Source organism: Drosophila suzukii, chromosome 2L (assembly GCF_043229965.1).
Source record: "Drosophila suzukii chromosome 2L, CBGP_Dsuzu_IsoJpt1.0, whole genome shotgun sequence".
NCBI lineage: Eukaryota > Metazoa > Arthropoda > Insecta > Diptera > Drosophilidae > Drosophila > Drosophila suzukii.
This window is the reverse complement of record NC_092080.1, coordinates 736,349-878,086: the sequence shown is the minus strand read 5'-3', so window position 1 is coordinate 878,086 and position 141,738 is coordinate 736,349. Positions and strand designations below refer to the sequence as shown.

Below are 141,738 nucleotides of genomic sequence, written 5' to 3'. Positions count from 1 at the left end.
CTCTGCTGATGACTCCGCCTCGACAGCACTTAAAATCAGAAATTCAATTATCTCCCACACACGAACCGCCCCACTTTCCCCGCTTTTTCCACTTTTCCCCACTGTTTCCCTTTGGAGTAGGCCCGGTTCCATTTCGCACGCTTATTTCACACCTGCGCGCCTTTTCAAGGTTGACAAAGGAATTGCTGAGGGGAGGCAGTTGGCCCAGGGAACTGTGGTAGTACAGGCACTGGCAACTTTATTGTTCCTGGGAGTTTTTAGTCAACAGATGAAAGTGTTGGCCCCTGCAAGTGGATCCAGCCAAATCCCTTACCATTTCGGAGCAGTCCAGATAAAGACAATTTGAAAAGGTAAGTAAAGTGGGAGCTGTTTGTAGCTCTGTTTACAGAGGAAGAATAACCTATAAACATTTTTATTTCTTTAGTCAGCACTGAGGGTTTCACTTTGTTGCCCCCTTTAAAGATAAATACATTGTAGCCTTTTAAAGAGCTTTCAGTCTACTTAAGCCATTCATCACGAAACAGAGGTTCAAATGATTTCTCTGCGTGTAAGAGAGTTAGGCAAAGTTCTCGAAATCCGCGTCGCTTTCAGAGCAATTTAATTATAATTTTCTTCTTTTTGGGGCCCAGGCCTGGCGAAAAATTCATTATCGTCGGGGCAAATTAGCTTGAAAACAATTAACACCTGTTCGCCGGCTGCTCGTGGCAGGCCACTTCAAAAACTAACACGGCCGAGCCATTTACCATCTACCTTTGGCAGGAGAAGGGTCTGGGATGCCGATGTCGATGCCCCACCTTGTATGCCTCTCTCTTATTCTAATGAAAAAAGTTGCACAAAAAACTTTTCAAATTACAACGGAAATCCGTGAAAATCCTTTTAACAAAGCACAACATGACCAGTTGGGGAAGCAGGTCTCCAAGCTGATGCCTATGCTGATGATGATGATGATGATGCTTTGCTGATTATGATGGCGCTTTAAACAGACATCGGCCCACATCCGCATCTGAGCTGTAAGCCGGCAACCCGCAACACGTGCCACCACCGCCGACACCACGGAAAACCACTGCCAGCACCACCGGCTGTCGTCCATTTTCATGTCGCGGTTTTCCCAGGAAGGAAAAGGAAAAGCTGCGACTGTGACTGAAGCTTGCAAATTGATTTAGTCGGCAGTTGGCGAGGAGGCACTCGGGAAAAATATATAGGTCAAGTAGATATTCGGGGTTGCCACGGAAAATCCTAGGGTTCTTAAAAAGGTGTTTGAAAGTATGCTACAAAATATTTTATGTACGCAATAAACCTTCCTTTTCTCAGCATTTTTGTATGCACTTTTATAAATAAAGCACTAGTTGTGTAATTTTCTTCCTTACTCAGTTTTTCTTTTCGTGCAGATGGGAAATTGAAGAGGAAACGTTAAGAAGAACTAATAATCGAAAAGATGGAGGTGGTTACAGCAGCTTTCAAAGAAATCTTAGGCAAATAGTTAAAAGAACCAAGTTACGAAGAAGACTTAAATCTTGATTAACAAACGATGACTTGGGAGAGTTATCATGAAAACAAGAAAAGACGGAAAGAAACCAGGTGGTAGATAGAAGATGTATCAGTTAAAGGAAACCAACAGAAAAATAAGTTAAATGTAACTCGGGAAAAAGTTCTGTAAGCATGGATAGACAAATAACAAGAAAAGTGAAAATTACTATGCATAATTAACTATTGTATCAATATTCATATTACCAATAAAAAATGTATTGGTACTTTATCACTCACGCACTCATCACTTGGTTTCCGTTCAATCTGCAAATACATTTCCACGCACTTTCCAAAGTTTATTTATTGACTGCGGTTGAGACAGGACCTCTTACATCCTCCCACTTTTCCGCTTTTTCCACAGCAGGCGCTACCGTCGGGAAACTTTGAACTTTTAATGAAAAATATTCAATTTTTCAGGTGTTGCAAATATTTAACATTTTGAAACTTTCTGTATATGGATTCCAGAGTGGGTGGTGTGTCGCCACACACCCCGCGAAACCACCCAACGCACCACAACTGCGGTTACCGAGTGGTATCCGCGCAAAAAGGTTCAACCGGAGGGACGAAAAATAAAGGAAAAAACTGTAGCATTTTGAATGTTAATTAAGAACGGGGCTGAATCGGATAATTTGCATGTGCTCCGGCTCCTGCAGCTCCGGCCTGGTTAATTGGATTGGGTTCCGTTTGAAAGTTAACGTTTTCGGGTTTTCCCACCAAATTGAATTAGCTGGGCAGAAAATCAGCACACACTTTTTTGGCCGCCAAAAGTCAAACTTCATTTGATTTGCTTCGCGATCTGCAGTTTTAACTCGATTTTGCTGCTGAATGACAGTCGGGTGATTTTCGAGTTTCGTTGATTTATTTTGGGGCTAACTTGGAAATGTATATATTGACCGCGGCTTGAAACATTTAAGAAATATTTAATAAGTTCTTCAAATAAATTGTAAAACATTTTTTATAGTCAAAACAACTTCCATTTAAATCACATTAAACAAAACAAAAATATCTATTATATCAAAAAATATCAAATATTTGAAACACTTTTAAAAGTAAAGGAAAACGTTAAGTCTTTGTTTGTAAATTGGTTGAAAAATTCGTATTCCAATTACCGAGTTACAACTGTAGTTGATTTTTACCCGCTGCAACCGCTTGGTCTGTGAAAATACAGACTGCTGAGTGCCGGAGGCGCTCGATGTACGCGAGCACCGCAAGGGTTTTTGGGAAACCCCTCCTCAGTCAAAAAGTCTGCATCGGGCGGACCTTGTGCTAAGGAACACCCTGTAAATGGATTTATTTTGCCATGCAGCTTTTTGTTAGTCGAGACATGAACCGGTGTATAGCACTGCTATAATACTACTTCCATTGCCATAAAATGAGCAACAGTTTGTTTAACTGAAAAATCCATAATGAAATAATTCATAGTTCTTATACATAATACACTCAAAAATATTTTTTTTATTTTATTCCAAAAAAGTATAAATTTGTGAAACTAGACTCTTAATATTAGAACAGTTGGACGTTGATTTAAAAACACCCAATCTCTTTATTTTTAAAATAATTTATTTTACCCGAATATATGTTTAAATGGGGTGATTGTAGTCTTCAGTGCAATTTTCCGAGCTGGCGATGACGTCTCCTGTCCGTACCCTCCTGGCTCTTTCACCCCTTTTGAGCCCTAATTGGCTTTTGGCGGCGCAATGGCCAACTTATGTAAGTCAACCTTTGGCGGACTCCCACTCAACTATCACTGAACCAAGTCGGCACGCAATGACCCCATATTAGTTTTATTTTCAGTCCCCGCTTAAATGTCTCAGCTCATGTATTATGTAAATTGGGCCTATAATGGGGGCCTATCATTTGAGGAAGCCAGATTGCGGTGGCCAATTTGTGTTAGAAAGCATTTCTCGCACATAGCTAGAATATTTTCCTTCCCTTTTCCCTTTCCCCCAAAAGCAGTGCACCTGCACCACGCTCTAATTAAAATGACAAATACGAAGATGGGAAAGCGTTTCATCTCATCGCAGTACCTTGGCATCTGGCATCTGGCAGCGTGGCGTATGCGTAATTTTCTCAGCTTGCTGCTTTCTCGCACCCTTCGGGTTGCAATTTTCCACTTTAGGATGTATCTCACGCAAGTTGAGCAATAACAAAATCATTTACTTGGTCATTTGAAATACCCAAAGAGAGTATTGTGGGTTGTGCCGACTTGAAATAATATTTAAAATAATGAGATACGATTATTAAAGTAAATGGGTATTAGCTAATACTTAGAAAATATTTATAAATGGATTAGAAAACTTGTATTTATGTTCTAGAAACTTTTAAGGACTTTATCAATTGTTTCCTTATTTAAAAGGTATTTTCCATTCGTATGCCTTCCTTAATCATCGCCTTTGCATGTTTTGGCACTCGTGCCTGCTTGAGGTAATTTTCCTAAAGATTTAAAGTGTGTCAAAGTGCATTAAACAATTGTCGTTTGTTTTCGGGTGTCGGAACGTTTTGTTTTTCTAAAGGGGGCTGAGGGGGCCAGTGATATATAGTATATACTATATAGGCATAGGCACAGACAAAACAGAGACAGATGGGGGCTCTTTGGCGCGTTTTCGCTGGCGTCACGGGCGACTTTCTCGCTCTTTCGCTGTCGCATTAGCTGACCAGAGAATTAGAGAAAACAACATAGAGAACCCTTGCGGCAAAGTGAAAACGAAATGTGGCAAAAACAAAGCCAAAGAAATGTGGCTCTTCTTGTCGCAACTGCTTAAATTAAATATATTGCTCACTTTCTGTTCAATTGGCGAGCCCAGCGGACATCGGAGGAGCTTCTTGAGATCGCGTTCATGTTCAGCGTTCAGTGTTCATTGGATTCCGTCCGAGATTCCGTTCCGTTTAAAGCGCTCAGCGTCCGTCGATCGCCAGGCAGTTAAGTCCGCGGCCTCGCGGCGTTCCGGTTACAGTTCCCGGTTCTTCGTCTCGTCAATCGTTTCGTGTTGAGGTACCAGAGATCCTCTCCAATCCCTAAGGGTCCAGCAAGTCCCTCTTTCAAGTCTGTGAAATATTTTTAATAAGCCGATATCGATCGATTTAAGCATAACCAAAGACTAGGCATTGGAAATAGTTTCCAAAGGAAATAGTTGACCCAGCGACAAACTTTCAAAAAAGTTTTACACAATTTTTTGTGGAAAAATATTCTAGTAAATATACCAATAAATAGGGAAGTACCACATAATACAATGCCTAATTTGTTAATTTCTTTTTTTTGGTAACTGCACACAATCAGTTCATATAATTGGTAGCTAATTGGTAGATTGTATCCTAAGAGCAATGTAAGCAACATCAAATGACTTCCGTATAGAATGCCTTATGCATAGAAATATTAAATTTACCTTAAGGTGTTAGGAACTATTATATGGTTTTTTCCGCCTCGCAGTGCCCCAGTTATAAACGGTTGATATAACCGTTATGAAGGCCTCACAGCGGACAGCCAAAGAACAACTTAAGCTCTTCTTGTTTACCACTTGTCTTGCCATTCCCCTAACCAGAACCGAAAAACGGAAAGGGGATATAATTCAATTTACCCCGCATTATAAAGATATACACAGCAAGCCATAATATATAATAGACAATTAACTTATTTATTATTAAAATATTTGGTAAACTCATTATCCTGTTATAGTCCCATTCAACACCCCTACTTTGCTAGTAAACAAGCCTTGAAGTCAAGCTGAACCCTTCGAAACCAGACAAAAGCAGAGAAAAGCAAGCTTAGGCCCCCATAACTAGAACCTTCCCTTTGGAACCTCACGTTTTCTGGTATCCGCAGGTAGAAAACAATTCTCTACAACGGCTACAGCGGTGCAACGCATTTTGAAACTGTTGATGCAACGGCAGCAGAAATTGCTGCGAAAATTATTCCAACTGACTGCATTGGCAAAACGTTAGGTATACGCAGTGGTGTACGGCAGTAAAAAGCGAAAAGCAAGCGATTAAGTGCAAAAAAAGCGAAGTGAGTGCTAAGTGAAACGTATCGATAAAAACAATAATTATTGCGGGGAGTGCCATCAAAAAGCTCCATCCTGGGTAATCTGTGGTTAATCGTTCGAGGTGAGCTCATTCGAAAAAAACAAGCTGCAAAATTACAGGGCGGGGGCGACAAGTAAATATAGTTATTAAAAAAGCATTAACAAACGAGTGCGTCTAGATCACGCAGAGAAATAACCAAGTGTGTATCAATGCCATCAAACGAAAAAATTAAAGTCTCTAGAAATTTAAAAGTTGGGAATTTAAAACCAAAGTTTAATAGTATCATTACGTAAAGTCCGTACTTTGTATATTTTTTCTGGTGTTCTAAGGGGTATTTTTAGATTGTATAATTATACGTTGTTCTCAGAAATGCCTTAAAATATAAATTTCCTAATTATACATACGTGATACAAATAGCTTACTACAATATTAATAAACAGATGCACTATGGTAAGGTAAGCTATTATGTTCCTGCTTTTTATAGGAATTCCTGTTTCAGTAGTTTAGGAAAGTTTTTCTTCCGGAGGAGAAGAGTGTGAGATTTGGGGATGCAGGGTGACCTTCGATCGTTCTGAAAGTTTTCTGCTATCGTGTCTGTTTGTAATTTGTGTCGGCAAAGCGAAACCGAAATGAATGGGCCAAGTGACAGGTCGAATCGATTAAGAGCTCAAGAGCCCAACCCTTAACATCTATAATGGAAACCATAGATTTCCCCCTTGCCTCATTCGCTCAAAATATCTTTCTTGCTAAGAAACCCCTGCCAAATGTCAAGTTCAAGTTCGCCCAAAATCTATATGCGTTATGGGTCTGAAAGTTTCGCAAAGGGGAAGTGCCAATAAGTTTTGTGCCTGGCAGCGGGCAGAAATCAAAGCGACAGGCGAAACTCGTCGCTGCAATTATCTTAATTATCTGCCAGAGATCGGGGAATTGGCGAGAGGATGTTTTTACAGCAGGGAATGCAAATGCGATTGGCGATATGACAACCGAATTCAGCCGGATCCCGGCGGACGCGGAACGATTTGTTTGTTGTGGCCAGTCCGAGGGGTTAAATATAGCGCTGCCCTATTGATTTGGCCCACTGCCGAGAGATGGGCAATGGGCTTCTGGGGCTCTTGGGTTTTCCAGGGGAGGAAAGGCAGGGGCTTCTCACATGATTTATGAATGACAGCTAACAAGGCGCGCTCTTTGGCGAATCGATAAACGTCTTTTAGCGACGAATCGTTCCCCGGTTTTCCCCTATCCCCAAGGACATCTAGCGGCAATTGCCAAGTCACTTAAATCGATTAGCGCCGCTATTAAATCAAATTACCTAGAAGGGTTCAGGAGTCTAGTGCTGCAGTGGGAAAAAACTATCGAGACCCAACTACGCGTCAATATTATGTTCCTTTTCTACATTCTTTTCAAGAGCTTAAAGGTAATTATAACTCCAATAATAACACAGTAAATAAAAAATTTCATGTATGTACGTAAATTTCCAAATTGTGATTTCACTTTTTACCTTGGCAAAAAATAAGATTACTTACTACTCATTTTATGAATTCTTTAAACATATGTTAGGATAAACCTTGAAAGTTTAATACTTGTACCTCTAAGAAACCAATGCTTTTTAATAGGGAAATGTGACAATAATTTTCTCAAAGTAGTTTTACAACACCCAACAAATACAATAATTTGTTCCCAACTACTTGAGTTATTTTCTCTGCGTGGCTGCTAATCAATTTTTGCGTGCTCGTCATGCGGAATTTTCCGCTTTATGATAATTGCGGAGCGTCAATCAGCTTTTCGACGGTGCGTGATGTCCTCACCGCGTCTCCGTTTCAATTTCAATTTCCATTTCGTTTTCATTTCCCTGCCGGCACTTGCCATAAATGCGCCGCGAGAAAAGAGAGAGATTTGCTTGTTTTATGGCGCACAGGACACTCGACTCCCGAGTCCTGAGTGGCTTTTTGGAATAAAAAGCTGACCCAGCGAGAGAGTGCCCCATTCGCAGGAGCAAGCTTGAAGTGAACGGTTGGCAATTCGAGGAGCTGAAAGTCAGGAGCAGGAAAAACGGATTCAGACGGGACGGAAAATAGTGAAATCGAAAGCGGAAGAAGGCTGAAACTTGAGGTCAGGTGTTTGAATCCTATTAAGAAGCTTTAAAGGGGAGTCAGCCTAAAATATAGAGCTCAATTTTCCCAAAAACGGCTTGAAATCAGAGCAAGGCCTGACACAGTTGCAGTTGACCCCTGACCCGGAGTCTGAAAAATCGATTATCCGCGTGGTGTGTGTGCACAACAACCCGTGAGTGCGAGTGCAGTTTTCAGCGCCTTAAAGAGAGCAGCCACCCACCGAAAGCACCCACCTGCGAAGGTCAGCAGAAAGCACCCGTGGACAGCCCCAGCCGACTTTGATTGCCATTCCGGAGCGGACAGTTGCCAAAAGCCACAACAACGGAGCCGTTAACCCACAACCGCCGCCGCAGCGAGGAAGGAACGAGGGTTCGAGGCGGAACGCAAACGCCGCCGAACAAAAGGAAGACAACGCCGCACCGGTAGAATGGCCTACCTAATCAACATCCTCAAGTTCAATGTGAAGTACTTAAAAAATCAATAACTGGACACCAGCACACCAGTAATCCAGCATACCAGCACAGCAACACCAACCAGTTAACCATCCCAAAAAAGGAGCAGCCGCATTCCGAAAAACAGGGGAACCCCTTTCACGTCTAGCAAGCTAGCTCTCTCTTTCTCTCGCTCGCCCCATCTCGCTTGCTCCTCTCTTGGTACTCGGTTCTCGGTTTTTGCCTTTGGGTTCTGGTCTTGTCGCCCCCGCTCCGCTGCAGAACGAGGCTTCTGCGCCGCCAGCAGCTCTACTTGGTCACCTTGGACACTTGGACAATGGAAATGGAAAAGTCTGGGAAATTTTCAGATTACCTCTTCGCCAAAATGGGTCCCCCCACCTCCACCGAGCTGCCCCCGAAGACCACGGAGCGCAGCGACGCCCCCGTCGAGCTGACCGGTTATCGCAGGTGGCTGTCGGATAACCTCATGCTGCTGGTCACCCTCTCAGGAGTCCTCCTGGGGGTAGTACTGGGTAAGACCCATGAGTAATGCGAAATTTTGTGTGAGAAAGAGAGCTTTACAGCTGGAAAAACAATTCATTCTGATGATACTTTAACGATGTCATTCCAAGACCATGAACAAGTATCAGTTCAAAAGGCAAAAGTACTTGATAGACAAATTCTTCGTGAAGATCTCTCTTTTTTATAAAGGTGTAGAAAAGAATGCAACAATATGTTAGATATCCATTTTCAGTGCATACTTTTAAACACCTTTGCAACTCATTACAATTTACTAGAAAATATCCCATGTTAATTATACCATTTACATGGCAGGACTCTCTTTGCGACCTCTGAATTTACACGGAGACTCCATCATGCTGATCTCGTATCCTGGCGAACTCTTTATGCGCGTGCTCAAGCTGATGATCTTGCCGCTAGTTATATCCAGCCTGATTGCCGGATCGGCCAGTCTTAATGCCAAGATGAACGGAAAGATAGCGCTGCGCACATTGGTTTACTTTGCCAGCACCTCGTTTTTCAACGCTGCACTGGGAATCGCTCTCGTCCTGCTCATCCATCCTGGAAATCCGGATCTGCACAACGCGGATGATCGGTCGTCGGATAGGCGGGCGGTTAATCTACTGGACAGTCTTTTGGATTTAGGAAGGTGAGCAAAAGACTACACAAAAATTGATTTCGATCAATTTTCCCTTGATTTATGCATTGTCTTAGTTCGGACAGTTTAGTTTATAAGTTGATATGAACTATATTGTCAGGTTATGCCAACAATATGATATTTATATAACTTTCTTGTAAATGATAAAAGTATGCAGTATTAAAACTTAGTGAATCCATGTCATTCCATACTTCGTATATATATTGTTGCATACGTTTATACGCAAAAGTAACTTCTGTGTAAAATCCATAAGTAATGTACATGTGATGTATGTAAGAAGATGAAGTTCATGTATTTTTCGCTACGTCAAGCAGTGAAAAAGTATAGAAGGCGGACTAAAATCATTAAAGATTAAACAACAGCCTACTTTTAGGTGGAACTAAAACATTAAATGTTGATGTTGATGTTGATTTTGATTTTGATGTTGATGTTGATGTTGATGTTGATGTTGATGTTGATGTTGATGTTGATGTTGATGTTGATGTTGATGTTGATGTTGATGTTGATGTTGATGTTGATGTTGATGTTGATGTTGATGTTGATGTTGATGTTGATGTTGATGTTGATGTTGATGTTGATGTTGATGTTGATGTTGATGTTGATGTTGATGTTGATGTTGATGTTGATGTTGATGTTGATGTTGATGTTGATGTTGATGTTGATGTTGATGTTTTAAAAATCAGCCCTTAAATGATAAGTTTTTATTATCTGTGAACTTAAGACGACATCTGTAGCTCTTATAGTTCCTATAATACATATACATATAAATGGAAATATATCTGCAGGTTTTAAAGATTTTAAAACACGTTTTTAATTCGTTAGTACTGAGTAATTCTATGTTTTTTAACCCCCAGAAACGTATTCCCGGACAACCTGTTCCAGGCCTCCATTCAGCAAGCGCACACCGTCTACTTGCCCAAGCCGAGCATCCTGCACGCCTTCAACGAGACGATGAACGACACCTTAGTGACCGGCGTGGAGGCCCACCGCCTTTCGGAGGATATGGCGGAGGAGGTGGTGCTGGTGCGGGACATCCAGTACCGCAGCGGGACCAACACCCTGGGCATCGTGTTCTTCTGCCTGGTATTCGGCACTTTTCTGGGAACCATCGGCCAGAAGGGCCAAGTGGTGGTCGACTTCTTCGCGGCCATTTTTGAGGTGATCATGAAGATGGTCACCTGCGTGATGTGGCTGACGCCCGTGGGCATTAGTTCTGTGATCGCCGGAAAGATTCTGAGCGTGGGCGACCTGGGCCTGGTGATGTCCCAGCTCATGTGGTTCATCGTCACGGTGGCCATCGGCGTCTTCATCTACCAGTTCGTGGTGATGCAGGCCATCTATTTCGTCGTCGTGCGCCGCAATCCGTTCAAGTTCTACGCCGGACTCATCCAGGCCATGCTAACCGCCTTCGCCACGGCCTCAACGTGAGTTCTGTGTTCTCAATCGGGATCAAAGAGTCCTTAGGTCTAGAATTTGTTGAATGTCAAATTGCAAGAGCTCAAGCCATGTGCATGTTTCAAAAGAAACTAATCTCAGCTTGAACGACACTTGATACAAATCTTGTGGATAAGATTTTGCCTAGAGCTAAAGCAAAATTTGAAAAGCTAATCGGAAAGATACGAATTTGACTTAAATGAACTTGGAAGCCGTTCATAAAATGATAAAGAAACAAAGCTATCGGAAAATTCATTAAATTCTTTCATTGAAAAGATCAGCAAATGAAGTAAATAAATTGACCTTTAAATAGATGAGATAAAATATCTTACTAAAAACTGGTATCTTTATTTTTTTTTGTAAATTTCTTTAAAAATATTTCCGTTTTTCATTGCTTTTATTATAAAGTTTTTTAAAAGCCAATCAAAATTCGTTGAATACCTTTAGTTACAAGGAACTGAGTTTCAGATTCAGTAGGAGTGCGTTAAATGTGTATTTTTTCTTTCTTCCGGTATTTGCCAACGACCTGATGTTGTATCCGAACTACCCACTAATACACACTCCCCAAAACCAAACACCACACCACACCCTTGAATCAAATGTGCGCCTGCCACGCCCCTTAGCGCCGCCGCCCTGCCCATTACATTCCGCTGCATGAACGAGAAACTCAAGGTGGATCCGCGGATCACGCGATTCGTCCTGCCGATCGGATGCAATATCAACATGGACGGGACGGCTCTCTACATCGCGGTGGCCTCGATCTTCATTGCCCAGATGAGCGGCATGGTCCTGGGATTCGGGGAGCTGCTCACGGTGCTCCTGACCTCCACGGCTGCCTCGATGAGCTCGGCCAGTGTTCCGAGTGCTGCGCTGGTGCTCCTCCTCGTCGTGCTCACCGCCATCGATGCTCCTGTCCAGGATGTGACGCTCCTCTTCGCCGTGGACTGGTTTGTGTGAGTAGGGATCTGATTTGGAGTGGTTATCGCATGGGAAAAGTCACTAATCATGGGGATCTTGTCTTGAAGGGATCGGATTCGCACTACGAATAATATGCTGGGTGACTGCTATACTGCCGCCATAGTGGAGGAACTATCACGCAAGGAGTTGATGGCTTTGGATGCAGCTTCTGTGAACTACCAGGTATGATAAATACTACAGTTAATATCATTGGTCGGCAGCAGAAGCAAGCGAACCTTTGTTCTATACTGTGTGTGTCGGCAGAGCTGCGGCAGAGATTTAACTACTGGCTTGCTTCTGCTGTCGACCTCTAGGTTGTACGGATTCTAAAGTACTGATCTTTCAGGACATGCCCGCTGGCACCCCCAACGGACACGGTCATGGGGGTCTCCTCGAGGGGCAGACTGAGCTAGAGGAGAGCAGCAAGTGCGTCATGACGATGACCGACTCGGTGGTGGTGGACATGAGTGCGGTGATGAACAATGTGAACCTGCAGCAGGAGCACTGTAACCGCAGGGTCTAGATGGAGTCCTAGACAACAGATCCGATTTTAGTTCGTCAGCATCAGCTCCTTAGACACGGAACCACCACCACCACAACAACAACAATAAAAACACCTATGATATTCACCACCAATAGGCCACAGTGTTCCCCCAAGAAAACGATTTTGATATAGCATCTTTAAACAACAACCGATTGGATATATATCGAGAGACTGTCTGACGAACCCACCCGTATTGAATTTACTCCTCTTTTGGACCAGTGTCGATAGCAATTAATTAGCCTGAACACTTAAAGGACTCCGCATACGTATATATATATCGAATATTCACCTAGTAGGAAGAACCGCATAAGGATATTATATTATGCCACATATAAGCACACACATTTTACCTTAAACCCCAAAAGAACGAAGAGACGCTAAGCGAGGGATTCTTGTGATCTGTCCTGGGAACTATGTGCATAATCTATGGGTATTATTTTGTAAGCTCGATTGTGATGGGGTCACCACACTGATTTGTTTATAATGTTGCTTATTTCTATGTCATATATGTGTTGTTTGGGTGTTTTGAGAGAAAGAGGTCAATGTTTATGTTGATTGAGGGATGAACGCAGAAACGCAGGTTGTACAAGAGCTGGCCTAGGTTTAGTTATAGATTTAGTTGATCTGTTCATTTCCTGGAACTTACCTTTGGTTACACGCCCCAGATTAACAATTAACGACTAATGGTCACCAATTATCAATTACCCATTACCAATTACCGATACCAAATATCACACATGCATTCGTAGACTGATAGCAGACTTAGTAGCGATAACAAATATGTATCTGCATATATGCAATACTTACTAACCTATATCCGACATTCGATTTGTACGCAAACGCATACGCTGAATACAATAAAAGTTATTATACCACCTACTTTATTGTATTTTTAAGGGGATTGAAAATCATAATTATAGTTATAAATGACAAAATGTATTTTCAGATAATCATTTCTTAACGCTGAATGCAATGATTTAACAACAATCACATGGTTTTATGTTTATACTTTTATGTTAATATACGCAATGCGCATTGTCAAGAGAAGCTTAGATTTCGACATCACTCCACTATTTAATTTCCATAATATTTTTCATTAAAATGCAGCTCTGCCTCATTAACACCATGTATTTGAGGATTATTGTTAGAGGTCACCTTTGCTTTCCTTTTGAATCCATTTCTACGCGAATAGATAACTCACACATTTGTCCCAAAGTCTCTGCATTAATAATAAATGACTTGTCTATTTATTCATTCACTAATTATCTGTCACTAGATTAAGTATCTTCGTATTCACACACTATATCTTCATCCGTATCGCGTTTTACTGCGACTTCATTTCTGTGTTTCGAGCACAAACGGAAATTTGCCTATCAACATGGCCATAAATCTATCGATCGATGGGTGAGTATACTCTACTTGAATAGCCGCGATCGGGGCGAACGAATAGAATGAATCATCACTGGGCCCAATAACTCAACGCCTGCACCACTTGGCCAGTGGTTTTGCACAAGCGAGCCAAATCGGGCTTATATAATTATATAGATACGTTCATAGGTGCATGTGCATATGAATGAGCGAATAAATTACTTTGTACTGAGGCCCTGGAGATAAGGTACACGGTACTGAGATCTGCAGGAAAAAACTACATAATCGATTTGGTTACTATTTCACACTTTGGTTTTCATGTGTGACCATGACAAAATAAGATGTTGACAAATCATATTTGAAACCATTGTCTTGATATAACCTACATAGTCCCAGTCATTTTAATATGATGCGATATATTTCCTAGTCTAATGTCTATCCCTGTTTTCCGTGACGCTTTTATTATCTCGGATGTAAGATCTGCCACCTTAAGATCCGCTTTGCTTTTCGATTCCGCCGCCATGTCAGGTGTCAATCCGCAGCGTAGACTTCTCGCAGACTCGAGAGCAAATCTGCAAAACTGCACAGGTGAATGAAATCGGCGGCGGGCAAAAAACAATAAGCAAATGAGCTGCGAACCGTGGGCAAAGGTGGCAATATGTATATTTATGGAGATGCAAGATGCAGGTTGCGAGACGCGGATAATCGACCTCCGTGTGTGGTGCAGAGTGCATGCACTTGAAGATATTTTTAATGATGTGATATGACAAACTTCAAAGCATTGATTGATAAGATTCAAAGGCGTTAGAATGCTACCATTAAATAATGTTAGGTTGATATTGAAAATTAAAATTTATTTTCGCTTATGTATTTTCCCTTTTGAATGTAATTGCTTTTTCTTTCTGTGTGGGCCATGCAAACGGATCAAAATTTGCGCCTCGGCCGCTTTCAGAAGTGCGCAATTGCAAACTCGAGCTGTCGAGCGTCGAGCTCTCTTGCCAGTCCAACTGTCTGCCCCCCGCTCCCCAGTTAGGGGGCTCTTGGGCCCCTTAAGACCCCCTCGCCACCTTGCCGCCTTGCCACCTGTCCAACTGTCCCACTGACTGGCTGAATAATGTTGAATGCCGAATGAATGCTCTTGTGGCTGCGTTGGCTGCGACGTTGCTCCGACTTTTGCGACTGAAGCTGGCGTTTGAGTGTTTGGCGTCTGAAGGTCTACTTGGCAGCGGCTTTGGAGTGTGTTGGCGTTACGTTGGACCCCTTGTACCGACCCCTGCCCATGCCCCTGCCCCTCCCACTTCCATTTTCCCTCCGTCACTGCCCGCTAAAATGAAATACGATTGCAAACAAACCGCAACAACATACTGGGAAAGCAGATCGAAAAGATCGACGCTGGGATACTCTAATATATGAATTCTGCATAGTTAAATTTACCAAATCAAAGCTAGTCCTATCAGTATCAATTAGTTAAACTGCCTTTACATTCACCTTAACCTTTTAAGACTCTAAACATAAGTAAATATGACTATACCATCTCAGCCAACCTTATCAGGATGTACTTTTTTATTCAGTTTTTAAAATGGATCCGTCTTTAAAATCATATCCCCAAGTGGCAAGATGACCTTGATTCATACAGAATCAGTGGCACCCCGTCGATTCCAACACCAGTGAATAGAATACAATGTTCATAGCATAGCATTAACCATAAATGGGGTCTTCCCTCCGTTCGATTCCCTTTTCCCGTTCTCGTGACTCCTCCGGCAATTGAAAATTGAAAACCCCCCTTTGCGTGTGACAAAGTTCGTGATCGACCCATTGGACCCTATATAGGGCATGGGTATTTCGTAGGGGGTATCTCATTGTGGATTGTGTGGAATTGTGTGAAGAAACAAACGGCGGCTGCTTGACTCAAGTTTTGAGCCCGGCTTGCGGCGCATTTTGAAGAATAATGGCCAGAGCACATGTGTGCCAGAACACAACTTGGCTCACGATATATTGACACTTGGCACATATGGCATGCAGAATATTCAGATATATCTATGCAGAATGCATTATGGAGCTGTAGTTGCCGTAGTTTTAGCCAGGCGATTTGCATAAGCGCAAGCTAATTAATTCAATTAAGAGGCGAGTCAAAGCAAATCTCCGCCGGGGCGGTTTCACTTTCTTGGTTTCTGGGCTTGATTCTCGGTTCCCAGTGCTCCACTGCTCGATTCTCGATTCTCCTCAGGAATGATTGAGCACTGGCGGAAGTTGTTCTCGTGTTGACAACGACAGCGCGCTTATCGCCATGACGATTGACTGGGATTGAGATTGACTCTGATCGATGCGATCGGTTCGGCAGGTACACAAACGAATTACGTACAGCTGCAGCCCAAGTACAGATGCAGATTCGGATTCAGAATCAGAATCGGATTCCGGCGATCTGGGGTTCTGTGGTTCTGGGGATCCAAGGCACTGGCACGACCACGACTCACTGCCGCTGCTCGGACATGAGTTTATGGCCAATCTGCTCGTCTATAAATTTGCAATCAACTTTTATCAGCCAGCGTCCAGAACGTGCCTCCGCTAACGTTTCTATTCACACGCTGCCGGTCCGCGCGAAACGGGATTGTGCCAGTCCCAATGCCAGTGCCACTCAATCTCAAGTTATACAGGGAGGGAAATATAGTAGGAGTTTTATACCATAAAAATTCTTAAGCTAATGCTAATAAAACCATAAACAAATTCAGAAAAGCGACCAAAAGGCTAAGATGAAACTGAAGAATTCGCGGTTTTGGTAATTTAGAGATCAAACCTTCTCAAGTTATTCCAAACAAAGGTAATGAGTTCTATGCAATACAACTTCGTATTTAAAATAGAATTAGAAATCACTTGGATAGCTGAGATAGTTACGAATAAAAAACAAACGACTGCTAAAGAATTCGCGCTTTGGTTAATTTATTGATAGCCTCTTCTTGATGAAATGAGGGCAGGTATTTCATTTGTGGACTAGCATGTCTAACATTTTCCAAGAGACTAGCAATCTTTTAATTTCATTTGAAAAATTCAGGGTCATACCCCTTCTTTTCTGCCAGTGTATGCTCCGCTCTACTGAAGTCAATATTTTGTTGGTGTGACTTTGAGCGGTGATAGATTGGCCCACATTCGTCGCGTTGCAGTTGCTGTTGCAGATCATGCTGCTGGCTCCGTCGGTTTCCCTTGGCCAGTGGAAAATGCAGTTTCCCCGATGCAGTTGCAGTTGCATCATCCACATCATCCGCATCATTCGCATCATCATCATCGTCGTCGTCGTCGTCGCCAGCCTGGTAATCTAACCAAATTACTGTGCTGTTCACAAACACGTTCTCTAAACGGTTTCATAATAACAACGCGCTCCTCAAAAGAATTTCCAAAGCGGGCTTTCTTTTCAGCTTCCTCTTCTCATGGATTACATATCTCGGTGTATATCTATATACCCCCTGTTTCGGTGTGTTGGTCTAATGCAAATTGCAGTAATAATTGGCCCATTATGCCACAGAACACAACTGAGTGAGACGGGGATAGAAAGAGGGAACAGGACGGGGAGTCTGCAGTAGGTCGCCTCATCTCATCTGCCACGCCCACCCCGGCCCCACTACGCCCCCTTTCACACAGCAGAAGGAAGCGGCGAAAACCATTTAATACTGTGCTTTCATACTTAAAAGTTGGCATTAGATGCGCTTACACCAAACCAAATATGGTTATGAAATGGTTAAAAGGGGCGGAGGGACGGGGTTAATATGCCTTAACCCCCTAGGCGGAGGAAGAAGAAGAAGAAGGTGCAGAAGCTGCAGGAGTAGATTGCATTGAATATTGCGCTCATTAATTAGCCGACATTGCAAATTAATGCCTAATCAAATTTTATTGAATTATAAACCAGTCGGCAGTCGAAATGCCAAAATGCCGAATAAGAGGTGGATCCCAGGAAGGGGGGAGTAGGTAGTAAGCTCCTCTCGCTCGTTGTTGGTAATTAATGTGCAGCAAAGCGGCCAACAGGCATTAAAATTAATTTGATTTTGTCAAAGGCAACAACATGGGAAGCGCAACTCCCGAGGTCTCAGTCGCAGTCGAAGATTCAGAGACTCTGTTGCAGTCCCTCGAAAAACTACCTGACAAGTGTCCGCCGTCTAGGCGAGCTACACTGTGAGAAAAGTATATTTTTTACTCGAAAAAACAGGATGAACAAATCCTGCATAATTTTGCTTCAAAAAACGCAGTATTTTGTCCGAAACAAAGAAACAAGTTGTCCAAATATCGAATGTCATACCTCGTTAGGTTCGTATCAAAATTCCCTATCGATTGACTTTAAAGCCTCAAAACTTTAATTTTTGACTATTTTTAACCAAAAATTATGATGCTACCCCTTATAAAAAATCCGAAAATTGGACATAATTTTTTTTTTTTTTAATTTATACAAAAGTTATATTGTTTGTTAGCTTTGGTTATTAGGAGCGTAAAACTGTGATCATATTAGCTATGGCACCCGTTTTAACTGAGTTACGACGGAAAAACACAAAAAAAACTCCCTGTATTGTCATAAATCCTTAATCCGAATAATCCGCCAAAAAAAAGGGTATTTTGCCCGAAACAAAGCAAAAAATTTTCCAAATATGCAATGTCATACATCGTTAGGTTTGTATTAAAATTCAATATACGAACCCTAAAAACAACTGAGTTCAAGCAAAATATTTAAGGTGTACACCCGAATTGTAGAGTCCACCTTTTAATGATAGACCTTGCAGATGCCCTATCCCTAAGATTGATCTCACATCGTTCGAAGCCATCAGCTAATGATCTGATATAAAGGCATTATATCTGCAGGGAGTGGGGAGAGGGAGTGACTCCACTGCTGATCCCTTTCCTTGCTGCACCCGGTCTTAGCCAACTGGGCACCCTGCAGGGTATCAGACTACAGGCCCATTGGCCGACTCTACAACCTGGCCAACAACAGATCGCTGCTATTTTAATTAACTGCCCGGTCTGTGCATTAAAATTGTTTTGACTTTGTTAAATGCTTGCAAATCGCAAAGCGACATGAAAATTTACGCGCCAGCCGAGGAAGCGACCGGCAGATGAAGATGGAGATGCAGTCGGTCGAAGACGAATCGGAATCGGGATCCCGAGGAACTGGGTACTGGGAACTGGGAGCGGTAGCCTGAAATCGATACTGCGAACACATACTCGCTTTAGTCGCAGCATTCGATGCGGACATTTGCCATTTACCATTTACCATATGCTTTTTGCCGGCGAGATGTTTTTCCACCACCCAGCTGACCGAGGCAAAATACCGCAATCAGGCAAATGGCCAAGTGGATGATGCACTGCCTCATCACCAGCTACAATCCATCCCCGGTCCGTCCTCGGGCCAACCCATCCCATTCTCAATGCCATCCCCTTGCCATCCGGACACAGAGAAAACACAACGATTGCATTCTTGGCACATTAATATAATGCCTTTCAATGTCATTTGACTGGCTATTAATGGTTATTGATGTTATGATTAAAATCAACTCTATCACTAATATTATTTATTTGGAACACTGAAATTATTTTATAGAGCTATCACTGAGTTTTCAGCAAAGTGATAATAGATTATCATGATATAGGGAACCTATCATCGGAATAAGAACCTGTTACCTTCGTGATAAAAGGTCACTAGCGAGTAACTCATGTTGCGAAGTGTTTAGAGACCTTAACTTAGTAACAATACCAATGTATCACTGAAATCGTCATGATATTTTCCCAGTGCAGTACCATTGTTCTTCGCCACCCAAAGAACGCGAAAATGTTTGCCAATGTAATTAAAAATGCATTTGTGGTAAAGAGCACTGAGAAGCGAGCGTAGGCCGGTCGGCCAGAAGGAAGTTGCTGGGATGCTATGGTACTGGGATACCGAGATACTTGGATACTGAGATACTCAGATACTGGGATACTGGCATACCGAATGCCCCATCTGTAATCGGCGATCAGTGCAAATTGTCGTGAATTAGTCGGCCACTCAAATCTATGGCATTAGGCCCGAGGAGTCGGATCTCGAGTCACATTAAAGAGCCGCCGCCCGCTTTTGGGGTCGCGATCGGGAAAGACCAAATCGGGAGAGAGCGAAAAGTAGTGCCACATCACACATACGCCGTGTATGACGGCGAGGTCTGAGGAGCTGTACGCGTGAAATGTCAAAAGCTAAAAATGCCATTTGCTGTGCTCCAATCACTCGTTGGCCTTTTGGTGTGGAGCACTGTGAGAAAATATTTCAAATATGTGCGAAAGGGGAGTTACTTCACCTAGAAACTAGAAATAGTTCTGATAAAATATTATATCTTACAGTATCGATTTCTTAGTGGGACATTAAACACCATGGATATTAAAAACCAATATCACATCCCATAACCATTTGAATATTTTAATTGATTTTTCTTAACGAGCCAACACTTATGAATGCGGCGTGCGAATGCGATTATTAAGATAATCTAAAAAACTAGTTTGATAGCTTGTCAGCTCTAAACTTTGCAAGTGTAAATTAGATTGAACGGCTGATAATAATTTTTTCTAAGCACCATAAGAAATATTTTTTTTTTGTCGACGTGTAAAAAAGTGCCCATGATTTGCTCATTGTTGTCATTGTCCGCAGTCTCACACGCAGGCAAAAAATATAGGAAAAATAAGAAAAACTACAAGACTTGCCTGCACATGCAGATTGGCCAAGAGCGATAGCGATAGCCTTTTATTTGCCTTTCGTCTGTTTTTGGTTTTTGGAGCTCTGAGTTTTCCGACTTGCGGAATGGAGTTGTTGCTGTGCCCCGGCGATGGGGCCCAATATGTTGTTGCCAGATGAACAATTTCCTTTCCGACGCGAACACCACCGAACCAAAAACAAAAACCAAGCCACCTGACCAGGATCGAATCGCTGGGGTCCGAGAGGCCGGGGTCTGGGCCTTTTCCCTGGCCCACGCTCGATGGGTCCACCGTTTTCGGTCCGTTTTGCGGGGCCTCGATGAAAAATTTGCAAATTGGAATTATTTATTTATTGATGCATGTTTGATGTGACGCTTTTGTGGAGGCTCCCAAGCTCCAGGCCCCCCTTTTTGCACATTCACTCTCATGTAACGAATCGCTTTTTAGCTGCGGGCCACAAATGCAATCGGCAAACACAGAAAGACGAAAACTCTGAAAAGTCGGGGGAAAATGGCCGAGGGAAGGCCGCACATGTGTGAGAAATTGCTGTTTGTTTTATGCAAATGATCATCGCATTGCAGCTGGATTCGCTCTGCCGGTCGCCGTTCCAAATTTTCGGCTAGTGCAATTAAAAACCGAAAGTGTGAAGGAAGCTGGCTGTTTTGCAGACCAGTATGTGATGAAGCGATTGGAACTGGGAATTCGGGGAGAAAAGTGCGGGTAAAGGTAACGGAAAAGGGAAAAGGCTCAAATCAGTCTCACTTTCTAACTTCAATATATTTTCCAGGGGAAAGGTCTTTCAGTTTGGAAGGGTCTCTTTTTGGAGTGATCCCCTTGATCAAAAACAAATGGATGGTGGTTTGATATCACTTATAATTCCCTTTTAAAATACACACTATATTTTTGGGCCGGATGTCCGATAAATTCGGTCCTAAAGGATTTAATTTCAAAAATGTAAGAATTTCTAAGCCTTCTGAGATTTCAAGACCACAAAACGGCATAACAGACACCCAAATCATTTTTTATTTCAACACAATGGATAATTTATATTTCGTAAAGAACTTCGTTGTTGGCCGTAAAAACACATGCAATTTAAACTCCCACCACATATTCATGTTACGGGAGACGACATTTAAGGTAAAACGGATGCAGTTAAGGGATCTACATCATTCCACTATCGATGTCCCTCACCTCGACCTGCTCCATGCCGGGAATGGCCTTGACCATCTCGTTCATCTCCTCGGCAGTGGGTCCATCGCTTTTGGAGGCGCTCATGCCGCCACCTCCACCTCCCATTCCTCCAAAGCCACCACCCATGCCTCCCATGCCACCGAATCCGCCCATTCCTCCCATGCCACCCATTCCGCCCATTCCGCTCAGGGCTGCCAGCTCCTCCAGGCCGCCCATGTTCATGTCCAGGCCGTCATCCATTCCGCCGCCAGCTGCAGCCAACTTGGCCAGGAGATCGTCGTTCCTAGAGTCGGTGATCACCACCTCAGTGGTGCTCAGGAGGGAAGCCACTCCGGCTGCATCCGTGATGGCGGTTCGGACCACCTTGGTGGGATCGATGATGCCCTTCTCCACCAGCCGGCAGTACTCATCGCCCATGGCATCGTAGCCGTAGTCCCCAGAGCCCTCCAGTACTTTCGCCACCACCATGGCGCCATCCACTCCCGCGTTCTGGGCAATCGTCTGGCAGGGCATCCGCAGGGCATTGCAGATGATTTCGACGCCCTTCTGGAGATCCGCACTCTCCATCTTGAGTTCCTGGAGATGGGGAATGCAGCGCAGGAAGGCCGTTCCGCCTCCAGGAACGATTCCCTCCTCGATGGCCGCTCGGGTGGCATTCAGGGCGTCCACCACGCGGTCCTTCTTCTCACCCACCTCCACCTCGCTCCCTCCTCCAATGTGGAGCACGGCCACGCCCTTCGTAAGGGCGGACAGGCGCTGGCGCAGACGATCCCGCTGCTCCGGCTTGGTCTGCTTTTCAGCCAGCTCATCCTTGATCTGCTGGATGCGCATCTCCAGCAGTCCCGGCTTGGGCTTACCCTGGAGCAGCATGGTGCTGTCCTTGCTGATCACAGCCTCCCCCACCTGGCCCAGATCCTCCAGCTTGGCCTCCTCCATCTTGGAGTAGTTGACGTCGTCGCCGAAAATCGTTGCTCCCGTGGCAGCGGATATGTCGCCAATAAGCTCCTTGCGATGGTGTCCATAGCTGGGCGACTTAACGGCACACACCTGGAGGCCCAACTTCAGCTTATTGAGGACCAAGGCGTTCAGGGCCTCGCCACTGATGTCCTCGGCAATGATGATCAAAGGACGACGCTGCCTCAGTGATTGCTCCAGACCTTTGACGATCGCCGAAAGACCGGTGATCTTTTTCAGGGAAATCATCACGAAGGCATTGGTAAACTCCACTTTAGAGCCCTTAGAGCTGTTCACAAAGAAGGGCGACACGTAGCCATTGTCGAAGCGCAGACCCTGGATGATATTGAGCTCATCCTTGAGGCGTTTGCCATCCTTCACAGTGATGGTGCCCTTGGGACCCACTTTATCGGTGGCCTCGCCAATGAGACGACCTATCTCGGTATCACCATTGGCGGAAAGGGTGGCCACCTGCTGGATCTCCTCGCGGGTCTCCACCGACTTGGACATCTCCTTCAGCTTCGCCTTGACCACATCCACGGCCAACATGACACCGCGTCGAATCTCCATGGGATTGGCCCCCATGGTGATCTGATTGAATCCCTCCTTGGCAATTGCCCTAGCCAAAACAGTGGCCGTCGTCGTGCCATCTCCCGCCGACTCATTGGTATTGTCGGCCACATCCTGGACCAACTTGGCCCCCAGATTCATGTGCTGATCCTTCAAAGCAATCGAGCGGGCCACCGTGAAGCCATCCTTGGTTATCTTCGGCGAGGTCCAGGGTCGTTCCACGATCACACTGCGACCTTTGGGACCCATGGTTACTGCCACGGCATCCGCTAGAACATCCACGCCCCGGATCATCAGGGCCCGGACTCCGGGTCCAAAGCGAACCTCCTTCGAGTACATCCGCGCGAAACAGCGAGTAGAGATGATTGCCTCCGACACACACGACCGGAACATTTTCGCACTTGTTATGGAAAACTAGAACAAAGAAAATTTCCAACTTATTTAGGGGTATAAATATTTTTTGGTTCGTTATTAACCACGAAGTGAGTACAAATGATAATTATGGAGACTGAAAAGGCGCAAGTGAGGAGAGGAAAGGCAATTAATCAAAAGCCTACTAGTTGGATCAGGTGATCTTGTTGAGTTCCATATATTTTAGATTACAACTTAAGCAATCAGCTTCCGATTTCAAAGTTTAAATTAAACTTCTTAAACAAAACTTATTTTTAAATCTAACATAAATATTTAGGTGTTCCTTATCCCGAAGTTGCACCAGCATTTAAACTTCGGCCTGCCAAAGTTACAAGCCCATTTTCCTTTGTACCTATATCTGAGTAAATAGGAACCATTCCTTCTCTGTTTATATTGATTTTCCTCGAGCACTTATCGGGCTGTTCATTTGTCTAAATGGGAAGTATAGGTTTTCAGGCAATCGCCAGATTTCACAACTTGCATTTGTCTGGCGCCTGGTCGTCTGGGATCTGCAGCTCTTCGATCTCCGATGCTCGATGTTCGATGTTCGACAACAGAAGCCGGGCCTTCTGTTAGCAGGAATAAATTAGCGTGCAGCTAATAAGCCCCGACGTTCTGGGTGGAGTCTGCCCATTTGCAGTCTATTCGGTTCTACGGGCTCTCTGACCCACAAACAAGAGCAGCGTCTGCAGATTTCCCAGAACTGCTGTGGATTCTGGATACCCCAGGAGGAGGATGAATGCATTTTCCTTGGCCGGCCGTTCCCATTTCGAAGGCAGCTGTCAAAAATCGTTTGCTGCCTACTGCAAACCAAAGAAATTCACACATTTTGCTGCAAGCCAAATGGCAAATGGAAATGGGGAGTTTGAGACGGAGATGGAAATGGAAATGGAGATGGGATGGAAATGTTGGGTGCACTGTGGGCATAAATTTGAAATATTTTTATTATAATTGGTATATTTCAATGTAATGCATTGTTGTTCCAAGAAAGGTCTGATTTTTCTTATTTGTTAAACTACACCGTTAAAAAAGATTAGTTTATATTTACCAATACTTTTCTCATTTTCCAATATCATGTTAATATTATACAATTTTACAAAAGTCCCTCAGTACCATGGATATGATTGATATAGTTGGTATTTATTTTACCTGTGCACATTTTAGTCGACTTAGGCTGAACATTTTCTCTCTGTGCTGGAGTCAGGGATCTCTATTGGAGTTGGGGTCGTCATTGGAATCGGGGTCCGTTTCCTGGCCGCTTGACGCGTTGATTGCCATGTGCAAGCGGTAGCACAGTAGCCGGGTTTTGTGTCAAAAGCCCGTCACCGATTTCGGGGGAAGGGCGGAGGAGCTGATTGATGAGGCATTTGCATGTTCGACTCTCGGGGAAGTCGAACTTCTTCTGCTCCCGCCGCAGCCCACGAGCAACCTTTCTCTCCATCTCTGCAAACTCGGCGACATGTGAAAGTGTCCATGGTGGGGAGACCACCTGGTGGGCCTTACGATAATCCCAACTATAACCCATCTGCAGGGTCTCGCTGGCCGCCCACAAATTACTTTCGCTGGAAAGCCTCGATCTATGATTAATTGCAGGCCATCTTCGGGGATTCTCCAATTGATTTCTGTTTGTTTTTCGCTTTTTTCGTGGGCTGAAATTAACCCACTGACCGCTGGCCGATGATTTCCTATTTGATTTTGCCAGAGTTTTGCCTGGTCTGTCATTAGCCGCGGATCTCCACGGATCGAGCAGATGAAGTCGTTCGGGTAATTGTGGAGCAGACGGCAAAGAAAGTTTTAATGAGAAGTGGGCAGACGGCAGACTGCCGAACTGGCAGACTTTCGGACTTGCAGTTCAATCCGACCATTTGCGTAAGTGCCAGGGCAGACGAAATTCCAGGATCAGCGATCTGGGATCTGGGGCAGCCAAGTGCAGATTGGGCTCATGGGATCGGTCTATCGATGAGCTGCACCTAAAAAATTTGATTGGTAATTCAAGTGAAATTCTTACTAAATGAAAATATTTATAATGAAAAATTACGGTTGTTAACATCAAGTTTAAGGTATTTGGATAGATGTAAATATTTATGTGCACGAGAACACGATTACAAAATGTCAAATTAAGATGTTGCCTCCAACTGACACTATTTGTTAGTACATATTTCTGAGTGCATGAGGCAGCTCCCCAGCCTCGTCTCAATTTAGCCTTTGCTCCCAGCTTTTTTGACTCAAGCGAGGCAAACTCTGCGTCTCCGAAAGGCAGCCCCTCATATTGTCACGTACCGGGCGGTGTCAAGAGTGCATGAAAATCGTTTGCCGCATTGACTGTAATTAACTTTTTGACTCGATTTGACTGAAGCCGGGAGCTGGGGGCCCACCGGTCGTATGAGCAACTGGCACGCCGTTCCCAGCCCCGCGAAAAGCGGATAGCAGGTGCTCCGCAGCTCGATTTCGGTGGCGGTGCAATTAAAATTCCTATACGGTCCAATCGAATGGCCAAGGAATGCGTGCAGCGTCCAATTCGATTTCGATTTCAATTTGTGTTTGCTTATCAGCGCGCAAAGCAAAACAAAACATTTGCTGGCTAATAATTAAAATTATTTAACACGCCGCCGCCGCTTAAATGGCATCGCTCATACGCCGTGTTAGCCGCGCTGTCCCCCGCGGTCGACTTGCCAAATTGGCTGTCAGTGGGCTGGAAACAACTAAAGCCACACAACGACTTAAATTTAGACTTAGACAACTGCAGCAGCAAATAAAAAACAACCAACCGGCAGCCTTTGTGGCAGCAACGGTGGCAAAATAATTTGCATAACCCGCAATCTGTGTAATCTCCCAAGTTGGTGGCATAAATTAAAAGGAAAATGTCAGACTGATCCAAGAGAGGAATTTCGGGGGAAGGGTGGGCGGAATTTGACCCAACTCTCACGGCAAAGGTTGATCTAATTAAACATACCCAAGTAACCAGTATTTAACTATGAATTAGGCGTTGGTGGTATGTTCCTTTAAGATCTTTCTGGCAGACTTTTTCTTTCAAAATTAATGTTTATATAAACAGGATTTTGCGACCAATGGGTGAATGAAAAGAAAAGTCAATGAAAGAAATTGATATTCATTGGATATTCCCAATGGCTATACCACGGAAATGGTTACGCCAAATGGATACTCCAAATGGATAGTCAAAACGAATACACCATGTGAATATCTTAAACTGATACTCCACTCAAATTCTTCAAATAAATCTCTAAATGGGTACTCCAAATGAATACTCCAATTGAAAACTCTTATTGAATACCCCTAATGAACACCACAAATGGATACTCTATGAATCCCTAGACTATGTTCCCTCCCTCAGAAACCCCTCCATCCTCCCCCATGGTTACAAATTCCCAGCCACCCACTCGACCAGCGATTTGTATTGTCACATCGGTACGAGTGTCGTACGAGTGTGGACAAAACAGTTGACCCGGAGAGTCAGAGTCGTCGGAATGGAGACGGCACTTCACACGCCGCCGTGGCGAAGACAACTTAATGCTTAATACTTATTGTCGCGCCTTAATCTAGATACACTCGGCACTAACAACTAACGACTTGGAACCAAGGGGATGGCGATGGGGATGGGGGATGGAGATGGAGTCCAATCCCAATCCCAGCCAATCTGCAGCTCGTGCTCGTCCGGCAAACACAAAATTGAGTGGCAAAATGTTTCTCCTCTGTGGTTTTTTCGTTTTGTTTTTGAACATTTTGTTGTCACGGCTGTCGCCCCTGCTCCACCGCCACCGCCACACATGCCAAGAGCCGCTGGCCGGGGCTGTCAGTCTTCCTATGACTTCCACTCCCGCTTCCAAAAACCAGAAAATAAAAAAAACACAGAAATCCCAATCCCAGCTGGACTGTAAATCTGCATGCGCGTCGCGGTGTCAAAACTTTTTTAAACAAAATAATTAAATGTAGAGAAGAGGGAAGCCTCGGCAACAGCGCATAAATAGTTGCATGGTTTGCTGCCCCCTCTGAAAACTCTGAAAACAGAAAACCCGTCTCTCTTGAGCCCCTTCGATTCACCACAAAAGCTGATGCAAAGAAATCCGCTAGAAAGTCATGTTCGTGTGCTGCAACTTCGAATTGAAGCTGCAGAATCAGCCGAAAAATGTGCCTGCTCCTCATCCCCATATTTATTCCCCTCTTTGGAGTTGGATGCGTGATCAGTCCGGTCACGATGGATTTATAGGACTTTAAGAGGTTCAAAAACCCACATCACATTATATTTTAAGATGCATGTATAAGAAAAGCCATTTTTTTTGAAAATTTCATAAAATGCTTATTTGACACATGCTCAAATATATATAACTGAATATGAATGTTTTGATTCAATTTGAATTAATTCAATGTTGTTGAGCTATAGAATTTTTAAATAAGTAAGAGTGTACCATTAAAAAGTAAAAAGAAGTTGTTTGGATTTATTTAAAATGAGTTCACGACAAACTTGCAAATATTTTATTTATTTTTATATAAGGCTTTATTCTCAGGGCCTTTTTATGAATATACCAATCGATTTTAGGCATCTCCTGGACATCATCTACCCCCAATTCGAGAGTCACGCTACCATCTCCAAGCCATGAGACTTCTGCCTGCTGCTGGCTGCCTGCTCCCAGCTGCATAATAATTTATGATCGCGTCCAAGATGTGGGTTAATCGTGTTTTGGGCTAGTTTCTTGCCCCAGCTTGTCTCTGCGCGGAGGCTCCGGCTCCAGCTCCAGCTCCATCTGCATCCCCTCCAGTCTGCCAGCCATCTAAATACAATCCCGAGATTGCTGCTGGTTGGCTTTCTGCTTTCTGCGCTTTGGCATGTTCTTCACATCCAATTACTGGGTCAGGGACCTGCAAGTCCTGATCTCCGCTCGGCAATTTCCACAACGAGATACTCCCACCGCGGTCCACCTCCTTTCTAGCCCACTTTTTTCCGCTCTCTGCCAGTCAGTCAGTCAGTTGCAAATGGGGCATTTAATCTCGGGGAATGCGTAACAGGCGTCTACTCGCCACGCACGATTCCCAAGGCAATTAGCCACGGATGAAGCCTTATATCCATTGCCAATGACCCCTCCTCGCCGGCCATCACTGCAGCTTCTCTCCGACTCTGATGAGCCGCCAAAAAGCAATAAAATATCATTTTATTAGCATGCGGACTCGACTCAAGTGCCAAGGTGGAGGCGTTCTCTATTTCCACACAGCCCCCTTCTGCTAAATAGCCTCCATTGTGAGCAGCCACAAAGGCAAGACACGTGCACTTGCAACCAAACGAGTCGGGCTTAATTTTCAGGACAATTTAAGAGTCATAAGTGCGAAGAGCGAATACCCTAATTAAGGTTTGATTCGTATTATAACGGATTTTGTATATTTTTGAGAACTCTTTCAAATCGTAAGTCGTAATCGTAATCGTAAATCGAGGAGCTCTTTAAATTGATATTCAATATTGATTCTTTGCTTATTAGAGTTAGATTTGGCTTTAAAGGTATCGCGTTTTTTAAAGATGCTTAATAGGTAGATTAGATTCCTGAAGAATTTGCGTTAATTTTTTTGTTTTGAAAAGTTTTGAATATGTTTGTTTATGTTTACCATCCTGATCTATACAGCCAAGTACCCCCTGACTGTTGGGCTGCCTACCTTCAGTATTTAGTATGCAGTTACAGATTCCGTGCTCGTTCGGGACTCTCTATGGGTCTCTGGGTCTCCGGAGCCCGTTGCCCAACGTCCGATGTCCAATGTCCGCGGCTGCTGGTTCAGAATTTATGCATATGACCTTAGTTATTGACATAATTTCGTGGCTGGCGGTTCGGGCACGAAACGAAAACGAAACGCGCATAAAAATGCTGGTTGGATCTCCCGAAAGGGAGAGAGGGATTCCGATTCCCCCAATTCGCCAGTTGCCGGTTTGCCGATTGTGCGAAATGTTCACGCTGCTTCGGACAAATGCGCAAATTTGTACGGGGAAGGCAGGGATCCGGGGATCGGATCAGGTGATTATCACAGCCTCCTCCTCGCCGGGGCATTTGTCAAATTTTCCACTTAATCCGACGTCAGCCGTGCTCGCATGGAAAATTGTCACAGGCCCCGCGCGAAGGCAAAGGCAGGTAAGAGGCGCCCCACGGCGACTCAGCTCCATTGAGCTTCTCTGGATCGCGGTGCTTTAATTGGTCTTATGAAATGGACAAAGTGCGAAATGAGTTATGCGCACGCGCGCACCCGCAGCCGAGTCCCCGAGTCGCCGAGTATTCGAGTCCCAGTCCCCCAGTTCCCGTTCCCCAATCCGGTCCCAACCGCGACGTCCAGCTCCAGTCCCGATCTTCGAATGCGAATACGAATACGAATACGAATCCGAGTCCGTGGCCGATAATGAACGCATGTGGGAATTCGAAAATTGGATTTGGGTATTGTGCAACCAGCTTGGAAGCCGGTGACACAGGGAGAAAAAATCAGGTGTTTCGTACACTGGAAATATATGTTCTTGAACTTTGCTTGATAAGTACTTTAATCGTCTAAGGGTCGTTTTCTGGTTCGCCTGCTACAGTAAGAGAAGGGCTTAAACTCTGTATATCCGTACGTTTTTTGCCCAAGAATCGTCAAAAACAAAATGTTTAAGGTTTCAGTTTCAATCGATGCCAAATTTTGAATACGAAATTAAAGAGGTATAACATATCATATTAGGAAAATTTGTAGCTTTGTTTTTTTTTTTAAAATTCGGTAGTCAAAATATCACAGTTTAATAATCGTAATAACCAGAGCTAACAATCCACATCTCTTTCTGGTATAATAAAAAAAAATAATTTTTTATAAAGGGTAGCATCACAATTTTTGACCAAAAATCGTCAAAAATTAAAGTTTAAAGACTTTAGTGTCAATCGATAGGGAATTTAAATACGAATTGAACGAGGTATGGCATTCCATATTTGGACAATTTGTTCATTTTTGTCTGACAAAACACTGCATTTTATTTGTGAAAAAATCGGATTAAGGATTTATGACAAAAAAGTGAGTTTTTTCTCTGTTTTTTTTCTCGTAATTTAGTTAAAATGGGTACTATAGTTAAAATGATCATAGTTTTATGCTACTAAAAACGAAAGCTAACGATCAACACCTTTTCGGGCAGAATTGAAAAAAAATTAGTTTGGGTCGAATTTTCGGATTTTTGATAAGGGGTAACATCACAAAATTTGACGAAAAATCGTCAAAAATTAAAGTTGTTAGGTTTTTGTGTCAATCGAAGGGAAATTTTAGTACGAACATAACAAGGTATGACATTCCATATTTGGACATTTTTTTGCTTTTTTTTCGACCAAAATACCGATTTTTTGGTAAAAAATTCGGATAAAGGAGTTATGGCAAAAAGGGAAAATTTGAACATTACTAGTAGTTGGTCCTTGATGTGTTCAGTATAAGCAAAATGGAAGATCAGAAATTGTTACCTTACCAAATACTAGGGCTATGATATTTCTTTCAGTGCACTGACTCTGCCTTGGTCTCAGTTTCAGTTACCCCGCCTGCATTTGTATCTTTTGCTGCTGCTTTTGCAGTTCCACAGATACAAAAGTGCAAATGCGAATGTGAGTGTGAGCACGCAAAGTATCTATTAGCGTCGCCTTTGCGCGCTGAAGTCAAACGGAATCTGTTTAGCAGTCGCTGTCTTTTGGCGTTTCTGTTTCTGTTTTCCACGTTCGGGTTTTGGCCATCGCGAATTATCTGTTAATTTGTGGCAATTTAGAGATTTGCAGATACGAAGTTCACTCTGTGCATTCAACGGCAGCTGCTGATACGAGAAGTCAGCGGACAGGAGTCAGCAAGTGGCTAAGCGATACGGATAGCGGATGATCATCATCCGTCGATTGACCAGTCGGGGAAACCCGAGTTCATGTCAACAGACAGCTGTGCGGTAATGATCTACCCAGGAAAACCAGATAAGGATGCGGTATGTAATACTAATGTCAAACGAATGTATTCAACTAAATGCCTAACTAATCAGCTTCTGTGATATTTAATCCCCGGAAAAACAATTCATCGAATCCAAAAAACTGTATCCCAGTTTCCACAGGGCACCCACTTTTCGCACAGGCTGTTTAACTTGGTTAAACCTAAGCCGCGACTGACTTGCGATAAATTCCTGACCAGCAGCAACAACTTGGCCACAAACAAGATGCGGCACGAAGAGGGGGTTTTGCAGAGGGACTTACTCGCTCCCAATACGCATGCGCAATTTTTCAAAAGCTTTTAAAGTGAAGAGCCCAGAAAATTACGATGTAATTTTTGTAATTTCTGTAATTGCCTAATTCTGATTAATTTGAATTGACGAACGGTGGAGCAATGGAACAGGGTTTCGAAAGGGGAGAACGCCGGCTGGAGTCCGAGGGCCCAAGTCGACTATTTTTGCCAGTGCATTGGCTTGTAGCATTCCCTGGTTACCTTCTGTGATCTTTCTAGGTGCAGATAGAACAATCTGAAGGTGCTTTTCAAAATAAATACACTACAAAAATGAAATATTAATTTTATATCACTGGGAACTACGGGAACTGTTTATCTTGAATCCGGCTCCAAGGACCAAGTATAAATATTTTATTTATTTTTTTTTATGCTTTCAAGTTTAATTTCTTCCTGTGCGCATATTCCGCGCGCTCACATCCGTGGCCAGCGACCCGCTTTAGTTAGCTGGTTAACTTGCTCGGACTTCTCCCTCGGCGGCGGATTGAGAGGTCAAAACTGAGAAGCTGAAAATTATGCGCCATTGTTGGCTCGTTGCCTCGAACTCGAACTCGGGAAAAGAGCCACAGAAGCAACCGAAGAACGGCAGTCTCGGATTTATCCCCCAGTTGGACTTGGGTCTTTTTTAACTTGGCCTTCGCGTAATCCTTACTTATGCGTACTTGCGCATTGAGCTCAGCTCGGTCTCGATTCTCGACGATCTTCAATTTATTTGTGGGCTGCCCGACACTGCGTGGCCTTTTTAATTTGACTAAAATTTATGAAGAACTATGGACGATTTCTACCAAGTTGCATTGGATTATTATTCTAGGGGAGGAACAATAGAACTACATATACATAATTTTTACCATCTGACCTAAGGTCACTAAAATTTGTAGGAACTAATCCACTTTGTTAAGCGAGTTTTATTATCAGATAAGCTGACTGCAAGCTGGTGACAAGGTCGCTGGGTTAATCCGCAACCAGGGACCAATAACAGGGCAACAATAACTCAATTAAATGCTGGCCCATTAATCATACGCCAAGTGGAACCAACGCAGATGCTGCGGAGATGTTCCGGCGATTGGGGACTGCAGACGATGTGTGAAAATCTCCCGTTGCGATGAAAAATTAAATGCAACTCTACGGATCCGTAGATCATCAATGAAATTTAATATGCTAAAGCAGCGAACGAGGAGCATCGGGAGCATCCGAGCTGGAAAGTGGTAGGTTGGCTAGAGAGACGATGTCATTGTGTAGCTTAATTAGCCAAAGTTGTTGGCGACCCGCTGATTAGAATGCCATCATAGAATCGGGCAGTCGTACTATCCACGATCCACGATCTATGATCTACGATCTACGGCCTGCGATACACTTTCCACCGTCTGGAGGCAGCGGGCTAATGAAGTCGTTGCCGAGTCTGTTGATGTTTGGGCAATTAATCAAAACTCGAATCAAAATGGAAATGGAAACTTAATGGCAGACAAAACGATTCATCTAAACGATGGGAAATCGTTGAAATCAGATGGAATCTAACGAGCGATGCACCGAAAGAAACTGGAGAGTTGTACATAGTAAAGAGCGGGAAAACACGGGAAAACCCCTGGATAATGTATTGCAAAAACAGCATATTGGCATTGAATCTTAGTAAACCACAGAGTGGGTTCTGAATTATTTTTCTCTCTGTCCCAGAGAGAGTCATAGTCATAATCCTAACCATAATCGTGGACATGATCATGGGCAATCAAGCTGCACTCTCTCTTTCTATCTGCTAACTGCAACCGCAATTTCGCGGAATGCTCAATAGACTTTTGTTTAATGCTGGACGATAATTTATGCGGCAACCACGAGAAATCCAGCAGAGGAGGAGCATCTGGCTGGTACCGAGAACAAATGCGAGTTTTGGACATAATGCGCGAACTTATGCAAATGCAGGGATTGCCAATGGACCCAGGGCCTTGTCTTTGCTGGCCTGACTTATGCCTGAAATTTGTCTAGTTGTCAGTAAATATGGGAAATCAGTTTGCAACATGCGTGCCACAGTGGGAAGAGGCAGCCCGGAGGAGGCGACATTGAGACTTAAGCGGAAGGCACAGCAGGAGCGTAGATAGCCAGCATCAGATACAGATACAGAGGACTGGTAAATGGCGACAACATATAGCCGCATAGCCGCAGAGAAATCCCACAAAGGCGATCCCCTCCAGAAGGCGGGGAAGTCGCAAGGGGGACGAACATGCAACATGGCTTTTTCCCTGCCAGAGATTGATGCCTATTGACTATTGATGCGGCGGGGTCAGCTCCTCCGAATTCAGCTGCAGTTTTTGCCTCAGTGAGTGGCATATGCATATGAGCAGCCACCGATATCGGCGGCTCTATAAGGATAATGCCCACAGAACGCAGGAGATCGCAGGTTGCTCCCAGACAGCTAGGAAATTTGCAATGCAAAGTGTGGAAAGATGTGCAGGGGAACCCAATGCCAAGTGTCTGCAAAATTCTACAGTCAAGTTTTCAGACCATTGGATATCTCTTCTCTAATTCATTTCATAAAAAAGTGTTGGAAAAAAGGGAAAGAAAAATATAATGTTACATAATAATTAATTTGTGTGAACGAATTAGACCTTAGAATATAAGAATCGATTTCTATTTTAAGAATCAATATATAAAGCTATCCACCAGAAACTGGGAATATTAAAATGTTTTATCATTCATTTTTTGTATCTGAAGCTTGTTTTGTCAAGGTTAATTGGGACCCTTTTGGTATAATACAATTTATATCAATTTAATATACCCCTTTTGTCTATTAACAAGCGGTATAAATATGGGAAATTTTTAGAGGTTCGATGAACCAGCTAGAGAGCATATTTACCACACCCCTCAAACTTGTACTGCCGTTGTCTCAGGTTTCCGGAGAACTCTCCCAGAATGCCGCGAATTTATGCATAATTTTGGTTTATGGGAAGCGTTTACATAATTTCGGCGACAAAGAATCGATCATTAGCTCGTTTCCCCCCATAAGTCATTAGACAAATCGATTGGATTTCAATAAATTTCGCATAAAACCGGCAAGTATTCAATTCGCTTGTTGTGTAACATAAATTCACCGCTAGAATTAATCCCCAGTTGGAGTCAATTAGTATTTTATGGCGCTTTTATGGACTCAGCTCTTCTTTTTTTGGGGGAACTCACAGAGAGTGAGCGAGATCCAATCCCAACGAGGAGACATCAAAGGCCGAGCGCCAGAGGCAAAGGTTAGCCAAATTTAGGAATTAATTCTCCGGTGCTATTATTTATACCAGATCGGCGCAGCAGTCCGACTTCATTAGCACAGTCGGCGAACCCACCCAAGTTGTCCGCTCGGCCTGGCTCATGGCTCATGTAAGTGGAACGCCGCCTTATCAGCCGACCGGCTGGAGAAGTCCAAGCCAAGCTGGCCATTCTAAACCTGGCTTTATATCGAAAGCGTATTTCAATTAAAACTAAAACAGAAGGCCAAACAAGTTGCGGAACTCCCGAGATCCGAGAGAGATCTTTCTCACCCGCGAGGCCATACACTGAAAAAATTATTTTCACTGTGGGTGATCAGAGGCTTTTGATTTAGGTGTGTTATTAGGCAAAGTCCTTAAAATAACTTCTTATTAACTTATTATTTACAGCTAAAATGTTTAAAGTACAATATCATAAAATAATGGATATTAACCTCTTTAACTTCTTTTTGAAACGTTTTTCTTAATTTAAATATGTAAGTATTTTTATTATTTTAAAAATGTTTAAAGATAATAATAACGTAGCTTTTAAGTTAAGGTTGAAATTGGTAATTTCCACAAAGTTCACCTTGAAAACTCGATATATATACCTGTAAATTTAAACCAAATAAATTTGTATATATTTAAGAAAAACTCCACCCTAATTTCTTCAAGTGCATGGCATCTTCAGAACGGGAGGCGTACGAACGCATGAAAAATCGAACAAAATGCGCGACTCATTAAAAATTCGCATAATTTAGAGATTAATGAACGACGCCGGGGTCGCCAGAGCGACAGCGACAACGACAACAACGATGACGGCGTCGGCTACCGAAATAAAATAGCGAAATTTATTGACATTTCCCCCCTGAACCCTCTTTCCCCTCCCTCGAACATCGGGGGCGGGGGTGGAATTTGTGGTATCGAAAGGTATTCTGCATTCAAATTATGATTTGATGATGAGCCCGTTGACAGGTCGAGATCAGCGTAGGAATTCCAGCAGTACCACCGAGCAGATTTGCATGGCCATAGCAAAGGATTACTTTATACCGGGTTCCTAGAGGTGGACAGGAGCAGAATCACAGCAAATGCGCAAATAAATAAAACTTACTATCGGACGCAGGAAATCAACAAGCAGCAAAAACAGCAACAGAGGGGAAGGAAAAGCTACTTGAATTAACTAGTGAAAACTCGCATACCCTATGTTGGCAAAATATATTTATGAAATTTAGAAAGTTTGTGGTTCAGCTTGGACAACAGAAATCAAAAGCGATTTAATGTGGATTTAAGCAAAAATATTTAAATAAACCTAATAGGTCTGACATTTCCATGGCTGCTAGAAATTAAGAAACTAACAGAAATCAACAGCGATTGAATGTGGATGTAAGCAAAAATATTTAAATAAACCTAAAAAGTCTGACGTCCATGGCTGCTAGAAATTAAGCAATTAAAATGTATTTATGGTCCTATTTTATTAACACTTAAATTGTGATTTTTAGTTTTGATAAAGAAGAATATGTTGCGGCAATAATATTTAAAGCTTTTAGTGTTCCAGTGTTCGTTTATTGGGTTAACGATTCTTCTTTACTAGGTTATCAAAGCGTTAGGCTTTTTAATGGTCATAAGCTGGTAAAATATTTTTTATTTTAGTTCAGATTATAAATGAGTATTTTATGAAAAGGTCTTTCTGGCAACGACCATTTTATTTTATAGAACTCGCGGATCCTTTTTCCTTCCTTATGGAGTATGAAGAAAATTTGTGCCTTAATATGTTTAAGAATTCGCGTTTTCTCTAGAAAAATGTGGCTCTCAAGGACTTGGATTGAAGCCAAGTCTATAGTAGCCATCTAAGAAGTGTGTAAAACAAGAGCCGCGCCTGCAAACCGAACCGAACAGAAAAGAGAGCCTGGCAGGAGGGAGAGTATTTGAGGAGCCTGCAAAAAGTCAAAAGCCGGAGAAGGAGCAGGAGACGGAGACGGAGTCCAAGTCCAAGTCCCAGTCCAAGACCAAGGCGAAGTCCCAGTCTCATTCTCAGTCGGAATCGCAGTCGCAGCCAGCAACTGTGGCTAAACAACAATTTATGATGTTGCCGCTGACAGGCGAATGTTGTTTGCAGTTGTTGATGATGACGATTCCAAGGATGATGACGACAACAACAGCAGAAGAGCGGCTACAACAACGACAATGTTTGCTGGTGCTATTGATTTTAAGGCGAATGAATGGCCCAGCCCAGTCCCCATCCGCATCCCCATCCTCCATATTTCTGCCGGCTAGGATGTTGCAGCTATGTAACTTTGCATATTACTCGCATGATGGATTCCGATTCGCTTCGTTTTGTCGTTTTGTGTGTGGGCTTTTAGCAACAAGCTGGATGTTGAACGTCGATCGTCGATCGCTGAAAGCTGAAATCCTAAATGCTGAAATGCTGAATTGTCGAACGTTGTTCTGGGCCCGAAATGTTGACAAAGCAGGAAGCAGCTGGAGATGCCCGCTGATCGATCGATTGATCTGATCTGCTAATCGAATAGCCCGCTCTCTCTCTTTTCTCCGCCGGAGTGCCAAATTTCAATGGCTGCTGCAAATTATCCACCATATCCATCCGTCCATCCATCGGATTCCATCCATAAATCCATCAACTCAACTCGGGCTGAGTCTCAATTGTGTCCATTGCCATTAACTGATTTGCAAGCTGCGGGCGGGCAGCAAATCCCCCCTTTTTAGACCCCCTATATCTCTATATACCCACAAATCCAAGTACGCCTCTGATCTGGGTCTGCGTGTGGGTGGCGGCAGTGACCAGCTTTATCCGCTCTAGCCCAGATCTCCAATCGCTTTGGTTACACCTAAAAAAATTAACATTGAAATGATTAACAGTGGATAGCTACAAAAATATTTCATTACACTCCAATTCTAAGACTTATCTCAAAGGAAAGCATAAACTATAGGATTAGATTTGTGTTCCCTACTTTAATTGAGTATTTTATAAATATCTCAACAGTTTGCTTTATGGATGTCCTTTAAATAACTAAGAATACCTCTTTAAATTATATATTATTTGGAATTCATGATACCAAAATATTTATATATCTATTAACTATTTTACGTTGAGTATTAGACTTTTAATTAATACCACTTTTTATATAATTTTTAATATGGTTAAAGACGTAACTCTGATTTCTTCCTGTGTAGCCAGACATTGCTCTCTTTGCTTTTGAAGTGCCTGTCAAGACTGTTGTTGCTCTGGTGTTTTTGCTGTTGCTGTTAACTCATTTCATTTGAAAAGTGGCAAATGCAAGCCGACAGCTAAGCGACGTCATTTACGGTTTTGACAAGCGGCGAATGACCAAATGGTTAGCCATTGTCCATTGTCGGCAGGAGGAGGAGTAGGAGAGCCTCCCGCAACCGGCGTGGTCCACCAGGGCGATCTATGCCCAATGCCCATTCCCACTCCGATTCCCACTTGCTCATTGAGCCACCAACGTGCAACGCGCATTCCCAATAAACGAGCCTCGAACAGCGACTTTTGCCGCAATGCGGCTCCTCGGGATGTGGCACGCACTTTTCGTGTACGTTTCCCAGACAAATTGCAGAATTTGCGAATGCTCGAGAGTTCCGTGGAATTGGGAACGGAATCGGAATCTGCTCTATGGCATCGGCACGATGGTCCCACCCCAAAAAGCGGGTCGGAATTTTCGCTAATGTTGCTGCAGCAACTTTTACTCGAGGCGCCAAAATTTCCGATGGTTCGTGGAGAAAACGAATAGTAAAAGTATTTAGTTCTCTAGATCTACAATTGATTGGCAGACGCGATTGAGCAACGGCAAAGAGCACTTCAGATGCCATTTCGAAGGCTTCAAATTATTATACTTTGCCAACATTACCCAAAATGAGGCTATCAATCCATTAAGTTCTTTGGATTTTTCATAGCCTGTTAAAGTATAACTTGTTACTCGAAATAGATTTGTTACATGAAGAAACATCTTAGCCTAGACGCACCGCTAATTTGAATATATTGGCTGCTTGGCTGATTTTAACTTACGATCTTGCTTGCAATTGCCATTATCCATATAGCGATCACCATAACTCAGTTTTTACCCCTTTTCCATTTTTTTCGATTTTCATTTGTTACAACTTACGCAACATTTGCATTGTCTGGTTGTTGACGCAACTTTGTTGCTCCTGCCTAATTTTAAAGCCCCGAAAAACAATGGGAAGAACTAGGACCAGGAGGCGGAGGATGGCGCAGCGGAAGGGGGCGGGGCAGGGGGGCTGCATACCAAACACTCAACGCCGCACTTTACCCCCTGCATCCCCTTGGTCCCCTTTGCGTACTCCACTGTGCACAGAAAAAAAATGGATTCAAATCTCACTACTCCTCTAAGAATATTTTTTGTGGGATAAATCAACTCCTTAAGGAATTTTAATTACTTATTTCATAGCTTAATCAATCCTTTTGGTTTATGATATAGCTTAACAATATAAATGTAATATCCTGTCCAATATTTTATCATTGGATATCACATCGTATAGTTTCTTCCTGTGTAGAGCCACCACTTCAACTGCACTCGGCAACAACAACTTGGCACACAGGTGAGCATGACCGCCAACCGGTTTATGCTCCTCAGGTGAGCCCTCTCTCTCTTCGCTCTCTCGCGGAGAACAGCTAATTTACATGCCAGAAGAGCCTGGGCTCGCCACAAAAACAATGGGTAGTTATAGCAGGCCCTCTCTCGGAGAGAGGATATACAGATAGATAGCTCTCTTCCCTGGCTAATTGTGGACCTGTCGTCGATTTTATTTTGTGTATTGTGTGTGCACCTTTTGAAATTCTTCTCCGGTCTTTGATTCTCCGGGAGAAACCGACCAAACCACTCTGGGGAGTTACTATTCAGTACCCACCTCTCAGCGGTTCTGCGGGGCTCGCCATCTTCATTACAGCGATCTCTTGACCACAGGTGGGTTTCGAGGTGGGTTTCTGCGCTCGGGCATCCTGAAGAAAGAGAGAGCCCGGCTCCAGTCTCTGTCTCCGGTCTTCAGGGCCCGTCAGTCTGTCGTGTGTTTTCGTCGCAGCCACATTGGAGAATCGCAGCGAGCGGAGGAAATTCGTTTCTCAGTCGCGTTCTCCTCGTGTCGCCGTCGGAATTTGAGTTTGAGTTCGCAAGAATCTGGCTATAATAATAAGAAGTATATTAAAATATATACCAAAAGGAAGTGCAAGAAAATACCCAGTGCAGTGCAGACAAATCGAAGCAAATCGAATAAATAATCAATTATTATAGCCCCTGAAATCTCCGTTGCTAGCCGTCGAATTCTTCGCCGCGTTTTTATTTTGTTTTCGTCACCGTTTTTTGTCGCCGTCGCCGCTGCTTTTTCGCCGCGTGTGAGAAAAGTTTTGTGGAAAATCATTATACAAAATATCCGAATCGACCAGAATTTCCACAGCAATAGAGCGTTTCTTTAAAAATCCAGCTAAGAAAATCCAACTGCGAATACACAAACAAAACACAGCAGCAGCACAACAAATACACAGAGTAAAAGGCGAAAAGAAATATTGTTCAACAAGTCAAACGAGTTCTTTTTGGCTCGCTTCGGCCGTGTGGCTAAAAAGATACAACAACATTGTGTTTGTGGCAGCGGGTTTTCGCCTTTGGTGAAAAATATTGGCAACAGCCGCAGCATTTCAGCGGCTCAAAAGCAAAAGCAGCACCGCAGCAAGAAGAGGCCACGAAATGTAAGAGAAAAGATGAAAAGTACCACCCAAAAATAAGCCAACACTTAAGGGGGACAATGTCAGGAAAGACAGTTATCATTTTAAGAGAGTTTACGAAAATCCAGATGAGTTTGGCCTCGGAAACAGCTAGAAAAATATGATATAAATGAATCTATGATGTTTGGGAAGTTAGAGCTGCAAAGCGGACAGTAACAATAGGCAAAATAAAAAAGGCATAGATAAAAAGGCGTAAATAATTAAAGATAAAAAAAATAAATATTAAATATTATAGGTGCTTTTTATGAAGTATTATGTTATAATTACATAAAAACTATATAATTCATGAAACACATAGCTCGCGTTTAAATAATGTTGGTATGCCAATAACGGTTAAAATTGTAATGGTAGCAAGTGAAATCACTTGTACTATCATTTTAAACCTATTTAAAAAACAGATAATTTAACATTTAGGTAAGCAGTAGGTAAAACCTAAGCGTTTGAAGTACGAAACCGAATAAACTTCCGAGACCTAACAACAAGATATGAAAGACCCAAAAACTAAAGTAAACACCCAGAATTTGGAAAGGCCAGCCTGGGCCGGGCCTAATTAGATGTTTTTCTTTTCTTTCTTCTGCTGGGGAAACGGGAGCGAAAACAACTTGAAATAGTCAAATTGGTAATCGAAAGCGATGGACTCGAGTCCGAGAAAGAAAAGGTGGCAGTTGCAGAAGAGGAAAACACACACTCTCCGTGAATGTGAACCGCCTCCTCTTGGGCGCTTCTACTTCTATCTATTTCTTCTTCGCCTTCGCCTTCCACTTTGTATTCCATTTCTCCGAGTGCTGTTCGAGTTTTCCTCTTTTCCATCTTCGCCTCGTTTTTCTTTTATTTTTTTCGGTTCGCTCCCGAGGAAAATGTGAAAAAACAAATAGAGTCGGTGTTCTTGGCGTTGGTGTTGTGTGGCTGGGAGATCGGGAATGGGAATGGCATTGGGAATTTTATTCTACCTGTTTTACACGTCGCCGAGCGACGACGATTGAGGCGATCGATCTCTAATCTCTGTCGATACGGAGCGACACGTGAAGGGAATGGAAAATGGAAATGTGCGCAAAGTGTCGCCCAACTGTGATTCCTGGAAAAACTCCCCACCAAAGGCAGACAGCTATGACAATACGAAATTCTACACCGAAAAAATAAAATTCGAGGATAAATAGATTTAAATGCATTCGAGCCTTCTTAGACATTTCGTTTGACCATATTCACTTTATATTTTTATTCCCTAAAGGCAGGTTCTGTAATTTTTTGGTTCAACCATTCTCTATTCTCGACGACAAGAAACTATTTTATAATTGTCAATTTTCGAGGAGGAAGTTCGGGGCGTGCTCGGACTTTTTAATGCCTTTCCAATTAAATTTCTGTGCGTTGTTGAATTATTACGAAACGCTCGACCGGGGGGCCTTTTTCAATTTTCATGCTGCTAAAAGCCAGAGCAGTCGGACATTAGGGACCAGTTTTTATGGCCCTTAATTTACACTTCCCTTTAAGTTGGCCTGAAACCGAACGGGAAAACAAAAGGCCGCCGAGTTCAAAGTTGAGCCGAGTTGGGAGAAGGGAGAACAGAATAGAATATAATTTTCATTTCCCATTGGCTGTGAGTGTGTGTGCGTTTCCCAACCCCACCTCTGGTCCCTCTAAATATTTGCTTTATCTGAACCTAACGGTTGTGGACTCAAGGTTCATCTCCGTTTTATCTCTAGGCGGCAGGTGTTCATTGGTTGGTGCGAAGGTGCGGGCGCACAAACGAAAGACTGAGGACACGAACTTGCAAAACGCAGTTTAATGCGCTTTAAATTGCTCCAGTGTCCGTCGGCTTTCCCTTGCCCCTTTTCCCCCACTAATTGCCGCAATGCTTAGCGCTGTACAAACAAAGATTACGCTTTAATCTATTTTCGCGTGTGTGCGGAGGAAAAGCCATCAGAGCGGACCACACACATTCAGCTCGATGTGCCGGGAAAATTACATTAGACGTGGCCGAGGCCTGCACGTAGAGAAAAGCATTCGATATTGGTAGTTTAAGATAGCTTGCTTAGATCTCAAAGTTTTATTATTATTTTTGGCCACCCTAAGGTCCGATTTCTCTATGTCATGTTAAGGTTCTATTATGAGAAATTGGTCCTAAGTAACTTTTATAAATTCATTGATCTTAAGAACTTTAACATTTATACTTTCAATCAATATTGTGAAATATAAAGTTCAAACACTTTCTTTCTGTGTATGGAAGACACGCACCTGCTGCAAACACCCGCTCTCGAAGGAGGAAAAGGGGGAATGGTATTTTCCTCGCGCTAATTTCTTTGTTGAGCCTCATGCGAGTTGGCACCGCGGACATTCGAATGTGACTTGGCCTGTGATTAGTCGGCGAATATGTTCATCGTCCATCGCTGGATGAAGACACTTCTCCGCTAGCTGGGAAAAGAATGGAACAGGTTGTAGTTTCGACTAGCGTCCCCATCTCGTGTCAGGCGGGCATAAATATTTGCCAGCACAATAACCATCTTAATTCGAGCATGTCGTATTGATCAATCTCGGATTCGGGTCCGCTTTATGGGCCACATGTGCTGGCCCTAAAATTGCACGGGTGAACCTCATTAAGGCCAGACTAGATTCCGAATGATATCGATCAATTCCAAAATAGAGCTAGCGTCTTTAAAATTATATGCAGAGCTTGAAAGCTGTTCAAAATACTGTAATATATTTATTTTGATTTCTTTATTCATGATTATTTTGAATACCTTTGAGAAAATCACTCTGGATAGAGTTGTAAATCAAAGGTCTTTATGGATATTTTATACTACTTCATCCAGTTCAGTGAATCGGGTATTCGTTTTAAGTTTTCACACTTGTTTCTCGGACCCATAAACATGTTGGCCACATAATTTGATTTGTTTTATTGGTCAGCCATCGTTATGGAACCCGAATACCAAAATCAATCGCTCGAGATAAGCGGCAACGGAACGTTTTACCTTTTGCTGCTATCGGAATCGGATGCTGATTGAGAAATATTTGTGGGTTTACGACAAGGGGCGGGTGCTGCCGTGGGTTAATGAACCGTTCTCCGGATCGAGAGACCGAGGCATCGGATAGCGGATTAGCATTATGGGATGCGTCTTGGCTTTATGCCTTAATGGCGGCCATAAAACGCGCCAAACAATGGCCAAAAACACACTGGGCCATGACAATCATTGCTAAATGCTTTCGGCTACCCAAACAAAAATTGGAGTCTGAGTCAGCAGGAAGATGGTGTCATGTGGACAGGCTTCCGGTGACGGGGTAAATCTATTAATAACCCATAATTGCGGCGGAGGTGCGGTATCCACGGAAAAGTTAAGGTGCCATGGAAGGAATGAGCTCCTCTTCTAGTTTTATGAGGGAAGTGTACTTGATCTTGTAGTTGTTTATGAATTTGGCGTAAGCGTTCTATACTTTAACTCAAGTCATTAAAACACAAAGTATAGAAAGTTGAATAGTTTTTTTTTTCCACAATCTGATTTTGTTTTTTATTATTTTTTATAGCTGTCTCTAACGTGAGAGTAGATGTTTTCTCACCAAGCAAGACCTTATACATTTAAAGGAGGCAACTTCCATCTGCAAGTTGAGGATGTTGCCGCTGTCGTTGCTGCGATAAGATATGAACCACAACATATCATCTCTGTTTCTGTTTTTCTCGCTGTCACTTGCCACTAATTAGCGCTTATTATGCGATACTCCTCGGCAGAATCGTGAATCCCCCTCACTGGCAATTAAAAAGTGTCAAACTTGCTTGATTTACAGCGGTTAAGGGCCTTTAAAAAGTGAAATCCAATAAATACATAAGCAGCAGGTAAAATCGAAATGAAAACCGAAATCGAAATGAAAAGGAAAACTTCGTATCACTTGCATTTTCGCACTATTTCTAGCAGAAAAACTCTCGTGTTTACTTCACGCTTTCGCAGCTCTGGATATCTGACGTGATCCACGCTTGGTTGGCTTCGAATCTCTCTGAGATCTCGGATCTGGGCAGTCGGATCTTGGAGCTCGGGTCTATCGGATTTGCATCTAAATGAGTTCGATTAATATGCGGACAATTAAAGTTTCGCTTTTTATAGCCCGACGTCTCGTGTGTGTCGGACAATTAGAAAGTCATTAGAAGTAACTTATTAGCTGGCAGACTGGCCGTATAAACCCAGACCGACTCTCCCCCCTCGGCAGTTTTCATAAATTACTCAACATTTAATTAAACACGCTCTAAAGCGTCTACTTACCACCTACTTAGCCTCTGGTTTTAGACAACAATTTTGCATAATTTGCAGTTAAATCACGAGCGGAACCGCGGCAACAACAACCATTTCTCGGCCAAAACAAGTTGATTTTCTTCTTCGACTCTTTTTAATTGTTCGAGTAGAAAATCTCAGCTACATGTGTAATGTGCATGTTAATGAAGTCTCTAAAGAGCTTTTATTTTTGTTTTAGCTGCCCGCTGTTTGGTCAGTGATTAAGCGCTGGCAAAACACTTCCTCCGGCTACCGAGACTCCTTAATTTTTCTCGTGACCATGCGAAACTTTTGCTCTAGTTAGGATTTCCATATTACCATTGGCGGCTTTTGGCCTCCGTATCTGGGTTCAAGATTTTTTTAATTAGGAGCATCAGCATGGTTTCAGACTAACAACGGTAATTTACATAAGATATATGTCGGATTGGTCCTTTGAGCCGGAATCCTTAAAACTCTGTTAAAAATGTAGTATGTTTATTCTTGTTTTTCGATATTTTACCTCATATATCTCAAAGCCCCCATAAAACAGATGTTGGTTTCTCATGGTTAAAGGTAATCATATTTTTAAATTTACAGTAGCTCTTTGGAGAATCCTCAAGAGTTGGACTGATCCTCTCCATTTCTCCTTCTCCAAACCTGCTTTTCTTTCTTTTTTATTCGCCAGTCTAATTAGTTGGGCTGTAAAGTTTACGCTGTTATTGTTATGATTGTGTACGTTTTATACCGCACCACGGGGTTATGGGTATTTGTTGTTGCCTTTATTTGCTATTAACTAGATTTTATTGATGCCGCTCTGTTTTTGTTTCTGATTTTTCATTTTTCCTCTTTTTGTTGAAACGCTTTTACGAGCTTTTGTGCGCTCGTAAAAACAACGAAAAAATGAAAGAAGCAGAAACAAAAAGTTCTCCCGGGAAAAGCATAATTTTTAATAGCCCGAACCTGAGATGGAAACGTGAAATTGTTAGGAACTCCCTAGAACTCCAGTCAAGAACTGGAACCACAAATATAATTACAACTTTGTCATTCGATATTAGATGCCGCCAGAGTGCACAGAACCCCAAGCTACCCAATCTGCTTTGTGCAATGTTTTATTAGCACACGGAAAGAAATGTTATGGGTACCATTTGTTGGGGTAACTTAATTTCTAGAGAAAGTATCATTAAGTCTCTAAATATCACATTGTTTTCAGACCTTCAACATAAGTTTTTTTTTAGGTCTCTGTGATATAATATTTCAGTTTCATGGCTTCAGCTTTTTTTCTCGCAGTGCCAGCTCCCATTTTGTTCCATCCACTGGTCATTCCCACAGCCACAGCCCTCATGCTCCGACCACTCCGCCATTCCCATTTCCATTTCCAACGGATCTCAGATCTCAGGTGCAGCCACACGCAAGGCGACCGACCGACCGCCAGCTGGCACTCAAATCGGACTGCTCTGCGATCCCAGTGATCTGCGGATCTGCGGATCTGGACGGGAGCTGTCCAACTCGGGGCGCCAGGAACGGTATGGGTCTTTGGGGATCGGGAACCGCTCCACGGGCTTTCTAATGTGTTCGGGTATTAGCAGTTCATCTAAACTTATGACAAGTGCAAATCAAACTGACGTTTCCGCAACGGCGGCTCCATCTCCTGGGGTAATTTGCGTATCACAGAGTTCAGGCCTAACGTACTCCTCGAGTTTACTTTTTGATGGAGGCCCCGTTGCAGTTTATTAAATTACGCCTCATGTCATGGAAGGAAGGGACATGATCATTATAAAGTTATTAGAGGCCTAATGGTAGCGGCAACTCTCGATGGACATGAAAGACTTGGGCCGGTTGGCTAATTTCTCCGCAGAAATCTCTTTCTTCGGAGGATGATGGTTGTCAATCACTTGAGGGGAAGAATCCGTCAGTCTTCTAACGCCAAGTTTGATCTCTTCGTTTCCCAAGACTCATTAATTCGGTTTTAATTGCTGGCCACGATCAAACAGGATCATCTGGGCCGGGTTCTCGAGGGCTAGGAGTTGTAAGATCTCTATCTGATCACGAAATGAAATTCCCAAAATAATAATCATAATTTTATATATTGTTCGTTTGAGTGCCCTCCCTCTTTTCGTTTTCTTTTTTTTTCGCTTATCGCGCGAGAAAAATCTTACCAAATTGCAGTGGAAACAAATGTTGTTTTGGCCACTCAAAAAAAAGTGTTAGTCATGGTCTTGTTAACTAAATTGTTCGCCACGAATTGCTCGGACCTCGAAGCATTCCCATTTCGATTCCAATTCCAGCCACATGGCATTAGTTCTGAGTCCGAAGAGTTGGTCATCCAACTTTGCTCGAGGAATGGTTTCTTCGATCTCTCTCGGAATGTGTGTGAGTGTGTGTGCCAGCCATATTTCATCGAGAGCCCCAGCCCAAACTCAAACCCAGTCCCAAAAACCAGAACCAGTATAACAGAGGCCCAAAAAGCAAGCCGAGACCCTTTTAGCCTTTGAACCTTTCGCACGCAGGTAGAATCGACATCGGCATCGTCCGCGTCTTTTGTCTTCATTCCTGATCTCTCTCGGCCGTCTATTAGCATTTCAAATTCCCCCAAATGGCCAAATGGAAATGCCTCCACCATGCGTAAGCCTCCATCCTCAGCACCTCCTACTCCATCCCCATCCATACCATCATCATCATAGCAGTCATCAGGCGGAGCTAAGCGCATTGGGGCAGTTATCAGTCTATTAGCCGCAACTATGGGTTCTTCCTCTCCTGGGGGTTCTCAAAGTTGGCTTTTTGTCTAGGCATAAAGCTTCAAGTGTGGGCGGTGATTATGGTCAGCACATTTGTCACTATTTCGCTGCTAAAAAGAATGGGAATAACTGGGGAGCATATACTGATTAAATTAGCTTAAGGCTTAAAATAAGGAGTTATTTTCAGTTAAAGATAAGATATGTGTGTTTTAAACTTTATTTTAATATAAATGTATCTTATTTCCTTTTAGAATTCCAATGGCCATGCTGGAAGGAGGCAACCTCAGTCAAGGACGCTCTTAGCTCCTATTTGTTTTTTCCAAGAGAATCCACCCGGAGTGGATCCATCAACCATGAAAGCCGCATTGGATTCGGCAGCCGCCAGGGAAACAAGGACTACGACGGCGAACCACCAGCCGAAGGACTTTACGATGTTCCATAGATGCCGGAGACGTTCCAGCAACATCATGAAATCGAGATCTTCGCCACCCGCCCTACATCCCTCGCACATGCTGAGGAGTATCTTACTGAATCTACTGATGATTCTACTCTTGGGATTCACACAGGCTGCCTCCAGTGATAAGGAGAGGGAGCGGAGGCTCGAGGTCTTCGAAGGCGTGGCGGTGGATCATCAGATCGGCTATATAGGAGACTTCGATGGGATCGACAGTGGTCCGCCATATATCATCGTGGCGGAGGCCGGAGTGGAAACGGATCTGGCCATAGATCGGGCCACGGGGGAGATCCGCACCAAGGTCAAGTTGGACAGAGAAACTCGGGCCTCGTACAGTCTGGTGGCCATTCCCCTGAGTGGTCGTAATATTCGAGTGCTGGTCACGGTCAAAGATGAGAATGATAACGCTCCCACGTTCCCACAACCCTCGATGCACATAGAGTTCCCAGAGAACACCCCGCGGGAGGTCAAGAGAACTCTGCTCCCAGCCAGGGATCTCGATCTGGAACCGTATAATACCCAGCGATATAATATCGTTTCGGGAAATGTTAACGACGCCTTTAGGTTGTCATCCCACAGGGAAAGGGATGGTGTTCTCTACTTGGACCTGCAGATCAGTGGTTTCCTGGATAGAGAAACCACCCCAGGTTATAGCCTCCTCATCGAAGCTTTAGATGGCGGAACTCCGCCGTTGCGGGGATTCATGACTGTCAATATTACCATTCAGGATGTAAACGACAATCAACCTATCTTCAATCAGAGCAGATACTTTGCCACGGTACCCGAAAATGCCACTGTGGGTACAAGTGTCCTTCAGGTTTATGCATCAGACACGGATGCCGATGAGAATGGATTGGTCGAGTATGCGATCAATAGAAGGCAAAGCGACAAGGAGCAAATGTTTCGCATAGATCCCCGAACAGGAGCTATTTACATTAACAAGGCATTGGATTTTGAGACCAAGGAGCTGCATGAACTTGTGGTGGTGGCCAAGGATCATGGGGAACAACCGCTGGAGACGACAGCCTTTGTTTCCATACGAGTCACCGATGTGAATGACAATCAACCCACGATAAATGTGATTTTCCTCAGTGATGATGCATCTCCAAAAATTTCGGAGTCCGCACAACCAGGGGAATTTGTGGCCAGGATTTCGGTGCATGATCCCGATTCGAAAACGGAGTACGCCAACGTGAATGTGACTTTGAACGGGGGAGATGGTCACTTCGCCTTGACCACCAGGGATAACAGTATCTATTTGGTGATAATTCATCTTCCGCTGGACAGGGAAATGGTCTCCAACTACACACTGAGTGTAATAGCCACCGATAAGGGAACTCCGCCTCTGCACGCCTCGAAATCGATCTTTCTGAGGATTACCGATGTCAATGATAACGCTCCAGAGTTCGAGCAGGATCTCTATCACGCCAATGTGATGGAGGTGGCCGATCCGGGTACATCGGTTCTCCAAGTTCTGGCCCACGATCGCGATGAGGGCTTGAACTCGGTCCTGAGCTACTCGCTCGCCGAAACACCCGAAACCCATGCCCAGTGGTTTCAGATTGACCAACAAACGGGCCTGATCACAACCCGATCGCATATCGATTGCGAAACGGAACCGGTGCCGCAGCTTACGGTTATCGCCAGGGACGGAGGAGTTCCCCCAATGTCTTCCAGCGCCACCGTTCTGGTGACCATCCACGATGTTAATGACAACGAACCGATCTTCGACCAGAGCTTCTACAACGTTTCCGTCGCCGAGAACGAACCCGTGGGCAGGTGCATTCTCAAGGTGAGTCATTAGTTTCACTACCAACTCCCATTTGCAACTCCCGATTCTCCGTTTTTCCAATGGTGACCCACTTTCCGGGTGGGTCATTAAAACGTTTGTCTCGCCAACTGCCTCGAATCCACAACAACGAGCGTCGCTTATGGATTTTCCACGTACTTGGGCCCCAAAACTAATCTCATGCATCAATTACCCGCTCCCAGTCAGATCAGTCAGTCAGTCGGACATCGGACGTTGGACATCAGAAATCAGACATAAGACATCAGACATCGGGCCTCAAACATCGACTTCGAAGTCCGTAGGGAATCGTGAGGGGAAGGGGAGTTAGATGGAAGCGGTGCATGCCACGAGTGCAGTTAGATTGGGAAGGGTATGTCGAAATTATGATGAGGTTGGTAACGGTTGGTGATGTTGGTTAGGTATTAATAGATGGGGAATTTAACTTCAATTGAATGCATATAGGAAATAACCGAGAATTCTTCAGATTAGAACACCCAATTTTATTTTAAAATTATAAATAAATATATTCGTAAGGGTATCCTTCAAACGGTTTTGCAATTAAGCTATTGTTAACTCGTGTTACCTTCTTTGAGCTTAATTTCCAGGCAGTTCCCGTTCGTGTACCCCACTCCAGAAAAACACCACCCAAAATCCCCCCAACTACCATCCTCATCCGCACCCTGAGCAGAGCAGGCTTCTCACTCTTTTGTAGTTAATCCATTCATCATCGGGTAATTACATTTTTATAACATTTTTCTCCGCTCACAAAAACAAAATGGGCAGCCCAAAAAATAGGGGAAAAGTTTGAAAAAAACATCAACAAGGCCCAAAACCGTTGGCATCGCTTAACGAAGGCATTTTGTTCGGTCTTTCCTCTTCGGCGGCGGAGATCACCCATTCTTCTCTGAACACATAGATATATACCTATATGCACAAGAGCGTCTCGAGACGTCGACAAGATTTTTGTTCAGACTATCAAATGTGACCTCTCTTGTCTCTCAGAAAACAACGAAAAACAAACCGACAACGAAACGGAGGAAAAAAACCCGCGACCGACTGACTGAAAATGTAGCCGCGATTCCAAACTTCCCAGCAATTTAACAACAACACGAGTTTCAACTCAGCGCAGTGTTTACAACAAAAAGTTAGGAAAAAGAACCGAGGAATGCCATACTCTTGACTAGGAATTTTTTGAAATACAATGGGATGCATCTTTATTAATCATAGGCCTGAGCCTAGTTCACCTCCCCGAGTTTTCACTTGGTGAATCACCACAGATCTAGTTAGTTGGAATGTCAGTTTATTGGCAGATCTAAGGGCCCATCGAGTTAATGGCTAATTTTATTTTAACTACCCTGATCCCTTCGCCTTCGTTGGCTTAGATGATTTCCGCAAATCAAGGCAAATCAAATCGAATCAAATCTCATCAAAAGTACAACAACGTGAGAGAGACCAAATTAACGGACACCGGGACGGAGCAAACGAAACAACAATAAGTTCGAGTAACAACGCCAATTCTCGACAACGAAGAGATTTGATGAAATCTGACAAAAAGTCACGTTTCCTTAATTACAATGGAGGAAAAGCAGACTTGTTGCCCCTGCTACCCTGCCCCCCGAAAATTAACCACAAACGAACGAAAATATGAAATACAAAACGCATAATTGGCTCACGCAAAAATAAAAATAACAGAAACCGAAACTGAAATGATGAGGTCTGAACTGGGCAATCTAAAGAATTGAGAAAGAGATGGATAACCATCCATACTACAAGGGATCTTTCAGTATCTGGTGCGATTTGGGAGCTCAATAATCATAAAATGCGTCCCAAGTCCGAAGTCGAGACCCTAAAAACTAAATTCGAATGCCCGCGATCCCCTCCTCTGGATCTTCTTGTTATTCAGCCGCATATTGAAGCCAATCTGTGGTCGTGAAGACAATAAAAGACCCGAAAACCCAACCCAAACTTGAAAAAAACGCAAAATCGGAATTTCGTATATGAAAAAAAATAAATGAGAAGAAAAAAGTGAAACAAGAAGCTCTGGCCAAAGGGCCAGACTTCCAACAAACTTTTTTTATGGCCCCCAACTAAAGCAAATTAAAAACGAGCAAGGGAAAAAAGTCGTTGAAAGAATCACATACGAACATATAAGTCAGGGGAGTTGCTGCCCGAAAAAAACCAATAATTCTAAAAGCAAAAGCCACAAATAGTTGCACAAAGTCCCCGAATCCCCGAAGGCTAAAAGAGAGCACTCTTTGGAATAACTGCCACTCGCTTTTAGTGAGAAGCCGAAATACTTGGCCAGCTGCTCATCATTGTTTTGGCCCAAAAGTTTGCATCGGATCCGAGCCATCGAAAGGAATTTGCAATTATCGAAGATAATTGCGGGAGAAGCTGCTGGGAATCGAGAGAAAAAAAGAGAGGAACTACTCTAATTTGGGAAAACTTTGTGCGGCTTACTTTTCATACGAGAAAAAATGTATTCAGGCAATCTTTCGTTTTCAGTGGTTTTTAGATTAGAAACGCGAATTCTTCAGCATAAAACTCTTAACTTAAAAACGATCTATTCTGGGCTCTCACACGTGCATTTCTTAATCTTTTTGGCCATCTTCTGGACCCTTTCCCTCTTACCTTCCCTTCAATTTCTACCAGGCCACACCTTTTGCTTCTTGGCCATTCCGAGCAGCTGTTGTTGCCTTTATAGCCGCTGTATCATTTTCTAGCCGAAGAAGCGGAAATGCTATTTAATTAGAGGCGATCAAATGCCGCCATTCCGGCTCCTCAGTATCGTCTCTAGCGCGTCTGACCAACTAATGGCCAACCAAATTACACTTTAATTCGGGACACGAAACAAAAGACTTAGGCAACGAACTTGCGTCCAAGTGGGAGTGGTAGTGGGGGATTACTCATCGCCCCATCTCGCTCCCTCCTGCGCATCGTTTGGGATTATTATGCGAGCGTAAAAATTAAAATCTCATTATGCAAATTACAAGAAACTGAAAAACTAAGTAGTACAAACCGCCGGCCCCGCTCCGCCCCTCGATTTACCCAAAAACTCCTCCGCCCAATTTGGAGTTACCTTTTGGCACTGGCAATGGTAAAAGAAGTGAAAAAGTAGAAAAAGTGGAAAAAGACAGCATAATTTGCTCGTCGTGTGGTTGTTGTCATCTTAGATTTGTTGTTGCCATTGCAGTTACACACTAAATTACAGGCAATTACATGGGGGGCGAGGAGGAAAAGGGAGAGTGGGGGGGAATGTGGGAACTGCACTCGCAGATTCCTAAGACATTCTGCCTGCCCCTTCCGGCGATCCGATCCCCCATGCTCTCCACCCGAAACGAAAGCCAACGGATTGGCAGCTGGAACAGCGGACTGCCAACAAGTTCGGAATAAGTTCGGGGTATACAAAGTTGCCCGAACATCGAAATTAGATGCTATTGCTGTTGCACAGAGAGAAATCTTGGGAGGTAGATCTATCTTCGGACTTAGGTTTTTCTAAATCTCATTATCGGGATTACCTAAAGATATACAGCAAGCAGAGGGAGTTGTTTAAGAAAAAATATGTGATATTATACTAAAAGAATACGTAGTTTAATGTTTTATAAACCAGTTTATTTAATAAAATATATTTTGAATACCTATGATTATAAAAGGTTATTTTAGTTTTTCAAAATTTCCCTTTTCACATTTTTCTCCGCGTGTTCTTGGGTGTTGTAATTTCGCATTGTTTGGCTAATCTACGTAAATCTCATTTTCGGGTGGCTCCCACAATTACAATGTTGGCTTGCAAGGGGGTGGTGGTGCAGGGGCGCCGCAGGAGAGAAAAGGGGGGTCGAGGTAAGCCAAAGGGAACACGATCTGCCCATTTGGCCAAGTTATGTGGTCGCTCCTCTAATGCACAACCACTCGCACAAACGCACACACACTGAACTGGTTTTCAGTTGGCGGAGGGTGCAAGTGGCAGGTTCCCCCTCTCGTTGCGCCTCTGCCCCGCCCCCTCTGATCCCACCAGCCCCCCTTTTTACCCACCTCTCCTTGATTGCGTATGCGGCGCTCAGTGTGCACCAATTTTCTTTGTCTCTCGGCTCAATTCACTTTTTTCTAAACACCGAAGCGATGCCCTTTTATGTGGCTATATCTCTGCGTTTTTCTCGGCGAGAGGGAGAGAGTCTCTCTCTCTTCTCCAGAGAGCATTTCCTCTCTCTGCGTTTACGCGACTTGTTTTGCACAATTTTAATTTTATAAACACCTTTAACGCATTTTTGAGCGCTCACATTCCATAAATGCCTGCCCAGAGAGACAGCGAGAGAGAACTGGAGAAACTCACCTCGAATTCGCCGCACGGCGAACGGATCTGAAGTCGCTGCCATTCAGAAATTCAGCGGTTTGAAGCGAAATAGTTATGTCCAAGATATCTCTCTCTCTGTCGTACTCTCCCTCTCTCTCTTTATCTCTGGGCCAAGACAAAATGGTTGGAAAATCATGGCGTAGCCGGTTTTTTTTATGAAATACGATTTCAGCTTTTTTCCTTAGTGTGATTCCATAATACACTCCAGCCACATGGCTAAAAGAACCCACTTTCCGTCTCCCTCTCGCTCCGAGTTAATATTTTAATTAAGTTGCGAGGGGAGACCGAGATAAGAGCCTTGAATGGCCATTTGCCGTCACACGACAACATAATTTTTGACACAATTTTGCGGGCCAAGTTAAGCATCGGGAGATAATCGCCTCTCCTGGCCCATAACAAACACCATAAGGAAGCCACCGAGGAACCGATGAGCCATTGAGCTGAAGAACAGCAAGAAGACGGCGAAAATAGCCGAGAGCGCTGATCGCTATCAAAACATCAATAAACCTTAACTGATAGGCTCAAAGGAAGGAGAAAGGGGGTGGGGAAGTGGTGCAGAAGGGGTTATGAAGGCGTTCCGAAGAGAAAGAGCTTTCATTTTGCATATATGAGCCAAGGGGAGAAGGACCCAGAGAATCCGCGACGTCGACGCATCAAATGTGCATCAATTTGCGGTCCAAACGCGACAACAGGCAGCCAGACACGCGTGCAATACTGTGGATGCCACTGACCAAGCCTCAGAGCTGGTGCACTGAGGAAAATTTATAATATGAAATTTAAAAGCTTTCTAATATTAGCATGTACTCCGAATGCTAAAAGTTTATTTTGGGAATAAAAAGAAGGTAGTATGCTGTTGATACTTTTCTTTACCAAATCTAATGCTCGGAAGAACCCTGCTATCGAAAAATACCTAAAAAAATATTGCCTAACAAACTTATTTTAAATGTCATGTTAATTTTTCGTAAGTTTAAAAAAAATACTACTGATAACAAGAATCATTTTAAAAATTCTTACACTTGACATTGCCACAGCTCTAAGCGTTTAAAGCTGCCTTTGAACCCCTGATTTCTGCCAGTGAGCCTTTGCTCCTGTGGCTGCCTCTGTGGCCATATTTAGTAATTACCGCTTCTGTGGCTGCTTTTAAACGTGCAATTAAAGCGCACACACACACTGGTGCGCGAAAGAGAAAGAACGAGAGAGAGCGAAAGAGAGGGGGCGAGATGGAGATTCTGGGATCTGAAATGCTCAACGCGCGCGCACACATCACAACAACCCGAGGGCATTGGCTACTGCATTTGCATAGCCGCCAAGAGCTCAAAGCTCTGAGCCGAGTCTTCCGCGGGAAGAGCGGAGAAAGGAGCGAAGAACGGAAAATCGGAGGGAAGACAGCTCCTCCAAGTCACGGAGACAGCCGGGAAAAGGAGATGCGCGATTCGCGAGGCCGATGCCAAAGTGAAGAATTCCCGGCAGCCGAAGAGGTTACACCCATTTCAGCGGCCAAGTAGAACAGGGTGCTATGGGCTGTGATCAATAAATAAATATACATTATCGGTTAACAATATAGGCCAGTCTAGCTGAAGAAATAAAATTTAATCTATACTAATAATTTTAAAAATAGTTCTTGACTCCCAACTTATCGAAGGTCAAAATAGGAATGCTGGCGATTCCATTAAAGACTTAAACAGCTACTTATTTTAGTCATGTATCTTATAACAGCTAGAAGCCACTAATCAAGTTTATTTAGTCGTTTAAATATAATATACTAAAATAGTGTTTTTAAATGGTGCTAAAAAGTAATTACAAGAACATACATACGTATGATTATTAAGCACGACGGCGTCAAGTTGGCAAAGTTAATTTAAATTAAGTATAATAATTACAGCCGCGGTCGTAAAACGAATTACGTGGGTCCAACTCAGTCATTTAGCAAAGTTATGGCCGGAATAAATTATTACCAAGTATTGGATTCTGAACAAAAGACTGGGAAGGTCTAAGCGGTTTACAATCTGCATCCGATTCGAAGGTCATCGCGTAGTCGAACCTCTAACGCTGGCGAATTCTGGCCACTAATTTAATCCTCGGTCCGTCAATCACAAATGGCTTCTCCTCCTTAGTTTTTTTTTTTTGAGGATCTAAGTGCTAGCCCTGCTCAAACAATTAACTCGTCTCGCTGTCCATTAAGCCAGACTTGTCGGCCAAAATCAATATGCCGCCAGATGAGCTTTACTAGCACTTTGTGGTCTTTTATTTTTCGCCTTTTGGGGGACAGACTAAGGCACAAAAGAAAACTGAAAGTGTGTTGATTGATGGGCCAAAGTGGAAGTCAAAGTCCGCAGCTGAGATGAGCTGCCAAAGTCTGAGGTCAAGCCACGTGTGTTGCGACTATCTTCGGTCCTCAGTCTTCGGTCTTCTGTCTCCGATTCTTCTGCCCAGCTCATCTGCATGCGAATGGCAATCAATGCAATCGCTCCGCCCCCTTCAAGAGCCAAGACTCTTAACAACTTCTGGGGAAAAAACGTGCGATTCTAAATGAGCATATCAACAGCTTACAAGGCCCAAGAGCCCAGGCCCAAACCCAGAGCCAAAGTCAGGTCTGCGGAGCTGGAAAGCCCCGGCCAGAGATGCTCTGTTGATAGCTTTTGCATATCGTTGTTGCCTGTAAAAGTATTTACCAGAGGCAGAAAAAAAGAAAAGTCAGCAGCCAAAGGCTGGCAGCTTATTTGGCCCTAATGTCCCAACCCAAGTCCTGCGACGAAAGCCGCAACAAGCGGGTTCACAATTTTAATTAGTTAATTATTTTTACTTTTAAGCAAACAAGATTTCAGAGACAAATAAAAAAGGGGAGCTCAACGCGAGCCGGAGACACAGAGCGAAGCTTTTTCCAATCCCAAATCCCCCAGTCCCAGTCCCAATCCCGACCCAGCTTGATCCCAAAACATTGTGCCCCAGCTGGGGATTTGCTTTTCCTCCCGTTTCTCCTTCTTTTTTTCCACCTTTTTCGCCGAGGTTTGGAATGGCCGGCAATCTGCATACGTGCATCTCGACCAGTCTTCGGGCTCCCTTCTGCCATTCTCCGTAGCCTGTAGCCTGCAGCCTGTAGACTGAAGCCTGCAGCCTGCATTCTCCTATCTGCTGTCTACTGTCTACTGTCTTCTGTCTTTTGTCTCCCGTCTCATTTGTCGTCACCGGCGGAGAGCTGTGCTTCCAACTTTACAGATTTCCGAATCTGTTTTTCATTCTTTCCTGTACACTAGGAGCAGAATGCATTAGAATGCAGCCAGGAAAATTTAGAAAAAAGGGTTGAATATCTGTTATAACTAAAGATGCATTTTTCAATTCACTTTTATATAAGTTGTTGATAATATATTGAAAACATATATTTTAAACAAATTTTTACCATCACAATCTATAATAATTTTTCGTCAAGTGCACACTTCCCGAAAGCCGAAAAATCTTGACCAGCCTGTGGCGCAAAAAAAGAAACAGAATTCCTCGTGTGGGTTGCCAACATTCATAACATCGAATCTGGCCCATTGTTGCTGAATGCTGGCGATGATGATGATTATGGCCAAACGGATTTGCATATTTTTGTGTGTAGAACACGGCCCATACAAAGCCAAGTATTTCATAAATCCCCACAAGAGTTTTTGGCTTGCAAATTAAATTGTCAATCATTTTTATAACTTGGCCCGATCGACGTGTGCGTGAAGAGAAGTTAATGCCAAAATGATATGTGAAAAGCAAACAGCACACAGCGAAATATAAACGATAATTTTTCGTTGAATTTTTAAACAGTCATTGGCTTGTCTGGTCTTTTGTCTCTCCTCGCCGTTGTTGGCACTTTGTCGGTGGTGTCCAAAGATCTAAAGATCTATCAAGATATCTATGTTTGGGCCGGAGCCACACATAAATAATGAATTATGCCCGATTATTAGGCGACTTATGCAGAGACCAAAAGCAACACAGCACAAAAAGCAGCGACTGCTAAAAAATTACGGCGATTAGTTGATTTGAGTGCTCATGGGAAGTGTTTATCTCGGCTCGCTACTGGAAATATGTATGCTGAGCGGACATAAATCAAATCCATCTTCAGGTATTGTCAACGTTTTTCAAGAGTTTGTCTTTTTTCGAAGACGGCTTGAATGTATAACATTAACGCAAGAGGTAGAAATCATCATCGGCTGGGCAGATATCATCGCATGAGCCCATTTCTCAGGGTGCCGCTGCCTCAATAAAACCTGCAACATTGTATCATGTTGATGGGCTGCCACGACAACCCGAGGGCCGGCCAAAAACCGAGCAGGGGAGACGCGGTGGAGGGTATATGCGGGGCATATCCGCACAGTTATTGATTAAGAGCCATAACAAAGGCAGCCGGGCCAGAAATTACTGATTGAAAGCGGACAGAACGTGTCGAAAGCAAGGGACCGGCAAAAGCCGACCCAGGAATAACTGTAGAGCCCCCAAAATTCGTGTAATTGCAGTTGCAATTTGCAAGGGAACAACAAAGGGAAATTGCAGAAAAAATGGGCACGGGACTCGGGCCAAGGCTCCACCCAGCCCCACCCCCTTCTTTTCGGCTGCAGATGTAAATGCCCTTGAGGAAAGTCAGAGACCAACAGAACTTCCCCCTGAGGCAGTGAGTCCAATACGTCCTTACACTACAGTGAAAATAATGAACCCAGTCTAGAATACATCTATCATTTACAAACTAGGTCGAGTATTAATCACTATACTTAAAGTATTATAGATCTCTCGAAAAAGTTTGATTATCGATTCATAGATCTCCAAGAAAATTTTTGATTAATCTGTTTTTGCTTGTATTTCTCTCTCTGTAATATCACTATCAGACCCCTTTACAACCCGCTTGGAACTGCCTGCTCAGGGCTTCTCCAACTTTGACCCACATCGTTTCTGGGTCCTTCGGTTTGCCCTGAAGTTCCATAAATTACCACATCGACTTCCTGCCACTGGCGGGCAATTCATAAATTAAATCAAGTTAATATTTCAGTGTCCGGAGTGCAACACCTCCGTGGCCTCGGATATTAAAATGCTTAATTGAATTTGTTAAGGCCAGCGAGTGGCCCCCGATAAGGATAACTCGGGACTGGAGGCCCGCACGCCTCCTCATCTGGATTTTCGAGCCCATCCCCTCTGCCTTTTATTCAGACCCACCATAAACAAACGCACAACTTTTATTGCCGCTGATTGTTAATTTGTGAAGCGATAACGCGTTCGCGGATAGCGACCCCAATTTCTCAGCTTCCCCCCGCCTTTTCTCCCAGTGCGAATTTGTGACACCCTTGAAGGTAACTCCTCTAGATATTCCTTTCCTTAGCGGTACTGCCCGCCGTATCGATAAACTCATCCTTTTCTGGCAGGGATCCTCCTCCTCTTCTTCGCCGATTCTCCTCCACATGTCGCTTCCTGCCCCGCCAGAAATGACATGACAAATGTCTTTGACCAGGGCCCAGAGATCCAGAGAACCGGGGAACCGGAGAACCGCGTCGAACTCTCGGATCCCCGCAGGCACAGGCCTGCCCCTCGTCCCCAGCATTCGCCTTTTGTTGTTCAATTCAATTTATTGTCGAAAGTTCGTAGTTGAAAGAACATTTTAATTTGGCCGGCCGAGGCATAAGAGAGAATTCCCCAGAGTCGAAGAAAAGGTTGCAGCCTGGGATCTCCGAGCCTGTTTTCCTTATAGTTTATGTGGCATGAAGTTGCAAAAGTCTCGTGTCGAGCGTTAAATTCTTTTCGACTTGGCAAATTGAACGAGCAGTGGTACACCAGGAGAAATTACAGTCGTTTATTGAGGTGTAAGTTGGGCCTCTGCTTAGATTTCAAATTATTACCATCTTCTTTCTGGTGCTTGAAGTGCAAGGCTGCAAATCTTAGTGATACTGTAAGGTTTAAAGTAGGCCCATTAACCAACTATTAGGTCCCTGGGACAATAACACTCGTCTGTAGAACGATGCTCTTAAATTTAGTGTGTCACATTTATATATATCATTCAAATATGCACCCATTTTCTCACAGTGTATCCCTGTTTTGATCCACGCTGCGGATGAATTCGAAAAGTAACTGTTGTGCTCAGTGTCAGGCTGCAAAGTTCGGGGTGTCGAAGCGTCCCGAGTTCTCTTATTTAAACTCTTATTTATGCACAATTGCCGGGCCTTTCGTCTCCGCATTTCGGTCCCCCTTTACGGCTGCAATCCTTTTTTGTGGCTTCATTTCTGCAGACAAATTTATTCGCTGTGGTCGCCGGCAGTACCACCGAGTGCTATGGTTGCTGTTTATTAGTGGATTTATGACGTTTGCCCCCAGTGGGGCTCTCTCGTTAGTCGAATTGTGATCACTCTGCGCCGGACAGCGCCGTCAATTGCCATCAATCAATCAAGTGGGCCGCTCTAACTGTATCTCCTGGCTTTTGGGCGAGCAGGGGCGGACCTATGCGGATGCCCAGATTTGAATGCTGAACAAAACTGCGCCTGCTTACCGGATCATAAATTTCTGTGCATTCGTCTCATTAACCAGCAAAAAGGGAACGAAAATATCAAATTACCTCTGGCGGGGTCTGCTCTCTACTCTCCGCTGCTCTTTCTTCTGGTTCTTTCTTCAGAAGAGCAGAAGAAAGCCAGGGGCGGCAGAAGAGCGGGGCGCTGGTTGATCGACAGGAAAGTGTATCGTTGCTGGCATGTTTGAAATTTTATACACTTGGGATTGGCGGATTAAGAGATTTTCTTCCTTTAAAGAGCTGCCAACAAAAGTCCCTACTTTCATTTCACTTCCATAAAAATACAAGGAACAAGAACGATCAGAGGGGTACGCAGTGGGGCAACCGATCCCAAATTAAACTTAACAAGACAGAGTGTTAATGAATTATTTGGAGGACACGCTGCAATGTCACAGAACCAAACCGCAGACATAAAAAACAGAAACAACAGAAACAACCGGCAAACGAATTTCATTAAAAACTTGCCACAAACATTGTCGACAATTAAAAAGCTTCGATCAGAAAGCCGCTGCGTACAATACTCGCACTGAAAAAATTCGAAAAAAACGAAACACAATCGATGTCGCTGGGGATGAGCTCTGGTTGGGGAATCGGAATCAGAGGAGTCAAGGTGGTGCTCCTGATGATACAACCGCAGAACCACCAGAACCGCCGATCTTAAGTGGCTCACTTGGCTTTCCGGCTATTTTTAGGACCTTGCAACGAGGCCTGAAACCGAAAGTGGGAACTCTCTGGAGCATTCGGATCTGAGCCTTGTTGGTTTTCGATTTTTTCTTATTGTTCGTACGTTTTTTGTGGACGGTTCCCTTTGCGGTTTACCTCAAAAAACCAAGCTGCGAAGGTTAAACATCGCAGGGATAGAGCGAAAAATAGGGTTACCTAAAGCCTTGTAGAACCTTCAATTAAATATAGATCTTCAGTATAATATACTGTAACAGGGTTCTTCATTAGTCGAAACTCCAACAGTAAAGATCTTAGTTTCCTTTACAAAATGACAAATAACTTTTGTTCTCCCCCAACATTTCTCCCAGTGCACCCTCGGAAATCAAGCGAATTAGCAAACATTTAATTCTCAAATGCACTTCGAGTTCGTTGCCCAGGCAAGTCCTTCGTTGTGTTTGGAGTAACGAGTTGCCTGCCAAGCCGTTCTATTTGCGCAGCTCTCGTCTTCCCAAAGAGCCTGAAATTGAGCTTCTTAAAGAGCGCAAATATTGGATCTGCTGCTAGTCTCTAGTGGGTGGCCATTCCAGGGCCTAGAATCTTGGCTAATTTATTTGCCTTAATGTCTCCATTCGGTAGGTGATTAGGGGCACCTCGAGAGCTGAACCAATATGGAAAGCGGAAATATAATTTCCAAGTCACAGCTGTTTTGGCCAGACGCAGAAATAAAGCAAATTAAATATGCAAATTAGGACCGAGACTAATCGCCACTGGAGGGGATCGAAAAGCTGGCGGGGAAGAACAGCAAATCATAGTTGTTGACATTTGTTAAAGTTCATTAAACGCGACTCGCGAAAAGAATACCAAATAGGCGGTTGGAAATGTGAAAGAGACGGGGCAATGTGCGTGGAAAGAGACGGCTGTGGAAATGGGTGGAGTAATCACACTCGAGGCCCACCAGCGGCGCTTCATTGCGGATCGGACTTTAACTTCTTTCTTTAAAACGCAGCAGACGGGCAGAAATTGCCAACATTTTTGCCAGTTGACAACTTAATAAATTTTGAACAGAGAGGCCAGAAAAGAAGAGCAAGAGAGATCGCTCGAGTTGGTTATTAAACTCGCATATTTCTAATAATTTGCTCTGTCCGTTTGTCCGCGTTTTTTCTCCTGCTGCTGCTGCTGCTTCTTGCTGCTTGCCATCGTTTTCTTGCAGACATTTCCTCTATTTATCAGAAACGCATAAATTTCTAAAATATTTCTTCTTCTTCGGCGGCAGCCACGACAACGAACAAGCGCGAGCAACAACACGATGATGCAGCTGAAGATGCAAGAGTGGCCAAGAAGAAGCACAAGATGGCCAAGAAAAGGCTTCAACACACGTGCACAGTGGGCAGGATCGGTAGAGAGAGGGCAGACAGTGGGACAGGGAGAGGGAAGAGCAACAAGTTGGGAATGGAGATCGAACTGAAACTGCAGTGAGAGAAGTTAAGGTGGTGCTGCCACAACAAATGCTTCTTGATCTCTGGAAGTGCAAGAGTTCGACACTCCAAATTTGGGATGCAGCTTTGTTTTGGGTCTAGAAACTTGCCTGCACTTATTTATACCTTACAACATTTTTTAATTAAGTTCTCCCATCAAAATTCTCTCAGTGTAAGCTGAGAATGTGTCCATAATTTCTTTATTGTTATATGAAGTAATAGAGCACTGGGCATTATCTTCTCACAACACACTTATTTAATTTATATTTCATGCATAGACTTGTAGTTACAAAGAAATGGCACTTCCTGTCATTAGCATGTGTTTGCTATTTGCTTAAGTACCCTTCTGTAATCCCTCTTAAACTTTTCGCTCAGTGCCCTTGCAGTTCTGGGATCTAGCATTTCATTTCAACACCAAACGTAAATTTGTACTTCCTCAAAGGAGTCAGCATGATGTTACGTTACCCTCCGTGAAGACCCCTCTGTTCTGCTCACCACGCTGAAAGGAGATTTATGTTCATTATAGATTATTTCTGTCTGATGATGTTAATTTTGTTGCATTTCTCGCATTTGCTTGCAGCTCTGCTGCCACCTCTTTCTCTCCCTCCTTCGGAGGTTGTTCGCATGTGTTGGTTACCGTTGCCTACCAGCTGAAGGAATACCTGCCCAGGTGGGGCCGAAAAAGAGAAAGAGGGGCTCGAACTGGGACGAGGTGAGTTCAGCTGGCGCTGCTCATAAATGTTGTACATTGTGGTGCCTGGTGTTTGTGTTGTTGTTGATGGCATTGCATGGTCAGCATTTGATTTGTTGCGCGCACGCCTTGGCAACATTGTTGCCAACGAAAGAGACAGAGCGGGACAAGAGCACAGGAACCTAGCCGAACGAATGTCGAATTTGGCCTCAGATCAAACGAAAAATATCGGGGTTTATGGTATTTCTGTGATTACAGTGCACACGCTGATCAGTATCACGTGGGGTGTAAGTGTCGCCATAAAAACGCCTGGATCTCTGGATCTGCCAGAGTTCGAGGCTCTAAATTTGGGATGCCGCTCTATTGTAGCCTACTGAGCTCAGGGTTACCTGCTGGCTTGGATAGCTCCACACAATTTAAGATACCATTAAAATATTTAAGATTCAACTTTCATATTTGTTACATACTTAAAACTTTCAATTAAGTACTCCATTGCACTACCCCTACAAAATGTTTACCATTGCTCATTTATATTTTCTTTTATTACAGGTAAGTCCACGCTGTGCGATGAATCCGTACGAATTGCTTAACTAGGCGTGAGTATTGGGTGACTGTAATTCTTCTTATTCATCCTCCCCTTTGTTTCGGATTCAGCTTGTTGCCTTTGTTGGTTGTTTTGTTGGTTGTTTGTTGTTCTGTGGCTGCCTGTCGCCTGTCAAGACGTTTGTCAACACACAAAGCAACATGTCAAACAAATGATGTGAGCTAACGATGCCGACACGAAATACAAGAACATCAGAAAATCAAGAAGAAGCAGCAACTGCCACAGAAACTAAATCAGATCGGACCACGCCCCCTTGCAACGAACTCCCCTCGGAGATGCAGCCATATTAGTGCCATGTTCACTCGCTGTTGCACGTCACTCAAAAGTGGTTCGCTCTGAGGTCACCACCTTTATGGGCTGCATCTATAAGCTCCATCCAGAGCTTATCTGTGCTTTTATGAGCTGGAATCAGGCGGGGGATTAACTGCTCATGGAGATTGAAAACATTTTCGGACTTTATCGAAGGCAGTCGACAGGCAGAGGGACTTTTAGATAGGAAAGGAGCATCATTGGGTTCTTGCACTGGAAAAAACCAGATCACTTAAACCTAAGATAACAAACGCGAATTCTTGGGGATTGTCATTTTGTTATACTATCGGAAATTAAATGTCTATCCAATCTCAAAATCAATAATTTCAATTAACAGACACTCGATATCCCCCAAAATGTTCCCAGTGCATTTTATCTAGTCCCAGGCTCATGCACAGCTGGTTGCACTCGCCTCTCCACCGACCAGTGGAAACGCATCTGTGCGTGAGCTTTTATGTGCACCTTAAATTCCACTAATGAAAACGATCGAGGAGCGGGTGGGACGGGGTCTTCGGGGATCTTCAGGAGATCCACCCGAGATAGGAAGGTGGAAATCGAGACGGCGAGAGGGAAATAGAGCTGCCCTAATGGCAACGGGGCTCGATGCGAGAGTTGCCGCTTTATGGTCGCGTTGACATTTTTATTAACGCTGGCCTTAATAACAAACAGCAACCAGGGATCCCCGTCCCGATCCCCCCTGGAAACACATGCCCCTGTGGGGTAGATTTATGATGGCCATAACAATGAATTAAATGTGACATCGATTGCTATCGATAGAGTTGTGGCCAGCGTTCTTTATCGCCCGTCCCAATCGATGCATATGAAAATGGAACTGGACAGCATATACATTTTTATAAAGCATGTGTGATCAGGATGGGGATACCGTTCTCCCGCTGCGAGGTTATGCAATCGTCTGCCTCGTATTTCAAATCGCCTGACAACCACATTTCATCTCCACTCCACTGGAGGGGAACTCCTTTCCCACTGGCGTCTCCGCTTTGCACTATATAATTAGCTTCATCAACGCAATAATCATGCTGTAAACAAATGCAGGGGATCGCAGGGCATTAAAACTGAAATTACCCCCAGAATGGGGAGCCCAAAAAGAAGGAAAAGGGTCTTAAAGCATAAAACAAACCCAGGGGAAGGGTTCGATATAATTATTATCTTAACTCCACAAAGTAGAGAAATTCTACCTCTTATAATGACGGGTTGTTCTACCGGCTATCCGATTCCGATTGTGTGTGGGTACAAATGGTCTGGCCAAAAATTACAATCGAATTATGATGCGAAACAAGACAATTTCAGGTCGTAATTAGAGCCAGGGGAATTTCAGTCGCCGTCTGCGATTGTGTCCATCAATTGGAGGCGCTTTGTCCGACTCGGAGAATCTCCGTTTCACTTGTCTGTCCCCCACAGAGACTGGCATCGGGTTTCTCGATTCGGAAATAAGGCCAGACGAACAGAAATAAAACCTAGAGCTACGAAACCAAAAGTGCTAACCGCGAAACGAAACTCACAACGTGAGCTTGCATGTAAAGCAAAACGAGACAAGTGGCTGCGAGTGCGAAGAGACCCCCTTTATCCGTATCTTTATCTGGGGTTCCATCGAGTTCCCTTAGAAGGGAATAGACGAATTGATTTTGCGCTCGGCTGCAGAAGATCAAAGCGGCCTCAAAGCCGTCGCAACTTCGGATTGGGTGTCGACAGACGCAGACATCAGGCATTCTGCGGTTTGGCGAGCAAACAGAGGTTAATCGAGCAAATGCGATGACTAGTTTGAGTGAAGAAGGCATTTTTATGGCGACTACAAATATTTCTTAATTAAAGTTCGGCACATTGATTTACTGAGTTTTTTCTTCGACATAATAACTAACTGTCTAGGCCGATTGTTATAATATCCACACCTAGGACACACCTGCATAGTATGCCCATTTATGATTTTACCCGTTTCTGACTGTTTAAAAAATATTAGAAAAATATCAAAGAAGTTACACCCCTTCTGATGTCAGGAGTGGAAATCGGTTTCTTTGGATGTTATCTTCACAAAAAGCAAAAAACTTCACTGTTATAAGTACTTGAAGGTATAAAAAAACCAATTTAAAGTATCTATTAAGGAGGAATATGTTAACTGATTTATTTTTGGGCTGCCCATTTTCGCTGTCCCAGGCAGCCGAAACGAAGCCCGCTTTCAAAATTAAGGTTAAGTCGGGTTCGAGGCGAGTTAACTACTTTGTAGCATCTCTGCAACTTTAGGATCTGACCACCTGACAAACTGACAATGTTTGCCCGTTCACAGCATGTGCAACTTGGTCCAAGGTCCCGCTCTCGGATTCCTCTGGGTTCCTTGGGATATTTTTTGTTTTTTTTTCTGCCGAAGTTTACGACTTACGACTTACGAGTCGGCGGTAGCGCATACAATTAGAGTTTTAATTATCGTCTTTGGCTCTTTATTTCTTTTGTTGGCTGCTTCTGCGGCCCGATTCCCCTGGCTCTTCATCTTCTTGGCGGCCGCTGTCCATTTTTTGTCGTCAGCGGTAAAAAACTAATAATTTGCAGTAAAAAGATAACAACATTGCCGATGGAAATGCACTTCCCCCCAGGCCTAAGGCTTTTTCCCCGGGAGCCACACAAGTTGCTCAAAGCGTCCCATAACTTTCGGAGCGGTGTGTCCCCTTTTCGCCCAGTGGAGTTTGCCGATTGCTAAAAACAGAACAAAAAGTCGGCAAATAATTTGCAAAATTTTATGAGCCAGTCGGAAGAGGGGGCAGGAGTCGAGGGAAATGGACAGGAAGCTGCTTAGTTAAACAGTTGCACAGGCTGCTCGGCAAGATGGCCGTCCTGTCGAATGAGGAATTCGACTTTGGGCAGGTTCAACGATCCACTCGATTCGGGCTACAGAGTTTGATGCAAGCGATGTGGAACTTTCCAATGGACACAAAATAGATCTGATTAACTTTTGTCCAGTACCGAATACCATCCATATCAAAATCAGGGATGATTAATATTTCATATCGTTTACTCGTCACTTTTAACTCGTTACTCGCTAAACTACATTTTGATATAATAAACTTTAATTACAAGTGCTGTTTCCCATTCATCCTCCTTATTATTTTTAATGAATTCTCTTGCCTTGAGATGATGGATTTTAAGAGGCACCAGTCACAATTTCAAACTCGTTACATTTCACTCGTTACTATCTGATCGGAAGGCAAACGAGGCATGAATTAATCGCCTGTGCCTAATCAATTATCTTTACCATCTTTAATTAATTCTATATTATTCGCCCTGCCTCAGTTTTCGACAGCAGCTGCTACTTCTGCTTTTACTGCCTTTTTTCTACCAAGGTGCTTGGTGCACTTCCACTTCCAGTTCGACGACGATGATCATCTCTAGCACCTTGGGTCTTGCAAATTGCACTCCACCCCCCGCAAATCATAAATCTTGCGGCATATAACTCAGCCCAATCGGAAATTGCTTTTCTCTTATCGATTTACGCGCCTAATCGATAAGTGCAGCCCAAGACAATTTTCAATTTTGCACTAGATTTAGTTACGTCCTCATGAAAGTTAAAGCCGAGATTTAATGTTGACTCGATATTTCGGGTCATCTTCCATCTTTTGAAAAAGCAAACACCAAGCTAAATCAAACGGCAACGTGTACGCAACTAACGTATTATCATATATCTCCAACTGATTTGCATAATCTGCTATTAATTGCGTTGAGATAGAGCTCTGTGAGGGCGAAGGAGAAGAAGAAAATTGATTGGACCTAAATGCCAACAGAAACATTTGGACAGCCCGACTCGAGGGCAATGGATTCCCCGACTCTTTGGCACTTCTCCCCCTCTCGGGTTTGTCATCCGTTGATTAATAAAACAAAATCGAAATCTAAATTACGACTCTGAAAGAGAAGCGGTATTCAAATGAGCAAATAAGTGTTCCCAGCTCCATTCCGCAATTTATTCATATCCGAAGAAAGTGAGTGAGTGAGTGCCTTAGGGCTAAATCTCTTTGACTGCTAGATAATTAGGGAAATTTATATTTTCCAGCGAGAAAGGGAACTGGAATAAAAAAGATCGTGGTTAATATATGAAGCTTATTTAAAGATAAACTGATTTGATTATTAGAACCGTTTTTTAAAAAGGAAATATAATATATTTCCAAACTTTAAGAAGAACGCTGTCGTCCGCTGTTCGTATTTGTTTTGTCTGTGATCTATACACCGAAATCCGTTGGACAACCCCCCACATAAATTGCGGCCACTCTTCCACAATCGGAACACCCACTAGATATATAGAATGGGGGCCTAACAGGATCGAGTGGAAAACAGCAGGTTGTCCCGCCGAATCGAACAAATGCTTTAATTAAAAATGTGTTCGCCTATTTCGTTGTTCAATCCACGAAATCCGTTAGCCATGGCCAGCTCATATGGGGAAAAAAGGAAAAAGGGGAACTGCCAAGCGCCAGTCGAAAATCTGTCATAAATTTATTATTTTCAATTAATTATTAAAACTTGCCGGGCCGTTGCTGCTGTCGATCGGTAGATTTTTTCATACTTTTTGGGACGCCCCAAAAAGCTGCTAAATAAATTCTCCGCGATGGGAGGGACGTAGGCCAAGTCAAATGCTTATTAAAGACCCCGATAGGCCAGGCCAAATGCCAAAGTGCTCATTAGTTGGCTTAGGATCGAAAATAGGAAAAAAACCGAAACCAAAACCGAACCATAGCGAACTGTGCGTAATTTATTGCTCGCCTCGAACTCAAATTTGGAAATTAACCAAGAGGCAAGTTCCACTTTTTATGCGACCAAAGTGTCGTTGGAAATTTGAGCTATCGGCATTTCAATTTTCGGACGGAAAAATGGCAATGGCAATTTAGCAACGCATCGGCATTTCTGCTATTGATTGAGTTTTTCACAGTTTTTCCAATGAATGAGTTGCTTTTTGGCCGGAGAGCCTGAATGAAATCGGAAAAGGAAAAGACAAGAGTTGGGCACTCTGGACAGGGTTGCGCAATCGTGGAGCCGTTTTGGGTGACACGATCGAAGCAATTTCGCGATTTCGATGAATTGAAATGCAACGAGGCGATCGCACAAAAATGCCATTCAGCCGAAAGCCAAAACTGCAACGGAGTCGGAAAGAAGAGAATTTCATAATTAAAATCGATCAAAAGGGAGATCTTTCATTGGAAAAGGAGCTACATAAAATAGCCACATTTTCTCACATAGCTTGAGACGCTAAAAAAATATTTATTATACCACTGATGATCGGTTTTCTCACTGAATGCTGTTCGACGCTTTAAGGTTATTTGGATCTAAAAATTGGATTTTCAAGGGAACGTTATAATAATTAATACTAATAATAAATATAAACATCAGACAATCTATATAGACTTTTAACGATTTTTCTGTTTAACTTTAAGATATTTTAATCAACTGATGTTGCTCAAGTAGATAAATATTTTTACTGCCTTTATTTTTATGACACACATGCAAACGCAGATCTTAGTATCAATAGGAAAAATATTAAAAATAAAATGGTTAATATAAAATTCTTAACTCACTAGACCATTTGGCATGTAAAGTTGGCATAACTAAAGCACACATTTGCTGAAAGTCAATTGATTTCCTCATGAAAAGTTCAACCATAACTCCCTGATAAAAGCCAAAACCGACCAACTTGGCCAGCTTAACTGCAACATTTTCTCACAGCAAGTGCTGCAGCCTCTTTGCATTTTATGGTCCAGTCCAGTGGCCAGTTAAAGAGCCCAGGTTCGGTCCCCGAGTCCCCATCTCCGGGCAACTCCCTGAAAACTCACCTGGCAACCGGCCAGCCAAAGGAGTGCGTTCATGGCCATGGCGAACTAATCAGAAAATTGAATCGCTTTAATTACTGCACAAGCAATGGGCAGTGGAAAAATGCTGGAGCTGAAGTCGGAGCTGAATCTGAGGCCGGGGCTGGAGGATCAGATCGCAGGACAGGTGGGGAGGGTGCTCTCTGCTCATCAGCAGATGGTACGCTTCTGCAGCTCCTACTGCGAGGACGGCGGCTACTCGTCTTCTATGAGAAATGACTATAGAAATTTTGCAATAAATTTTAATATGCGTGTAATGAGTGAATGAAGAATGCACCCGAACTATGAGCGAGTAATTAGAAAAGGAATTCCGATGGGGTCCAAGGCGTTTTTAAGCGGGGAGAATTCTCCGTGGTTAGAAGCTTGCTTTTTAATTGCCCGAAAATAAAAATGGTGCCCCAGGGAGGTCTCTCTATGTGGCTCTCAGTTGACTCCGAAGATCGTAACTAACCCAGTGACACATAAAAGTGTCGCCTGTCACGCTGAGAAGGCGGAGAAGAACAACCACAGACACCGTTAGACAACGGAAAAGATTTGGTGGAGTTCTGGAGGAGCTCTGGTAATAAAAGAAGCCAACGGTCAGAAGTTTGAGAGGGGGCAAGCTGTGTTTCATAGACCTTCCAATCCAAGAGACAGTTGGCACTGGGAATAAAAATCGTGGAAAAAAAGATACTCAATAAACATTTTCGGATCATTCACTTAACATCGTTACAAAAATATATAAAAAATGTTACTCGATCGTCATCACTTAAAATAAATATAAAAAACTATTTGGAGAATATTTTCATCGCTGTAAGGCGGGATAATAATTTAAATATTTTATATTTGTAGTTCTATTATTAGCACTTTAGGGTTTTTCACATTGGGAATTATTGTTTTTCCAAGTGCCAACTGTAAAGACCAACAATGGCTGGCCCTAGTTGATCATCCACTTCCTCGACGCTGTCTCTGTCTCAGTCACAGTCCCCCAGTCTCCCAGTCACCGTGACTTTTCTCCCTGGGGGTGTGCAAACTGTAATTTGAGCTGCCGAAGCTGTAACATCTTTGAGCCGAGAAGGGGACCTCCAGCTCCTGCTCCTCGAATAAAAGAAACATACATGATCCTCATACAACGGCTCTATTTCACAGTCCCCCATTCGAAATGCCAAATATTTACAGGCGAGAGAGCCAAAGTTCCCAGCAGTTACTACTCAGTGGTACCTGGTAACTGCTCACTGCTACCATTTACCATTTTCCGCTGGGAATGGGCTGCAGCCATTGTAACTGACACTTTAACAGCAACAAGTGGGTGGACGTTTATGTCTCTTTGTCTTGGTTCGTTGTTTTCCCGGGGCCTCTGCTTCATTCTCTTTTTTTCGGTTAGCTAAATCACAGAAATCTAGCTTTAATGGCCCCGTTTGTGGGTTAAGGGGGTCGGGGGTCTGGAGAAATGCTTTCTGGCAAACTTCTGCTGTCAGCGATTTTGACAGCTCCTCTCCGATTCTTCCTCTTTCTGCTCCACGTGGTGGGTGAACCATTTGTCGTTTAGTGAAATGAGTTGTCGGTAATTGCTCACTTCGGGAGTTCACCCATGGGTTACGGATTCGATATGGGTAGATACTGGAGAACGTAGGCAGCCAACGGCCTGTGTGGGCGTGTCATTTGATGAAGTGCTGTCGTGGTGTCGCTTTTTAGATTTTACCCATCTAAAGTCTAAAATCCATCACTGGAAATTGAAGGAGGAGCCACATGGATTTATGACCGAATTTTAGGGTATTTGTCGTGAGTAGCGTGATTCATTACCAACGTTTTTACGACATAAAATAGTTTTTATTTAATTATCTTCAGCTTAAACCATTTACTGTTACATCTTATTAAATTCCTTTTTTTCTTTGTGTACTTCTGTTGCTTAAAATTTTCCCAACTGTTTTTAATGTGATCCTGATGAGTCATAAACTCATTTAAGACCTGGTTAAACATTCATCAGCCCCAGCTTAACCCACTCACGACTGATGTTAATAACTCCCTCACGTTTCCATCTCGAATCGAAGCCATAAAATCGAAAAGCTTACTGGTAAAAGTGGCAGTAGCTCTCGAGTTCCAGCAGCATCAGCCGTTCATTTGGGGCCTTAATTAATTTCGAAAAGCATTTTATACGCTTGATCAGCATACGGCATTTGTCACTACTTTGGTAGTCTTCGGATGTTTTCCACTTTCACATAAATTACGTAGCTCTGGGAGGCCAGAGACCACCTTTGGTTTCTCAAAGATAGTTAGTGAGTCACTTTCGATTCGTGTGGTAATTCGTAGCCGAGAATGGTTCTCCCTTTCCTTCTCCTTTGTGAGATTCTCCCTTTCCCGAAGACAAGGCCACGCCCTCTTGGCCAGCGTGGTCCCAATTCCGTGTTTATGAGGTGAGAGCTGAGGGCCAATGATGATGATGATCTTAGGAGCCGACCCAAAAACAGAGTCCAACTTTGTGAAATTGGAAGCCATTTTCTGGAGCTCCCTCTTCCTGTCCTCGTCTTCTTCTTGTTTCCTTCGCTCGTCATTTTTTGCTGCTATTTGCAGCTCTTTTTGCGCTGCTGTTTTACATTCTCGTGCAGGAAAGACAATACCGAATACCGAAAACCGAGTTACTTTCCTTGGCTCGGTCTTGGCTTGGTGGTGCCGGTGGGCTACTGATTGAACCGCCTGTGGTGGTTCAGTTGGCTAAGTCTGGCTTGGGACGCCATCATCGTGGCTTCTTGCACCGCCCCTCGTCCACGGGATCCACTCGGACTGGCTGTTGGTTGGTCACTGCCATGGATGCCATGGCCATCATGATGATGATGACGTGACTGAGTGGCCCTCTCCGAGGTCCGAAATGCTGTCAGTCAGTCAATCGGTCATTCATTCAACATGGCAGCACTGTGAAAAATATGGTATTGAAATCAGTTTTCATTTTTGTCATCTTTTTTATACCACAGAAATATTTATATTCTGCTATGAAAATTATTTCTCTTTGTGTAATTCTCCACCATCTTAAAGAAACCATCGCTCGTGGGTGAGGTTAGTATTATTATAAGAAGCAGCCAAGACAAACAGAAAAACAAACTCGACCCCAATAAGTCATTTAGACTCGAATTCGTCCAGCAATTTTAGAGCATTGTCCATGCCTCGTTCTTATTTTTTTGCTGTTTTTCTTCATTGGGTATTTTCTTTGCGGATTCGCCCATGTTTGTAATTACCAACACGATGAGGAAGTTCCTTGGCGATACTTTGCATTGTGACCAAGGTACAAGACAAAGAAACCAAATGGCTAAATGTTTAACCCAAGACCAAAAATGGCAAATTCTAGCAGATTTTCCGTACTCTGGCATTTTACCCTTTTTGGGTTTTCGAACTTTCAGGCGGAAAGAGAGGGTGGAGCCAAGGGGTATCGGTTGGCTATTTTACACGCCTTGCCAAGTTCGGAATTCCTCTTCAGCTGCCACTGTCAACCTGCATTTGCATTTCGCGTGACTGGCGGTGAGGCTCCGTCTCCGTCTCCATCTCCATCGCAGTCTTCCTGTTTCTGAGATCTGTGGGCAGCAGAATCAGAATCAAAGCTTCCCACCGGAGAATTCTTCGCGGAGAGTGACTCAAAATTAGCCGCCGCCTCATTAGGCAGGCGAACCTTATCTGGCCACGGAGGAAACTGTTATTCCATAACCGAGGTTCTCGTTTTCAGTTCTCTGGGTTCGGTGCTGCGATCTGCGTTGTGTTCTGCAGGCGAAAAGATATGATTTGCCTATGACAAGAGACCAGTTTCCCGTCCCAGAGGTGTCGCCTCATTCAAATTGCCGATGTTCCTCCCGCTCCATCGCCGGCTCCTCCATCCGCTCCTCATGTCAGCGGTTGAGATGCCGCATGATTGATGCCTGTTTTGCGTGTCTTCATGCCCCGATCCCCTCTTCTTCTTGGCCTCCAGCGGCCTTGCGAGCTGGACTTGAAGTACAGTTAGAATTCGATCCAATCGGAACCGATCCGCCAGCGCCTGGCATTATCTCCAGTCGAGGCGGTTGCTGCTCTCTACTGTTCTCCTCTGCAATCGCGACATCTGTCTGCAGTACACTCCCAGAAATGGGGCGAAATAATAGTCCTTAATTTGTTATTAAAAATCGTTTTTCAGCATGTGATCTATTAGAATATAACAACACTTAGTACCTAACAGAAATAGTATAAGGTTTGTCGGCAGAGCACCACAAGAGATATAATCCCTTACCCGCGGGACTACTTTTGATTATCACTGTTTCACGAAAAAACCCTGACTATCTATATTACCAATTTAGGCTTGCTTCACTGTATCCCCACTTTGACAGTGAAAACTTGTTAGGTGCAATAGTTTTACATACCACCGATACTACCCAGTACCTAACAACAATTAATAAGTGTGTCGGCAGAGCACCGGCTGAGATAAATCCCACACCAAAGGATAGGCTCATGGTGACCACTTGTGATCTTCATCGTTTAAGAGAAAAGAGCACATACATATTCCCTAACAAAAAAACCTTGACTGCTAATATTTCCAATTTAAGTTTGGTTCACTGTATTCCCCTTTCAGAGTGAAACCTCGTTACGCGCGATAGTTTTATATACGACCGACCCTGGCGAGTATTTTTTCTCATTTTCCGCTGAAAAACGCACTTGACTAACATAAATTTTCTCATTGTTTACTTTTGGCTGTGGCTCTGGCTGCAAACTCTGGCGTTGCAGTTGCAACTGCAACTGCGAAATGCAACTGCAACTGCCGCATCTGCCTCTCGGCCCCGAGGTGGAACTAGTCTTGTGGACCCCTTTGCCACCCCCCTTTTGCCCCATCCAGCGGCATTGTCAGTTTTGCGCGTTGTTTGTTGTTGCATTTACATTTTTGGTGTCGATTCAATTAGTAAATATAACCAAAAGCAAACAGACAAACAAACCCAAGAGGGGTTTCTGCAGATGGCCGATGGCAGAGGGGTTATAAGGCAGGAAACCTGTACAATTGTTGACCATGCTCATGCCTAAATAGCCGCAGACGAAGAAGACAACTCCAGCTGTGGCATCCTCGCTGATAAATCTTGCAGATACCAACCTCCAACCGAAGGGGCCCCGAAAAAGGGGGTGTGCAAATAGGGGGGAGTACGAGGAGGAGGAGTGCTGGGCAAGCACTTCCTGCATCCAAGTTGTATTCAAAGTTGGCGAGAGTTGAGTGTGTGTGCAAATTAAATTGCTCGCTAATGAAGTGCGGGGAAAGGGGCAGCGAGAAAATATATATAGAAAACGAGGGGTCTGATGGGTTCAGGGTAAGGTGGCATTAGCCCCCTCCTCCGGTAATGTCTTCATCATGCCGCACAATATGACACAAATTGCCAAACAAAATTGAACAGTTCGCGCCGTGGGTCAGCCTGCTTGCCAGTTCATTCCCCCAAAAAAAATTCAGTTACTACATACATATAGTTCCCCCAAAAACCCTCCATTAAATGGCAATAAGCAGGCACGAGGTGATCACAGCTTATCACCCAGAGCCAAAAAAGCGTGAAAGGCCCAACGATTTCTGACATTTAAGCGGGCAAAGGCGCCGCCGTCTCCCAAAAAAAAGAAATAACTCTGTGCAAAACCCGCCCAACAAGACTCTCTTTGCCCCCTGGATACTCCGTGGACTTGTGCACTGAAATATAGCTAATGTGAGCATAAAACCTATTAAAATGTTAACTACACAAAAGTTTTTATGGATAAAGTTTGCGGCTACAACTTTACAGCTCAGGAAGTTTTTGAGAATACAACAGACAGGTCCAATAAACTCAATGAAAATGTTATAGTGAACTTTAAGTTTTTTAATTGGGGATAAAGCTTACAAGCGGAACAAATTATGGGACCTACACTACTAAAGGCCGTATGACATGAAGAATCAGTCTTGACATGTTTTAAATATAAGATGTTGCGAAGCTGAAGATACTTGTTTTTAGATTACCAAGATTTTTTTTACAATAAATTCCAGGCCTAAGTTATTAATTTATTTTCCTAATAAAAACACGAATAGTGACTATTTTTCTGGCTGTGCATAGATTTTCCCCTGCATGCACAGGGCAACAATGTTGCTGATTTTGATTAGAAGGTGAAATAATGATGTTAACCTCGTAGCTTGCTTTTGGCTCACTCGCGCAGTTTCGCAAGCTGCTCCTCTCGGACATGTGGCTGGAAAATCGAAAAATGGGGCCGGGTTATGGGGTTTATCGAGGGGACGGAGGCGGGAAAGGGGAACGCCTAGAGAAGTAGGCAGGAATCCGAATCCGAATCCGAGTCCAGGGACAACAATCAGCGAGCCGGCGACAGGAGCAAGGCGAGATCCGCGACTCGCGATCCCCGAGTCCACAGCCGATGATTTAGTGTCCAGCTGGGTCCGCGCACATAAATTCACCTGCGCTGACAGTTCTCTACCAGGTTCTCTGCTCCCGAGAAACCGAGAAAAAGCGAAAGGCCGCGCAGGGAATCTGAATCGCGAAATTGTTAAATTGAATTGAGAATAAAATGTATACATTTTTGGGAGGAAGCTGCAACTGCAACAGCCACACAGCGGTCGCCTCTTCTCGGAAACTCTTTGGGGGTATGCAAAAAGGCAGGGAAAAAGCGAAAAAGTCACCAGGAGAAGAGGAGGACCAAGTGATTGACTCATGAAAAGGCGCACAAACAGTTGAGGCTAAATTCGCATCTAATTCAAAAGAAATGTGATTAAAATCGTGGTAGCCCATGGCCCCCTTAACCCTTCTTGGCCCCGATTCCCGGGGCTTTTGTGATGTCATTATATTGAAGAATGGCAGCAGAACCTATGGCAGACATTGACATTGAAAGGAGCAGAAGAGCAAAACAGCAAACAGAAAAGGGACTGCAGACCGGAGACCCTTGCCTGGGCTACCTGTGGTATATACCTGTGGTATTCCTCTGACTGACTGAATGTCCATGTGGGTCTAAGCTCAATGCGAATGCCAAAAAGCGAGGCTAATCGCTGCCCATGGAACGCTGAATAAAATGCAAAGCGAAGGACAAGCCAAGACAAAGGCTGCTGGAAGAGGGGCTCAGCTCAAGCTCAAGAATGGCGGCATTTGCGCTTAAGCCATGGCAATGAATTCATCGTTGACATATCTCGTTAATTTAATTTCTTATCGTAGGGATAGCATCGTCTTCGACTGGCTCTTGGACTTTTTCGCTCGGAAGCCGCATGGCTGACTGATTCCAGGGGCGCGGGGCACTGGCAGGGGGCAAGGGCCCCAGTCTGGTATGCAAAATAGCTGCAAGGATGCGCCGCGTTCTTGACTCGCGGGGCCTCCAAAACAAAGACAGCCACCAGAACAAGACCTGGATCTGTATGTAGACCTGAAGGCTACGGGGCTATGGGACAGAAACAGAAAACTGGCAAATGCTGCGATTGCGATGAACACAGCGACTGGGACCAAAAGACGCCGAAGGCTACACAGAACCAAAAGCTGATAAAACGGAAATTAAACAAATTAAACTTTTTATAAAGGGCTGATTTTTTTTAAAGTCCTTAAGCATTATATTTAAGAGCACTTTTATGATTTTTTGATTGACTCTTAAATATTTAAAACATTGAAATCCATTGCGTTAGTAAAAGACTTTGATAGGTGCAATGTTTTTAACAGTGCCTTGGACCCTGGCCTTAGTTTCCTTCTGCCCCCTTTATCCCCTGATCGGTTCTTTCCTGATCTGCTCTCCTGTATTTGCTCTTTTCGTTGCCTTTTGCTACTATACATTTTTGTCAACGATTTGTACGCATTGTCTTGGGCTTGATCTGCTTTTCCCCATGTTGCCGAAACCCCCTTTTATAGGCTTCTCCTTGCAGCTGAGTGAGCATCCGAGAGATTTTTTAGCATAACATTTGATTATCATTGTCAATTGTGTGTATTTATGTGCAGATTCGAGGCGGGTTCTTTTGTATTTCCCCTGCCGATTTCCCCCCTAGATTGACAGCACAAATGATTTAGCTTAACTGTCAATCAATTTTCGGCTGAGCAGATCTTTGGGAGATAACTAAAAAAAAGGCCGAGCTTCTTTGGTCAAGTTCGTTGCCTGAGTCTTTTGTTCTGTTCTGTTGTTAATTGTTATTTGCTTAACATACGGAATGAGTCCGAAACGCTTTCCCCAATTAACGATAAGGCATCTGGAAGGGGTGGATCGTACACCCCCTTTTTTAGGAGGTAGCGCACATTAAGCCACATTTGCGCAAATTAACGCAAAATGCTTATCACAGAAGTCGCGTCGGGGAACTGGGAAAAACACCCTCTTCCCCGGGCATCACCCACTTATTTTACCGCCTAACGAACAGCGCGTACTTTTTGAGAGGGCAACACCCCACGTATAAGAAAGAGCTCCTTCCCCACCCTCAGACGAGCGTCTCTGTTGATGATTTTACGCACCAACTTTAAAGAAAAGGAAGGGAGCACTCTGTGTACCACACCTTGCCAACTGGTGTTGAAAGCAATTTCAAAAATGATGAGTATGATCGAACGAACAGTTCCCTTGGCAGCCGCTGTTGGCTTTTCGATTTGCTTTCGATATAATTTGGAACCCCCTTTCGAGGGGTTACCTCTCCCATCCTCCTCCCATCCGCCATCCGCCATCCGCCCTCCGAGATCCCCGATCCCCATAAATATACCCTGCTCGGACCTTCCTGCCCTTGTCTTGGGCTCCTCAGCCCGGCGAAGAAGCCAATAAGCAGTTTTGCTTTATCGCTTATTAAAAATCATTTCGCTCTTCGTATTTTCAGTTTCCAGACTGGCTCCAGTCCCCTTTTCCTCCTCCAACCAGCCAACCATCATACCATCCAACCATCCTTCCTTCCTTTTCCTTTTCCGCATTCACCTCCCTTTTGGCCGGCTTTGTTATTAACTTTGACTCACATGTCGATCACTGTTGATGATTTTGTTCAATTTTAGCGCACATGAGAGCGCCGTCTACGTCTCCATCATCCCCATCATCAGCGTCTGCAACCTCTCAGCTTCCTACATTCCAAAATGTGTGTATATCCGAGCTGTGATTGCTATCTGACGGAGCAAAAATATTTATTCAGCCCCCAAAAATGTAATGTTAGTGATGCACAGAAAAAAATGTGGGGAACTACGTTTGAAACAAGATACAGAACAGCGTTCTTGGTTGTCAAAACTTATTATAAAATACATTTAGTATGGTAGACTTTACATTCCGGCTTCCATTGCTTTACCATCGATTTATTTTCAATCGATTTATTTTCATTGTATACTACATGGGTATTTTTTCGTGGTGTAACTTTTTCGGGCTGTCCCAGTGAGTGCCCATCAAGCTTGACGATGCTGCTGATGATGACGTGCCGTTGTCAGAGACTGAAGTTTAAGTCGGACTCCGATGTCGGAGTCTGAATGGTTCGATCCTGCTGCCCCAAATCGACTTCGCTTTCATTTATGCCTCTCCGGCTGCAGCTGCCTCCTCTCCTGCTCCTTATCGCATGTGTCCGCTATGGCAAATTATGGCAAATACACACCTTATGCCTTGTACCTGATGCCCAATGTTCGATGTCCGATGCCCAGGGACTCACCTTCGCATCTGCTACAGTCAGCCCTCGATGCACACGCACCCCACACACACCGCACGGAACACACAAAATTGGAGATACGGCCTATATGTAGGTCTCTGAAGGCGGAGACACTCCATGGAGCGGAGATCGCGCAACGGAGTCCGACAACTTTTAATACTTTTCGTTCCTTCGCCTTCTCTTCATATCGACCTGGCTTTATTTCTTATTGTTTTCTTGGGCCAGGGCTCTCTGGCCGGCCGATGATTACAAGATCACTTATCTGGCTTCAATAAACTTCGGCATCGGTTGCTGTTATTATTTTTTAATGTAGTTTTTTAAGTACCATCAAACACTTGAGACTATGAAGCGAGAACTACTCCCCCTTCTGCCCTGTCTGGTCTCGAAAAATCATCTAGAAAAGTTGTTTAGCCCATCGATCGATAGCAAGAGGTAATTACCAGCGATCGATTGCTTCTATCCCTACTTCTTCTCCTCCTCCCATATGTATTTTTATTTTTCTAGGGGGCGGCAGAGCGGGAGATTATCGTAGATCTCTTGAGTCCAGCTGAGGAATTTCAATTTCGGACCTCTGCTTTTGTGCTTGTGCACCTGCCCTGCAACACTTTCTTTCCGTTTATTGATATCTTTATGGCATCGGTCCCTCTCTGCCATCCAGTGCCTTGTATACGTAGGTATTCCCTGTACCTCCAATCTGCCATTCCATTTCGTTGGCCATCAATCGCAAGTACAGTAATTTGGCTCGAGTGCTGCTCCAATGGATTCCCCATTACCACGTAACTCGGGTTTATGACCACGCATGGCTTTAAGACATTGGAAAAGGGAATGTACTTACACTAAGGGAAAATCTTCCAAAATAGCTTGGGAAAATGTATTATCTTCATATTTTGATCGCTGATCAAAGGAAACAAACTATTTCCAATACAATGGTCTAGAAGTTGTAAAATTAAATACCCATAATTTTTGAAATAATGGGTAAATGAGTTTAGTTGTGTTATCGTTTGGGACCACAAAAAATCAATGACAAGAAATATTTTTCATCAAAGCCCTTGATTTACCGTTTTCTTCCCAAGAATGGTTCCATTTATTTTTACAGTGTTTCATCTAGTGTGACGCACTTCAGCTCTATAAACATTCCGCGCTCATATTCCTGGGCTCCTGCTAATTTCCAGGCACTTATTTCCCCACTTCTCCCCCAGATCTTTGCAATTTTCGTGGCTGAAACTTATTGGCTTAATGCCAGACTCCGGGATTTCCAAGATTCCCTCTGCTAATAACTGGCAATCTGCGCCCTTGGTTCGATGGATTCGAATCCATTGCGAAGAGCTCCTTTGTTTACTCTCTAAGAATAAACCTTCTCGGGGGTTCTATCGATCTTTCTGAGCCGCTGATCTACCCGGCATTCCTTTCGCTCTCCGTGGTGGAACATCTGGCCTTTTGATTTTAATTATATATTGTGACCAGTTCGAGAGTCCGAGAGCCAAGGAAAACCTTCATATCGAAATGGGCGTGTCACTAAATAAATTACTTTTCTATACTTGGACTCTCGACGCTGTCGAGTTTCCCACATGTGGCACAATCTGTTTTTGTTTCAGGCTTTAGTTTTTGTCTGTGGCTTGTAGCTTGTGGACTGCGGAGCTTGGAGTTTGGTAACTTGGCTTCTTGGCTGTTGGAAGCTCGGAAAATTGTTTGCTAAACGCCCTTTCCTGTGCCGCTGCTGTCGCTTTTGGGCTGAAGCTGCTCGTAATTAGCATAAATCACTTCGAAAAAGGCTTCCTTTTTGGCTTGACCAAATTTGTTTATAGACTCTGTGGCTCTTTTGGCATTTTGGCATCTCCTGACAGGGGGTGCTGCCCATGGGATCCCCGATACCCCTCTGACCCACCATTCTACCCCCTTTCCCCCGGAAAAACGAGCAACAACAGCAAAAACAACACGACATGGTCCAAGTCACGCATCGCTGACCAAAATTGGCCTCCAACTCGAACTCGAAGTCAACTTTTCGGGATGGCGAAGGCGATTGGATTGCAGTTTGGTTTCGCTTTGTTTGCTCTTTTCTTTTTGGCCCGAAAGTTGGGCAATAAAGGCCATTTGCATTGCACTCCGAAATGCAGCAAATAGAAAGTACAATTCGTTAATTGAAAGTTTAGCGAAAAAAATGCCTAAAACAAATGGCGAAACAAACGCAGTGTCCACAAATGAATTGAAGCGCCAAGTTGTTCCTTTGGTTTCCCGTTTAAAGCAACTTTCCCATATTGGTTGTTCGGCTTTTGAGGTGTCCTGATTAATTACTCCATGAAAAACGGTGACCTCATCACCATTTCCTGGAGTCACACACAAATTCCCACATGCTAATCAGCCTTATGCCATTTGGTAACCAACTGTCAAAATCCATTTGAAAGCATCTTCATAACTATTGCAACTAAAGACTGGTTTGGTTTTCCACTCTGATCGCCTTTTACATTGATCACCCCGGTTATTTCCACTTTTCCATAATCGCAAATACTGTCAATCAGCAATTTAATTTCAAGTTTTGATTTATTATCGTGGCGGAACTTGGGCTCAGTCACTTTGTTGATTTAATCACGGGTGTGGTGACCCCGACTTATTTACTTTGATTTGATTTTTAAGTAACTGTTATGCAATCGTCATTGTAGTTTTCAATAATTTAATTGCACATTGTGCTGTTCAGTTAGTAAGAAAGTAAAACATGGTGACACCAACTCATTTAGGAACTCTTATGCAATTTTCAATAAAACGTGTAACAATTTCTTTAAATTAAGTAACGGGCTGTGATTACTTAAAGTTAGTAAAATATGAACATATTTTTATAGATATAAAAATAAATATTTTTACGCACTTACAAAATATTTACTTGATTTTTATAAGCTTAGATAAGGTTGCAAAATAATTTATTCATATTGCGACTATACTTTTTGACTGCCGAAATATATTACCGGGCATCTTTATGGCTGTAAATTAAGCTCTGGGAATTTAGACTGGTTTTGGCTGTCCACTCCGCTCGCCTTTCCATTAAGTCTGTGGTCGCTTTTTGCCAATGCGTCGTAGTTGTCCACCACTTTGCTATTTTTTAGTGCTCTCCAGCGCCTAATTGAAAAAATGGTTTATTAAAATGTCTGGGGAGTTGGGGTTTTTGGGAGCGGGGGGCGATGATCCTAACGCACATAATATTTCCGTCATTAGGCACCGCAACGAGTTTTGAGTGTTCAGCTCTTAGTTTTTCGGGGGCATTGCATAAGCAGCAAAGTGCTCCGCCGTCCTTTTGTTCCCCATAATTTGTGGGACGTGATGGTGATGAGGAGGCCGAGACTGTGGGACTCTGCTAGCCGGAGATTCTGTCTCGCCTCCCACTCACAATGGTCACAATCACAATCACAATAAAAAGAAACTCGGGCCGAGACAATTGCGATGGGAGAACGGCGTATACCAATTATGAGGCTGCGCTTGTTGGCCATAAATTCGCGTCCGCTTATCATTTTCATAAACAAGTCGCGGCCAAATGGGAGCCGCACTAGAGCCTCGGCCTTATGCAATTCTCACTCAAACTCCGTCCGACTGCCCCGGCATTTTCCCGGGGTAATGACAGGTGTTTGTAACTCGTTTGTAGCTAACGGAGCCCCGAAAAAAAGGCAGGCACAAAGTATGGCTGGCCCCAGAAACAGAAACCCAGACAATCGGCATCATGGGCATCGCCTGCACAGAAGAGTGGGTCTCGGGCACTAAAAAATACAAAACTTGGCTGGCAGGGGGTCGCCAACGCAGCCAGCGAACAGATATTTGCATTAATACAAAGCCCAAGCCAATTTATGCCCGCCAGCAGCAGCCGAAGCATCGGTATCAGAAACAGCAGCTGCAGTTGGCGATCCCGAGCCGAGTGAAAGTGATCCTCGAAAGATGCCTCCGAAGGCTGGGGACCTGCGTCTGCGGTTGCTGTCTAGATCTTCTAGTATTACACAGAGCGAAAATAATAATAAATAAATAAAATAATAAAATATCATACAAAAACCCACACTATGGGTGATGTGCAAAAAACTGTGGTATACTGTGCGTGTGTCGACAGAGCAGAGAGAGGAATAGAGATTGCCATCATAGAGGATACGTAGAATGTCTTTCTTTCTCAGGACTGTTATGGAAAATAAATTTAACAACCCCAAAGCAAAATATTATATTTATTACTACAATTTCTCTTTGTGTAACTTCATTTGCAATTTTATTACGAACGCAGTTTCCATATTTTATCAGCACAGAACTTTCTCCCTGTGTAGGCTTGCAATTTCATTACGAACGCAATTTCGATTTGTTGTCTTGTGGTCAAAGCACACAGTGGACCCCAGTATGATGATGATTTTGATTTCGATTGTGTTTCCGCCTGTATTTGCGGTTGGGAATCACAAGATTGTCAGCACACACAGCTTCATCACTTGATGGCGGGAATAAAATTGATATTTGCGGTTCTGTTTGTGGTTTGTCAGCCCGATGGAATGTCCATCGGTGTTCTCAGTTGCAAGATCCCTGGAATCGGTTCATAGACAGAGAGTGTCCATTCGAGGTTTATTGAACCCATAGTCATCGGATAGTTTGAAGTCTGGAGAGTCTGGGGCTGATTAGCCAGACAACATTTGTCATTGTTAGCGCGTAATTAACTCACGCCCCGAGACCAAGCCAAAGCCTCCCCGATTCCACCCACCGCCCCCAGTGCCATAAGCATAAATCACTCTGGAAAACCACCGGGAGAAAAACGGCACCATTTGGGATGTGGTGTTTGGAGCCTGTAGACTGGCAACTTAATTGCAGAGTTTGCATAATGCATTTAAGTGAAAAAAGAGGAAAACCAAGCTGGCGGTTTGCCTAATGGCGCAAAATATTTCAAATAAACATTGAAAAACACTTCGGGGCGACGGGCCATGAAGTGAAATTCAATTTGGCCAGACGCCGCGCACCACCCTGCACCACCGCACCTCCGCACCACAATCATAATTAATTTCGGCGGTTATCGCTTGGCCTGCTTCCGAGTAATCCACTTCGCAGTCTGAGTCCGCGTCTGGGGTTCCAAGTCCCGGGCCAAGTCCCACCTGCTGCCAAGTAACCAAAATCAACAAAATCGATATTTAAAATCGCATAAATCGCCGGGCGAGCCCACACATAGAGAAATATGACTGAGTAAGGTTCTCTGGGAAGTAGGGTACTTAAAAACATTAATACTGATGTACCATATTGATAATATATTTATTTACCATCTAAAAGTCTGAAGAATTAATTCCGTGAAAAAAATATTTTTCAGTGGATACTTTATAACACACATTCAAAAATGGGCGTTTTGATGGAAACAGACTACCTGAAACTACAGAAAATCAATGAACCACATTATGGGGCTTAGCTTTTTAGAACATCATATTACAAGCTGTCTAAAAGTATGCTACAATATATTAAGAATCCAAAAACCTGATAGATTCGTGCCGAAATCAAGTGTTATATTTGACTGCCTACTTTTAGACACCTTTTTTAGTGATTTCAAATCCGTAGCGATGTCTGTGTCAAGTAGCTTACATATATCCAAGCAAAGATGTCCTATAGATAACCAATTCAATTAAGTAGCGACTATCAGAAGTGAAACAGGATTTGCCTATTTACTCTCTAATTTAAATGTAATTTTTACCTGTGCACCGCATGCGTTCCACGTTCCCGCAAACACACATATGTTCCACACAGTTTACCACCGCCTCGACTTTGGCTGTGACCACTTTGCGGTTTGATTTATGCGGCTCTTGGCCCCGCTGGGATCGGTGGATTGGTGGATTGGTGGATCGGTAGGCCATACAGTGGAATGGCCCAGTGGAGAGGTGGATTGGTACTGCTATCGCCATTCGTATGGGTATTGGTGGCTCAGTGGTGCTCGGTGGGGTGTGTGGGTGCGTCTCGCCTCTAACTGGAATTGCTTTAAATTACGCAAATTCAAATTGCACGGGCGAGCGAGCGAAACAAAGCCAAAACGAATCCAATCGAAAGCAGTTGGAGTTGAACTTTTGATTAACTTATTGGACACACGGAGCACAACAAGTATGCCCGGTACCGTTAGCCGCTCCAAGATCCAACATCCAACATCCAACTTCCAAACTCCAAACTCCAAGATCCCAAATCCGCGATCCGCGATCCAGGCACTTGCCATGTACAGAGAGTTGTCCACTTTACGTGCTCGCCGTTCGCATTTATCAAACCGAACTAAGAGTGAAACCGAAACCCAAACCCCAATCCAAACTCACAGACAAGCCGAAAAAGCCAGCGATGCAGACCAAAAGCCAAGATCGAAAGTGACCAAAGTCGGCGACAACAAAATCAAATCGAATTGCTGTGAGTGCAGCTAAGTGTATAAAAATTGCTAGCTGGGAATAAAATAAATAAAAATACGGGCTAATTTATTGGTTCACAGTTTTCAGTGGGGTGGAAAATCGCCAACTCATTTCAAGAGGCGGGGAGTATTTCCTCTGTGAGACAAACGTTTGTAGTTTTAGTTCAAGATCAACTGCCTCATATAAAATCTGATATTGCATGGAAACTCTTTCTTATAGACTTCAAAAATCAAATAACGAAACCTCAGCGACAATCAAATAATTTTAAAATATGGGTGTCTTATTTATTGGTCCACCTTTATATCCTCTTCTGCTAAATTTCCATGCCTACCCATTGCACATTTCAATTCTGCGCAAATATTTACACAATCTCAATAAATTTATGCGCTCTTCTTCACATTTTCAATTTGCCGTGGAGGCCTCCTCCGCCGGCTCACCTCAGAATTTATGCAAAGTCACAGGGAAAAGCGGGGCCCAGCAGACTGTGATTGTTATTGGCCTAGAGAACGAACGATCAGCGATCGGGAATTGAGAATCGAGAATCCAGAGTCCAGAATCGAGAATGGAGAATCGACGATCCATGTGTGGGCGGACGAAATCGAATTCAAATTCAAATTCAGCGATCGTGGTGGGAGTTTGCAGAACACGGAACACCGGGTAATGGAGTCAAGTCGCTGGAGTCTAGGGCTGGATCATGATTCTTATCGCCTGGCTTTTAGCTAAAGGCCCGATCCGATCTGCAAACTGGGCCCATAGCCGTTCGTTTCTGTTTCTGTTTCTGCCTCGGTGTTTCTGTGTGCACCACTTTGTGTGTGGCCCAGTTGTGGAGCTGCGCTTTATGGCCATCGACAACTCATTGACAATTTCCTACTTTGGGTGCCACTTTGGGGAAAGTCGCGCAGTCGACAAATATTGGCCATTAGGCACTGGCAATTTCCACACGGTGAAAAAAAGAGCTCCATATCGGTGTATATCTCCAGGGACTACGATATTTTCAGCCGCCACACTTATTGTGTGCGTGGTTAGTACTTTCTTAGTACTATATCGTTTTGATATTAATATGGTCCAAGGTAGTTTGAAGCCATATTACACACAGTTCTCTCTGTGCAGACCAGGAAATGGCGACACTTTCCGGGAGGTGTGACCACACGTCCATCCTCTGATTTTCTCCTCTCCAGAGGCGCCAATTAGAATGTTTTATTGCCCGGACTGGACGACATTTCTTGGCTAACTACTGCTGCTCCGAGAGCCAGAAGTTGCCTGCTGTCATGGGCATGACTTCCTGTCGCTCTTGATTTCATTCCCTGTGTGGGTGAAGTCGCATCTGAAGAGTAGGTGGTGACAGGGACCGGCACAGGGGCGTAGGGAAACGGGACAGGGGAAAAGGGCTACTCGTTAGCGTCGAGAGGCCAGAATCTTTGGAGCGTGCATCCAACTTAATTAGCTGCAACTGCATCTGCCACCGAAGGAACTGCAGTTTAATGAGGAAGGCATTGATTAGCGCCTCCGATTACAAAGGGAATAAAAAAGGGACAAGAACTGGTATGGAGGCTAAAAACAGAGAATATTATGGGCCTTAAGGCTATATAAGAAATGGGACTTTAATTAAATCAGTCTGCAACTTGAATTTATTTAATGAACTTCAACTTAAAGTTTTCCAAGTAATAAAAGGGGGGTCATTTTGTAATAAATATTTATTTCATGTAAATTTTTATTGTAAAACTAACTTAGAATTGAAAAATATATTCTTTGAATAACATCGGTCAGTTACCTTGTATATTTATTTAATTCGCCAATATTTCACTTTGAACCCGCATTATTGTACAATTAGGAACCATGGAAATATCGGAATATCGGAATGTGTTAACCTTTTAATTGTTAAACAATTCTTAAGATGCTAGTTGCAGCTTGGCATTTATAATATCTTATGAGTCATTATTCACATTTTCCCCTTTGACATGTCCATAATTTCGGACCGCAAAAATTAACAAAACTGGCAAAGAATTCACCTTCCTCTCTGGTTGTTTTTGGCGACCAAACAGGAACTGATTTCGATTCAAGTTCGTGAACTTTGTCGCTGGCAGTATCCAAACTCAGAAAAACTCGGCAAACTCGGCAACCGACGCACATTCCAGCGAACATCGTTGGGGAACTTGTGCAACGATCGATCATCGCAGTCATAGTTGTATTCAGAGTTTGGGATCGCAGGATGGGACTTGGACACGGGGAAGTGGGGGCTGAGGAGGAGGAGACCCAGGCGGGTGGTGCAGCTTGTTGCAGCTGCGGCAGGAAAAATAGTAGAGGCATTTGAAAAACAAGAAACGCATTCATTCCCCCACTCGCCTCTATTTTTTTCCACCCAAAACATTTTCCTCCTTTTCCCTGGCCAGTTGTGTTGTGTTGTTCGCATGTTTTTGGCCATTTGCAGACGCAGCCTCGCAGATCTGCAGTCAAGTCCATGGCCAGCGGGTAAATGTAAATCTCCCCCACTTCTGCACCACCCTGCCCCACTCCGCACCACCCTGCACCACCCTGCTCACGCATCTATTGGTATTTTGATTTATCAATAGACGCTGTTTCTCTCGCTGCGGCGAAAGCAAAAGTTGAGTCCTGCCTCGCCGCCTCTCAAAAGTTGAACCGTAAACGATGCAACCGTAAGGGGGGCGTGGCACATCGGGGTAATGGTAATGGGCACTGGCATTGGCTAAGAAGACAGCTGCAGAGCCAAGTGCCAGCCAACATAAATCAAATGAAGGAAGAAATGTACAAGATAAATTTTTAAGCACACTTATTTAACACCTAACAACCTTGTTAGATGCATTTTGATGATGCCCCAGCACCACTGCACCACTCAGAGACAAGGTGGAGCAGTGGAGTTCTGGGAGAAATGCTCCATTGCGCGGAGAGAAGAATCGCACTGGGAAAAATAAATGGGGCTATATTACAAGGAAATGATTTGCTTTTTAATTCCGTTATTGCAGGACTCTGTTGTACCTACTTTTATCTCAGTTGAGAAATTCTATTATTAAGATTTTCTTCTGATTATGGTATTATACATGCGACTTTTATAAGAAGGCTTTCTGCAATATTATTTCTCAGTGCTGGAAAAACATTACAGCGTAGAGAACGCAGCGGAGAACAAGTCAGAAATCTATACCGGAAAATTAAAAATTCCTAATAACACGACAAGCGGCACAGCGGTGGTGCAATGGTGGTGCAGTGGTGCTGCAGCGGTGCAACAACTGTTAGAATTGCTTTTTGGTGTTTGACGATGCACAGCGACAACGGGGAGAACAACAAAATCAGGGGAAGAACCCAGTCTTAGCCACAGAAAAGTAAACAGAAATAGATCGTTCCCACCTTTCGCTGCAGCACCATCACCATCACCGCCACGCCCCCCGCCCCCTGAGCTGCACCACTTTCCCGGTGGTGCGGCCCCATCACATCTGCTCACATATAAATCTTCAGCTCTTCGCTGGCGCATCTTTTGAGAGAGCGAAAAAAATAATTTATAAAAATTGCAATAAATATTGAGGGGCCCTGATAAGGCGTCAACATAAATCAGCTGCCATGTTGGAGACCCCGCGAAAAAGTTCGGGGAGTTCGGGAAATGCGAGGCCCGTGACTAATCAAGGCAAAAGTGTGAAATCTTCACACGCCGCAGCGGATTCTCCAGGTGCGCAGAAGACAGTCTTCATCGCCGAGCCCTCAGCGAAGTAAATGTCTTTATAACTAATTCGATTGCTGGTCAATCACCTGTTGGATAAAACCGCAGTGGGGTGAAAAAGGTGCACAGCGGAAAAGTAAAGATGATTACTTACAGTATTGAATTGGTTAAAATACCTTGATTTCCAAGAAATCCTGTGGGCTTTTGGGCTTTTTCTTCCAGTGTGGGGAGAGTGATCTGTGTGAAGACCGTAGACATTTCACGCTTTCTGCTCGCGCCAAACATGGAATGGAACATCGAAACCCCAGCGACGACGCCCACATGGCAAACACTTTCTTCACCTCAATTGGAATGGGGACTCGTATTGGATTTCACACACCGAATTGGAATTATTGGCAGGGGATTGATGACGACTGTCGAGGCGTGTGCTAAGAGGGGCCTCCGAAAAGTGCTCTAGCTAAGTCGAGGCGAGTAAGACAAAAAGTAAAGTCGGACCCGGCACTTGTGAGCACGTAGCCATTTCTCATCAGCCACATTTCGTATTGGTCGTTGCGGCGGGGCCAGCTAAATCATCCACATCTGCCGGAAATTGCATAAGAAATATGCAAGCAGCCGCACGCTGCGATTCGCGAAGTGAGTTTTGGTCCCAGAGACCCAGAGTTCCACAGTCGCAATGCCTCAAAGTTCCCTGCTCCGGGGATGTCTTATCAAAACTGTTCGCTGGCCTCGGACTCAGAGACTTTAGTGACTTGGCTCTGCGCCACTCACTCCACTCGTTTCGGTGATAATCCACGCCAGAGACACGACCGACATTTGGCCAACTTCTATTAGCCAGAACTGTGGTGTGACTTTGCCCTGTTGCCGATGCTGCGCCATTGGCACTGCAAGAAAATGCGAAAAAAGAGCGAAAACGATATTACAAATGAGGTTTTGTAAATGAACCTCTTTTTCTAAGCCTTTTTTTCCAACTTCGAAGTACTAACAATTTTTGCCAGTGCACAAGTGTTAATCAAACTGCAACCACGAACATCCGCACGGCTGCTGAGGAGCGTTCTGTTCCAGCAATCATCTTCATCCTTTTGTTGTTAACTGCTTTGGTTTGAGCCAACTCCCCGTCGCCCCCTCTCTTTCACTTTATCGCCATCCCTCTCCGTTGCTCTGTCTCTGCTCGTTTTGGTTTTTGTACGTTAAATAAGGTAATTGAATGAAATTACTTTTGACAGCTTATTTGCATACATCAACAGCAGCCGAAAGCAGAAGCTGGGACTTTTGGAGTCGGAGTCCCAGTCGGAGTTTGGAGTTGGAGGCCTTGTTAGGCCATAATTGGTCATTGAATGCTGCCCCAGCTGCCCCACCTGCCCCTTTTGCCCCCTTTTGGTATCCCCACCTGCAGGAGAGTGTGAGAAATGCGTGCTGACAAAGATGAATAACTCTCGACTTCTTCACTCCGTACATATGAAAAGCGTGTTGGGCACAAACGAACTTGAATTGTTTGCATTTTGATATTTATTTTTGGGTATTTTTTTATGTTTCTGGCTGCCTGGAAGATGTCACTTGGCTTTGGCTTTGGGGCTTCACTGCCTTCGATTTGATTTGCCTTTCACTGCTGCCTGTTTCTGCTGTGGACATAACCACAACCCCAAAGGCAGCTATCTTCTGTTCGTTATTTAGCTTATCAGGGCTGAGATCACACTTGAAATAAAAACCAAGTGAGATGAATGTGGGAACTATGAAATTTCTCACATTTTTACTATGGAGTCCCTAAAAATGAGAAGGTTACCACAACAGCTTGCTTATACAAAGACAAGTAAATGATTTTCTCCAAGTGCAGATCCTCTGCCCGTTTTATTTCCAGCCCACGATCCCTACAGAATCCCCTTCGATTCGTGTGGGCGTGCATTTATTTAGCACTGGACCCTTTCCGCCTCCTCTTTCAGATCCTCGAAAACAGTTGCACAGAACTTCCATGTTGTTGACAGATAAAATTGCCAATCTCTGGCCTGAGGACGTCCCATCCCAGTTCCCAGCTCCCATATCCCGTATCCCGCATCCCATCGCAGAACTGGGACTGCCCCCGTCCATTTGGCTGGCGACAATTTCACCGGCCGGGTTAAACGGGTTTAAACTGCTGCCCAACTAAGCTTAATGAAAGTCTTTAGTCGCAGCAACAATCTAAGCAGATCTCCGCCAGGCTTCCGACCAAGTCCAAGTCCCAGTACCCAGTAACCAGACTTATAAAAAGTGTAATTAGCGTTGAAATTCAGCGAGAGGAGCCAAACAACTGGGTGCTGGGATCCCGGACACGTTTCGCTTTAAATGCATATCAGTCTGGACTCTAAACTGACGGTCTGGGGAAGGGCTTCAGGTACACAACGAAAAAATCAGAGCGTTGGCTTCCGGTGATCTTGCTAAAATAAGCAATTAATGTAAGCATCCTGAAGAATTCGCGCTTTTACTTTCTGAATTACATTTACATTTTTTAAAGACTTTGTAAATTTGTTTGGTCCTTACTTAACTTAAATATTATTTCTGGCGATTCTGATGATTTATTTTGAGTAGTTCAATCCTTGTTATCCCAGTGTGCCCTGTCCTCACAGTTTTATTTTATTCGTTTGTTTTTCAAGTTGTCTTCGACTGGTAAGGGGAAAGGAAAAGCTCTCCCCTGGCCTCCAACCTCCTCCGCCTCCTATTTAAAGTGAAATAATGACAGTTTTAATTGCTGGTTTCTCGGCTTGTTCGTTGGCGTCAAAATGCGATCGATGCCTGCCCCCGCTGGTTGGCTATTTATAAGACAACTCCCAGTCATTCCAGCACCCTATCCCCGATCCCATTCTTCAGTTCGTTTCCTTTGGCTCACACAGACAGACAGCCAACAGAATGCAAATGTCGATTACGCAAAATGCCAACTAATTGGCTGCCATTAAGCGGGGTCATTGCCCCCATTTTCCAGCGCTCCGGCAACCTTTCTGCCAGTGATTCACCCCGGGTCTTGGGCTCAAATTTAAGTTGACACTCGCCTGATACGACGGCACTTCGGGGGCGGAGAGCCTGCAACTCTCGATCCCGGGCATAACAAATTGCCAAATTAAGCCCTGAACAGCGCAGGGAGATAAGCCCCGGAACGGGAGCCCAAAAAGCCAACGGCAGCAGCTGCCTGTAAATCAAATTAAAATTTTGACAACTTCATTTGTACCTGTTGGAATATGCAATACATAACCATGCTCTTAATTTGCAATTTTATTCCACATTTTCTTGAGTATCTACACAAATTATTGGTATGTGGAAAGACACAATAACCGTTTTATTTTCAACTTGCATTTTTAAAAATTCTTATGAAATCTTTTTTGTTTTATTTCAGGTTTCTGCCAGTGATCCTGATTGTGGCGTAAATGCCATGGTGAACTACACCCTGGGCGAAGGATTCAAGCACCTCACCGAGTTCGAAGTGCGCTCCGCTTCCGGGGAGATTTGCATAGCTGGCGAACTCGACTTCGAGCGGAGGAGTAGCTACGAATTTCCCGTACTGGCCACCGATCGAGGAGGTCTGAGCACCACGGCCATGATTAAAATGCAACTGACGGATGTGAATGACAATCGACCGGTTTTCTATCCCAGGGAATACAATGTTTCCCTGAGGGAGTCCTCGAATGCCCCGACGCAAGCCTCGAGTACGCCAATTGTCGCCGTGGTGGCCACAGATCCGGATTCGGGTATCTTTGGCCAGGTGTCGTACAGGATTGTGGCCGGAAACGAGGCGGGAATCTTCCGGATTGATCGATCCTCCGGTGAGATCTTCGTGGCCCGTCCGGACATGCTGTCCGTTCGAACTCAGCCCATGCACATGCTGAACATCTCGGCTACCGATGGCGGTAATCAAAGGAGCGCTGCCGATGCCGTCGTCTTTCTGAGCATCATCGATGCCATGCAGCGACCTCCGATCTTCGAAAAGGCCAGATACAATTACTACGTCAAGGAGGACATTCCGAGGGGCACGGTCGTGGGTTCGGTGATAGCTACGAGTGGGGACACCGGTAAGTAACATATCCTTAGAAGTATTTTATTTTTGCTAAGCAAATTTATTAGTTCAGTGATCTGGAAATCAAAATATGCACACACGATGAGGTTTAGGACAAGACAAAGAAAAAACATGCACATAATATTAGCTTTTTAAATACCCTTTACAAGATATAGATATTTTATTCGAAAAGAGTACATTAAATTATTCACTGTGGCATATCTGATTTATTAAGCACTCATTTAACATTTTTTGAAATTTAAAATACTTTTTCAAAAAATAATAGGGCCCAAGATCCCAAGGCACATTCAAGCAAACACACACACAGTCCAAGTTAAAGGCTTTTTGGGTCTTTTCAGCCAAAGCAACAAAGCCAAAGCAAAACACTTCAAACGCAAATTTCGGCAGAAATCTGCACCCATCAACGACGTCCTCGTCATCGAGTTGAACCGAACTCTGGGCACGATACAAGGGCCCGTTTTCAGTTCCAGTTTCAGACTCCAAGCTCCAAGCTCCAGAGTCCGACTTCAAGTCGGAATGAGTCCCAGACGATCCACGATCGTCGCTGGCTATGCAAAATGATTTTGCGGTTTAATTTGCTGCTTTCGCTGTGCACTTCCTTTCATGCCCCATTCTTTATATGTGGTGCCCCATCTCCATCTCCATCCACTCCTACCTGCCTCATGTGTCAATCGGTGACGAGAGCTCCTTCTCCAGCTCGATTCTATTGTTCCTGCAACTCATTGTCGAGGCCTTTGAATGGCTTTTAATGAGCAGCGGCGGCTCCTAATTTCGTATTTCGAAGTTCCTTCAACTTTATATGCCGAAGGAAAAGAATGAGGAAGAAATAATTGCAGTGATCTTTCATCATTCGCGAAATGAGAACGTTAACCTGAATTCCTTTCTTAAGATCTTGGTATATCAAAGAGGACTTACTGGACTTACTTAGGCATAGAACATTTTTAAATAAACACTTAATACAAATAATTTTTCTTTTTAATTTACAGCTCATCGCAGTCCGGTGAGGTATTCCATATACTCTGGCGATCCCGATGGCTACTTCAGCATAGAAGCCAGCTCTGGAAATATACGCATAGCTAGGCCCCTAGATCACGAAGCGAAGTCCCAGGTGCTGCTGAACATCCAAGCCACCTTGGGAGAACCTCCGGTGTATGGACACACCCAGGTCAACATCGAAGTAGAGGACGTCAACGATAATGCCCCGGAATTCGAGGCTAGTGTGGTTAGGATTTCCGTGCCGGAGAATGCCGAACTGGGAGCCCCTCTCTATGCTGCCCACGCCCACGATAAGGATTCGGGAAGCAGTGGCCAAGTTAGCTACAGCCTGGTCAGGGATTCGGGCAAGAGGCTCTTTGCCATCGATGCGAGGTCTGGCCACTTGGTTCTGTCCCAGCACTTAGACTACGAGACCTCGCAACGCCACTCCCTGATCGTAACCGCCTCCGATGGAGGAGCTCCCAGTCTTTCAACGAATCTGACCATTCTGGTGGATGTCCAGGATGTCAACGATAATCCTCCAGTCTTCGAAAGGGACGAGTATTCGGTGAATGTATCCGAATCGCGTTCCATTAATGCACAGGTAACTATTAAAGATATTATATCTTTCATTTTAAACATCCATTAGCTGAAAGCTTGTATTAAATAACTTTAAGTATTGCATGAATAGTATTTTCTTGCCTAAGAGGCCTTTCCATTACGATGGCTGCTGCTGAGGGTGTTTTATTGAAAAATAAATCTGTGTAATGCAAACTAAATGGGCCACATAAATTTGATTAACAGCCACTAAAAGTCACGCTTTTGTCAGGCGGCCGTCATATCGCGTTGAAAATATCTCAACACCCAGGAGGAGCTCCTACCGACTGAAGACTGTGGCTCTTTGGCTCTTTGGATCTTTGGCTCCCAAGTGCCAGCTCTCGGCCTCCCTTCAGCTCAGCCAGTTCGGTTCTTTGGCCTGAACTAGTTTTGATCATAAAATCACTTCATATCTTTGGCATCGGAAACGAGTTCTCCAGAGGTTTGCCAGATACACAGACGCAGACTCTTGGCTGCTCTCGGTCCCAAATGATTGATGCATTCCCCACTTTAGTATTCCGTGCTCCGACTTTTGTCTCTGACCGCTCCACCGCTTCTCTATTTTCAGATTATTCAGGTTAATGCCAGCGATCTGGACACGGGCAACAATGCCAGGATCACCTATAGGATTGTGGACGCCGGAGTGGACAATGTCACGAACTCCATTAGCAGTTCGGATGTGGCCCAACACTTTGGGATATTCCCCAACTCCGGCTGGATATACCTGCGTGCTCCGCTGGATCGCGAGACCAGGGATCGCTATCAGCTGACCGTTTTGGCCACGGACAACGGCACTCCCGCGGCTCATGCCAAGACACGGGTCATAGTTCGAGTCCTCGACGCCAACGACAACGATCCCAAGTTCCAGAAATCCAAGTACGAGTTCAGAATCGAGGAGAACCTCCGGAGGGGCTCCGTTGTGGGAGTGGTCACCGCCAACGATCTGGATCTCGGCGAGAATGCAGCCATCAGATACAGCCTGCTGCCGGCCAACTCCAGCTTCCAGGTGCATCCCGTCACAGGTGAGTCGGGCTGGCTTCCTTTTGGCCATAAATTAAGGCCGCTCTAACAGCGAACAACTCACTCAACGCGGCTCCGGTGGCGGTGGCAACTGTCAAGCCACCAGCCATGACCCACGGTCATTCATTACTGCTCCTCAAAGCTCTAAAGGAGATCCAGCTCACATTGCTTGCACGGAGAAAAAGAAGATGCTCTGATTTGCATTTTTAAAATGATTTCTTACGAATTTCTTTCTTGCTTGTATTGTCGTTTAGTTACATAATGCTTTAAAAAAGAATTCAATTGGTGATGTAGTTTATTAAAGATTGGTATTCTGCCGCCGCTCTGGCGGTACGCACACAGTATCCAATAAAACGGTTGCCATATTCAGAAAACCCTCTTTTCTAAAATTTGTTTTTTCACCAAATACCAAAAGAACTTCAGAGGTATTTCTCCCAGTGCATCTCCTGCTTTTCCACTGGCCCATAGATCAAGCGCATGGCAAACCTGTTCCTGCCAAGCGATAAAATGCGATCGCCGAGATACCCGAGATCTCGACTGGGTAGTGGGTCTCAAACGCGGTGCCCGATTCCCGATCCCGATGCCGATGCCTGACCATTAGTGTTCGGGCAACAACAGTTTTAACGCTGTCAGCTCATCCGTCAATGGAATATCATTGGCCTGACATCCAGCCACTGTCCGTGTCCAAGTTCGCCTCGCATCCACATCCACATCCATGTGCGTGTCCGCTGGAGGCGAGCGGTACTCACGGATACTTTTGCAGGGGACACCTCTCCGTCTCGTCTCATTTAAATTAAATATGGAAATCTCGTGCAGCTAATCCTGGCAAACAGGTTCCACTCCGCTGGCACTCGCATGACATGAATTTCTTTCGGGGGCATTAATCATCGGCGACCCAGTTAGGCGGCAACAATGCACCCACTCCCCTCTGACTGCCATTGTGCGGCAAAAGTAGTCCTCGATATGGAATAATTTAATTTTAAATATTAGTAAGCTAACAAAGCCCCGAAACCTGTTCCGAACTATTTGGATAACTTTATTGTTGCTGACGAAAAAATCAAAATTACGAGCATATTTCACATTTATCAGAAAATTCTGCAAGTCTTAAAAACATAACTTTTTAGAAAAGCCATGAAAATGTTGCCAAAAACCCGTTTCAAATTATTCGTAAATATTCCGAAAAATAATTATATTTCCCGTTTATTGAAAAATTATGTGAGTGCTGAAAAATTTAACTACTTTGAAACCCCATAAAAATGTTGGAAGCTGAAGTCTTTACAGAGCTTCGTTTTATTTATGAGTTGTTAAACCTCTAATAAGTATTTTTTATGTTCGATTATTTCAGCAAGTTCATTTTTCATTAGAATGCATTTTTGGGAGTTTGAGCATTACCATCCAAAAGCTTTTATAACTAAACTTGGATTTTTATTCACTTTTTCAGGGGAAATCTCCACCCGTGAGCCCCTTGATCGGGAGCTCCGCGAGCTTTACGACCTTGTGGTGGAGGCCCGTGATCAGGGAACGCCGGTGAGAAGTGCCCGAGTTCCCGTCCGCGTCCACGTTACCGATGTCAACGATAATGCCCCCGAGATCGCCGATCCGCAGGAGGATGTGGTTAGCGTGAGGGAGGAGCAACCGCCCGGAACTGAAGTGGTGCGGATCCGAGCCATTGATCGGGATCACGGACAGAATGCCTCCATCACCTACTCGATTGTCAAGGGTAGGGACTCCGATGGACACGGACTGTTCAGCATCGATCCCAGCAGCGGGGTGATCCGCACTCGCGTGGTCTTGGATCACGAGGAGCGGAGCATCTATCGACTGGGAGTGGCCGCCTCCGATGGCGGAAGTCCGCCCAGGGAAACGGTGCGGATGCTGCGCGTCGAGGTCTTGGACCTGAACGACAACCGCCCGACATTCACCAGCTCCAGCTTGGTCTTCAGGGTGAGTGCTAGATTTATGCGAGGGTCACTTCGGGATGGGATGGCATGGGCTGGGATGGTACGAAGATGGGGCCAGAAAGTTGGTTTCCTGGAAAACTTTTGTCTATTTGACGCTTCTAGTTTTACACGACCGTTTTTCCCTGCGATCGTGAGCAGCGCGTTTGTCGCCTTTTCCAGTTTTCTCGCTTTTAGCCAAGTGCCTTTGCCTTGCCGCCTTTGTTGCGGCGGATGATTTGTAGCCGCAGCCGAGAGCCTCACGTGACAATGGCCGAGAACACGACTCTGCCCGACCGAATCCCTTCCTGGTCACCTCCGCCTCCTGGTGCTTTTCCCACTCCCACTGCCGCCCCTTTAAAGAGCTCGGAAGCAGATGTCACAGAGTGCCACAGACGTGGGAAGTGTCGCGATTTGCATTTAAAGCCCTGAGAGCCGAACTTACACTCTGCAAAAAGACATTTCTCGGAAGATTACTAAGACTAGAAATCTATATGTAGTCCAGCTCGAAGGATGAAATATTTAGAAAAGCTAGTTGTTAGTTTATACTCATCCGGTTCGAAGGACCAAGTACATTTATTTAAAACTTGGAAACAATTGTGTTCCCATTATGAAACAAGGCTTATCAACTGAACCGCGCTTTCCTAAAATTACTCTTCAAATTTCTCACAGTGCACTGCCTCTTTATCCTCCTCCATTGTCGGTGATTTCATTGCGCACGCGTAATTGTCACTATGCTCTGTGACAAGTCGCCTCCTCATGCCGAACTCCCGCCTCCTCCAGAAGGGGGAGATCTCGGCCAGGCCTATTAAGTGCGATTCGAGACGTCAGTTGAGAGATCAGAGAACCGGAGGACGGAGGAGGTTGAAGGAGGAGCAGCCTCGTGCCTCGAGGAACTCGCCTGCTTAGATTTCGGCCTGCTGCTCCGCTTCCCTGCCCTTCCTTTCGCTTGGGAACCCTTTAACATTTTTATCACGTTCGATTCGCACATGTTTTGCATACTCTCCACTCCCAAGTACCCGGTTCGGCGGGCTCCCCCGGGTCCTGGGTTTTCCTCAGACTCGGACTGAAACGCGGCTTCAACCGCTGATGGCTGCGACGCTTTGACATGCATTTAATTGCCTCTCGCAGCGCAAAGGCAAAGTCTGTCAAGGAGGGGGATATCTTCCCCAGAACAAAACCCGAGGATCCCAGGTCGGGACCTTGTGCGTCCCTTAAATCCGCTTCGGCCACAATTAAAATTGACACATTTCGTTGCATTTCGGTCGGCCTTTTGCCTTCGCTTTGATACCGCGCCGCATTCTCGTTTCGGCCTTTGTTCCTTTGCGTTGGCGTTGAACTAACAGAGATGCACTCTGCCGTAAAGTCGTCGTCGTCCGCTGATGCCAATTACTCAGCGACGGATTGCCACAAATAAATCCGATGTAATTAAGCAATTCCCCCGCCAGCAGCGGAGCCCCTCTTTCCTTAGACCCCCGGGGCTTTTTACCCTTTTTCCCCGTTTCTTGCAGAGCCTGCCATAAAAGAGCAGAACAAATCATTCGCCATTTTTGTGGCTGGGCTCTGTGAATAATTTGGCCAAAACCGAAATGAACAAACCGCAGCCTCCAGTAGTCGTTAGTTAGCCTTGCACTCGGCAAAAAGTGAGATTACTTTACTAATATTTGGAAATTAAAATAACTACCTTTATGGGAAGCGGTTTATATAAAGCATAAGAAATAAAATTTAATGTGATAAAGGCATTCCCACGTTGAGAAGCTGAATTTTCTGAAATAAAGGAATATTCCTTTCTGGCGATATTGCTTTTTAAGGCATCCGCATTTTTTCCAAGTGCTCCCCCGCCCTTTTTGAGGCAGCCAACTGCGTAATCTTGGCGGGGCATAAATCTCGTGACTGTCATTTTTGTGTCTCCATTTTGGCGACCCAAACAATATTTGCAATGTTTTTATTTTATGAAAAAAGATACCCACTGCAAGAGAGAACCTTTCTTGTTTCGTTCCATTTTTTTGGTCGGAGGGACCTCTTGGAACGGTTTTTGCGGTTTTGCATATTAAATTCTTCTGCGGAGTTTCTTCAGTCTTTGGAGATTCTTCCCCCTCATCCCCGTCTCCCGAGAACCCGCTGCTCATATGGCTCACAACATTTTTCTGCAGTGATTTTCGGGGCCGCCAACTTGGTCGGAATGCATAATTTCTTTTTAATGCCATTGGTCGGCGACTTGGGACTTGGGAGTTGGGACTTGAGACTTGAGACTGGACGGGCTTCCTCTCCAGATTCTGGTTCCTCTGTTCTGTTCGCCTCTCTTCTTTTTTCGGCTTGGAAGGGGGAATGAAATTTTTAAATGTTTGCTGCCTTCGTAATCTTGAAGTATGAATTATTGCTTTAAGATTGGATTTTCAACACTGTTGTTGAGATTAAGATACGCGCCGAACAACACAACCAGGTCCAAGTAGAGCGACCCAAGAAGTCGGCATCCTCCTCTTTTCGGCCGCCCCTCCCATACTCCCATATTCCCATATTCCTCTTAATAAGCCACGAAAATAATCTATAATTGGTATTTGCGCAGGTACGCGAGGATGCCGTCGTGGGCCATGTGGTCGGTTCCATCAGTCCCAGCGAACGTCCGGCGGATGTGGTGCGAAACAGTGTGGAGGAGTCCTTCGAGGACCTGCGGGTCACCTACACTCTGAATCCCCTTACCAAGGACTTGATTGAGGCCGCCTTCGACATTGATCGTCACTCGGGCAACCTCGTCGTGGCTCGTCTGTTGGACAGAGAAGTTCAGTCTGAATTCAGGTTGGAAATAAGAGCTCTGGACACCACCGCCAGCAATAATCCTCAGAGCAGCGCCATCACGGTCAAAATCGAAGTGGCCGATGTCAACGATAATGCCCCCGAATGGCCCCAGGATCCCATTGATCTTCAGGTAATTAAACAAAAATATATACATCACTAGTTTGGGTACCCCTGAAGCTAGGAATTTAAAACCTGCTTATACACTCCGTCAATTTGTAATGGAGTTAGGGAAACCTCGGGATAGAAAGTTTCATTTCACAGTTAATTCTGTCTTTAACGATTTTAATCGCTGGTCATAAAACTTGATACCGCAAGTTTTAATTGTTATATTTTATTGCATTTCCTATGCGTTTCACAGGTGAGCGAGGCCACTCCCCTTGGCACAATAATTCACAACTTTACGGCCACGGATGCGGACACGGGAACCAATGGAGAGCTCCAGTATCGCCTGCTGCGGTATTTCCCCCAACTGAACGAAAGTCAGGAGCAGGCAATGCCTCTCTTTGGGCTGGATTCCTTGACAGGATCACTCAGCCTGCAGGCTCCCCTGGATTTCGAGGCTGTGCAGGAGTACCTGCTGATTGTCCAGGCCCTGGACCAGTCTTCGAATGTAACCGAAAGACTTCAGACTTCGGTGACCGTGAGACTGCGTGTTCTGGATGCCAACGATAATGCCCCGCAGTTTGTATCCCCAAACACAAGTGGTGGCAAGGCAGCCAGTCTTTTCATAAGCGATGCCACCAGAATTGGCGAGATGGTGGCCCACATTGTGGCCGTGGATGCGGATTCGGGCGACAATGGACGCCTCACCTTCGAAATCACAGGTGGCAATGGAGAGGGACGCTTCAGGATCAATTCCCAAACAGGGATAATTGAGTTGGTTAAGTCCTTGCCTCCGGCCGCCGAGGATGTGGAGAAGAGTGGACGGTTCAGCCTCGTCATCCGTGCCAAAGATAATGGGCAGCCGGAGTCCAAGAAAAGCTCTCTAAATCTTCAACTTATAGTGCAAGGTAGCCACAATAATCCACCGCGATTTCTGCAGGCTGTTTATCATGCCTCGATTTTGGAAAATGTTCCCAGCGGAAGTTTCGTCCTGCAGGTCACTGCCAAGTCTCTACACGGTGCAGAAAATGGTAAGGATATTTGAGAGATTTTCCTTGAATTACTTTGTAAACTATATTTGCCATACATTTTTTATAACCCCAACGCTACTTTCTTCACCCTCTTTTCCACAGCCAATCTAAGCTATGAAATTCCCGCTGGCGTGGCCAATGATCTGTTCCACGTGGACTGGCAGAGGGGCATCATCACAACGCGGGGCCAATTCGATCGAGAGTCGCAGGCCAGTTATGTCCTGCCCGTCTATGTAAGAGATGCCAACCGCCTGGCCACCTCGTCCTCCTCGGCAGTGAGGAAGCAACGCTCCTCGGACAGCAACGGAGAGGCTTCGATTGGTCAGCACTTTGATGTGGCCACTGTCTACATAACGATAGGGGACGTCAACGACAATTCCCCGGAGTTCCGACCAGGATCTTGTTATGGTCTTTCTGTTCCGGAAAACAGTGAACTGGGTGTTATCCACACTGTGGTTGCCAGCGATCTGGACGAAGGTCCAAATGCGGATCTTATTTACAGTATTACGGGTAAGATAAAAGAAAACCCTATCTACATAATCAGCTATTATTTACCTTTTTACCTTATAATATTTTTTCGCTTGTGTGTGGCGGCAGAGAATGGGCAGATGCACAAGCAAAAAGAATAATATATAGAACAAGCTTGTGTTATTTTGAATAAATATAAATATCTTTGTGTTATTATTTCCATCTTCCAAACAGGCGGCAATCTGGGCAACAAGTTCAGCATCGATGCCTGTTCCGGGGAGCTGAGTGTCCTTTCCTTGGACAGAGAGCAGCAATCTATGTACAGCCTACAGATCCAGGCCTCGGATCGGGGACAGCCCAAGAGTCGCCAGGGACACTGTAACATCACCGTTTTCGTTGAGGATCAGAACGACAATGCCCCCAGATTCAAGCTAAGCAAATACATCGCCAGTGTGCAGGAGGACGCGCCACTGGGATCGAGTGTGGTGCAGATCAGTGCCGTGGATGCGGATTTGGGCGTGAACGCCAGACTCGTTTACTCCCTGGCCAACGAAACCCAATGGCAGTTCGCCATCGACAGTCAGAGTGGATTAATCACCACCGTTGGGTAAGTTTGAAGTCGGTGTACTTAGGGGATCTCCTTTAGGTCATTGCTTGGCTTGATCTTATCTGAAAGACCGATCTCGAGCAAGGACGCGACAAAAAAGCATTGCCATAATTTCCCCGACTAATGCGGCATGGAAATCGATGTATCCGTGGTATATCAGGGCATCCTACGCATCCAGCGACAATGTTGCGAATCCGTCTCCTGTCATCACCGCTCCCTCTGTCCTCCGGCTTTTGGCCACTTTTTGCCCCCATCTCCTCCTACAGACATTCCTATAAATAGCTTAAGGTGGAGCCGAAACTCGAAATGGAGTCCAACGTGAATCCTCAATGAGTCCCTGTCCTCATATGTGTGTTCTTGGATCCCTGACTGTCCACAGGGAGAAAATAAAGGGCCTAAAACTGATAAATATAATACTAGCTGACTAAAAAACTATGCTTTTCTATGCAAAGCCTTCGCTTAGTAAATGTTTAAAAATATTATTCGATTGAAAACATCTGACTTTGGCATTTCTTTTAGAGGTTTTTCTCTCTGCATTTTCCTTGGGTCCTTCTTGGGCCCCCTCTGGTGCAAATTTATGCTTATTGACAATCAATGATGACAACAATTGCTTGTTCCGTCTGACATAGCTCTTGCTCAGTTCCGGCCAGAAAAGATCGGGGATCGGAGGATCTGGAACCGGAGGGAGGTTGAGAATAAAGCAGGAATGGAGTTCCCGGGCAGGGGGCACTCGAAATGACAGTAGCGTCAGTGTTGCCATTTATACAAACGCGATCCGCTGTCATGTACCAATTTTTATCTTTCGCTGATTGTCGGCAAACAATAAAAACGAAATCCCCGCCACCGCCGAAAAAAAGAAATAAAGAAAAGACCAGAGTCGAGAATAAAGATCGGGGAGCTCCACATGGAGAGGTAATGGCACACAGAGCAGAATTGTAGAGCAGACAATCAGACGGACGGAGAGACAATTCGTGACGTTGTTGTTAGTCTTGGACTTGCACTTGGACTTGCAATCGATATTGGAGCTCCGAGCTCCGAGCTCGGAACTTGGTACCTGGATTGGACTTTAACTTGCCTTCATGGTCCGTACGACAGGGAAACAAAACAGGGGAAAAGACAAAAATGCGCCTGCCGCTTGTTTAGGCCGATGTAGCTAGTTTTCATTTTTTTCTCATTCCTGGCCTTAGCTGACTGACTGGCGATGGACAAGCGAGCAGAGTCAAGAGCTTAGGGCTACCACTACACTAAAAAAAGAGCAATATGCAAGGAATCCTGAAATTAAAAGGTATTAGAAAACATTTTAGGAAATATACCTCCAACACATTGAAAACAGCCAAAAATATTAAAAATATTTTAGAAAATGACTACTGATAATATAGTTTGGCTACCTTTTATGTCTTTCGAAGTAATGAAGTGTTCTTCAACTATTATCTTAAAGGAAGTACTTAACCTTAGTTCCTTAAACAAGTAATCTCTCAATTATATTAAACCAAAAATTTTCCCCAGTGCAAGATCAGTCTAGGCCCAATCCCAGACTTGGCTTGTTCGCCGTCGCCTGTCCCTCATTTCCAACCCTTTCCCCGAACCCTCCTTTCCTACCACAAATCCCAAGTCCGAGCCTGATGATCAAAAACAACAACAACCTCGACTGATGACTGACCCTTGAAAGCATTTCTGCTGTTGTTTCACATTCAGCCTAAACAAAAAAGGGGAGGTGGATGTAGAGCCGAGGAGCTGAGAGCTCTGGGATCTGGACAAGCCAACTCGCTGTTCCTTCACTTCAGTTTGACTGATTCAATTCATAAAATGGCCCTCTGCCCGGGATGAGCTTGTAATTTGCTAAATTCGTTTTATTGGCCAACATGCAAGCGCGGAATGGAATGGAATGGCGGCGACTGCCGACTGCAACTGCGAAGGATTGTAATCATTTAGGTTTATTATTTGTGGCATCAAACATGTTCCAGGGGAGCTGTGCAGCTCTAGAGAGCCGCGTGATAGCGACTGCCGGGATTAGTTTTCTGTCCAAGAGACGAGTCAACTGAGGCCGCAGATCAAGCCAACTCAACTCAACTCAAGCCAGGCGAATGCTAATGCGAGTGTGCATCTCCAGTGGGAAGACCACAAACAAATGACTTAATTACCACTCATCCCCCAACCTAGAGCACTGGGGAAAAACAGGACCTAGATTTAATTAAAGTAAAGATTACATAATTGAAATACAAATCAGAAAAGTCTTAAATGCATTCAATAGCCGATAGGTAGCCGACCTAGACTAGCAGTTGAGTGTTGCACTAGAACAGGTTGGGAATTATAGATTTAGGGGTATCAACAGTGTTGATTACAAATATCAGAAGTTTTTTAAAAATCAAGTGACAATATTATTTAGAAAAGTTAATATCAATCGTTTCTTTATTTAAGTATATGCAACAGATCTATGGGTGCCAGAACAGTTTCGGTATTATAGCATCCTGTAGGTATGTCAAAACAAAGTTGTTGTTATATTAATCAATTAGCAAAGCATAAGTAATAAGCATAAAATAATTTCATCGCCAACCAAGATATATTTCTCTCAGTGTACGCCACCTTGTCAGATCTCTTCCCTTTCTTCCTGCCTAGATCCATTGCGAATCATTTCGTGTGGCTAATTGTCGGTGGGATTACGATTATATATTGTATGCCAGGGAGCAGGGGCTCCCAGAGATACCTAATTAGTGTCGCAAGCGGCGCCCATCGCCGACTGATCGTGTTCAGGCCATTAATTGAATCGTTTCCCCTTTGCCTCTCTCCCCGTTTCCATTGCAGAAAACTGGATCGCGAGCTGCAGGCGAGCTACAGCTTCATGGTTTTGGCCACGGACGGAGGACGTTATGCAGTGAAACAGGCTTCGGTTCCGGTGCAGATCAACGTGCTGGATGTTAATGACAACAGACCCGTATTCGAGCGATATCCCTATATAGGGCAGGTCCCTGCCCTCATTCAGCCTGGCCAAACTTTGCTTAAGGTTCAGGCCCACGATGCCGATTTGGGTGCGAACGGAGAGGTTATTTATTCGCTGAAGGCGGAAAATTCGGCAGTGAGTGGAAAGTTCCGAATAAATCCAAGCACGGGTGCCCTGAGTGCCTCACAGAGTTTGGCCAGTGAGTCTGGAAAGCTTTTGCAGCTGGAGGTTATTGCCAGGGATAAGGGGAATCCCCCTCAGTCCAGTGTGGGTCTCATTGAGCTCCTAATAGGAGAAGCCCCTCAAGGAATGCCGGTTCTCCGTTTCCAAAATGAAACCTATAGAGTAAAGATAAAGGAGAACTCTCCGTCGGGCACAAAGCTTCTCCAGGTTGTGGCCCTCCGAAGCGATGGTCGAAGGCAAAAGGTGCAATTCTCCTTCGGAGCTGGGAATGAAGACGGTATATTGTCTTTAGATTCTCTATCAGGCGAAATAAGGGTAAATAAGCCCCATCTACTTGACTTCGATCGCTTTGCCACCCCCTCAATGTCAGCCTTAAATCGTGGCCGAGCTTTGCACTATGAGGAGGAAATGGAGGAATCCTCAGAGGAGGATACAAACAATACCACCCGATCACAAAGGGCCACATCCTCGTCCTTCGCCCTGACCAACAGTGAACCCAATGAGATTCATGTAGTGATAGTTGCCCGCAGCACTGATGCTCCATTCCTGGCCACCTACGCAGAATTGGTAATCGAACTGGAAGATGAGAACGACAACAGCCCCAAGTTTTCGCAAAAGCAATTTGTGGCCACCGTTTTGGAGGGAAATAGCAAGGGTACCTTTGTGGCCCAAGTCCAAGCCTTCGATTCGGATGCGGGTTCCAACGCTCGGCTGCGATATCATATCGTTGATGGCAACCACGACAATGCGTTCGTCATTGAACCCGCCTTCAGCGGCATAGTGAAGACCAATATTGTGCTGGATCGGGAGATTCGCGATATATACAAGCTCAAGATCATCGCCACGGATGAGGGAGTGCCCCAGATGACGGGCACTGCGACGATAAGGGTGCAGATCGTAGATGTGAATGATAACCAGCCCACTTTTCCACCGAACAATCTCGTCACTGTCAGTGAAGGTAAGTTATAAAAACTTTAGATACAACTTTTTTAACTGATTTAACATTACAAATAATTCCCATGAACAGCCCTTCTTCCAGTTTTCCTTATTTAAAAGTTGTTCTTCCCCTCTTTTTTTTCTCTTTCAGCCACTGAACTTGGAGCCGTAATTACCTCGATATCAGCCAACGATGTGGACACTTATCCCGCTCTGACATATCGCCTTGGTAGTGAATCCAGCTTGGAAATAGAAAACCTTTCCATCTTCGCCTTGGATCGATATAGTGGGAAGCTCGTCCTGAAGCGTCGTTTGGACTATGAACTACAGCAGGAATACGAACTCGAGGTGATTGCTTCGGATGCAGCCCACGAAGCTCGAACTATCCTGACAGTAAGGGTAAATGATGAAAATGATAATGCCCCGATATTCCTGGCCCAACAGCCTCCGGCTTACTTCGCCATTCTGCCAGCTGTAAACGAGATTGGTGAGAGTCTTTCCATGGACTTGGAGCTCCTAACAGTAAACGCCACTGACGCGGATTCGGAGGGCAATAACTCCAAGGTTACTTACGTTATTGAACCAGCCCTGGGAGGCTTCTCGGTACACCCATCAAGTGGTGTTGTGTCCGTTAATATGAGTAGCTTACAGCCTGCAGTTTCGCCCAGCGGAGATTACTTTGTAGGAATTATAGCCAAGGATTCGGGGAAACCCTCGATGAAGAGTTCTACTCTCTTGAGAGTTCAGGCTAGTGACAATGGCTCAGGGCGATCGCAGTTCCAGCAGAACCAATATAGGGCACATATTAGCGAGGCAGCTCCCTTGGGTTCCGTAGTTCTCCAGCTGGGTCAAGATGTTCTCGATCAGTCATTTGTCATTGCCTCTGGAAATGAAGAATCCACCTTTGAGTTGATGCAGTCCAAAGCAATTGTTTTGGTCAAGCCCCTGGATAGGGAACGTAATGATCTGTACAAACTCAGATTGGTTTTGAGCCATCCTCATGGATCTGTACCTTTTGCCAGCTCAAACTCTTCGTCTGGAATAACAGTTATCATCACTATCCTGGATGCTAACGATAACTTCCCCATTTTCGATCGTAGTGCCAAATACGAGGCTGAGATCAGCGAACTTGCACCTCTGCGATACTCCATAGCGCAGTTGCAGGCCATAGATGCAGATCAGGAGAACACCCCGAACTCGGAAGTGGTTTACGACATAACCTCTGGTAATGATGAGCATATGTTCACCATAGACCTGGTGACTGGTGTACTCTTTGTGAACAATCGATTGGATTACGATTCGGGGGCCAAGAGTTATGAGCTGATTATTCGAGCCTGCGATAGCCATCACCCGAGACCTCTTTGCAGTCTGCAACCCTTCCGATTGGAACTCCACGATGAGAATGATAATGAGCCCAAGTTCCCGCTCTCCGAATATGTTCACTTCTTGGCTGAAAACGAACCCGTCGGCAGCTCCATATTCCGTGCCCATGCCAGTGACCTGGACAAGGGACCCTTTGGCCAACTGAACTACAGCATTGCTCCTGCTCCCAGCGACGAGAGCTCGTGGAAGATGTTCAGAGTGGATGCGGAAAGTGGTCTAGTTACCTCCGCCTTCGTCTTCGACTACGAACAAAGGCAGCGTTATGACCTGGAGCTCCAAGCCTCCGACATGGGCGGCAAGAAGGCGAGAGTGGCTGTGCGAGTGGAGATCGATTCCAAGGATGAGTTTACCCCACAGTTTACCGAACGCACCTACAGGTTCGTGCTTCCGGCGGCAGTGGCTCTGCCCCAGGGCTTCGTGGTGGGTCAAGTGACAGCCACTGACGGAGACAGTGGTCCAGATGGCAGAGTGGTCTACCAGCTGAGTGCCCCTCACACGCACTTCAAGGTCAACCGCAGCAGTGGTGCTGTTCTGATAAAGAGGAAACTGAAACTAGATGGCGACGGCGATGGCAATCTTTATATGGATGGTCGGGATATCAGCCTAGTTATCTCGGCATCCTCGGGACGTCACAACTCTTTGTCCAGCATGGCTGTTGTGGAGATTGCCCTGGATCCTTTGGCACATCCTGGCACAAATCTGGCTAGTGCTGGTGGTTCTTCAGGTGGCTCCATGGGTGATTGGGCCATTGGTCTACTGGTGGCTTTTCTCTTAGTCCTCTGCGCTGCAGCCGGAATCTTTCTGTTTATCCACATGAGAAGCAAGAAACCGAGGAATGTGGTCAAGCCTCATCTCAGCTCAGAGACAGTGGGAGTGGGCAGTTCCAATAGCTATGTGGACCCCAGTGCCTTCGATACGATCCCCATAAGAGGAGGCATCACTGGTGGCACGGCTGGAGCGGCTTCTGGTCAATTCGCGCCTCCAAAGTACGATGAGATTCCTCCGTTTGGACCACATGCTGGCAGCTCGGGGGCAGCTACCACCTCCGAGTTGTCTGGCTCTGAGCAATCCGGTTCCAGTGGCCGGGGATCGGCGGAGGATGACGGGGAAGATGAGGAGATTCGCATGATCAACGAGGGACCACTGCATCACCGCAACGGAGGAGCTGGGGCTGGTAGTGATGATGGCCGAATATCGGATATATCTGTTCAGAACACACAGGAGTACTTGGCTCGCCTGGGTATTGTAGACCATGATCCCAGTGGCGGCGGTGGAGGAGCGTCCAGCATGGCCGGATCCAGTCACCCGATGCACATGTTCCACGACGATGATGCCGCTGCCAGATCGGATATAACCAACCTGATATATGCCAAGCTCAATGATGTGACAGGAGCGGGTTCGGAAAGAGGAAGCAGTGTGGACGACGCGGGAACCACGGCGGGCTCCATAGGAACCATCGGAACGGCCATCACACATGGACATGGTGTGATGAGCAGCTATGGAGAGGTCCCTGTTCCGGTGCCCGTTGTCGTGGGCGGAAGTAATGTGGGTGGTTCCCTGAGCTCTATAGTTCACAGTGAGGAGGAATTGACGGGCAGCTACAACTGGGATTACCTCCTGGACTGGGGTCCGCAGTACCAGCCACTGGCGCATGTGTTTTCCGAAATAGCGAGACTGAAAGATGACACCATATCGGAGCACAGTGGGAGTGGAGCTTCGTCATCCGCCAAGAGCAAGCACTCCTCATCCCATTCCTCGGCGGGAGCAGGAAGCGTGGTGCTGAAGCCACCACCCTCGGCACCACCCACCCACATTCCACCTCCCCTGCTCACCAATGTGGCGCCAAGGGCCATCAACCTACCGATGCGGCTGCCACCCCATTTGAGCCTGGCCCCCGCCCACTTGCCACGATCGCCCATTGGCCACGAGGCCAGTGGCAGTTTCAGCACCTCATCAGCGATGTCACCCTCATTTTCGCCATCTCTATCGCCCCTGGCCACGAGATCACCATCCATTTCTCCCCTGGGGGCGGGGCCACCCACGCACCTGCCTCACGTCTCATTGCCACGTCACGGCCACGCCCCCCAGCCCAGTCAGAGGGGAAATGTGGGAACACGGATGTAGAGCAGAGAATTGGAGCTGTACATGCATATAGTATTACTTGCACCACCCCCACACGAACACATATCGAAACACTCACACCCATTTTTAGTTTGCTGTATATATAACATACATATCTTAAGTTAGGATTGCTTTGCAAATGTGCCCAGGTGAGCCGATACCAGTTAGAGTAGAAACCCTTGAGATACCATTAAATGCTAATGGTCCTTCAGGCCGGATACTGGATAGCACTAAAAAATTCGAATTCATTTGGGCAAGGACGCACTGCAATCGCAGTAACGACAACAAAGCCAACAAAGACTCTCTGAAACTCACTTGCTTGCACACAAAGCCAAAAAGCGAGGAGCAGCAGGAGCCGGAACAGCCATAAGTTGTAAGCATTTAGAGCCTAGACTAGCAACCGAACTCGAACCGAATTCGCTCGAATCCGTATCTGTATCCGTAGTTTAAGTATCCCATATAAGTATCTGTAACTGTAGCTGTAGCGTAGGACTAACTAATCCTAAACAAGTTTTATGGAAGCAACCCAAGTGCACTTAAGCAGCCGGCAATCCCTGTTTTAAGGGGGATCAGATCAGGCTGCGATTCACATTTCCATTCCAATCCATTCCACGCCTGAGAAGAGGGGGAAAATTGTAAAAAGTTGTTTTTAGTAATCATCGGGGAGAAAGAAAAGAAACCCTTGTATAAAACCGAAATAAAATGGGAACGTACCAACGAATAAAATCGAAGGCGAGGAGTAATCGAAGTACGAAACGCAGGAGGATTCTTTTTAAGTATAGTCTAGTTACCAGTTATTATATAGATGTACATGCCTAGCTATAGACCGTAGTATACGTTTGTTCACTTGTGTGTGATGCTACTTGTGTAATTTCTTACGTTCTAGCAAAAAGCTGTAAAAATGTTCACCAGTCTAAGGATCCTCTAGTTGCTAAGCCCTTAGTTTGTAATAGCTAAACGAAAGCAAGAGAATAAATATTTAAAAACTAAAATAAATCGAAATGATAAAGTAAAAAATGCCCTGGAATTTGTGATTAATTTGCTGTTGGAAAAAAGGGGGAGTGAAGACCCCACGTGGGTACGATGTGATGTTGGAGTACCGGTCAATTTTTCTCGCTTTGGCAGTTTAAGAAGCAAGGAAAGGAAAAGTGCCCGACACGCCCACATATGAGCGATTGAAGGAGAAGTTACTACACAGAGAACAAAGAATATTAAACTTTCATTTTTATGGAAAGAATTTAACATATCTTATTATTAAATACTTACAAGACTGAAACCTCCGTGTATTAGGTGGCAATGTTTCGGTGAACTCTTGAACCGCACATCACACACACGAGTGGGAGATCTGGACTCCTGGATCCGATACATCCAGACACTCTGCAGACATCCCCCAGCTTCATCTGAGAATCAGCAACCACAACAAGCCACAACGACCGAGAACCGACATCCACTTTGTCTTCATTTCAAAGACGTTGCATGAACTCATTTATTTGTTGCTGATTTCTGGCCTGCACCACACCTCCGCCTTGGATCATCACCCCGCCTACCCGTCGAGCGCCCTTGCCTGTCGTCATTATCATTATTTGCCCCAGTCCCCAAGTCCCGAGTTCCAACCCAAGTCTGAATCTTAGTCTCGGGGCTCGATTCCGGGGTCCAGTTGAGTTATTTCCATTTGCCAGTCTTCGACTCGCGTTCGTATCAATTGCAGAAGATCAACAATGCTGAGCTGGAACTGCTGAAATTTGTATTTGGTTTTTTCTTACCTTTTCGGAAAAATGGGTGTATTGGTTTTGGTATGAAATGCAAAGTACTTTTTTTCCCCACAAAACTCTCATGGTTCTATATTTTCATTTAAATAATCCATAAGAAAGTTAAAAAACTTTTGAGCAATTATTTAAATATTTCGTTTTTGTGGGGTATTTACATCTTCGATCCACCAGATAGTTCCCTTTTTTTCGGTCACATTTTGCAGGAACGCAAGTACAGCGCTATCCTTAGTCGGAAGGAGGGCATCTAAACGCTCGTGGTTATTATTAGTAGCAGTCAATTCATATTACAGCGAATACAAATAACGACGAAGCCACCTGGATGTGGATACGCCAAGAATGGAGGCTAAGATATAACCAGCAATACGAAGACGACGACGATGATGATGATGATTATGATTATGGGTTGTTGGAGCTGCCTAGGTATTCATTTGGGCTACGCATTTTTTGGGGTGTGTACACACCAGACAACAACAAGGATGGAAAGTGAAAAGCCTTAATTTGTTATGGGCTCCAGCCGGAAAAGGTAAAAAGCTCAGGTTAAGCCCTGAATGCACTAAGAAAAATATCTATTTTGCTTGAAATATATGAAAGCGAATTTTTCAGACTCGTATCTTAAGGTACTTTTTTTAAACTTTCTTGTGAATATAAAATGTATCTACTTAAATTTATATGTGCATTGAAATATTTTTCTTTGTGTACGTTGAGTTGAGCTGTGGCCCTGGCTTGGTTTATTTTTAAAGCCATTTAAGTGGCTCGCCAAGTATGCGCACGTAGATCGAACCTTGGCATTGTTCTAGGGCCGGGCATTTTTCACTTGGCCTGTCAAATCGGGACTTCGACAGCTCCGCCACCAAAGACCACTGCCCTGCCCACTTTCAGAGGGCACCACCAGGTGGTGGTGCAAGTGGTGCTGGTGGTGCTAGCTGAGCCCGTAATGCTGGATTCTCCTCTGATTGCAAAATAAGTGATTTGCGGAATGCGTGTTAAGGCTCAATTCAGTTGTAGATCTTCCCAGTTCCTCTCATCTTCTTCCCCCCGCGGTCTTATGTTTTTATAATTTGTCAATACATCAAGCTCACAATAAAGTGATTACTGTACGGCGAACGCAGAGGAGAGGATCTAATCCCTCATACAAAATTCAAAATGAAATACAATAATAATTTTATTCCAGCTCGAATGGCCGCACTGATGAGCAAATTAAAGCTGCAGCAGCGAGAGAAAAGGAGAATCGCATCCACACAGAGACCATCAAGTTGAGCCTTTCTTCAGGTCTGCAGATTCTCCTCCTTTTCCGCTTGCAGATTTACAGATTTCTTCCAGAGGCGCGCTTCTGCGGCTTAATAACAATTCCATTAGCGGCTAATGTCTTCATTGCAAGTGTCAGTTTTGGCAGGGCAGGGGCGTCGAGCCAAGGGGGTGACGCTAAACTGACTGGCTGGGCACTGCCCAAGTCGCCATCCCCAATCCAATCCGCTGGACTTCAGGTCCGTCATCGGTGCTAAACTCAAAGACTGGCCAAAACCACACAGGGAAAAACTATATATATAAAAGTATCCTTATGAACCGTAAGAATGGAGGCATTGCCCAAACCATTAAAGCCACTGCCTTTAAGTTTTTACCAGATTTTTTACTGTAACTAATGTATATGCTGTGAAGTGATCATTCCCTAACACGCCTTTTCCTGTTCTTTCTATATACAATGCCTATAATTTCAACAATTTTTCCAAGTGCAGAATTATGGCTGCCAGAGCCTGCAACCGCCCCAATCACATCCTCGTCTTGCAACCACCACTCCGATCCCGATCCCATCCTTGCCATCTTTCCAGACTGCTTCTGCCTCTCATCTCGCATGTCAGTTTAACACTTTTGAATCCTTTGAAGTCCCAGCCCGACTGCGTTTTATTGTCCAAAGTTATGGCAATGGCAATGGCTGCACTAATAAGCTCGTTCCCAGTCGTATTCCCTTTCCTTTTTCATTCCGAAAAGCCATTCCCATTGCCATTCCGATTACGATTGCAGTCCCGGATCATTGGCATTAGCATTCGCAACAAATGCGAAAATAATTGCCGCCACGAAATAAGTGCGAGAAGGGTTAGAGGGGAATGGAAGCCAATTGCCGGCCATCGCTAATTGCCGGCTTGATTGGAAATGATCCGGGGGTAAGGAACAGGGGTTCCTCCAAAGAGAACAATCACAATAAACAGACTTTTACGAACGGAGGAGGAAACCTCCTGCGGTCTTTTTCCCCTCCCAGTTTCCCAGCTGGCCATTTCCGTTTCCGTTTGATGTGGGAGGAGCTGCTGCAGGAGACTGAAAGACCCTGAATGAGAGATCACAGAGATCGCAGATGAGCTGCATCAAAGGTTAGATTGCCGACAGACCCAAAAAAAAATACGAGACGCCAAATGTAATTCGATACGTTTGAGGACTGCAATGGCGCCGACACAAAAAGCCAAAAAAGAAAACAAGCATGAACCCACCAAAGAAGAGGCCACCGTCCGTCCAAATCGCAGCCAAAAAGCTTGTATTTCCTCGCTGATCCACAGAGTCCAGGATCCAGAATCCAGCATCCAGAATCCATTAGAGACTGACAAGCAAACGCCGCATAATGGAACAAGCGCATTCGCGGCCATAATGGCAATAGAATCATCCGCCAAGCCGAACAACCAGCCACCATAAGGCCATCCATCTATCCATCCACTCGGAGAACCCAATCCAATCCCAATACTGCAACAAAGGTAGCCATTAAAATATAATAATAGTTGTTCTTTTTCAGCTGCTTTTGACGGCTGCACTGCGAGCAAATACTATACTAAAACAGGTATTTGAAAAATAATAGTTAGTCACTGTGGAAGGTAGATCACGTAGTGACGAATCGCTTATAGACTAAAAGAGCGAGCGAGTGATGTAAAAAATAATGGCAAACAAATAATTCTATCGTCAAATTTAAATAAGGCTTAATATTTGTTTAACTTTGTTTATACATGCTTATATCATTTGGATATAAAATATATCTCAAGTTTATTACAAATATGACTACCCTAAATTTCTTTCCGTGCTCTTAGCAGGAACAAAAGGAGAAGCATCTGCTACTGTGGCCAAACAATTTGGACACACACCGACGAAGCGATGATAGAATCTCATAATGCAACTTCGGATCTGGGGATCAGTGGGCTTGGTGACCGGGGGATCGAGGGCCTTTGAAAGGGGGAGGTGGCAGGCTGCTGGCGAACGTCAAAGCCAAACAAGAACAATCTATCCAAATGTCCATCTATTGAGCAGATAAAGCCGCATCCATCTCATCCGCATCCGCGTCTGCCGCTTTTCCTCACCCTTTCTCCGATTTTCCTGCTTTTCCAGCGCTTCTCTTTCTCTGGAGATTTGTGTGAGCTTACACTTTGCGCCAACTACAAACGGCGGCTGATGAAGATTAGCCCGTCTCCTGTCTGCTGGCCCCTGTAAAATCGCCGCACCACCACCCCCATCACCACTGTCGAAGCCGTGACATTGATGTGCCACCAACAGCAGCAGCAGCAACATTGCTGCAGTAACCGCAACAGCAACAGCAACATTGCAACAAGCGAAGCCATTTTTGCTGCCATTGTTTTGTCGCTTGCATCTGGATTTTTGGCTTGGAATCTGGGTATCCATGGTTTTGGTTTCGTTTTTGGATTTCAATTGCCGGCTGGTGTCCTTTTAGCATCAAGAGAGATTTGCATTTTATCGCATTTCGCCAGCGAATCGCCAGCGGATGTCGTCTGCCTCGTTTGTTGTCTCTCTTAAAGTTTTGCTGACATCCGAAGACAGTTCCTCAAGCTGCCACCGATTTCCCGATTTCTCAGGGGGTCATCACAGAGGAGGGGGTGAGCTCACTCAGTGGGCTTCATTTTCGGCCAAGCGATTGTCAGTTAATTGAAATATTCGTGCCGTCGTCAATGTCATCCAAGTCGCGATTCTGGGGATCTCAAAATCTCATCACAGTGGAAAAAAATATGGTTTTTGAATATTCGAAACAGCCCGAGCAAATACTTGATGTAAGCTTAAAAACTTCAAACAGTACAGCCTTAATGAAAAATAAAAATGGTAGGCCCGATCCCAAAACACGACGAGCTAATAAACTTAAAGTAACCATGGTACTACAAATAGGCGATAAGTTTTTTCTCCCAAATTCCAGTTTGAGTTACCCATCGATAAATATTTTCAATGACTTAAAAAAAATTCGACTTAAGCTAAAATATTCTTAAATCCGGCCTTTATGTGTTAAGTTCAGAAAAAAGAATACACATGCACAATTCCATTTCATATTTTTCTCACTGTGCAGAGTCTGCTGATCTCCAGGACTTTTGCCGTGATCTCTCATTGTGTGGACTCATTAAAGATTCGTTTAGGCATCACAATCGAGCCGAGCTCACAATCAAATGTGTTAATGTGCCAAAATCAAAAGGGGCAGCGCAGATTGGTCAGCTTGGACAACTGTTGCAGCAAATGTGTCCAATGTGGCTGGTGTGTTGCAGCAACTGTTGCTGCTGCTGCTGCTGCTGCTGGTGTGTTGCTGCTGCTGCGGGCAAAGGAAAGGAGAGGCAAACAAGTAGCCCAAGGAGCGCTACCCGCTGTGCCACAAAGTTAAGCAGAATCAATTTATAAATCAGCGCGCTGGCGGCTTTAAAGGTCAGCGATAACAACGGCAACAGCCTGCCGAGGGGATTGGCCGCAGCAGCTTCTTGTCCCGCGATGAGCAATTTATTGTGTCAAACTCAATTATACTCGTGTGATATTTTTGTTGCCCACCAAAAACGAAAAGCAGCCCAAACGAAACGAGAAGAAAAGAAATGAAACCAACAGAAATGCCCCAAAACACAGGCGGCACACATGGATTCAGGCAGGCCCATCCACATCACATATAAACCTACATATATTTTTAAGAAGGAGCAACCCAAATTCCCGAAATGCTGCAACTTTGGCCCGAGAGAAGCCACAAACAGAAATGCAGTGGAGAATCAGAAACCGAAACAGAAACAGAGGCCCCAAATGAAGGAGGAAAAGTTCAAGATAAATGAGCAGAATTGGTTTGGCGAAAGGCGCAATTCAACTGCCAAAAAAATATATATATATCCAGAAAAGAAGGGGAAGCACCACCAGCAGCACAAATAACAAAAACCTCAAAAAAGTGTGTTATGTGTAAACGAACTAAATATTCCCTATAGCTATAGCAACAATATAAGCTAATGAAGGTAGAAATTAATCATTCAAAAAGTGGGTAAGCTATTTTTATTTTTAAGTAACTTACTTTGGTATAGGTAAGTATTTTAGGATATTTGGTATCTTCGGTTCTGAGCAATAATAACCAATAAGGTGGAAGGATATTTAGCCATCATGAAAATTGCCTGAAATAAGTGTGGCCATTTTATATTCGTGGAATCGAACTTAGTGTGACCTTGCTTACATTATTCTGGTATAGCAAATAGGCGTTAGGCTATTTCGCCCAACTTGTTTTGCGATTCCCAAGTAGAACAGAAAAACAGAAGTCAACCGTAGTGACAAAAAACTGCAGGAAATACAGCACAAGCAAGTACCTTAGTGCACTCACTTGCCCTTCCTTGTCCATAACTGTGTTTTTTTATTTTTCTTTTTTTACTGGGCAGGCAAGAATTTCACGTTGACACTTTTAAGTGGACATCAAGCAGTTTGCGCATATTTCCCCCTACCAAAGAGCAGCTGCAGCAGTTGAAACTGGGCAACATTTGGCTCGGGTTTGGGTTTGAGTTCGGGTTCGGAGTTCTGGTTGGGCTTTTTTTCGGAAATTCACAGTTGAAACTGCAGCTCAGAGAGATTGCAAGACTTTTTGGAGGCGAGGGGCGCGAGTTATGCGATCCTTGGACTCTTAACGATTCGCTTTTGTCGATGAAGCCTCTCCTTCTGCACTTCTCTCTCTATATATCGTCGTCTTTTTTTGGCAGCTCTCCCTTGCGAGGTCAGAAATTCAGTTAATTTAGCGAGAAATGTACAAAAGTTGTCAGCGTTTGCCGGCTCGCATTTTGAGGCCAGAGGTCGAGTCTTCAGGCGGGGACTCTTTCAATAGAAAGCAAATATGCGAAACAGTTGCATCAAAGGCACAATTAGGCTATGTGAGATTGGTGATTTTGCGAGCTTTTTGGGGGCAGAGGGGCCTGGGAACAGACCCATCAAAGTGGATAAGCCGCCGCTGCTCGTAAATCTTCGACACATAAACAAAATCCATCCAATCCAAAGAATTTTTATTGCTTATTATTGCGAGTCTTTCTTTGCCTTGCATTTCGCAGAACCAACAATAACACAAATGCACAAAAGTATCGAGTTTCATTTCCTGTGTCCCTATAGAAAGCTGCCAGGCACAGGGAGAAATTCCCATATACATTATTTGGTAAAAGTAATATCTACATTTAAGCTAATCTTTTTATAAAATAAGTAAAGTTTTTAGAAACAGTTTCAAAATTCAGACATGTGGCAGCATTTTAAGATAGCTTAAACTAGTTTTCAGTGTGACCAGATGTTTTCTTTGCAGCATCAATTAGATGGTTACTAAAGCATGACCATGCTTTCAACTGTTTGGTACTTGAAATAATATAGGTGCAAACAGAAAATTGTTTTTAAAAAGCTACACAAACATTTTTCTCTGTGTACAGCCTAACTGCCGATCTTCGTCCACTTGTCATTACCGATCCGAACACAATGGCGAGCTCATCCTGCTGCTCCAACTGCTCCTTGAAATCAGATCCTTGCCGCACAATCAGCGCACACAAATCGTAACGATTTCTCATTTTAATCAATTAAAAAGTCAACGATACCGATCCCAATGCCGAATTCGATGCTAACTGTAAACCGCTGACACTTGCCGAAAATATTCCAAAAGTCTCGGACTCGGAGCCTCGGAATCGGAGTTGCAGTTTGGAGTTAAAATCGGACCCTTGCAGTTTGTTTGATTAATGAGGTGAAATGTTGTGAAATATTGTCGGAGGCTTTGGCTTGGAAACAGGGAAGGGGAAAGAGGAGGCAGCGACAAATCAAATGGAAATCAATACCTACATGAAACATATCGCCTCTCGACCCGCGCCTACCTGGTTTTTAAATAAATGAGCCCGAGGAGACGCCCCCAATCGCTGGCCCCTCTTGGATCTTTTGGCCATCCCTTATAAGGACAGACAACTGTTTGGAGTTGTCAAAAATACCAAGCCACGAAATAAAGAATTGCAAAACTCCCAAAAAATACAGCAGACACCGAGTCTTGTGGCCCAGGGACAGAACAAACAATCCGGCAAGTGTGAACATGTAAGTGTCAGAGCCTCAATTCGAGTCATTCGAGCTGAAAGCAGCCGGATCGCAGATCGAAGATCGTGCAGGTGTTCCCGAGGTAATGGCTATAATAGCTGTAGCACTGGCTTTTTGTCCAATTTCTGTGAAAAGCGTGAAAAACGTAATTCGAGTGAAACTAAATCAATAAGCACGCGGCGTATACTTAATCAAGACATAAAAAATCATCAGCTTCAGCTAAAATGAAACAGCAAAAACTGGAAAACTAACCACGAAAAAACAAAACTTTAAATACTCTACAAAACTTTAAAAAAGTATAGTCCTTACAGTAAAATATCACTGTTATTATACTTCCAAATATAAGGTTTTTTAGTATGACCAGGATCAACCATTTTAGCAGAAACTAGTCAAATTATAACGTATGGCCTTGCCTCACTATCGTTGGTATTACTTATTAAAATTAAATAAAATGCACAAGCTTTCTGCAATGACCAAAACACTCTTTATAAGTGGACGGCCAAAAGATATTTTCGAATCGATCGATCTGCCCCCAAAGCTAATCTCCCAACGTGGCGAGCTCAATCGCAAATCGAATGATCACCATGATTAGAGCCACTCGCTGATGGAGATCAAAGTGGAGATCTTCCTGGCAGCCATGGGAAATTATTCAAGCCGTCTTTGCTAATCACCTGGAGGCTTCTATGCCATTCGATAGTTGGGGCAGCGGCGAAAGCCAAGAAACGCCCAGTGGCCAAAGGTGGGTTAAGGCAATGGGAATTTAAAAAGCGACAATCGCCAAATTAGAGGGGATCGTAAAATGGCCCCAAGCAGACATCGAATTCTTCGCACCTTTACGCAACCATCAGGGTATATTCCGAAATGGCATTTGTGTTGCGGAAAATCGGTAGGCTGTCGACCCAGTTAAATATGGAACAGACTGCCGATCAGCTCTTTAACTCTCAGCCTGGGTTCACATCGTTTTGTGACCGCATTAAATTCTAATAATTCGCTATTATGACATGATAGTCACGTATTAGGCAAAACAGCAACCGAGTAACCGCATAACCAATAACCAACAACTCAGGCCCCACGACAAACTGCATTCAGAATTATGAGGCGACCGGCAACCGGTTGGACGACCAACCTCAGACTGGGCCACCGAAAATGGGAGGAGAATCTCGAGGGGCAGGCGAAATTAATGCGCAAATGCCAAAATATTTGAGACAGCCAAAAATTTGCATTCGCATGGAGTATGGAAAATATTGAAGCAAAAGCGAATAATAAGCTGGGTATGTTAAATAGTGTTTTCCAACTACCAGCTACCCCTTAGCTACACAGATAAAAAAGTCAATATAGATTGATTTCACATTCACATTTACCTTTCAATGTTGCAAGCTTGTTATGTGAAAACGCATTTTTCAATAATGTTAACCTGATAATAAAAATTACAATTTTTAAACTTTCCTCAAATTTTATTGTGCCGATTGTTAGTTAAACTATATTTTTGTGCAGTATACCCTTGATAACTACTGGGTGTAACAGAAACAAACAATTTACATAACAAAAGGCGAATATTTTGTCGCCTGCAGGCGAGTTCCAGTTCCAGTTTAAGATCTGGCTCCAGGCTCACTTTTGGTTTCAATTTTGGTCTTTTTTGTGTGGCTATTTGGAGCGTTGACACATTTTCACATGCCCACACACATCGCAGATTGTTCTAATAACTGGGGAAAAATCTGCATAGGAATCGGAGCTGGAACCAATACTCAAAACTCCAAGGGGCAAAATGAAAAGCTTGCTCTGATCGATTTGTGAGCGGCGGCGGTGGCGAGCTGCTTAATTTGGCTTATGTTTCATATTTGCCCTGGGGCAGAATCGTTTAGTGCTCGGCCCGTTGATTTATTTCGCCCGTATTTGGTCAGATCGAGGTCCACTCACGACGAGGGTGTTGCGTTGGTGCTGTTGCAGCTACCTCCTGTTGCATGTTGCTGCTGCCGCTGCTGCTGCTGCTGCTGCAACCCAAAAACTTGAACTTCGACTTTCGAAAACAACGGCCCGGCAAAGGCTGACTAATGAGAGAATTATGCAAAGAGATAGAACGGGTGCGATGGTGGAGAAACTGGGATCGGAGGCTTTTTGCGTGTCTCGGAGCTGGCTGCATTCATTAGGCCCAAAACTTCACCCGCACCTCGCAGCTAATTGCCAGTCTGCAATCTGCATCTAGAAGTGAAACCTCAAGCCAGCCACAACCAAATGGCAGCCACATCAACATGAACACACATCTTATCGGGCCAACCAATTAAGACACACAAAAACTCGGCTCGACGGCTGAAAATTGTCAGCAAATCGAAATGAAAATCAAAGTCAGTCGAATCGACAGGCAGCCGTTTTAATTTGATTTGATGTGAGGCCGCCGCAGAGCCGAGAAACAAATCGCACAGAGAACCTCCGGCATCCAGTTGCATACTATACAGTGCACTCAAAAAAAAAAGCTTTCTAACCACACTATACTAGCAGAACAAGTATCTATTGCTAAAATAAACAATCCTAACTATCAAGTTCAAACTTCATTCAAATCGAAAGCTTAGGAATAAAATGGTTTTAAAGTACCAGGATCGAATCCTACACATCAATATCTTGTTTTTACATTTAATGCAATAGCTACATACACTAGAGTATTTTTTATTCCAGATAAAAACTTATCATATCATATCCATTTTCTGCCTGTGTACTGAGCTCTGTTCCCATTCCCCTTCCCTTACCAATCAAGTGCATTTTGGTTATTCGCTTTTCGATTTCGTTTGCGATTAGGCTAGGCCAAAAACATAAGCCAACAGCCGCGATTTTTGGCTGCCTGTAATGAGCTAGCGACATGCTCACTTGCTAAATTCAATTGCTAAATTGCCGTTTGGTTTTGGCGACCAGTGTGCCCGATTGCCAATTGGCAACTGCCAACTTGTGAGTTGCAAACAGCAGTCGAAGGCTCCAAACTGCCACCTGCAGCGATATCTGAACCACCATTGTTTCGACTACTGCTCCCAATTATGCAGCTCAGGTGCGTAGTCCCCAAACTTTGTTACCCAATTAAAAGGGGCTGGGGGACCCATATTTACACAATTATGATGAGTAAAAGCAGTTTATTATAAAAAATATCTATATTTTGTCCGTAACAAAGCAACAAATTGTCAAAATATGGCTTGTCATACCTCGTCAAGTTCGTATAAAGATTCCCTATCGATTGACACTGAAACCAAAACACTTTCATTTTTGAAGCCTTTTTGGAAAAAAATTTGATGACAAAAGTTCGCAGTGAAAACTTCCTCTTACGTACGAAAAAAGTCAGTTATAGAACCTAGCTTTTCTCCCACATTTTTCCTGTTTTAGCAATTTCAAATATTTTAAGTATTACAAATGACTCCCCTTGGGCGACGCTACTGTGTGGGAAAGATGCCTATCGGGCGATGTCAACAAGTTGGACATAACTCAACTTGGATCGAATCTGGTAAATGTGGCGTGAAGGTCGAAACCTTTTCTTTTGAACGGGGCAACTGGGATGGAGGCTAATTGAATGCAGTCGCAGAGGAGCGAGCCTTCGAGGAGATGACTTATTCAGCCCACGCAAAGATTCCGACTTGGCCTCCTCCATTTGTGGTTATTTTCACGTTCAAAGGTTATGACGTTGTCGTGTCAACATTTTATTATTTATTGTTGTAGCCTCTAGCCAGGCGAAAAGGGTTTGCCCCAAAACAAAAGCCAACTAATGCGCCCACTCCTCCACTGTCTCCGGGCTGCAGTCTCCAGTCTCCAGTCTTCATTCTCCAGTCTTCTGTTGCCTGTCGGTGGCTTTTGAGCTTTGAGCGTTGTTTGAGCCGCAGTTTTGAGTTCCTGTCCTGTCCTGTCAGTTATTAATGGAGCGCCATTGTCTGCCCCCTTTGTCCCACTAACGGCGCTTTGATTTTGCCATAGAAATTAGCATTCAATGCAATTTACTTTGCCATGCCAATCAACGCCCTCCGCCCAGGCTAAGAAAGAAAGGGAGTACGCATTCAGAGAACTGTTTCTATTCCTCAGATCGGAGCACCGGGAAATTATGCACTATTATGTGCAACAGAAATCATCGAAAAGCCCGTGAACAACTTCCGATGTCGAACTAAGCAAGCCTAGAAGAATCTTCACTGAAAATAAGCGGTTCCTCTTCTAAATATGATTAATTTAATAGGGAAAACACATCTAGATGTCTTAGAAATTTCGTGTTCAGTCGGCTTAAAAATAAAAACTAAAGTGTTTTACAGTAGAAATAGACTAAAGTGTGTTTCATCATTCTTAAATAGGTTTGGCAAACACTCGATGCAGTTCCTCCCAGTGCATCACCACAGTTCTGGTTGTCGTTGCCTCTTGTCTCTATTCAAGATGTAGGTGGCGACATCGACATCACTTACGGTACACAGATCCCGACATTAGATAGTCGCCCTGCTCTTTTCTGTCGGTCCTCAGTCTCCGCAGAATTCTTCCGCCCCTTCTTTCGGGTTCCCTCTTCCCTGTTGCCCAGGTTAATCGCAATCGTGCGCGTTTGTTGATTGTTAGACGCGGATCAAGAGGTACTGAGAAGACCGAAGAACGGCGACTAAAGACACAAGACGGAAGACTGAAGACCCGAAGATGAGGCCCATAGGTTTGGACCTGGAACTAAGACTGCTTGTTGTCGACATCGTTGATTTCAATGTTTCATCTGCCGCAGCAACAATGAGCAAAGCAACAACCTAAACAAACAGAGCGTGCCTTTTAATTGCCGTGCCGCCAACAGACATTAACATTAACATTAGAGGAGTCCCGACGAAAAGAGTCGCAAATGCTGATGATGTATCCGCATTTCTCGATTACTCAGTTCTGTTTTTCCGACTGCGTGGGCGGAGTATAAAAATGACGCAGCTGGAGTAGATGAGCTGGAAATGGCTGAGGGGTTTTCACTTACGAAAAAGTTTCGGAATTGCAGTCTGCAGAGAGCACTGTCAAAACTTAAATACGATAATTTGATATTAATAATTAATTCATTACGTGTATTCGACAAATTTTCAGAAGCAAACATTTTTTTTCAAATTTTCTTCACTTAATATTTTAATAAAATCGATTGAGTTAAGGTATAAATATTCAATATTCGCATATGTAAATATATGTCTGGTTGCACCTTCCATCCTTCATTCCGCCTTCTAAGTATATGCATCGCTGGTCAATTCTCGCCTCAGGATTTCGCGGGGCCCACTTAAGGTAGGTTGGAGTTTTACCTGTGGCCAGGGAAACCCAATCGCCCCATTTGGCCAAGTCGGTGATGCCCAACCAGATGCGTTCCCTAATGTTGACCTCCTTATGGATGCCATTCAGTTCCGCGTCGTTCTCGAGTGTCGCCAGGTGACCGCCCATTTTATGGCAGTTGCTTGTCGCCGTAAACCAATCCGCAGTTACTTTCTTTTCTATGTAATAATAACTGTAGCCAAACTTCTTGAACATGTAAGGGATCTCATTTCTTCGAATCACTTTCATCCCTTCCATCGAAAGGTGGAGAGCTTTCTGTGCTTCCTGCACTTGAATCTCAAGGCCTTTAAAGTCGACCTTAGTCGTTGGCATCTTCGTCTCTAGAGCTTTCAATTCGGTTTCTATCTTTTTCTGAAACGCCTTCAATTGGTCCTTGGTTTCCACCTCCAGACCTTCAATCCTGACCAGTTGTTTCCGGGTTTCATTCAGTTTGCCTTCGTCACCAGAGCTCCAAAGTTGTTCTTTTTTGTTCGCAATATGCTCGAGGACTGGCCCCAGTTCCACAAGACAGACTTCTCCTTTTTCATGTAAAGGATCGTACGTGGGCAATGGAGGACACGTCGTAGTTGCATGGACTCCACAGAGACCGCAAACCATAAATGTGATTAAAATATAACTCAAGTACTGGAACATATTCAGTTATATTACGTGAGTGATTGAATGCTTTCAAGAAACTAATTGTGAATGCATTTTTTAGTTTAGAAGATCTTTTTGGATTCGTCACACCTTTTAATGAGCTAATAAACCGCAAACATAGCTGTTTTCTGTAAGGTTGCCATATAAAGTATTATTTCGTTTTTAGAGCTTGTGTCGAAAAATCCGGACACCAATTAAATCCGTCTTGTGGCTAATCCTTTTGATCTCATTTTCCCAGCGAGTCAGATTGCATGGGAGAGACACATACCGTTTTAATCCCGTTTGGGGATCCACAAATAAATCAGTCGCTGGCAAATTGCTCAATTATAAATTGCCCAACTCGACGAACCCGGCATCATTTTCCATTTTCCGCGCTTTTCCGCGTCTCAGCGGTTGCCCAATGTGGAAATTAGCATTTTGGCAATGCCTTGGCAGCAAACTGCTGTCATGTAAGCGACTAATTAACATGTCACTCAGTTGCAGCAGCAACTGCACCGCAGCCACACATTGCCAGCGCGACTGCCACATCAGCAACTTGGGGGTTTTCCCCTTTTCGCCTCAAGTTGAGTCCAACTGACCATTCACTAAAGTTACGCATGAGGCTGAAGTTGAATGGAACTAGAAGCAGGGGTTTTCCCACCCCCTTAACCCCTTACGACCCCGTTTTCAGCAACCTGTTGCTTCGGGTACTACGAAAATCTCTCACGAGTTTCGAATTTGCCAAAGCGGCGCAAAACGAAAATCGCCAAAAAAGAAGGCTTAACATTTTGAATTTATTAGCCAAAAAATTGTTGCCGGGGGATGGCAGAAGCTAGTTTGTCTTTATTCGTGCACGGAGAAAAAATTGTATTAGTTTTTCAAACTGTGACAAAAAATAAATATACTTAGGCTTTAAAAGAATAAATAAGTTAAATGTAGATCGCATAAATCACACACAAAAACAAAATAATCCCTGTTGTAAAAAGATTAATAATGATTTAGAAATATAAGAATGGTATCATATAGAACATCAAGAACTATAACCTTGCTTGGTTGGTATACTCCAGAAATATTTTTAGAAAGTGTGATACCATCTCTTGCAACTCCTGTACTACCACTTAAATATTACTTTGTACTAACAAAATACGATTCAGAACAAATATTAATTTTTCTTGCGGTGTGTGGGTCTTTTTTTCGAGGTAATCTCTTGGCTGTCGTTTGCACGGCGCTAATTATCGCTGCTAATGATGCTTTAAAAGGCAGTCGTCGACGACAGGCGGTCCAGCAGCAGAAGCAGCGGTAGATATAGCCTGGGATTCAGGTTCGGCAGCTGGACAGGTCTGGTCCTTCTCCGCGATTCCCCACCCGAAGACCCCTGAAGCCCCCGAAACTCTGGCACATCCGAAAACCCCTGCCCTTGGCGATGCTCCTTTCGCTCATCGCATGAGTAATTGACAATTTGCTGAAGTCAGCGTGTCTCCTCTCCTCTACGTGACCGCCGCTGGAAGAGATCGGGTCGAGGGAGGAGGACGAGGAGGATACCCCACTCAGTCCCTATCCCTTCCCGTCGACGGTATTTGTATATGTTAATTGTGTGACTAATGACAGCCAACTTGTCATATTTTTATCAACATGCGGAGTTAACATTTGTGTTTCGTTTCCTTTCGTTACGGCTTTTGGCCCAAGGAGAGTTCAAATCACGTTCTAAGCAGGGTTGGCAGCTTGTCTTGGAGACTGGTTCCCAGTAAGTTAAAAAATAACACTGGTAAAATAGATTTCAGTGAAACGAAATGGGGAACTTTTAAAAAAAGGTGCTAGAACTAGTATTAATTTAAGACATTTATATCTTTTTAAAAGGTTAAATACTTATTTTGTAAGCACTTTCTATAATGCTTAAGGCCTGAGTGAGCCGTTGCTTACCATATATGGTACATATATGACTTCAAATAATATTTATGTTTCTTTTTAGCATGAAAACGGAACAAACCATAACAACTCTATTCATTTCCTAGTGAAACCCTTACAAAATAAAACTATGAGATTATTTCCATACATTTTGAGCATCCCTGGCAATGAGACATTTGTTTCGCGTCGTCGTCGATCGCTAATCTGGGTTACTTGTGTGTCAAATTAACGCTCTTTAGGAGCAATATGCAAGATATGGATACGAGCTACAAGACGCCCACAGCCTCACGACGATACACACACACACACCGCGATCGAACCTCTTTGAATAAGACAAACCACACAAACCAAGAAAAAAAGGAAAAAAATAAAGAAAAAAATTCGTTAGTTCAAAAAACTCAATCAAATGTCGAAACTTGAAAATCGTGATCATGGTCCTGGCTCTGTCCGCCCGCCCCACAATCCTTCCCTTCGGTTTCTTAATGGTTGTTGGCTCTAGGCGGTAGCTGCAACAACAACGCCAAGTCAAACAGAAGTAAGAAGAAAAAACGAGGAAAAACCCAGGGAAAAACAACAAACGGTAGCTGCAAACAAGACAAAAGACAAACTTATCGTTTGAATTATCGGCATTCATTTGCATTTTGGAACCCTGCGATATCCCCTTTCCTCCTTCCTCACAAAATCTGGGGACATTCAGAGAAACAGAGACAAAAATAGCAGCAAATGAAACAAAACAAAAAAAACACATGGCGGAAAATCATTCGAATCGAATGACAATTGTCTCGGCTCTTAAAAAAAGAGAGAGCTTGGGGGAGTAAAAATATCACCTATAGCAAAAACAAATGTGAATGGAGAAGTCTTTAATGATCCAATGTCATGTGTACCCTGGAATTAGCCATCTGGACTTTTGAAGGTGAACCCTAAATGAATTGTTTATGATATTTTCAAACTTTACATAGTTGTCTTAAAAATGTAGGTTATGTTAATGTTATTTATTAATATAAAGGCATGATTAATCTATCGTCAATATCCTATAAATTAAAAACCATTAACAATAATCAAATATATGGTTATACTGTAGAAAGCATAAGTATTTTATTTAAGATTTCTTGAAAACCCTATATGGTCAAAGATCACCCTCATAAACCCACTTTCTTCTCCTACAGGGTATCCAAATCACACACATTCTGCTTGGACTTTCATGCTCCATCGCTCACTTGCCTTGCGTTGCCTTTTACAGTTAGCCACCGAGGGCCCCGTCTATAAGTCGGAAAAACCGTTGGGCCTCCCCAGCTAAGGAAATTAGCATGCGCGAAGCTCCTTGGCAAAATAAAAAAGAAGAAAAGAAAAGCAGGGAGGGTTGAATTGGGGGCTTAAAGGGGGAGGCTTGGAATGTCAACGGCAGCTGAGATTTTTCCTTGCTTTTCTCCAGCGCAAGGATTTCCCCACTGTAGTTGTTGTTGCTGCAGGAAAACGTGATCGTTTTAACATTTTTGCTTGTTGTCCGTTGGTGATTTTGAGTAGCTTTTAGCAATTCTAATGTTTTTGTTGCTGCTGCAGCTGCTCAGTGGAAAAACTCGAAAAAAAGATGAGGGAGCGGAATGGCAGACGGTTCTCAGAACGATAGCACATGCTCCAATACCGTACGATGAGCGGTTTATCCACCGCCTTTCCAACGATCTTTTGATCGATTGTAGGTGAATTGGTCAGGAGTATCTCTGTTTCATTCTTTTTTCACCAGAGAAGTAACCTTAGGGGAAAGAATTGCCTTGTCGAATTCATACATTTCTACATACATACATATGAATAGGTAAAATACATAATGATCTTTAAATAGCGATTGTTACGGCTTGTTAACCCGTTTCAAAAATGAACTCGCAGTAGTCACCAGTATAAATCCAGAAACAGTTAGTGTGAAACATTCGATATGTTCAAGCTTGCACCTTATTTCCTGTTCTTATTCATTGTGATACATTTGCTTGGAGCCCAGAACAACGACTGCCCTAGATTTCCGTGGTACGATACCAAAAAACAACAAGCTGAAGTGTGTCTTGCGGATTTACCCCCAGTGCTTAAGCACTTTTCGAAAATTACAGAGAACAATACAATATCTAGTGTACTTGACAAAATTGAAAGTGCCCTGGGAAACACAAAAAACGAAATAAAGACGATAAAACCCTTTATGGAAAAGCAGTTAAAGGAACTTGAAAGAAAAATAGAACGGCAGCACAAGATAGAACAACTAGAAGCAACCCTGAAGGAAACATCCAGAACTCTTCACTGTACTCTAGAGAACAAGAAAATCAAGAACCTTGGGATGATCAATCGAAAATTCGAGAAAATTGGCTCGAGGTACTTTTACATCGAAAAATATATCAAGGAGGATTGGTTCGATTCGGCGCAAAAATGTCGTGAGATGGGCGGTCACCTAGCATTGCCCCAAAACGAGACGGAACTGCACCTCATCTACAAGAAGCTTCAATACGGCTTTCATTGGATCGACCTCTCCGATCTGGTGGATGTCCACAAGTGGAGATCCTTGTTGACCGGGCAGGATGCACCATTTCCACTGATTTGGAATGCGGGCGAGCCAAAAAAGAATGGCTCTCAGGAGCGCTGCGTTTTTACATACCAAAATAAACTATCCACCCATCGCTGTGACTTTAGATGTTTTTACATTTGCCAATTTGCCGTCGCTTAGTTACAAATAATGATTTATTATTCAAAAAGTACCTTACCTAATCAATGAACGAATCCAAATAAAGCCTCCTAAGTAATATTCAAATATACCGTTGTGATTTATCCCTCATGTTTTCCGCTTCCACAGTTGCTTGGAGAATGTTTCGATCCATTATCCAGTGGGTTCTGATCACGAGTTGGTGGTGGCATCACCCCCTCGATAAGTCCGTCTATTCGAGATCTGCCGAATGGGTTAACAAGCTGGCCGCGTGCAAATGATGCTATTAAAGTGGCATTTAAAATTTAAGTTGCAGTTAAGTCGCGCCACGCTATCTCGCTCGCTCACTCGCTATCTAGCCCTCTCTTTCGCCCTGCGTTTGGCCATCTCTTTCTGTTGGCCACAAGACGAAGCCATTTCTTCGAGCCACAAAGCCACAAAACAGAAGAACAACAATGGCAGCAGCAGATACGATAAACACAAAAAAAAAGAGTTTAAACTAAAATTGGAATTTAAAAATGGTGGAACCTTATGTATAAAATTGATTATTAAATGTTTATAAAATAAAGATATGTAATATTTTCTACTAACGAAAAATACATTTTTTGGTAACACTTGTAAAGAAAACATTTTCAAGTATTTTCAAGTTGTTTAAATGGTTCATAGTGTATTCAACGACACGACTTTCCTCCGGATAGTGTTTTGCATATGTATAAGAGCCTGTAATTTGCACTTGTGTGCCTTGACCCGCGAATGTGTGTGTGCCCGAGTATCTGTGTGAGAGCATCTAAGATGCCGCCTGCCGATGCACGCTGCTCGTTTAGATCGTCACCATTGCCGGCGTCTGCCTGACCCAACTTGCAACCAGCAACTAGCAACTTGCAACAAGCGACCATTGCAAACACCAACAACATTATGCCCAAAACCAGTGAAATGTTTTTCTTTCGACACTGCGCAAGCAATTCATTTAAATTAAGAAAAAAGGTATAGAACGGTTTGATTTTCTTAAATGTTAAAAAATTAGAAGAAACTAATAAATACAAAAATTCGATTTTCTACCATGAAATACGCGTTTTCAAGCTACCGATATTATAGCTCATACATCCTATTGCCATTCTGTTGTTTTTTCCGAGTGTAGATTGCACAGTTGGTTTTTCCTCCTCAAATAATCAACAGCAGCAGCACCGTAGCAACAAATGCAATTGGCAAATGTGTTACGGTCACAAATGCTTAACTTTTACTAATAGTTAACAGTTTTTGTTGTTTTCTCGTTGTTACTCCTTCACGCAGCCGTTGTTGTTGTTGTCGCGATTTTATAGATAAACATTCTATTTGGCAATTAATTGGCATTTTGTTACTTTTCCAGTTGGATTTGTATAAATAGTTTTTTTCAGCTCACGATATTGAAATGTTGTTGCTGTTTCAGGTTGCTGCTGCTAGTTGCAAGTTGCTGTTGTGGGCTGCAATTGCTGTCGCCAGTTGCTAGTTGCTGGTGAATTTTCGTGATTGTCAGCAATGATTATTTGGTCAACACTTGGCGGCTTGGGCTTAGAAAGTAAACCGAACCAAAGCCGAGGAGCAATCTCTGCCACGATGATGCGGCTAATTAAATGGAAGGTGGATCCGATTTTGTCCAAGAATCACACAAGGGCCGGGGCATTAGCTTCCTCCAGCTTCATTTGCTTCTCTTCCCTGGCCACGAATTTATGGCACTGGCAAGGCAATTGACATTAACCCTAACAGCGACAGATGCAGCAGCAACTAGCAACTTGCAACCGGCAACGTGCAACAACTGGCTGTGGCATTGGATTGGGAATCGGGAATGGAACGTTGCACTTGGCACACAGATGAATTTATGTATGCAAAGCAGGATTAAAGGGGGGACAGCCAGGGGCGGAGACTTAAAGGGGACTAACCGAAACCGAAAGCGAGCCAAGTTCGCTTGCAAGCTGACTGACAGGACAAAGGAGTTATTCTTCACAAAAGAACAAAAACGAAAGGGAGCAATCTTTCCGGATGGCAGGGATTGCGAAGGGGGTTCCACAAGAAGAGGAAGTTTTGAGTGGGAAAGGGGAGCAGCAGGAAGAACACAAAGGCAGTCACAGTAGTCGCCGCTCAAAAGAACAGTGGCCGGAGATACATTTTAAAATCTTTGAATAAGTTCGTTAAACAAGTAATCTGCTTTTTTGAAACAGACCTTTTTGCCACCAAAGTTATGGCTCTATATCTTATTTCACCTTATCAAATGGGATTTATGGTTTAATGTAAAATATATATAAAGATCTTTGATTTTGGATCGGTGGTTGTTGGTGTCCCATATTTGGTTACCACTAAACCCAATAAATAGATGGACACTGTGGCACGGCGGCTTCCGTCCCACCACAAAAGACATGCACCAGTAGCCGGAGTCGGGTAGAAACAGAAACAGAAGCCGGAGCTCTTCGAAGCCATCTCCTGGCCAGTCCAAGTCATCCAGTCGCAGCGAGCCACTGAGGAAGCCTCAGATGAAATGTGCGGAAAAGTAAAAGTAAAATAAGTGCGCCAGCGATTACCAAAGACTTAAGGGGCAGCAGAATGGGATCGGGATATTGGGTATGCAAAGAGCTGGGGCTGGACATAAATTATCTTTGGCCGGGCGGCGGACAAATCTTCAGAAGCCCGACTATGTCAAAGGAGCCTGTCAATTGCAGTCGAACAAAGAGAGGAGAATCTGCGAGGGCGAGGGAACCTGCGGAGTAAAGCGAAGCCTGTCAGTGGACGAATCTCAGTCAGGGCAAAAGCAAAAGTGCGCCAGTAGTGCCTGGGAAATGAGTCAGGATCAGGATCGGGATCGAAATCGTTTGGGATGCCTGCCTGACAATTGTGAAATGCAAACGACGACAAGCGAATGGTCAAAAAATACGAAATACAAAAAAGCCATCCCAAGCCGGGCTTGATTAATTTATGGCCTCCGTTTTTCGCTGCAGACCCATTGTGAGCTACTGGATCTTGGCGCGGCCCTTTGTTTCCTGGCCTTGACTGCAGCAACCGCAGTTCTGGCATTTGAATCACGACCTCGGGAAGGAGGGATAAAAACTCTTGGGCGCGAGAGGTGTTGTCGTTGTCACCAGGGAAAATTCGCGGAAAAGTCATGAGCCCAGGAAGCACCCAACCCTGTCCGATTTCCGCCTCTCGAAGCCACGATCTATCTGGACATTGCCAACTGCAGATCATTAGAGGAGAAACCAACACCAGTTGTGGAAACTCCCTGGAAAAGGGAAGTAATGGTATCCATATTCAATAAATATTATAATGCAATCAATACCACAAAAGTGTTGGCCTGCTGGTAAATAGAGTAGGGTTTAAAATTCTATAATTTAATAATGTAAAAGTCCGGGAAATTTCTCTAAAAAGGGTTATATTATTAATTTTATTATCGACGTTGTAGTTTTTTGGAAATTATCTTATTACCCATTTCATCGAAACAACTCTCGAATTTGTGGGACAACATGGAAAGTTCAATGTTAACAACAAATTACGAGACCGGGTACCGCCCCCGCACCACCCCTTGATCCACATCAATTCGCAAATTGAGAAATTGAAGCCTAATCAGATAAACCGAGCGTGTGACTGCGCCACAGTTGCAACAAAACAGCGCTTGTAAGTTGCAACTGCAGCAGCACCCAAAATTGATTAAATATGAAACACGCAACACCACCCCGCGTATCCACCTTTTGCAATCTCCAGCTAATCGCCGCATTTGAAAAATCGTAAAAAATAAATTGAATTCATAAAAAGATTTATTAAATCGCACTTTTTTGGCAACCACAGCCACCTCGGCTTTACCCAGCTCCGAATCCAAATCGGATTCCTTATCGCCAGCTGCGGATCTGGATACTTGGAGGCACAGCAAATGGGGGAAACAAAATCCCCAACCGATTGCACCTCGATTTTCCGCCCTCAAGGTTAAGCATCAATTAAAAAATGCACCACCAGCACCAGCAAAGAATCTCAGATCTAATGCTGCACAGAGAAAAATATTTGGAAACATCTAAAGACCGAAAATTAAAACTATAAGTCACTTGAATCATTCTATAACAAAATTTTCCTAATATTTACATAAGTGGGCATAAGCAATTGATATTAAAATAATACGTAAATTTTATTTATCACATTTAAACAGGTATACAAATTATATATTACATGATTTAAGATCTGAAATTATAACAAAGTACTTCTTCTCTGTAAGATCTGTGGAATTCTTAGACAAGATTTCGGTTGCCGTTGGTTGTTGCAGTTTGTCACCAAGTGTTCATTTCGCAGTGGTGTAGTGTTGATGCTGTGGTTCATTTGCATAAAACAAATTTGGTATTAAATGCTAAACGCAGCGATAAGATCAACACCGAGTTGTTGTCGCCGTCGCCTCTGTGAAAATTTGGCTATAAAAAAGCAGAGTAGACAGGAACAGGAGAGGTTGGGCAGTTGTTTTGGCCACTGGTCGAACCACTGAGCACTGAACCACTTACAAATGTTGCCGTTAGTCAGCAAGCCACCACTAACGGCACATTATGAGCAACAATTTTCATTCATCAGCAAGGGACAGGACAGCGAAACAGGAAAATCCGGGGAAAATCCTCATCAGCGGCGATTGTTGGGAGGTTTGTTTGCATAACCTCCTAATGAAATCACGGCCATGGAAATCATACCAAAAGCAGCTAAACCAACAGCCACTGGATCTGGCTACACAAACAGAAAAGTATTGATCGAAACGGTTTCCTAATTTTATCTTTTGAATTATTATATATTTATTTTATAATACATATTTATCAATATACAAATTTTTATAAAAACATTTTTTGTTAATTTTGTAACTTTCTTCATTGTTTCCTAAACATTAATACTACTTTTCGAGGACCTTTTCGCCCTGTGTATAGTTCAGTTGCCGCTTCAGTTGCGGCTGCTTCTTGGTCGTGATTCTACAATTTCTTCATTTTATTTATTTAAGCATTGCAGACATTTTTTCTTGTCTCTCGACTGCAGCTCACCGCTTTCCCCTTTTCTCCCATTTTCCCAGCCTCTTGTTCCTGCTCCGATTCAGATGCTGAGATTTTGAGATTTGCATTAGAGAGGGCACCGTGAGGCACGAGTCCCGTGAGCTACGGGACTCTACTAATTCCAGGCCATTTATAGAACAGCGGTACGCAACACGCAGACATCTTTTCCAAAACGGGGAAGGCCAGGGAAATTAGCCAGAAATTGTCCGTGGCTCTGTGGGGAGCAAAAACTGCAGCTGGTCATCAGCCGAGTGGGCCGCCAAACATGCAACACTTGCAGCCACATTTTTCCTACACAGAAAGAAAATTAGCATGGTTTTCAGACCAAGTTTATGATTTATTGCTTCATTTCCCAGCAAATATTCGTATTATATCGAATCTAGTGTGGGCAACAACATATGATGATGATAAAATACGTCTTAAATTAAAAACTTCTACTTAAGGTATATATAAAACTCAAATCTTCTTGATATTATTTACTCATCAGAACTGTGCGAATATCCTTTTGATAGCTGTTTTGTATCTGTGTAGCTTTATGCGCTGATGGCGGGAATTTATTCGCCTCCTCCTTGACTCCCCACTTTCGATTCCATCTTTCCCGAAGATAACGCACCAAAAATTGAACCCGACCCAGAGGCGGAAAAAAAACCGCGCGAAATGCGAAACGCCAAAGAGGCTGAAACCCCGGGCTTTTTGGCCCCGGGAAAAGGCTTTCTGACCTCGCCGCTGGTCATGAGCAGGCCATTTCGGTGTGGTCCCCCCACCAACACCCCCGCGATCCAGCTCGATCCCATCAGGGGTTAATACACTTGGCTGATGTTTAATGCCTAATGGCATTAAAATATTTTTAATAAAACATATTTGACTTTGATTTGCCAAATGCGATTCGTGGGGGAAAATTGGCTTTTCTCTGCTAGATTACACCATGCTACTAGGTAGGGGACTAATCGTACTTAGTCGGGCTAAGATATTGAAAATATTGATTGTATTAAGTGGTACCACGTATAAGAAACACAAAAACTCTCCGTTTGGAAATTTTTTTAAATTTAGTAATCGAGTTTATTCAACTTATTCTTATAGTCATAGGAAATACATAATTTATGATTTTTTAAGAAACGGGTTATTACCATGTTCCCACTTTCTTTTAAATATTTAAAATGTTTGTGTAATGATCTCCATATTTTCTATTCGATTTAACTTATTTATTCGTTTTGATATTCGTATCCCAAAATTTCCTAATTCTGAACAGACTTAAGGATCATAATCTTTATTTACCTCCCTCAAAATTCTCCTGCCTCCTTGCTGGCAAGTGTTAATGGAAAATTCTGGCAGGCGGAGAGAAATTGCAAAAGCAAGCGTGGAAAATTTGAAAAGGCGCTTGAAATATGACTGAGCGAGTGCTGAGGAGATCATAAAAGGGGGGGAGAGTGGGAGGTCGAAGGGTAAACAACGCACACTGGAAAAGTCTGGGGAAACAGGCTCAGGCTGGGGATTTTCCTACTAATACTGGGACTGAGACTGAGACTATGGCACAGTTAGACGCCCACTTAGTACGGTAATTTCGAAAACGTGCGCCTTTGATGAGATACAATCTGTGGGGGGAGCTACTCCACTGGCAAACTGATGCCAATGATGCTGATGGAACGTTGACGATCGACCGAGATTAAGTGCAGCAGTCGAGGGAGCGGGGCTACCCCTGTCAAAACGCATTTGGAGGCGGCCTGATGACGTCGTCAGAGTCAGCTAAAGTCAGTCTCTAATGGCAAATGGAATATCTACATTAGAGCATTACAGGAAAAGGCAAGCACAAGGAGTTGCAGACATTCGAGAAAGAAGGCCAGCGGCATTCGGCAACTGGGTGTAATTAATTAAACCCACAATGGCATCCCGACCACCCGGCCCAGCTGGATAACCTCTGCACCAGGTTCCCATGATCCCGTCGAAAACTGAATGGAGTACGGTTTAAGGCAGTCGTAATACCCTGGAAGTCTTCTAAAATATTACCATTTCGTCCAAACCGCAAGGATGAGTATCTAACTTCTTTTTCTATATACATATATAAAGCTATCATACGCCAAAATCCACTTAAACGTCACTATTAAAATGTTTATCACTATTGGCGCTTCCAACTGAAATTTATTTATTTAAAAATGAAATTACTTTAATGGGTAGTATCTCCCATTTCAGCACCTTTCTTGCATCTTTAGGTATCTTGCATTTTCGAGGCACTTGTATTGGGACTCGAGTGGTACTTCTGTATCTCATCTAAGGTATGAGGTTGGTTTCCACCTGTTGGTGGGTGGCATTACCTACTTTCACCTTTCTTTCCATATCAATTCTTATTTTTGGGGCAATTAAAAGCTTAACAAATTACAGCCAAGTGGGAAAGCTGGTAGACAGACCCACAAACAGATCACACAAAATTCATCTCTTTGGGCCGTGTGTTCTCCTCGCTTCAACGCCGACCTTTGATTTATCGTTATTTTCATTTAAAAGGCAAACGACAAAAATCAACAACGCGAGTCAAGAAGAGGAAGAGCCAACGATCAACGATCGAGGATCGCCCAACAAAAACATCCACTGCAAGAGAGCAACAGCAACAACAAGTCGATGTCCCATCGCGCGTTTTAATGACAACGAAACCAAGTCAAAGGCATTTCTTCCAGGCAACAACACAAAAAAATTCTATAAATTAACAATAAAAAAACACAGAGAACTTTATAGACACAAAAAACAAGACCGATCAAATGAAGAAATGCACCACGATAACACAATGCTCTTAACTTAAGGGGCATTCTTTTAATGAAAAATATAAGCAATCTGAAAAATATATGTTTATAGATGTTGGATAACAAAATTTAGGCAATCCAATCGGGGGTTCCAAAATTTTAAAACGTTTTTTTACACCATTTTCAATTAATCCACTTTATTACTTATAGCCATTCAAAATACTGGTCAAATTATAATATCATTATTATTTTGTCGGATAAAAAAGTAAAGTAAAAAGTAAAGTCAGTTAAATTCGAAGAATACAAAAATACTTTCTGTTCGTCTAAAATGATTGTATTTATATTTAGCTTGTTAAAGGATACATTTTTTTAGCTAGCTGATGGACTTCTCGTGGTTAGCGCATTGAGACACAAACGAGCAGAACAGGGAGCTTCAAAAAGGATGGCCGGCGGGGCCAAGTTGTAAGTGAGCCACTGGGCGATGGCGACTGCAACTGAAAATGCAGCGACGACTTCAAACCGAGCGACGACAACATCGATCCGAGGACAACAACCAAGCCAAGGCAGAAGGAGCAAGGGGATCCAGATCCTCGGGAGCAGGAGGCGGAGGCGATGGCCCCAGAATTCGAATTCAATTAAAAAACGTTTATTCCGCAATTGCAGCGGCGGAATGAGGGGCATAAAGGGGGTCAGCGGACCCACGGGGCGTATGAGTGTTGCATAGTTCTCGAAAATTCAATTTGCGCATGCAGCGACACAGGGGCGCACCAAGGGGGGCGTAAACGGGGTCGATCGAGGAGGGGGACCTGTTTTTAGCCTGAACTAGTTTTTCTTCCATCCTTGTTGTTTCACTTTTGCGATGCGTCTGCGTGTCCGCTTTTGGCGACGATCTGCGATCCGCGATCCACGATCCTCGACGGCTGCCCTGCTCCTTCTCCTCCTGCTGCTTAAATAAGTTATTATCATTGCTCGCTTTAATTGCTGTAATTGAAAGTGAAAATGTTTGCCTTTTGATTTGTGCCAGAGAAAAATGTGTCTAGGTGTCAGTTGGTCCGTTGGAGCGCGACCAAAAGACCGCACACAATGAGAAAAAGGGGGTAGAAAAAGGGGTTTTAAAATTATTTCTTGCAGAAAAGTAAAACTTTAAATGCCATTCAGAAAAGGGTTTTATTACATTGAAAAGCAAGCCTTTCAAAAATATTTTTCTGTGATGCCAGACTGTTGGGTTCGAGTCTAGGGTGGGTCAAGTGAAGCTAAAGAATTCGCAAGGTTGGAGTCCGGATTGGTTTCAATTTAAATCAAAAATAATCACGATAATTTCAAAGACCCTTAATATTTGTGGGATTCCCATTTCCTCTCTCATTCTCTCTCTTCCCCCTCTTTTCTTTCTCCCTTTTATGTGGATTTTTAGTGGTTCTCAAACATTATCATATGATCCTTAAGAATTCGCAAGGTTTGAGTCCTTGCTGAGTTTTAAAGAAGCCGACAGATCTTAAAGACCCAAAACACTCATTGCAATCATGGATTTGATAAATTGCTAGCTTCTTATTTCCCCTCAGTATTTTATGGGTCTTCTCAAGGACACCCAACCGTCGAGTAATGACGAAGGCAACTCAGATTCACTCTGCAGACTTCTAAGTCCAAAAACAGTTGCCACATGCGGTGCTCGGTAGCCATAAATAAAAACTTGTAAAATTGATTACAACAATATTCCGTTTCTGGCCGAAAAAAGTTGTCGCTGTGTCTGCTGTTGTTTCTCGGTTTTTGTTGCATTTGAAATGCATTCTGCTCCTGCTCCGCCACCCGATTTTCCTGCTCCTCGGTTCCATATCAAAGTCGTGCGCTGTCAAATAATGAAGTTGCCAGATCAACAAAAACCAACAGAAAAAGCCCGGGAATAAGAAGAAATCGGGAGAGGCTTCCGCGGAGATGGACTCTCGGTTCTACCTGTTGCCCTGGCTGCAAATCGTGCAGACGATATCAGTGATCAACATGTTGCACCACCGCACCACCATGGTCCTCGGATTTGGTTCCCCCAGTGGGTTCCTCCGCTTGGCTTCCCTTTGTGCCCAGCAACAATTGCAATTGCTACCGATTTTTATTATTTGCAACAGACCCTGAAACCGCGACTCCAACTCCGATTCCGATTCGGAGTCAAAGTTGCTGACAAATGTTTGAGTTGCTTTGCTGCTACTGTAGCTGCTTCTGCGGACTTGTTTATTCTGCAAAGTAGTTCGAAATTATAACTAATTTCGTTCTTAGGCTGGGCAATTAAGAACCCACTGTGTTATAGAGCAATGTAGGAGCTCGAAGTAGATAGGATGAATTTATTAATATTGTTATTATTATGCTGTACTGAAACATAATTTGTTGAATGCTGACATACGATGCGTTTTAATGTTTTTTATATGGAAATATCACACTTGTTTCATATTTATAAAATACTGAAACGAACTTTTTAAAATGGTGGAAAATGTTGTGTTTTTATTTCTTTGATATATACGAGTATGATCATATATAAAGAAAAGTAGAGAAAAAACTCTTCCTCATTTGCTTTGGCTTTTCCATTCCCATTATTTTCGATTCTGGAGCTGAAGCTGCCGCTTGGGTTCTTTGGTATTTGCTCTCCCCTAATTACAAGGAGACGCGGATATTCCGCTTTTGATTGCTGGCGACAGCCGAAAACGCGTTCCCAGCTAATTTAGACACCTCGCATGCCGCAGATGCTCCGGTCAGCCGATCTTTCCCGGTTTCCTCAGGACCCCTCCTCGGCTGCTCCTGGGCTCATTAAGCAGGCAGTGGCGGCAGCAATCAATTGCCTGTAACATGTCGCAGCCAAAAGCAACAAGAGACGGGCAAAAAGGGGTTAAGGGGGTTAAGGGGGCTAAAGGAGCGAACAATTATGGCGACAGTGAGCGGAATTCGCAGCGCTTGTAAGCGGCTGCCCCAAAGGCGGCTGGTGTTGCTGCCGTACCGCCGATGTTGCTGGTTGCCAGTGACCGCAGCAACTGCAATTGTGGCCGCTGACCTTCGCGTTGGAAAGGAAATGAGGCGACGAGAGCGCTAGAAACCAAACGGAGTGAAAAAACCAAACAAAACAAAGCAAAGCAAAAGGCAATTATGTTCGATGTTCTCTGTTGCCGGGCACTTATTTAAATTGCAGCGCCGTCGCATTGTTGCCGCGGCCAATGACAACAGCAACTAGCAACTTGCAGCATCTCCAGCAGCAACAACAAATTTGCCCACATGCCACACACGTCAATGTTGCCATCTGTCTCTTTCTCACTCGAGATACTCTCAAAATGGTCAAGAACAATCGATGATACATACGACCATACCCAGCGGCAACATATTCTGTCTACGATCATGGGCTCTTAGTTAGAGTGAATTAAAAATAATG

General features: G+C 44.0%; 3 protein-coding genes across 4 annotated transcripts; 2 read left to right on the top strand and 1 right to left on the bottom strand.

Annotated features, from left to right (window-relative positions):
• The first annotated feature begins 4,320 nt into the window (after positions 1-4,320).
• Eaat2 (Excitatory amino acid transporter 2) lies at positions 4,321-13,080 on the top strand. 2 transcript variants are annotated; one of them, XM_017089482.4, is made up of 8 exons: positions 4,321-4,519; positions 5,348-5,628; positions 8,458-8,622; positions 8,924-9,257; positions 10,121-10,690; positions 11,324-11,653; positions 11,726-11,840; positions 12,004-13,080. In XM_017089482.4, exons 3-8 carry the CDS (start codon positions 8,475-8,477, stop codon positions 12,178-12,180), a joined length of 1,674 nt encoding a protein of 557 aa, XP_016944971.2. In that variant the 5' UTR covers positions 4,321-4,519; positions 5,348-5,628; positions 8,458-8,474; the 3' UTR covers positions 12,181-13,080. The 2 variants fall into 2 exon arrangements, with proteins under 2 accessions (XP_016944971.2, XP_016944968.2); XM_017089479.4 differs by lacking the exons at positions 4,321-4,519; positions 5,348-5,628 and having other exon boundaries at positions 7,531-8,622.
• Positions 13,081-21,259: 8,179 nt separating this feature from the next.
• Positions 21,260-23,489, bottom strand: Hsp60B (Heat shock protein 60B). The gene has a single exon (XM_017070401.4). The coding sequence runs from the start codon at positions 23,365-23,367 to the stop codon at positions 21,421-21,423; it is 1,947 nt and encodes a 648-aa protein (XP_016925890.2). The 5' UTR covers positions 23,368-23,489; the 3' UTR covers positions 21,260-21,420.
• Positions 23,490-39,893: 16,404 nt separating this feature from the next.
• Positions 39,894-111,928, top strand: ds (dachsous cadherin-related 1). Its single transcript, XM_017089323.4, has 12 exons — positions 39,894-40,581; positions 47,836-49,830; positions 93,245-93,917; positions 94,909-95,501; positions 96,063-96,516; positions 97,956-98,458; positions 101,018-101,377; positions 101,606-102,380; positions 102,483-102,890; positions 103,083-103,455; positions 106,258-107,534; positions 107,664-111,928. The coding sequence occupies exons 2-12, from the start codon at positions 47,938-47,940 to the stop codon at positions 111,017-111,019; spliced, it is 10,665 nt and encodes a 3,554-aa protein (XP_016944812.2). The 5' UTR covers positions 39,894-40,581; positions 47,836-47,937; the 3' UTR covers positions 111,020-111,928.
• Positions 111,929-141,738: the final 29,810 nt, after the last annotated feature.

Bases quoted from the DNA above. Each gene is read 5' to 3' on its own strand.
- Eaat2 (XM_017089479.4), top strand. From the start codon at position 8,427: ATGGAAATGGAAAAGTCTGGGAAATTTTCAGATTACCTCTTCGCCAAA. The intron at 9,258-10,120 runs GTGAGCAAAAGA...TTTAACCCCCAG, and splicing joins AGTCTTTTGGATTTAGGAAG to AAACGTATTCCCGGACAACC. The intron at 11,841-12,003 runs GTATGATAAATA...CTGATCTTTCAG, and splicing joins CAGCTTCTGTGAACTACCAG to GACATGCCCGCTGGCACCCC.
- Hsp60B (XM_017070401.4), bottom strand. From the start codon at position 23,367: ATGTTCCGGTCGTGTGTGTCGGAGGCAATCATCTCTACTCGCTGTTTC.
- ds (XM_017089323.4), top strand. From the start codon at position 47,938: ATGAAAGCCGCATTGGATTCGGCAGCCGCCAGGGAAACAAGGACTACG. The intron at 103,456-106,257 runs GTAAGTTTGAAG...TTTCCATTGCAG, and splicing joins GGATTAATCACCACCGTTGG to AAAACTGGATCGCGAGCTGC. The intron at 107,535-107,663 runs GTAAGTTATAAA...TTTCTCTTTCAG, and splicing joins TCTCGTCACTGTCAGTGAAG to CCACTGAACTTGGAGCCGTA.